At 38.9% G+C, this 144,179-nt stretch overlaps 1 protein-coding gene across 2 annotated transcripts; it reads right to left on the reverse strand.

Moving 5' to 3' along the window:
- Positions 1–89,417: 89,417 nt before the first annotated feature.
- LOC122052619 (homeobox-leucine zipper protein HDG5-like) lies at positions 89,418–93,232 on the reverse strand. Of its 2 annotated transcripts, XR_006132066.1 has the most exons (9): positions 92,978–93,231; positions 92,779–92,877; positions 92,485–92,700; positions 92,231–92,351; positions 91,607–91,711; positions 91,350–91,508; positions 91,084–91,273; positions 90,737–90,899; positions 89,418–90,557 (listed from the first exon to the last, which is right to left on the reverse strand). XR_006132066.1 is itself a non-coding variant. In XM_042614233.1 (8 exons), exons 1-5 carry the CDS (start codon positions 93,071–93,073, stop codon positions 91,665–91,667), a joined length of 579 nt encoding a protein of 192 aa, XP_042470167.1. In that variant the 5' UTR covers positions 93,074–93,232; the 3' UTR covers positions 90,586–90,899; positions 91,084–91,273; positions 91,350–91,508; positions 91,607–91,664. The 2 variants fall into 2 exon arrangements, 1 of the variants encoding a protein (XP_042470167.1); XM_042614233.1 differs by lacking the exon at positions 89,418–90,557 and having other exon boundaries at positions 90,586–90,899; positions 92,978–93,232.
- Between the last annotated feature and the right edge of the window lie 50,947 nt (positions 93,233–144,179).

Genomic DNA, 144,179 nt, shown 5'->3' on the forward strand with positions numbered 1-144,179 from the left:
TTGTCATGCTAAACCCTGCAGGTGGACTTAGTCCGACATGACGATAAGGTTGAGTGGTACTATTCTTGTATTAAGATATTAATCAAATGAGTTGTCAGTAACTCACTTAATTAGTGGACATTCGACATCTTAAACACAGGGAGATTAACACACTCATAATAAGAAGGAGCCCAAAAATGTAATTTGGGATTGGTGCGGTAGTTCAATAATAGTTCTCTAGTGGAATGAATTATTATTGATAAAATTAAGTTGTGTGTTCCGGGCGAACACGGGATGCTTAATTTTATCGGGAGACCAAAACCAATTCCTCCTCTCGGTCCCTATCGTAGCCTCTTATTTATAGAGTACTATACTCACCTATACCCACCTTCTATACCCACCTAAAGGGGGCCGACCAAGCTAGCTTGGGAATCAAGCTAGGGCCGGCCTAAGAATGGTTTATGGGTGGCCAGCCCTAGCTTGAACCCAAGCTAGAAGGGGTCGGCCTTAATGAAATTAAAAAGTTTTTTAATTTTAATTTTTATTATGTGGAAGATATAATTTATTAAAGAGAATTAAAATTAAAATATCTCTCTTAAAAAGATCTACAAAATATCTCTCTTAATTTTAATTTGTAGATTGGAAAGATATTTTATTTTCTCTTTAAAAATTATTCACATGTTGAAAAATTAAAATTATAGAAATTTCTTTTTATCAACCATGAAGGGATTTTTGAAGAGAAATTTTTTTTTAAAAATTTTCGGAAACAAATTAGGAAGTTTTAATTTGTTGATTGAAACTTGTCTAATTTGTCTCTCTATGATGTGGCCGACCATTATAAGTTTAATTGGGAAATTTTATTTTATTTTTCTCAATTAATTCATGTCAAGGAAAATTAAGGAAATTTTATTGTAATTAAATTTCCTAATTTACCAAGGCTAAGGAATATAAAAGAAGGGGTTGGGGTGCCTTCATGAGACAACCTCTATTATTTTTCTCCCTCTCTTATTCCTTGGTGTGGCCGGCCATCCTCTTCCTCTCTTCCACTTTGTGGTGGCCGAAACCTCTCTCTTGGCTTGGAGCTCTTGTGGTGGTCGGATACTACTTGGAGAAGAAGAAGAAGAAGGAGAGAAAGCTTGCATCCCTTGGAGCTTGGTTGGTGATTTTCTTCATCCTTGGTAAAGCTCTTGTTTTGGCCGAACCTAGCTAGGAGAAGAAGAAGGTGCTTTGGTGGATTCTCATCTCGGAAGATCGTTGTCCACACAACGTCCGAGGTTAGAAGAGGAATACGGTAGAAGATCAAGAGGTCTTTCTAAAAGGTATAACTAGTAATTTTTCCTTTCCGCATCATACTAGTTATTTTTGGAAATAATACCAAATACAAGAGGCTTACATTCTAGTATTTCGAATTTATTTTCGATGTAGTGTTCTTATGTTTATTTCTTTTCCTTGTGATTTGATTGTTCCTTTCGATTAACCTAAAGTTATTTTAGGAAATTAAATATTAGCTTTCCTTTAAAGGTTTTGTCTAGTCGGTGGTGGTTGTTCCCATATCCAAGAAGGTCATGTGCCTCACCATGTCAGTACTGGGAACCAATTATGGAAATTAATATTTAATGGAATTAATAACTTAGGTGATTTGGATCAAACGTGTTAAGTTCCGTAGGAGATCCAAGTCAAAACCTAAAAGAACAAATAGATTAAGTTTTGGATCAAACGTGTTAAGTTCCGCAGGCGATCCAAAATTTAATTTAAAAGAACACATGGTAGCTAGGAAAAGGTTCAGACCTTTGTACAAAATTTTTATACAGTGGAACCTCTAGGTTTTCCGAGTAGAAACCAACAATTGGTATCAGAGCTAGGGTTTTACCTCTGTGTATTTGGTATTAGTTTAATTATGCACATGTCATACATAATTTAGGCAAGTTAATAGTAGGATGTGCTAACTTTGTGGATGCAGGATCCAATTATTATGGCTTATAGTTTTCTTTATGTGTGTGACTGGACCCGTGGACATGTCAAGGGCAATTATATGTGTGTGCATGATTGTATTATAAAATATAGCAGGAGCTGTATTTAGTTTTTATTAGGATTTTATTTTTGATCTAGTTACATATACATTCCTTTTATGGAATATAGGATCGATGAATGTAAAATTTTATTTTATGTTCGATCTAGTTTACATGTACATTCCTTCGAGGAATATAGGATTGAAAAGTGTAAAATTCTATTTATGTCACGGATCGAATCTTGCAAGGCGTGGAACCTTTTGAGGACCAGAGGCGCAGCGAAACAAGGAGCAAGATGGATGCGACAACTAGACCCGGTGGCGGTGGCCAAAGATGGCAGCAGCTAGGGTTGGCGACACACGGAGGACAACAATTGATAAAAGCCATAATAGTTGAAAATTAGTTTTTCATTTATTGCTTTTATATTGTGTTGTGTGTGCATGTTAGTATACAAGTCTAGTAGGCTAGCATAGTTAAAATTCCTCATTTATAAATATCTAAGTGGGAGAGGAATTTTAAATAAATTCCATGGTCTCCATTACTGGTTTGTAAGTGACGCAAACAAGCTTGCGCGTTGGCTCTGAGTGCCTTCCTCCATATCGGATGAGCTTGTTTGTGGATCACTAGAACAAACTTTCATTTTGGATGACTATAGGAAGTTAATTAAGAGCGTGTGATCTTCCCCATCGGAAGGGGCACAATCTTATTAATGGACTTAGTGTCAAGTAATGATATACACTTAGGCATGTTTAATAGTATCCTCCCCATCGGAGTCACTGCTATTATTTGTGTGACCAAAGGATACCAACTATTAATTTTATTTGTCAAAAGGTTAGGTTGACAAGATAATAAAATTAATGGGTTAAACCCTCCTTTTACAAATGCTGAATTTGTATACGTCCACACTATCGTGACATATAAAATTCACGGTGTTATTGAGGCGTTGGTTAATTTAAAATAGTATTGTTTGAGGAATCAATATTATTCTAAATTTAGAGTTCTGACCAAAAGTTATTTGTGATTCTTAGGATGACTTTCAACCCACTGTCCATCATACTACAACAGAATAGACTTACTGGTCCTAACTACATAGATTGGAAAAGGAACCTGGACATTGTTCTTACTACTGAAAGCTATAAGTTTGTACTGACTGAACCTTGTCCTGATGCACTCACTGGGGAATCTACCCAAGAGGAGATTGAATATCATAGGAAATGGGTAAAAGCAGATGAGATGACACGGTGTTACATTTTAGCTTCAATGTCAAATGTATTGCAACATCAGCATCAAGATTTACCAACAGCCTATGATATTATGAACAATCTCAAGAAACTCTTTGGTCATCAGGATCGGGCTTCTAGGCAAGAAGCCATGAGAAAGATAATGACAGCCACCATGCAAGAGGGTACTCCTGTGAGGGATCATATCCTAAAGATGATGGCTTATTTGAACGAAATACAGATCCTTGGAGGAGAAATTGATGGGGAAACCCAGATCGATATGATCCTCCAAACACTACCTAGAAGTTTTGAGCAATTCCGCCTGAATTACAATATGAACAAAAGGGTATATTCATTGGCGGAACTACTGACAGAACTTTAGGCAGCAGAAGGATTGTTTCGTCACAATTCTCATATTCACTATGCTGAAAATGGTTCTACTTCTAAACCGAAAGGAAAGAAGAAGAAGAAACAAGTTAGTTCAGCAAAGAAAGTGAATAAATCTCAGAGTACAGGACCTAAAGCTGGAGTGAAGAAGCCGAAGGGCAAGTGCTTCATCTGCAAGCAATCAGGGCATTGGAAGGCGGACTGTCCTCGTAGGAATCAGAACAACAAAGGTATATCTCATGCTCTAGTTGTTGAAACATGTTTAGCGGTGTTATCTACCAGCACCTGGTGTGTAGATACAGGAGCCATTGATCATATCTGCAATTCCTTGCAGGGGTTACAGGAAACCCGACGACTAACTGAAGGAGAGATTACCGTCTACATGGGCAATGCTACTAAGGTGGCGGCTGTTGCAGTGGGAGATGTCTACTTATCTTTTAATAGAAATAAAAATTTGGTTTTAAAAAATTATCTTTATGTACCCAGTTTTAGAAAGAATTTAATTTCAGTTTCTAAACTGTTTTTGGATGGATATTCAGTTTCTTTTAGTAATGATGTAATTATTAAGAGAAATAAAGTGATTATCTGTTCTGGTGCATTAGTAGGCAATTTGTATACTTTAAATCTAATTTCTCCCACAAAGCAAAACAAGGAAATTTATAACTTATCTTCTAACTCTAATAAGAGAAAAGAACCTTCGGAAATGAACCAAGCATATATTTGGCATCTAAGGCTTGGTCATATTAACTTAAGTGGGATTCAGAGGCTTATGACCGATGGACTTTTGGGTTCGTTAGAGTTGGAAAATTTTCCAACTTGTGAATCTTGCTTAGAAGGTAAAATGACCAAGAGGCCTTTTAAGGCCAAGGGGTATAGAGCCAAAGAAGTGTTAGAATTGGTTCACTCTGATTTATGTGGTCCTATATCTGTCCAGGCAAGAGGAGGTTTTGAATATTTTGTCTCTTTCATAGACGATTATTCAAGATACGGATATATTTACCTAATGCACCGTAAGTCCGAGTGCTTTGATAAGTTCAAAGAGTACAAGGCTGATGTGGAGAAACGACTAGGTAAAAGTATCAAGACACTACGGTCTGATCGTGGTGGCGAATACCTCTTAGGAGAGTTTAGGAATTACTTATCAGAGGCCGGGATTCAATCCCAACTGTCTGCACCTGGTACACCCCAACAGAATGGTGTGGCAGAACGAAGGAATAGGACTCTTATGGAGATGGTTAGATCGATGATGAGTTACTCAGAATTACCAAATTCGTTTTGGGGATACGCTATGGAAACAGCAGTGTACATTCTGAACTTAGTACCTTCTAAATCAGTTTCTTCTACTCCCACAGAATTGTGGAATGGGCGAAAGCCCAGTCTAAGACATATTCGGATTTGGGGTAGTCCAGCACATGTGCTGAAACCAGATGCTGATAAGTTAGAATCTCGTACAAAAGTTTACGTGTTTGTGGGGTATCCCAAAGGAACGAAAGGTGGTTTATTTTATAGTCCTAAAGACCAGAAGGTCATTGTTAGCACCAATGCCAAGTTTTTAGAAGAAGACTATATAATGGATCACAAGCCCAGTAGCAAAGTTATTTTAGAAGAACTTAGAGAGGATAAGTCTACCTTAGTACCAACAGTACAAGATGAAGTACCACAAGAGACTGCAACACGTGTCACACATGATATACAACCACAGACAGTGCCTCGTCGTAGTGGGAGGATTGTAAAGCAGCCTGATAGATTTATGTTTTTGGGAGAGTCTTCGGACTTGATCCCGGGTAAACATGAACCTGATCCCCGAACATATGACGAAGCACTCCAAGATATAGATGCAGTATCTTGGCAAAAGGCAATAAATTCTGAAATAGAGTCTATGTACTCTAATAAGGTCTGGAAGCTCGTAGAACCACCTGATGGTGTAAAAGCCGTTGGATGCAAGTGGATCTACAAAAGGAAAAGAGGGACAGACGGGAAGGTAGAACCCTTCAAAGCTAGGCTTGTTGCGAAAGGGTACACTCAGAAAGAGGGAATCGATTATGAGGAAACCTTTTCACCGGTAGTCATGCTTAACTCTATCCGGATACTCTTATCCATTACTGCTCATATGGATTATAAGATTTGGCAAATGGATGTCAAGACAGCTTTCCTTAATGGAAGTCTTGAAGAGAACATCCATATGAAGCAACCAGAAGGGTTCATTGAAAAAGGCAAAGAGCATCTAGTGTGCAAGCTCAATCGGTCCATTTATGGACTGAAGCAAGCTTCAAGATCTTGGAACATCCGGTTTAATGAAGTAATCCAGTCATATGGATTTATTCAAAGTCCGGATGAGTCTTGTGTATATAAGAAGTGTAACGAAAATGTGGTGGTATTTCTTGTACTATACGTAGATGATATTTTGTTAATTGGCAACAATGTCAAGGTATTATCAGACGTAAGGGTATGGTTGTCCAAACAATTTGATATGAAGGACTTAGGAGAGTGTGCACACATTCTTGGGATCAAAGTAATAAGGGATCGCAAGAAAAGAATGTTGTGTCTGTCCCAAGCTTCATATATAGATACAATCCTTGCTCATTTTAGCATGCAGGATTCCAAGAAAGGTTTCTTACCTTTTAGGCATGGAATAGCTCTATCTAAAGAGATGTCTCCGAAGACATCAAAGGAGATAGAGGACATGAAAGCAGTTCCTTATGCTTCGGCTGTAGGAAGCGTAATGTATGCAATGCTATGTACGAGACCTGATATCTGTTTTGCTGTGGGCAAGGTTAGCAGATATCAGAGTAACCCTGGACAAGGACATTGGACTGCGGTAAAGCATATATTAAAGTACCTGAGAAGGACTAGAGATTATATGCTAGTTTACCAAGCAGACGATTTGCTCCCTGTGGGTTACACGGATTCAGATTTCCAATCAGATAGGGACAACAGTAAGTCTACATCAGGCTATATGTTTACTTTAGGAGGTGGAGCCATAGCATGGAGGAGTGTTAAGCAGAAATACATTTCGGACTCAACCATGGAAGCAGAGTATGTAGCAGCCTCTGAGGCAGCTAAAGAAGCAGTATGGCTCAGGAACTTTCTAATGGACTTAGATGTGATTCCTGGTTTGCCCAAAATCATCACAATTTATTGTGATAATAGTGGTGCAGTTGCAAACTCGAAGGAACCACGAGCCCATAAGGCAAGTAAACATATAGAGCGCAAGTACCACCTGATACGAGATATCGTGAAGCGTGGAGAAGTTGTCATCGCCAAGATTGCATCAGCAAATAACCTGGCAGATCCTTTCACTAAGGCCCCTCCGGCAAAAGTTTTCGATCGGCATGTGGAGGGAATGGGAATCAGATGTATGGCAGAAGATATGGCAGCTTAGTCATTAGTATAAGTGGGAGATTGTTAGAGTGTATACTGAAAGCCTAAGCTTTTGTAAACATTTATTTTGAATAAAGAATCACATTTGGTCAAATTATCTACATTTGCTGTAGTTGTTCAATTAATTTATATTGTAGATAACATAGTATGTGGTGTCACATACAGAAGATGATGTTATCAGTACCTTATAAATTATAAACAGTAGCTCACGACCAAAATGGAAAGGAACAAGCCATTGGAAGGTCGTAGTGTAATTAGGTATTAGTTTATCTTAACTATATGATTACACTAGTACACTTAAAGTGTATTGAGTAGGACCATTAGAGGTCGTTTCTTTTATACTGACTTTATAAAGGAACAAAGACCTCAGTTATTATGGAAGTGTGTACTCTTAATCCTAATATAATAACAAGCACATATATTTGATATTTATTTTTTTAATTTATCAATGGGTGAGATTTAGTTCGATAAATCAATAAGCTCGATAAATTGGGAAATGATATTACTTATAGTGTGTGTTGTTGATTATAGAAGGAAACTGTGTCCTAGTAATCTAGGTTGATAATGTCCCCAAGATGAGCTCATAAAGATTGTCATGTTAAACCCTGCAGGTGGACTTAGTCCGACATGACGATTGTAACACCCACGATTTTCTATAAGTACATAAGTAATTATTTCTACTAGAACTCAGAAATAAGAGAAGGAGAAAGAAAAAAAAAATAATGATATATAATAATATGATAAGAGGAGAAGGTCAAGGATTGAACCTTGAACCTTGAACCTCTCACATACAATGGAGAAAGATTTATGGCATGATCACCACTAGGATAGAGAGTAACATATGGATAGGAAGAGATGAAAATGTTAGTTAAAGGAGAGAAAAAGAAAATAAAGCAAGAAGCAAGAGAAAACCAAATTTGCTTACCTCTTTTTCCTCTTGGTTAAGAGAAGGAACAAGAAGAAGACAAGTTGCCTTCCTCACTTCTCCCTCTTCTCATTCTTGTGAGAACCAAGGGAAGTGACATGGGAGAGTTAAGGAAGGGAGTAAATGAAGGCATAAATTCCCCTCATGGTGAATAAATAGAAAAATGAGAAAGTAAATCCCTCATTTTCTCCTTCTTCCTCCTCCTTCCTCCTTTTCTCTTCTTCACCGAGACTAAGAGGTCTTCCCTCTCCTTGATCCGAACACTAGGTCAAGTTTCTTCTCCAAGAAAACTAATTTTCAAGAAGAAGTCTTCAAGTTCTAGCCCTTCCAAGCAAAGGAAACCAAAGGAGACACAAGAAGAAGAAGCTCCTTCCTTGCTTAGCTCCTAGGATATTCTTCTCTTAAGAAAGAAAAACCACAAGCGAAAGGATGTAAGTTCCCCTCACCTGTGGTACAATAGCTCTACGATTGTCATGTAAATATATTGCTAGAAAAAAACCTATGTTTGTTTCATGAGGGTTTCGGCCCAAAACAAAAATAAGAAAGGTTTTAAGAACTTGAAAACCAACTAGGTAAGTTCATGATGTTTCCTATGATATGTAATTGATGATAAGGGGGTTAGACTAATATTTTCATGCTGGAATGTTTTGTTAGAACATAAGTTTATGGGCTTAGACTTTCGGCCAAGAAAGAACAAAAGAACTAGAAAAGAACTCTAGACCTAAAACAAAACATGTTCTCTTATCCTTATGATATGTACCTTATGGTAGATGGTGTTGTTGATGTTTTTCCCACTTGTATGTTAATTTAAACTTGATTCCATCTTCATGAACTTTCGGCTATGATAGAGTTGAGGGCCTAAAAGGGCTTAAAACCTAAAAGTTTAGCATGCTATGATTTTCATAAGACAAGATAGGAAGCTAATATGACATGCCATGATCTTAGGTTAAATTGAACTATAATTTTTATGTATAAGATGTTTCGGCCATGTTAAGACTTGAACCCTAGGAAAGTTTAAATCAAGCCTAAGATACTTATGATCTTCTTGAAGAAAAGATATGAAGTAAACTAATGTTCCTATGTTGCTTGAAACTTGAATTGGCTTATTCTACAACTTTCGGCCACACTTGGTTCTTTGACCTAGGATGCTCAAAATTTTAAACTAAGTGGTCCATGTTATTCCTTGAAATGAATGCTAGGAAAATTCTTATGGTCTTCATGCTATTATGCCACTAGAAACCTAATTTTCATACTTAACAAGATTCGGCCACATTAGGTTAAAAAGCTTGAGAAGCTTGACACTTAGACTAAAAGTACTTATTGTTGGTTGCTACTCGGAAAACCTATAGGTTCCACTGTACAAAAATTTTGTACAAAGGTCTGAACCTTTTCCTAGCTATCATGTGTTCTTTTAAATTAAATTTTGGATCGCCTGCGGAACTTAACACGTTTGATCCAAAACTTAATCTATTTGTTCTTTTAGGTTTTGACTTGGATCTCCTGCGGAACTTAACACGTTCGACCCAAGTCTCCTTAAGTTATTAATTCCATTAAATATTAATTTCCATAATTGGTTCCCAGTACTGACGTGGCGAGGCACATGGCCTTCTTGGATATGGGAGCAACCACCACCGACTAGACAAAACCTTTTATAGAAAGATAATATTTAATTTCCTAAAATAACTTTAGGTTAACCAAAGAGAGCAATCAAATCACAAGGAAAAAAAAACAAAAGAACACAATTTCGAAAAACATATTCGAAATTCTAGAACGTAAGCCTCTTGTATTTGGTATTATTTCCATAAATAACTAGTATGATGCGGAAAGGAAAAATTACTAGTTATACCTTGTAGAAAAACCTCTTGATCTTCTACCGTATTCCCCTTCTAACCTCGGACGTTGAGTGGACAACGATCTACCGAGATGAGAAACCACCAACCACCTTCTTCTCCTCCAAGCAAGGTTCGGCCACAAAGGAAAACTTCACCATGGAGAAAAACCAAAATACTAACCAAGCTCCAAGAGATGCTAGCTTTCTCTCCTTCTTCTTCTTCTTCTTCTCCGAGTAGTATCCGGCCACCACAAGAGCTCCAAGGGAGAGGGAGAGGTTCGGCCACCACAAGAGAAAGAGAAGGAGATGATGGCCGGCCACACCAAGGAACAAAAGAGGGAGAGAAATAATCAAGGTTGTCTCACATGAAGGCACCCTCACCCCTTCTTTTATATTCCTTGGCCTAGGCAAATTAGGAAATTTAATTACAATAAAATTTCCTCAATTTCCTTGACATGATTTAATTGAGAAAAATAAAATAAAATTTCCCCAATTACAATCTCATGGCCGGCCACATCATTGGAGAACAAATTAGACAAGTTTTGATCAACAATTAAAACTTCCTAATTTGTTTCCGGAAATTTTAAAAATAAAATTTCTCTTTAAAATCTCTTCATGGTTGATAAAAGGAAATTTCTATAATTTTAATTTTATCAATATGTGAATAACTTTTAAAGGGAAAATAAAACATCTCTCCAATCTACAAATAAGGAAAGAGATCTAATCTCTTTCTTTAATCTTTTGTAGATCTTTTACAAGAGAGATATTTTAATTTTAATTCTCTTTAAATTATATCTTCCACATAATAATAAAAATTAAAATTAAATTTCTTTTTTAATTTAATTTGGCTGGCCCCCACTAGCTTGGGTTCAAGCTAGGGCCGGCCACCCAATTTTATACCTAGGCCGACCCTAGCTTGGTTCCCAAGCTAGCTTGGCCGGCCCCCATTGGGTGGGTATAGGTGGGTATAGAACTCTATAAATAAGAGGCTACGATAGGGACCGAGAGGAGGAATTGGTTTTGGTCTCCCGATAAAATTAAGCATCCCATGTTCGCCCCGAACACACAACTTAATTTTATCAATGATAATTCATTCCACTAGAGAACTATCATTGAACTACCGCACCAATCCCAAATTACATTTTTGGGCTCCTTCTTATTATGAGCATGTTAGTCTCCCTGTGTTTAAGATATCGAATGTCCACTAATTAAGTGAGTTACTGACAACTCATTTAATTAATATCTAAGTCCAAGAGTAGTACCACTCAACCTTATCGTCATGTCGGACTAAGTCCACCTGCAGGGTTTAACATGACAATCCTTATGAGCTTTTCTTGGGGACATTATCAACCTAGTATCTCTAGGACACAGTTTCCTTCTATAATCAACAACACACACTATAAGTGATATCATTTCCCAACTTATCAGGCTTATTGATTCATCGAACTAAATCTCACCCTTTGATAAATTAAAGAAATAAATATCAAATATATATGCTTGTTATTATATTAGGATTAAGAGCACACACTTCCATAATAACTGAGGTCTTTGTTCCTTTATAAAGTCAGTATAAAAGAAACGACCTCAAATGGTCCTACTCAATACACTCTAAGTGTACTAGTGTAATTATACAGTCAAGATAAACTGATACCTAATTACACTACGACCTTCTAATGATTTGTTCCTTTCCATTTTGGTCGTGAGCTACTGTTTATAATTTATAAGGTACTGATAACATTATCTTCTGCATGTGACACCACATGCTATGTTATCTTCAATATAAATTAATTGAACAACTACAAACAAATGTAGATAATTTGACCAAATGTGATTCTTTATTCATAATGAATGTTTACAAAGCTTAGGCTTTCAGTATACACTCCAACACTTATGGTGTTTCTCATGATATGTATTGGAATATTGGTATGAAGTTCAATCTTTTTATGTTACATGTAACCTAGAAACATGTTGCTAGGGTTTCGGCCATGTTGGGGTTAAAAGCTTAGAGAACTTAGAACCTAAATCAAACATGCTCAAGTTGTATCTCATGAAATGTGATGTGACAATTGTTAGGATTTTTCATACTTGTATGATGTTTATAGCCAAAATAAAGGTTTAATGGGTTTCGGCCATGTTATGAAAAAGGAAACTAGAAAGCTTGGAACCTATACCTAACATGCTTAAGATGTTCCTTATGTTCTAAGAAATGATAAATGTTTAGGGTTCACTTGTTCTTTTTGTTGTTTGCTAACCCAAATCATCTTTACATGTTTCGGCCACCCCTTGTTACTAGGGTTAGAGACCTAATTAGATTCTCCCATGAACTTCGCATGCGATGCTTTATGATATGTTAAGAGTATGACATGCTATAATGTCTATTTATGTATGCTAGGTCAAATTTCATGATATGCTATGTGTTTACTTTCATGATATGCTGTGTGCTAAATTTCATGATATGTTATGGGCTTAGTTTCATGATATGCTATGTGTTTACTTTCATGATATGCTGTGTGCTAAATTTCATGATATGTTATGGGCTTATTTTCATGATATGATGTGTGCTCAAAGTCATGATATGCTATGTGCTTAACTTCATGATATGCTGCGTGCTCAAATTTATGATGTACTATGTGCCTAAACTCATGATATGTTATGTGCTCAAATTCATGATATGCTATATGTTGTGTGCTTAAACTCATGATAGGTTGTATGCTTAATTATGCATGTGTTCATGATATGCTGTGTGCTCAAAATCATGATATGCTGTGTGCTCAAATATACATGCATTAAGCTATGCCTAAAAGAGTTGCTTCCCTATAAGTGGGATCAAGAGCACTCTTCATGATATGAATATGATATGAGTGATATGGACTATGTAGATATGACATGCTATTTTACTTTTAAGGCTTGTACCAAGGGTGGGCTCCATAAGCGCCCCGGGGTTGATGGACTAAGAAACGGACCTCGTTAGGGATGGGCTCCTAAGTGCCCCTAGGTCGATGGACTAAGAAACGGGCCTAGTATATGTATGCCTTGTAGGATTCAAGACTTGCTACCTTGAACCTACTAGGACGCGCGCATTTATGTACGTGGTACAAGCCGGGATCCCCTCTTATGTTGAGATTATGTTTAAGTATCTATGCTATACGTTTAAAAAAAAAAAAAGGCATAATGCATATGTTCCATGATGTATGTTTAAGAGTTCACCCTGTATATACCTTAGGAATAAACCATGATAATTATGATGAACATGTTATGATATGCCATGCTACCTTGTGTTTATGCCATGATTATGCCATGATATCTATGATGATGCTTATGACATGTATGATGATCATGTATGTTATGCCATGATACCTTATGCTATGATGTATGTTTTATGATTGATGACATGCTATACGGTTTTTGTGAGTAGGAAAGGAACTTACTGAGCCATGAGTGCTCACAGCTTACTTTCTTGTACCACAGATAAGGGCAAAGGATGGATGAACTAGGAGAGCAGCAGGAGGGGCTAGCAGGATGTGTGTGGCAGTGACTGGCTAAAGAAGGAAAAAAAAGACCTGCTTTTGTTTAATGGAAATTATGCCTAGTTTATATAGGACTCTATGACATTTTATCATGTTTACTCTATATGTCTTGAAATAATGTTAAGTATGACATGTGGACTCTATGTTTCAAAAAAATTTACAAGTAAGACTTCCGCTGTAATAAGTTATTAAGTTGTTAAGTATGGTAAGTAACCCCCCGTCGCCTTAGCAGGAGGGGCGGGGCATTACAACGATAAGGTTGAGTGATACTATTCTTGGATTAAGATATTAATCAAATGAGTTGTCAGTAACTCACTTAATTAGTGGACATTCGACATCTTAAACACAGGGAGACTAACACACTCATAATAAGAAGGAGCCCAAAAATGTAATTTGGGATTGGTGCGGTAGTTCAATAATAGTTCTCTAGTGGAATGAATTATTATTGATAAAATTAAGTTGTGTGTTCGGGGCGAACACGAGATGCTTAATTTTATCGGGAGACCAAAACCAATTCCTCCTCTCGGTCCCTATCGTAGCCTCTTATTTATAGAGTACTATACCCACCTATACCCACCTTCTATACCCACCTAAAGGGGGCCAGCCAAGCTAGCTTGGGAATCAAGCTAGGGCCGGCCTAAGCATGGTTTATGGGTGGCCGACCCTAGCTTGAACCCAAGCTAGAAGGGGTCGGCCTTAATGAAATTAAAAAGTTTTTTAATTTTAATTTTTATTATGTGGAAGATATAATTTATTAAAGAAAATTAAAATTAAAATATCTCTCTTAAAAAGATCTACAAAAGATTAAAGAAAGAGATTAGATCTCTTTCCTTATTTGTAGATTGAAAAGATATTTTATTTTCTCTTTGAAAATTATTCACATGTTGAAAAATTAAAATTATAGAAATTTCTATTTATCAACCATGAAGGGATTTTTGAAGAGAAATTTTATTTTTAAAATTTCCGGAAACAAATTATGAAGTTTTAATTTGTTGATTGAAACTTGTCTAATTTGTCTCTCTATGATGTGGCCGGCCATTATAAGTTTAATTGGGAAATTTTATTTTATTTTTCTCAATTAATTCATGTCATGGAAAATTAAGGAAATTTTATTGTAATTACATTTCCTAATTTACCAAGGCTAAGGAATATAAAAGAAGGGGTTGGGGTGCCTTCATGAGACAACCTCTATTATTTTTCTCCCTCTCTTATTCCTTGGTGTGGCCGACCATCCTCTTCCTCTCTTCCACTTTGTGGTGGCCGAAACCTCTCTCTTGGCTTGGAGCTCTTGTGGTGGCCGGATACTACTTGGAGAAGAAGAAGAAGAAGGAGAGAAAGCTTGCATCCCTTGGAGCTTGGTTGGTGATTTTCTTCATCCTTGGTAAAGCTCTTATTTTGGCCGAACCTAGCTAGGAGAAGAAGAAGGTGCTTTGGTGGATTCTCATCTCGGAAGATCATTGCCCACACAACGTCCGAGGTTAGAAGGGGAATACGGTAGAAGATCAAGAGGTCTTTCTAAAAGGTATAACTAGTAATTTTTCCTTTCCGCATCATACTAGTTATTTTTGGAAATAATACCACATACAAGAGGCTTACGATTCTAGTATTTTGAATTTATTTTCGATGTAGTGTTCTTATGTTTATTTCTTTTCCTTGTGATTTGATTGTTCCTTTCGGTTAACCTAAAGTTATTTTAGGAAATTAAATATTAACTTTCCTTAAAAGGTTTTGTCTAGTCGGTGGTGGTTGTTCCCATATCCAAGAAGGTCATGTGCCTCGCCACGTCAGTACTGGGAACCAATTATGGAAATTAATATTTAATGGAATTAATAACTTAAGTGATTTGGATCAAACGTGTAAAGTTCCGCAGGAGATCCAAGTCAAAACCTAAAAGAACAAATAGATTAAGTTTTGGATCAAACATGTTAAGTTCCGCAGGCGATCCAAAATTTAATTTAAAAGAACACATGGTAGCTAGGAAAAGGTTCAGACCTTTGTACAAAATTTTTGTACAGTGGAACCTCTAGGTTTTCCGAGTAGCAACCAACACTTCCTACATAGAGACTTCATCTCGCTTAGCAAGATGACAACTGAACTTAACGCGCTTATTGTCTGAGGAATTGTTGTCATATTTCCGTCTAAGCTATCTTACTTCTGAAACGCCTCACTCCCTGGGTAAGCTTCCCTCTTGGTTCTTTTATCACTTCATGTATTTTCTTTTACCTACTGTAACTGACCCCGTACTCTGTCTTGTACAGCTGATGTGCTAACCCGTGCCTCAGAAGTTCAGCCTCTTCCCATAAGTGATATGGAGCTAATGCGGCGCGGTCGAGTTATTCTAGAGAGGAGATCGCTCCCCTACTCGACTTCAACCCATGTCGGTAGGGCCACTTCTGCGAACCCCCGACCCCGTCTTCCCCGCAGAGCCTCGTCTGCTGCCCGACCTGCCTCCTTTGCTCGTCCCAGGCTTTTATCTACATCCCGGCCTATTCATCCCCGACCTGTCGCTACTGTTCATCCCCGGGTCTCGCATATAGCCCGGCCATCTGCCCCGATACAATCAGCTAATCTTACCCGCCCAACTGCTAGCCCTGGTCGTGGCCGAGGTCAAAGGTCAGCCAACGTAACCTACGCTAGCCCTGCCTTCAGAGAAGCTTCTCAAGCGGCTCGTCGGGCACGTTCTGTAAATAACCGCTCGAGTCGTGATGCCCCTCTTCTTCTCGGCGTAGGGTTCGGCTACCTTCAGAAGATTCTGACTCGGACGATCAGCCCCTGGCCCAAAGACTTCGCCGCAGAGCCCCCGATCCCAGCCGAGACTCGGGCCCTTCCGTTGTTCCTCCTCCTCATGCTGTCACTACTACTCCTATTCCGAGCTAGGCAGCTGCTCCTTCGGATGCACCCACGGTTCCGGCCGAGCCTCCGCTAGCTCAACCTTCCACCTCGCAACAACCTCCGAGCACTGAAGCTGGCCCATCACATCACCCTTCACCAACTACTTCACCTCCAGAGCCCTCTCATGTGCCCCCTTCAGCTCCTTCTGGCTCAGCCGCTGGAGGTTGAGTTAAAGTCACGACAAGATGTTCCCACCAGCTTCCTCACAATGAAAGGTTGTTTGGCCACTTTATGGGAAGAAAGTATGCAGCAGATGAAACTCTTGCCGCCACCTGCCCAAATGGATAGATTCTCAGAGCTGTATATCAAGGTAAGCTCCGATGATCCCCGCGCCTATTATCCTCCCCGCTCTTATCAGATGCTTCCTTTATGTCCCAGGCTTGTGCAGAGTCCCTGGTAATAAACCAATCCTTCCATGCCGCTCATTACCAGAACAAAGTGCTGCGAGACATGGTAGCCGAATTGGAGCTGCAGTTAAATGATCCACAAGCTTAAAGGTCTTCAAGAAGAAAAAAGCCAGGTTGATGTCGTGCACCAGCAACACATGGATCAACAAGCTTTGGTTCATCAACGAGCCATTGATCAGTTAACCCAGAAACTGCGTGCCATCGAAACCCTAGCACAGGAGCAGAGCAAAAGATTGGAATCCCAGACGGGCCAACTAGCGTCTCAGGCAGCAGAACTTCTGGCCGTCCGGGCTAAATTATCGCAGGCCCGTGCTACTGCAGAAGGAGTATCTACAACCCTTACTGTCTATAAGGCAGGAGAGAATGATCGCTGCAAACAGAGCCGCGACTTGTACCTGCGTTCTCCAGAGTTTTGTACACAAGCAGGACAACGTTTTTCATCAACTGTTATATATGGTGCGGTTGGGGGTCTGAGACAACTCTACGAACAGGGCTACTTAAAATCAGCTCCTCCTGCTGAGTTTTTAGATCATGACCGGATCCTTAAAAAGATCCCGGATGATATCTTTGCTCCTTTCAAATGATCATCAATGCCTTTCAAATGATCATCAATGATTGTCTGTGCAACATGTAATTTAATGATTTCCAGTGAAATACTTTGTTACTTTTCAACTTGCATTTTGAGGTTTACTTTGCTAACATTTCTTAGTATGTCGAAAGAAATATTAGAATATACAATTTCTACTCTAACATATCCTCTTACTGTATTATCTGGTCTACCTTTAGCCCCGGCCTGTTATCCCGGTCTGTCAAACATGTGTCAGCCCGGCCTCTTCTTCTTTATACGATTCTTTAAATTCGATAAGGTCGCAGGTAGTTAGCACTCCAAGGCCGATCTAACTTCCTGTCCTGGTTATCCTGTAAATAATAAGCTCCGGACAACAATTTCTTGATGACTTTGTAAGACCCATCCCACTGTGGTGCTAACTTGGCCACGTCTCCCACGGGCTTAACTTATTTCCAGACCAGATCTCCTTCCCCAAAGAATTGAGGAATCACCCTTTTATTATAATTTTGCCTCATTCTTTGTCGGTAAACTTCTAACCAGGCCGCTGTCCTGTCGCGGATTTCGCTAATGAGATCTAGCTCAGCCAACCGTCGTTCTGCATTTCCTTCATCGTATAACGTCCTCCTGATTGATGGCACTCCAATCTCTATAGGTACTACCGCCTCGTTCCCATAAACTAGATGAAATGGCGTCAGCCCTATGCTTTCTCGAGTTGTTGTATGATAGACCCATAGGATGCTTGATAGTTCTTCCACCCAGTTACCTCCCACATGATCCAGCTTGACCTTCAAATCTCGTACTATTTCTCGGCTGACCACCTCGGTCTGGCCGTTGCTTTGCGGATATGCAATTGAAGTGAAGGCTTGTGTTATGCCGAACCCCTTACAGCAGACCTGGATTTTTTGCCCTTGAAATTGCCTCCCATTATCTGATACCAATTTGTGTGGAATGTCGAACCTGCAGAGAATATTCTTCCATAGAAACTGGATAACAGCATCTTCTGTGATCATGGCCAGGGTCTCTACTTCTACTCACTTAGAGAAATAATCCACAACTACCAGTAAGAAGCGTTTCTGGCCTGGGGCCATTGGAAATGGTCCCACAATATCCATGCCCCATTGATCAAAAGGGCACAAGACTATAGATGTTCTTAGCATAGCCGTCGGTCAATGTGTTAAATTTTGATGTTTTTGACAGGACAGTCAGTTATTTACCAGCTTGTGAGCATCCCTCTGTAAAGTAGGACAAAAATACCCGGCCAGGAGTACCTTGTGAGATAATGTTCGACCGCCGACATGACTGCCACAACATCCCAGATGTATTTCTTGTAAGGCTTGGTCTGCCTCCTCCAGACCCAAGCATTTGAGTAAGGGCCTAGAGAAGGACCTCTTGTATAGCTGATCCCCGATCATGACATAAGCATGGGCTTGTTTCTTGACCAGCCGTGATTCCTCTGGGTCAGCCGGTAAGGTACCCTGCCTAAGATAGTTGATCATGGGCGCCCGCCAATCAATAGTTGCTTCCCTATTGTTTTGCAAATCTATCTGAGCTATAAGGAAAGTTTACGTCGTTGACCGGTCCAACACCCAAGTAGTTAAGGAACTGACCATCTTTGCTAGCTCATCTGCTTTCTCATTCTCTGCCTTGGGAATTTTAGTTACTGTAACTCCTGTAAATTCTTCTTTCATCTTCTCATAAGCTTCCCGGTATACTTGTAATTTATCACAATTTATCATAAAGTTGCCGGCCACTTGCTGAGTTACTAGCTGGGAATCTGAGTAAATGATTACCCAAGCAACCCCTACGTGCCGAGCTGCCTGCAGTCCTGTCAACAAAGCCTCATATTTTGTCTCATTGTTAGTGGCTCGGAAATTCAACCGAACATCCAACTGAAGTATATCCCCTTAGGGAGATATCAACAAGATCCCAACCCCGCTTCCTTGATGAGTTGCCGACCCATCTACATAAACCTTCCAGGTTTCTTTAGAGTTGGTCTGATGAATTTTTGTTAAGAAATCTACTAAGGCTTGCGCCTTGATGGTTGTGTGCGGCTGATATTGTATGTCATATTCTCCTAGCTTCGTAGCCCATTTGATAAGTTGACTTGCGACTTCTACGTTAGTCAGGGCTCTTCCCATGGTGTTATTGGTCAGAACTGTGATAGGGTGTGATAGGAAGTAAGGTCTTAACCGCCGAGCCATAAGGACCAATCCATAAACCAACTTCTCGAGGGTCGTGTATCGAGACTCGACCCCTTTTAATAGATGACTGAAGAAATACACTGACCGTTATACATTATCATGTTCTTTGACAAGCACAGCTCCCACGGCCTCAGGGGTGGCAGATAAGTAGACCCACAATGGTTCTTCGACAACTGGCTAGAATAAAGACGGCAGAGACTCCAAATACTTCTTCAGTTCCTCAAAAGCTCGGGTACATTCTTCATCCCATTGGAATTTGGAGGCCTTCCTGAGCACTTTGAAGAAAGGAGCAGTCTGGTCTGTGGATCTGGAGATGAATCTAGACAGGGCTGTTATTCTGCCGACCAGCTTCTGGGTTTCCTTCAAATTCTGGGGAACTTGCATATCACGTAGTGCCCGAACTTTTTCTGGGTTAGCTTCTATTTCCCACTCGGTCACTAAGTAGCCCAAGAACTTTCCTCTTTTAGCTCCAAACAAGCATTTCAATGGGTTCATATTTAGCCCATATTGCCGGAGAGTCTGGCAGGTCTCCTCTACATCCTTGATCAGATTCACAGCCACCGGAGATTTAATGAGTATATCATCCATGTAAACCTCCACGTTACGCCCGATCTGCTCCCGGAAGATCTTGTCCATCATTCTTTGGTATGTGGCTCCTGCATTCCTGAGACCGAAGGGCATGACAGTATAACAGAAGCTACCATCAGCCGTAATGAAGCTAACCTTTTCTTGGTCCTCCATCGCTAAAGGGATCTGATGATACCCTTGGTAGGCATCCAGCATGTAGATCCTCTAGCAACCGCAATTGAGTCCACCATCTGATCGATCCGGGGCAGAGGATAGCAATCCTTGGGACTAGCTTTATTGAGATCTCGGAAGTCTATGCATACTCTCCACTTAGTGTTGGGCTTCTTCACTAAGACCACATTGGAGAACCAGGATGGGAACTGCACTTCTCGAACGTGGCCTGCCTTCCTGAGCTGATCCACCTCGGCTCTGATTATTTTATTCTGGTCAGCTGAGAAGTTCCTCTTCTTTTGCTTGACCGGTCGGGAGTCCAGTAGTAGATGTAACTTGTCCTCGGCTACTTCAGGCTTGACCCCGGGTAATTCCTCTGTAGACCAGGCGAAGACATCCCGGTTAAAAATCAAGCATTGGACTAACTCTTCCTTGAGAGGAGGAGGTAGGTCGCTCGCCAAGCGAGTTAGACTTTCAGGGCGTTCAGAATATAATTGCACCTCCTTCCAGGGGATGGGTTCTTCAACCGCAGGTAAAGGCTCTTCTTGGACAGCATGAACGCCACCATCCTGCATCCTTTGATTCTTCCGAGCCTCCACCCGGACCATATCTATATAGCATCGGCGAGAGACCTTCTGCTCTCCCTTAACTTCCCCGACCTGCTCGCCCATAGGAAATTTGATTTTTTGATGGAAAGTAGAAACAGCAGCCCTAAATTCATACAGGGCGGGCCTTCCCAAGATGACGTTATAAGAGGAGGGAGATTCAACCACTATCAAAGTGCTCCACCTGGTGTGCACCAATGGCTCGGTGCCCAGAGATATGGCCAGTTTGATCTGACCCATTGGCTTTACTTCATTGCCTGTAAAGCCGTATAGAGAGGTGGTCACAGGTTGGAGTTCAGTGGCGTCGATCTGCATCTCCTCGAATGTAGTTCTGAATAGAATATTGACCGAGCTCCCGGTGTCAACAAAAACCTGAGCCACTCGGCTGTTGGCGATAATGGCCTTTATGATAAGGGCATCATCATAAGGCAGCTCCAGACCTTCCAGGTCTGCTGGCCCGAAGCTGATGACAGGGTCAGAAGCTTGCTCCTGGATGCATCCAACAGTGTGGACCTCCAAATGATGCACATGGGACTTGTGCGCTCTCCCCGAATCTCCATCAGTTGGCCCACCAGAGATCATGCCAATCTCTCGGACGACGGCGTTGCCTCTATTCTCGGCTTCCCGCGCTCCTTCTGGTTCCCCCCCCCCCCCACCCCCCGACCCGCTTGATGAGTACTGGGCCCGGCTAGGACAGTGCGGTGTTGTTCGGCCATAGCTCGCTGCTCTTCCATCATTTTGAGCACTTGAGGGGCTAGCTCGGGTGGAGGTAAGCCTAACTCGGCAGCCCGTTTAGAGTCTTGAGTGAACTGGAAATAATGATTAGTGTCATGAGTACGAGATCGATGATACGTGCAATACCGAGTGTTCCATGGTCCAGCTCGGGGAGCATGTACAGCTGCGACTCGGGGGGCCGGTCGAACTTCCGGGCCGGGCTGGAAGGTAGGCCTGGCTTCTCTAGTGCGTGGAAGAGGTTGAGGGGGTGGCTGAGGCATCCTCCTTTTAGGCTTGTTGACAGATGGAGGTGGTCTCTCAGCTTTCCTCTGGGCGGACTGTGCTTCTTCTACTTTGATATAGCAAGAAGCTTTTTCCACCATCTCATCAAAATTCCGGGCGGGATTTTTGATGAGATCTCTAAAGAATTCTCCCTCTCCTAATCCATGGGAGAAAGCGCTCATCAGAATTTCTGAAGTGGCTGTGGGGATGTCCTGGGCCACTTGGTTGAAGCGATTAATGTAACTTCTCAAAGGCTCAGTCGGCCCTTGTTTAAGAGCGAAAAGACAATGGTCAGTCTTCTGATATTTTTTACTGCTGGCGAAACGACGAAGAAAGACCAGCTTGAAATCCAAGAAATAGGTGATGGATCCTTGCGGTAGCCCATCAAACCACTTTAGTGCCGAACCAGATAGAGTATTCAAGAAAACTCGACACTTGACAGCATCACTATATTGATGCAATAGGGCTGCATTTTTAAACTTGCGTAGATGGTCCTCCGGATCTTTGCTCCCGTCATATTCCCCTATCGACGGGGCCCTGTAGCCCTTAGGTAATTTCTCATTCAAAATCCTGGCCGAGAATGACACTCTCTCATCTGGATCCTCTGGAAACACTTCTGGTATGATGAGAGCTTTTCCTTTCCTCGAGTCTCGGGGCAAGGAACTCTCAGCCATGGAGACCTAAGGCTGTTCTTTCTTAAGGTTAAGGCCATGGGGTCTTGGCTGATAATACCCCACGTCGGGCTCGCGATAAGGAGCCTGAGGAAACCCCTCGGGCTGTTTTCTTTTAGAGCCCCGATCTGAAACAGGGGCGGGCTCCTTGGAAGCTTCAACAGGAGCTTGGCGCGGTCGAGAGACAGTCGCTTGCTTCTCGGAGGCTGCTCACCTCTTGGCCTCCTTGAAGAGCTCGTATTCTCCTGCAGTCATGGTGACATTGATACGGCCAGACTCCTCTATCTTCACGTTCCGGAATAGGTGATTTTGTTCCCACAGACGGCGCCAAATTTGATCCCGTCCGGAAGATGAGTCGGATGAAGGCAGGTCTTGGTGTACTGGAGGTTGACGGAAAGTCGTTGCGACGTCCGATCTACCTGGCACCCTCCGGAAGGGTTCACACGGGCGGATGACGAAGGGTGATGACTAAGATGTTGATGCTGGGGCTCTGCGCACACTCAGACGATCCCACGAGTCGTTAGAGACCAGAAACCATGGAAAAAGTCCTCGGGGCAGGCCCTCCGACACTCAAGTCAGGTATTTTTCCCCAGAAAACGCAGAGAAATGACGAAAAGTAAAGACGAGTAAGAAATGACGAGTGAGCGTACCTGCATAAGGGACAAAGCATCCCTTTTTATACTACAACGGATGTTTCTAGGGTCTGGCGAGTGTCAGGGAATGTCGGCTGTCAGGCTTTGTCTGACGGTGAATGACACGCAGCATCTTCTTATAGGATAGCGGTGGAATCAAAGAGGCAACGTGTCCCGACTGTTAGCATATTCCCTGACGCCCTGATTATTCTCTGATAGGTAGTTACGATTCCCTTGCTTGCTTGTCCTGTAGTGCCTGGCCTCCTCTGTTCGTGATTGCAACGCTAGGTCTTTACACTTGCTAACCTCATTCTGATTATCACCTCCTGACCTTAGTTCGGCTCTGTCTATCCCGACCCCAAAGCTATTCATCTGATTTTATCTGCCCTGAACGGTATCTTTGGCTGGCACCTCCTGACCTATACTCCCGGTCTGTATGCAGACCTGCTTCTGTTTTAGTGTTATCCATGGCTTGTATGTTCCGCCAGGTCTGTATTCCGACCTGCTTATACCTGCTGTTATCCATGGCTTGTACGTTACGCCAGGTCTAAATCCCGACCTGCTTATACATGTTGTTATCTATGGTCTGTACGTTCCGACCTGTACGCCAGGTCTGTATCCCGACCTGCTTATGTCCGTAGTTATCCATGGCTTGTACGTTACGCCAGGTCTGTATCCTGACCTACTTATACCTGCTGTTATCCATGGCCTGTACGTTTCGACCTGTACGCCAAGTCTGTATCCCGACCTGCTTATATCCATCCCGACCTACTTATATCCGTTGTTATCCATGGCCTGTATGTTCCGACCTGTACGCCAGGTCTGTATCCCGACCTGTTTCTGTCCACTGTCATCCATGGCTTGTACGTTCCGACCTGTACGCCAGGTCTGTATCCCGACCCGCTTATGTCTGCTATTATCCATGGTTTGTACGTTCCGACCTGTACGCCAGGTCTATATCCCGACCTACTTATACCTACTGTTATCCATGGTCTGTATGTTCCGACCTGTACGTCAGGTCTGTATCCTGACTTGCTTATATCCGCTGTTATCCACGGCATGTACGTTCCAACCTGTACGCCAGGTCTGTATCCCGACCTGCTTATACCTGCTGTTATCCATGGTCTGTACGTTCCGACCTGTACGCCAAGTCTGTATCACGACCTGCTTATATCCGCTGTTATCCACGGCCTGTACGTTCCGACTTGTACGCCAGGTCCGTTCCGTGCCGGAGGCCTTCTTTTCCTTACCTTTGTTGGTGCAATTTCCAGTAGGTCAAGGTTGACCTAGTTGACCAAGCATAAACCTTGGTCATGGTTTCGATGTTTGACAATACAGAAAGATATGTAGACATGGACAATACAGGTGCACTTGTCCATGCGGAGAGATACTGATCAGGGTCTGATCAGGTTGGATGAAGAAGAGTCAAGGAGGTCAAGGTTGACCGGATACTTGACTGGGAAGTCCTAACTGGGATGTTAGGCAGTTCGGAAAGTCCTGGTGAGTGAAGCCAGGCAGTTCGGAAAGTCCTGGTGAGTGAAGCCAGGCAGTCGGGAAGTCCTGGTGAGTGAAGCCAGGCAGTTGGAGAAAGTCCTGGTGAGTGAAGCTAGGCAATTGGGAAAGACCTGGTGAGTGAAGCCAGGCAGGGGAAAGACCTAGTGAGTGAAGCTAGGCAGTTCGGAAGTCCTGGTGAGTGAAGCCAGGCAAGGGGAATCCAGATGGGTCAAGGTTGACCAGACATCTGGTGAAAAGTCCAAGTGTGGAGACTTGGCACGGGTAAAGTCCAAGTATGGAGACTTGGCACGGAAAAGTCCAAGCAGGGAGCTTGGCACGGGAAAAGCCCAAGTATGGAGACTTGGCACGGGAAAAGTTCAAGTATGGAGACTTGGCACGGAAAAGTCCAAGCAGGGAGCTTGGCATGGGAAAAGTCCAAGTATGGAAGCTTGGCATGCGAAGTCGGAGAGGGCTCGGTAGCTCGTTCTCTAGACTAGGTCAGAGATGTAATACCCACTAAGCTTGTAAGATAAATATATGAATGTGGGATTTTTCCTTAGAAAAAAATAGGAAGTGAGTTGAAGCAAAAAGAAATAAAATGAAATAAAAATAGGGAGAGGTCAAGGATTGAACCTTGAACCTCTTATATTATATTTCATAGAATTAATGGGTAATAACCAGTTGGGATAGGAATAATATGTTGATAACAAAGGAGGGAAACTCATGATAAAGGTAAGAGTAAAAGCTAGCCAAAAGAAAACAAGAAAGGAGCAAGAGAAAGGCAACTTGTCTTCCTCCCTTTCTCTCCTTCTTCCTCTTTGGTTTTGCCGAAAATTTAAAGAGGGATTAAGGGGATTCATTCCCCCTTATTTCACCATGAATGATGAGGATAAATAAATAAATAAAAATAAAAATAAAATAGAAAAAAGGCTAAGGGAGAAGGAAAACAAAAACTAAGTTTGCTACCTCTTCCCCCTTAACATAAAAGAGAATATGTAAAGGGAAAATTCTATTTTCTCTCATTTTTCTCATTCTCTCCTCTCCCTCACCGAAACCTCAGTTCCCCCTCTCCTCCATCTTCGGCCCCAAGCCAAGGTTTTCCCTAAGAAAGCCTAAGATACAAGGAGGACTTAGCAAAGGAATCAAGGGAAAGGAACTAGAAGAAGAGACTACTTCTTCTTCACCATACCTTAGATCCACAAGAGAAAAGGATGTAAGCTTCCCCTCACCTATGGTACAAGGCTTTTATGTGCTTTTCGGATTTTATGAAGATTTTAAAACCTAGAAATAAGTTTGAGAAAATTCGGCCAAGAAGAGCTTTCAAAATCTAATGATGTTTAAATTAGTCTTCACTACATGATAGATTTTTCTATGCTATGTAAAGGGGTTCTTCGTCATGCTTTTATACCTATATGATGCTTGATCAGAGGAGTACTGAACCCTAGAATTTCGGCCAAAAATATTCTTAAGAGGCTAGAGAAATTTATTGTTTTACCCAACTAGTACAAGGTTCTCCCTATGAAATATTAAGGATCATGTATTAGTTTTTCTTCCTTAGAAGATATTTGAAACTAAGAGAAAACCCACTCATATGATTCGGTCAAGAAAGGGTGTAGGGTTAGGAAGACCTTGAAATTTAAATAACCATGCTCATGTGATAGATTACAAAGATCTTAAAGGATTGGTATGCTTGAATATTGCTAGAATTTCATGAACTCCTTCTTAGGGTTTTTCGGCCATGATGAGATGGATAGCTTAGAAAAGCTTAAACAAAATTTTAATATGCTCAAGACCTCTATGCTATTTAGTTATGAAAGTTTTTTAATGCCCTCATGCTTAATTAGGGTGTAGAAAAATTAGTTGCATGACATATAACATGTATGACCACAAGGGGTCCTAGCTTATTCATGAACCAATTTGCATATATGTTTCTTAGTAACTTTTGCCATGAAACTTACTTAGGTTTTTCATGCTTTAGGCCACTTAAAAACCTAGCTAAGGAATGGTAGGTTTCGGCCATGAGAAAAAAATAAAAGAAAAAGAGAAAAAGAAACCTAGAAAGCCTAAGACACAATTCATATGTATACTCATTATGCTTGTCCTTATACATGCTATGAAACTTGTATAAATTCTCATGCTTTTAGGCTATTTGAAGCAAGTTTATATTCTGTGAGTTTCGGCCAAGTAGGGTTTAAAAGACCTAGAGGCCTTAGAAATGAAACCAAATGTGTTAAAAGTACTTCTTATGAAAATAGGATAATGTGTTGATTGTTTCAGATGCTTGTATAATTTTTCCATGACCTAAATGAACCCTTGAATGTTTCGGTCATGAAGGAATAGATGCCCTAGAAACCCTAGGACTTAAATTAAATATGCTCATGTCACTCTACATGAAATATGATAAGTAGAAAGCCAAGGTTCAATTGCTATATGTTGTTTTATGACCTAAAATGATGCTAGGGTATGTTTCGGCCATAACTATTGTATGATGCCTTGTATGAATTTATACATAAGGTTAGTCCAAGTTCACATGCTTGTATGCTTGTTTGTAGCCCTAATGAGAACTTGTTAAATTTCGTCCATGACATATGTTAAGGGCTTAAAGAACTTAGGAACTAATTCAAATGTGTCAAATGTGTTTACCTTGTTCCTCGGTAAATATGTTATAAATATGATTTAAAGTTGTCCATGCTTTTATATCATATGGAACCTTGTTTCACACCTTAAGGTTTCGGCCATATGAAATTAGGGACTTGAGGAACTTAGAAACTAAGTTAATCATGTTTATAATGCTTCCTATGAAAATGTTATGATGATAATTTAGGTGCCACATGCTTGGATGTTGTGTTTAACCTAAATTGAGCTCTAAAGGGTTTCGGCCACAAGGGTTTAGGAAGCTTAAAATCAAGATAAATATGATACCATGTTTCCTATGATAGGATAATCACAAGATACACCCTTATGCTTAAAATGTATGCTTGTGATTTATGACTTATGATATGATATGCATGCTTTTATGATATGATATGCTTTGTGCTTAAAATATGCATGCTTATGTTATGATATGTGGTTGAATTATGCATGCTTTGATGCCATGTTTAGTGCTTAAAATATGCATGCTTTCATGATATGCTATGTGGTTAAATCATGCATGCTTGATGATATGCTTTATGCTTAAGATATGCATGTTTTTATGATCTATGCCTAAGTGATGCATATTGTTATGACATGAGGTATGCCTAAGTGATGCATGCCTTTATGATGAGATGTATGCCTAAGTGATGCATACCTTTATGACATGATGTATGCCTAAGTGATGCATACCTTTATGATATGATGTATGCCTAAGTGATGCATACTTTTATGACATGACGTATGCCTAAGTGATGCATACCTTTATGATATGATGTGTGCCTAAGTGATGCATGCCTTTATGATACATGATATGTATGACATGTACTTTACTTTATGTGTGAGTGACTTGTATCAATGGTGGGCTCCATAAGCGCCCCGGGGACTAAGGACCTCGTTAGGGATGGGCTCCTAAGTGCCCCTAGGACTAAGGGCCTAGTATGTTTGCCTCGTAGGGTTCAAGACTTGCTACCTTGGACCTACAAGGTTGCGCGCAATATGTAAGTGGTACATAGCCGGGATCCCCCTTATGTTGAGATTACTTTCAAGTATATATGTAAAAGAAAATGGTTTTTAAAGATCATGAGACATACACATGTTTTTCGGATACATGTTTTCCAAAATCATATTGCATACACCTTATGAGTATGCTATGTTTCATGTTATGCTCTTGATTATGATATGCCATGATAAGGTATGATTATGTTATGTTCATGCTATACCTTATAGACATGTTTCGGCCATGGATTTGTTGATGCCTGATATATAGATTTTGGCCATAGATATGATGATGCCTTGATGTACATGTTTCGGCCATAGTATGATGTTTTGATATACATGTTTCGGCCATGCTTTGATATACCATGATACTTGTTTGTTATGCCATGTCTAGCTATGTTTTATGCAATGCACTATGTATATGTTTCGGCCATGGTGATGCTTGATATGCTATGACTAGTTGTGATTATATTATGATGCATGATATGCTTGAATAGAATGCTATGTTATGCCATGATTAGTTGAGATTATGACTTGTTGATGCATTCTTGATTATGTGCTGATTTTTGGCTTTAGTGAGTAGGAAAGGAACTTACTGAGCCATGAGTGCTCACAGCTTACTTTCCTTGTACCACAGATAAAGGGAAAAGCTGGATGAGCTAAAGGAGCAGCAGGAGGGGCAACGAAGATGTGTGTGGCAGTGGCTAGGCAACCAAATAAATAAGAACCTGCTTAAAGTTTCTTTAAAGAACTATGCATTGGTATTTTATGACTTGTGATACCTAAACATGTGTGGCTTGACATTATGGATCCACTGGATTTGATGTTATGATTTTGATGCCATGTGATAGTATAGTTCAAAAGAAATTTAAAAGAAAAGTTTTATTAAAACTATAAAAATTATTTTAAGTCTTCCACTTTTTTAAAAAGAAAAATTTATACGTAGAGTATCGTAGCCCCGTCCCTTAGGGTAGCAGGGAGGGCGGGCGTTACAAGAGAGGGCTCGGTAGCTCGTTCTCTGGACCGGATGGAGTCGGAGAGGGCTCGGTAGCTCGTTCTCTGGACCGGACGAAGTCGGAGAGGATTCGGTAGCTCGTTCTCAGGACCAAGTAGGGTTTAGGGCTGGGAGCTCTAAACCTGGATTGGTTTGGTGACCGATCCAGTGATACGCTGGGTTATCTGATCGGTCTGGTGACCGATCAGTAACCAAACAGAAGTATTATGTTGCTTATCTGATTGGTCAGCAGACCGATCAGTGATCGATCAGTAGCATACAGTGAAGTTCCTGATCGGTCTGCAGACCGATCAGGAGACGATCAGAAGGAGATCACCTTCGGGAGGGAAAGGTCCTGATCGGTCATGGGACCGATCAGAGAAGGACCTGATCGGTCCACATGACCGATCAGGGAAGGGCCTGATCGGTCTTGTGACCGATCAGGACCCTTGTGGACCGATCAGGATGAAGCCTGATCGGTTCACGTCCTAGCTGTTGCGTAGCAACGGCTAGTTTCTTCTGTGTCTTCTTCGCAGGTTATAAAAGGGGTTGAGGAGCTACTGTTCCAAAAAGTTACTTCTTCCTTCTTGCCCCTGCTTCTTGCTGCACTTGAGCTTTCCTGAGCTCTCTGCTTCGTGAAGCTTTGTGTGAGCTTCCCCGGCTGGTCAGCTGCTGCTGTTCTTCCGTGAAGTTGCTGCTTCGACAACGGAAACCAGTCGAAGGCAAGCAAGGTGTTTTACATTCATATTGTTTGTAGTTCTTGCTGTATTTCTATCTTGTTGTTGCAAGTTATTGTGGCGAGGTTTCTCCACCCAGAAGGAGTTGTTATTAGCCGGTTTTCCGGGGTCTCATCCACCGACGGATTGATAGGCTTCGTCCACCTTACGGACACGCCGAGGAGTTGGAGTATCATCTCCGAACCTCGTTACATCATCGTGTTTGAGGTTTGATTTCTCCATTTACGTTTCTGTTATTATTTTTCCGCTGCGCTAACCTTGATTTGTAGAAAGAAACGAAAGAATTTGGGGCGGCTATTCACACCCCCCCTCTCTAGCCGCGATCATCGATCCTAACAACCTTTACCTGGCCTGTGGGCTCAATCCTTAGCTGTGCCTGGCCCGTGGGCCCAGTCCCTAATCACTATCGAGGCTGGCTCTTGTCCGACTTGTAATCCTATCCTTTGACTGCCCCCTCAGCTGAGACTTTGACTCTGGCCACGCAAGTTTGACTTCTGACAGGCCACGGAAGCTGGACTTCTGACCTCCACGGTGGCTGGACTTCTGACCTCCATGTAAGCTTGACTTTTGACCAGCCACGGAGGCTGGACTTCTGACCTTCCCATAAGCTTGACTTCTGACCATCTTACGGTCTTAACTCCTAACCACGTCATCTTACCGATCCCACGATAATGCACCGTATCAACTATCACTTTAGACTGTTTTTTTTTTTGAAAAAAAAGGTATAATTCGACTTTAAAACTACTGAGTGATAGTATTCACTATTCAGAATCTAAGATTTTTAAGGTTAAATATTCCTGTGTCGAAAGTTATTGAAAGTCAATATTATATCTTAATTAATTAATTTGTACCTTCAACTAAGCTATTAAATTATCAATTTAGCCTCATTAAGAATCAATTATTTGGTTCATGAAATTAAATTTTATATAATTTATTAATGCTAAATGTACTTAATATATAGATTCAATTAATAAATTATCTTTGGATTTTAAGTTGGAAAAGGTAATCTACATTTAAATTTATAATTAATTTATTTTCTAATTAAATACTAATTAATAAAAGAAAACTAGTTAATTATAAATTTCAGTTGTCAATTGCTAAATAATTAATAATTGAATTTATTTTATAGATAATTGACACTACAAAAAATAAGGCTTTTAGGGACAAATTTTGGGACGAATTTAAAAAAAAAAAAATCGTTGCAAAACTTTTTGGGACGAAATCAGGGACGAAAATTTTTTTGTCCCAAAATGGTTGATGCCAACTGATCCTGTCTGAGAAGCTGGACACGACGGAGATCCGGAAGAAAGAAACCCACCACGCTGATGAAGAATAATGTCCGCAGAATACCAATCCGAGAAATCCAAAGCGGATCGGGAGAAATAGAGTCACCGCAAGTCCTCCTCGCACGAAGACCCGATGACGAAGAAGAAATCCAAATTTGAAGAGAAGAAACCCAGATCCGAAGCTTTCAAGACTTCCTGCGCACAAGAGACCAACCAACACTATCGTCAGTGACCTAAGATCGGGGTGGGAATCCCTGGCTAGGCCCTCCGACGCTTAAGTTAGTGATCTCTCTTGGTGTGAAGAAGGAGGAAGAAGATGAACAGTAGCTGGAAATTAGGGTTATGAATGTGTGCAATGATGTGAACTTATCTAGCCAACGGAGAGGATTCCCCTTTTTATACCACTTCATATAACCTCCGTAGTCATGAAGTGGACCCCGGTTTGTTAGAGTTTGTTATGAGATGACGTCAGCTGTGTACTTGCAATAAATGACTTTTAAGGAATCTTTCTTGTACCCTAGATGTACCTCCTTTGTCGTTTAGCATCTGCAAAATAATCTAAAAGCACATTTCTCGTCGAAATATATAACACCTGTCATGTGATTACATATTGCAGATATCATCATTAATTAGCCTATTTGAAATATTCATCTCTATTCTTTCTTATGAGGCTTTTGTCCGCGCCCTTTTATGTTATTTATCCTACCTAGTAATAGGCCATATTTTGTCAGGTATTTTTCCAAGGTATTGGTCGATCTGGTTGATATTAACCTTCCTTCTTCAGGGTATGTCGCGATCGATACTATTCTACGTGCTTCAGAAGCCTCTCGCGACCAATATTAGTCTACCTCCTTTGAGGTATATAGATCTTCCTCCTGGGAAGCATATTTCGGTCGATATAGACTTACCTCATATGTACCGGCTGATATTGGCCTACCTCCTTTGAGGTATATAGATCTTCCTCCTGGGAAGCATATTTTGGTCGTTATAGCCTTAACTCTTATTGAGGTATGTACCGGCCGATATTGGCCTCCCTCCTTTGAGGTATATAGATCTTCCTCCTGGGAAGCATATTTCGGTCGTTATAGCCTTACCTCTTATTGAGGTATGTACCGGCCGATATTGGCCTACCTCCTTTGAGGTATATAGATCTTCCTCCTGGGAAGCATATTTCGGTCGTTATAGCCTTACCTCTTATGTCCTGGCCGATATTGGCCTACCTCCTTTGAGGTATATAGATCTTCCTCCTGGGAAGCATATTTCGGTCGATATAGACTTAACTCTTATTGAGGTATATACCGACCGATATTGGCCTACCTCCTTTGAGGTATATAGATCTTCCTCCTGGGAAGCACATTTCGGTCGATATAACCTTAACTCTTATTGAGGTATGTACCGGCCGATATTGGCCTACCTCCTTTGAGGTATATAGATCTTCCTCCTGGGAAGCATATTTCGGTCGTTATAGCCTTACCTCTTATTGAGGTATGTACCGGCCGATATTAGCCTATCTCCTTTATTGCATATTTCGGCCGGGGTTAGCATACCTCCTTCGAGGTACATCCCGGCCGATATCAGCCTATCTCCTTGGTTTTATTACCTCCTTTTCTTTCCTTATCGGGGACCCACAAAACCTAACCCATATCACTAGCCTTCCCTTCAAGTCTAGTTGAAGGAGGTGTAAACGACTGACTAGACATAAGTCTAGTTTTGTCTTTTCCTACCCGTGTCTCTGCTCCAGATATTGAAATGACCTCACAGATTTTGAGTACAACTGTCTCATCAAACCAAGTATAGTGATCCTGTGAGCCTTTTGATCCTTTAAATAGGGTCACAACCTTCTCTTCATCCACCACCCATCTCAGTTCTTTTCCTTCCTTGCCGCCTTTTATGGCTAAGGTTATGGTCTCGGATCCTCCTCTTTGGGGGCGACTTTTGTTGGACAAGGTGAGATCTATATATGAGTTTATTGGGATTTTTGCTCCGGCTACCTCTAGGGTTCAAGGGATTGTCTTAAGAGATGAAGCTTCACAAGTCAGATTTTTCATCCAAAGATGCCGATGCTCTAAAGGACTCAAGAAACTTCAGGGAGATTTTTGCTACTCATAGAGGGGTAGCCAAATGACCCAGGGGTGCTGTGTAAAGGGCACATCACATGTTACCCTTGGGTTACACCTGGTTGCTTCACTTGCCGAGCTCTAGGGCTTGAGAGGGGAAGTGGTTTTTTACATTTACTTTTCCATCATGGTCTGTATGGACCTTTCTCCTTCTCCCTGCCCTTGAGTTTTTCTACTTTGTGGCTTTCTTCGTCCCAGGCAGAATATTGCTACTTATGTGCCTTGACAAGCCTGGGCGAAGTGAGATATTTCCATCTCTGCTCCATGATAAGTTTGAATCCAGTGGGACTGAAATTTTCTAAGCGTTGTAAGAGCTTGTGTTTGTAAAGTTTGTTATCTATCTGAGGTTTACCGTTCTGAGGGGAAATGTAATGTTATGTACTTAATCAGAGTCTAAGTGTAAAAGCAAACTCTTGTGTTGAATTAAATGATTCTATTGAGTCCTTCTGTACTTTATAAGAATAAATGTGATGTTGTATTCATTACCTCTTTGCATATCCTACGTGTCATTTATCATGACTGAGGCTATTTTAACTGTGGTAATACTTCTATATCGTGACTAGTATTATGCCAGCCAACCTGGTTTCCTTGATTGAAATCGATATTATACCTACCTGGCCTAACCAAAGTTATATCTGCTAATATAAAATTATTTTTATCAACATTAGTCTGTATTTCATAAGGACGTTAATTCAAAATCTGTCATTCGCCTAAATCTCCATCCTTAAATGTTTTTGTCCTTAGCTTGGGCTTTAGTCAAGAAAATCAGTCCTTTTCGCTTTTTCATGTCCAGTTAATCACGTCTTCTTTCGAAGCTTCCTAGCTGGTGATTGGCTCTTCTCTAGGTGAGAGAATGTTAGAAGCGTACCCCGAGACGCTACCAACCCCAGCGTGATCCGACCTATCACATCCGATATAAATGTTTTTTTATGATGGTGTGACACATACTTTTTCTAACCGCCATGTCACGTGGGTCTTTTGCCTTTCTATTGTGATCCTCAGCGTCTGCTGCAATAAAAGTGTTTTGATCTGACGACGGTTGTGTGCTTTTCAAACCCTAAACCCTTCGTCTCCTTTTAAACTTTGTCCCTTTTTTTTTCTTCTCTAGAGTTCTTTTCTTGTTGCTGCCTTCAACCAGACCCCGTGCTCACCATTTCTCGATGATCCCCTTTCTTGTCTTCAGTAAGTAATCTATTGTTTCACTAGCCTATACTTTTGTCCATGGCTGAGGAAGCAATTGCTCCTTGGTATGTCCATATGTCTTCTTCCTTTGATAAAAATGCGAGAATATCCGTCGTCAGTATGAAATTCCCCGGGAATATAGTATCATAATCCCAAATCAACTGATCGTCCTCATCGTCCCCCTGATAATTGCATAACCTTTTTTAAGGATCAGTTGATAGGAGGTTTAAGATTTCCTATTCCTCCTTTCTTGATTGAAATAAGCCAGTATTTTGATATTCCTTTGCAACAGTTTGCCCCCAATGCATTTCGTTACCTATGCGGTACTTACATGCTGTTTCGTTTGCGGGATATTCCTCCTAGTCCTCAAAATTTCTTCATGTTCTCTTATCCCAAATGTTCAGAACCGGGTGTTTTTCTATTTCATTCACGGACTAAAATGGTTCTTTTTGAGGATATGCCTTCGTCTCTCAAAGCTTGGAAATCTCATTTTTTTTCTTCTTAAAGTTTCCAGGACCCATTCCTTGGTCTCATGCTTGGAAATCTTTCTTGCCCCCCTTGCCCGACGTCAAGGAGTTTCATCTTCATCCTTCTTTCCCTATCTATTGTGAGAAATTGTTAAATCATCGACTTTCTATTCTTAAGTGGCTACGGGTTGATCTCCTATACCTGTTTGGCTTAAGCCCTGTCAGACCTGATACTCGAGTTCCTTTAGGTAACATCTTATTTCTTTCTTCTTATTTTTAACTAACCAAACTATTTTTCTTCTCTATGTAGTGGACAACTTCTATGATGCTTTGATTGACGAGGAACTACGTCTGGAAGAGGATGTTATTCGCGCCAAAGAAGCCAAACTTCTGGCTGCTATTGTTCTTCCCCCTCCAATAGAAGAACCAGCCCCTTCAGCTGAAGCACCCTGTTCTTTGGGCATTCTTGAAGCTCCTGAAGCTCCTGAAGGTCCCTCCGCAGAGATCCTTTCCAGTTCTTTACCCACTGTTACTTCTCCAGCGGCTGTTGTTGTCTCCTCATCTGCCCCTCTTCCCCTCATTAAGCTCACGTCTCCCGGTAGCTCCGATAAATCGCTAACTGAACTTTCTAAGGGTAAATGCCGAGGGTGCAAACTTACCAGAGCTCCTCCGTCAAAAAGGAGGCTCATTCTCCCTGCTGACGAGCCAGTTTCGGAAGGTTTTGCTTCGGCTGAGCTTCCTTCTGATGAGCCGACATTGGCGGAACTCTATCCTTCCCTTAGTTTTCCTGCCTCACCCTTCTCTAATGCCAGCGCTTCTGGTGATGTATCCTTCACTTTTCCCCTATCTATTCCGACTTCTGGGTCTTTGTCTTCCTCACCTTCTTCTTATTTAGTCTTTGCTCCTCCATCCATTCCTACTTCCTCCTTTTCTACTGGTTCTTCTACTATTCCTGTTCTCCCCATACTTCTAGGAGGTTCCTTTGCTGGCGTTTGGGATGAAATTCGTCCCCTTTTTGAAGAGCTCTCTATTCCTGAGGCAATTGATCTCTTCTCTCATAAGGAGAATCAGGTGTGCTTACTAACGTCTGCTTTCTATTTCTCAACTGTTATCTTATGGCTTTTCATTATACTTCCAGCGATGGATAGAAAATATGGGTTTTTCTCGACTACTGCACAACTTATATACTGAGAACAATAGGTTGAAATCTGAAAATGATAAGCTAAAACAAGAGGTTGCTGAGTCATCTTCTACTGCATTTTCTGCTGCTGCCAAGGAACAACTCGAAGCACAAATTGAAAGTCTTCAGGCAAAATTTAAATCGGTTACGGACCTTAACCAAGAATTGACTTCCAAACTTGGCGAACTAAAGGATAATTATGAAGCAGAATTAACTGAAAAACTCAAAGCCCTGTAGCTGAAGGAAGATGAAATAACTTCCTTGAGCACTTCCCTTAACTCAGTCAAAACCGAGGTTTCTGAAAAAGAAGCTGAATTGAAGACTTCTCAAATGGCTTTGGTGGTTTACAAGGGTAGCGAAGATATCCGTTACAGGGAGCGGGCCACTGCTATGATCGAGTCTCCTGAATTTAATAGGCCGATCGTGAAGTCCATCTTATCAGTTTTTACTGCGGGAGCTCAAGGGGCAATTCAGCAATTAAGAGAAGAAAGCTACTTATCTCATGATCCTCCTCCTAATTTCTTAAATCGACGCAAACTGATTGAGAACAAACCCCCTGATCTGTACCCTAAGCTGACTTTGACTTAAATTCAAACTCTTGTAAAGAGGAGGGCAAAAACCCTGTAATGACGATCTCACGTAACGCTGATTATTCTCCTTTTGTTGTTAATTTTACTCTTTCTCATGATAGTTATCTGTTTTATATAAATGTGTCTAATGTTGCTTGGTTTATCACCATACAACCTTTCCCAATAGGTTGTCACGTCTTAGATTGTTTCCTTATGACCGGACGATATATATCAAGATTGATAAGTATCGCCCGATATTTCATAGCGTAGTTATGTCTCGCCCGATTTGACACAGCTCTATCATAATGTCCTTAATATTGGTCGATTTATTTTACTCGACCGATTTACCCCTAAGTCTTCATGTGTCTTTTTCACGTATTAATCGAGTCTCATGGGGTTTTATTATAGTGTATATTATTTGACTCAATATGCTAAGCTTTTGGTCGACATATCAGCTTGCTCTTTGTCTCGGCCGATCCATCAAGACCGCCCGTTTCGTATTCACAGACCGTATCCAGTATCCTTTAACCAAGTCTCGTCTGTTAACTAATATCCGGTGCTCAACTTTTATGTTATTATACCCATACCCTAAACTTATGCTTCCTGGATTAATTTTTCTCTGTACTTGTCAGGCTCTCTTAAGAATTACTTCTAGGGAAACTTCACACATTTTTCGAGGAAGATTACCTAACCTTACCTCTTTCTTTTGATTTTATTCTTTAATATTATTATTCATTTATGATGATTGGAATTCTAAGTACCTTTTACTTTCCTTCTGCTGTTTCTGTTTGAGGGTTTTAGCACAAGGCCAGAAGAAAAACAAGGGTTTACGAAGTTTTTCTTCCACTCTCCTCCATCTCTTTTCCTCTTCCTTGATTCCTCTTTCATTTTACCGTCGCTCTATGGCGGCTTCTCCTCATGCCTGGTTTCTCTCGTGTGTTTCCAACCTTATAGACACAGAAGAAGTGGACTTGCAGGAGACCTATGGTTTTTCGTCTTACAAAATCCGTCCTGCTCCTCATGAGGGTCCACATCTTCCTCCTTTAGGGTATATATCTATCTTCCGAGACCAAGTTCTACAAGGTTTTCGCTTTCCTCTTCACCCTTTTTTCTGTAGTGTCAGTCGTTATTTTAATATCCCACTCAACCAGTTTGTCCCCCAATCCTTTTCCATTCTTATGGGTTTTATTGGGGTATCTAAACTGTTAGATTTCTCCTTGTCTCCACGTCTTTTCATCACTTCTTCATTCCTCGTCGAGTGGATGTTGGTGTTTTTAAATTCCAATCTCGTCCCAAGGCTATTTTGTTCAACCGCATTCCTCCTCAGGGGGAATGGTATCATAAATTTTTCTATATGCGTCTCCCTTCTCCCCCTCCGTTTCCTATTCAATGGATACATGACTTACCTCCACTTCCTAGCACCCATGATCTTCTTGACGATCCCTCTATTGCTTCTACTCTACCTAAACTGAGGGGAGCAAAATTCAGTTTGCCACATCTAATTATGGAGGGTTTAATGTTTCCTTTCGGAATAGGCAAGATTGACACCCCTTTGGATGGATCCTTTGGTATGTAAAAACATCTCAATCCATATTTACTTATTAATACATTTGTTTTATAATAGTGTTTCATTCCTGTGTTTCAGCTGATGTTCTTCTTCCAGCCTTTATGTACAAGAATCCTGCCATGACTAAGTCTTTTGTAAATAATCTTGGAGAAGGATGGTTACGCGACCGCCGATCGGTTCTTAATTTTTCCACCTTAGGTTTACTATCTGAACAAGAACGACAGACAGAGGCTGTTGCAGCCATGGAAGAAGAAGAAGAAGAACCCTTTGTTACCTTAGTTAAAAAGCCAAATCTTACTGAGGCTTCTCCCTTTAGTGATTTCTTTGGTACTTTTGTGCAAGCTCCTCTTGTCCCGGCGTCCATTTCTCTCGAGAGAGGTAAGGCACCGATAACTCCAACCCATATTATATCTAATCCTACTCTTAGGATAATGAGACCCGGTCTACTTATCCCTTCTTCTTCTATTATTTCAGCTCCCTCTGCTTCTGCTTCTGAGACGGCCGTTATCCCTTCTGTGTCCTCTGCATCTTTGGCTTTGGCCTTGCCTCCCTTGGCTTCTAGGCCTCGAGCAAAACGGACACCTTGCCGGAGGTCTTCTCCCGGTGCCATTCCCTTGACTGTTAGTGTTCCCACAACTGCATCAGCTCCCCCTACACTATTACCTCCTATTCCATCTAGCTCTTCCCCTGCTTCTCTTGTTTCTACTATTCCTTTCCCTTCTATTGTATCTTCTTCTTCGCCTCCTTCTTCCTCCCTTCCTCGTCCTTTATTTAAACAGGCCGCGGGTTTACCTTCTCAATTGGGACAACCCTCTAGTCCACCTAGCTATGGCACTCTGTAATTACAAGGTCTATTAGCCGAATCTTGGATGCAGGGTTATGAACAACTAAGAGGCCTTAGTCTTCCACATCGAGCTGATCGCCATAGTCATCAGGCAGTGGCTGTAAGTATTTCTAGTTATATGTTATCAACTTTGTATCTTCATCTTTAACTTACATTATCCTTTTGTTTAGTTTCTTGCCTCAAGTCTACATATCGACCAGCTACTTACGGCTAAGGACCATGAGAACAATAAATTGAAAGCTCAACTGGAGACGTTGAAGGCTACTTCACCTTCTTCTAACAGTGATATGGCTCAGTTGCAAGAGAAGGTGGCCTTACAAAATCAACAGTTGGGGACCTTGAAACAAGAATTGGAGGAGTGTCAACAACTATTGAAAGATAAAAAGCTTTCCAGAAGGACGTTAGAATTACAGGTGGATAGGCTACATTCTGGTCTTCGACTAGAGATTGCTTTGAAAGAGAAAGCTCTCTCAGATGCTTCTCAAAAAAGTCTTATTTTAGAGAAAGTAGAGAAGCTTCATAATGCCTGTCTTTCTGACCAAGCTAAGGACTTAGCCTCTCATGATTTCATTCTCCTACAGGAACAAGAGCAGAGGAAAGCTCAAGATGTTGAATTATCATTGCTCCAGAATGAATTGGAACAGCTTAAATTAGAGAAGGATGTTTTAAAAGAACAAAACACAAAACTGCAAGCTGATTTCCAAAGTTATAAGGAGCAAGAAAAGAGTCGGTGGGAAGAGTGGCGGCAGGCTTATTTAAAGTCTTCAGCATTTGCCCAAGAATTTGTCCGCAGGATAGTCGGTGATTTGAATCATTCCATATCGGGAGTTCTTCAACAATTAAGAGAGGGTGGTTACCTACCCAAGGAACCTCCTCTTTCTTTCATAAATCGTCGCAGGCTGAACGAAGAACTGCCCGCAGATTTAAAAGGTCCTTTTCTGAATGTTTAAGGAAATTATTCATAAAAGACTTGTACTATAAGAACTGATAATAAAAAGAAGTGCAATTAAAGCTGGGTAATTAAGTACTGGCAATATATAAGAAATTTTTTATACTTACTTGCTTCTTTATTATGCTGGTTTGAGAACACCCCTTCTAAAATGCTTTTGAGTATTAAGTATAAACTTTTTTCGAGAATTCCTGGCTCATCTCGTGAAGTTAGGCCTTGTCCTGATGATTCCTTCTGCAAACAACATCTGGTGTACTTCATAATTCCAAAAGAATGCATAATTTCAATTGATTTCTAGATAAAGAGCTGTATAAAATTCCTGAGTTCTGAGCTGAATATATTACTCCAGGCGAATTTTAAATAAAGACTTCCAGATGGATGGGCTTCTAAATGAATAATGTATCATATGCACAGCATCCCTTTTGAATCCCGGCTTCATATCACCCCGGTCGATTAGACCTTGAAATTATAAGATTTCTCACTCAATTGTGTTCTATGATGGTTTAGAGTCTCCGGTTCCTCCCATGAAGACCCGTCCAAGTTACTCCATGGGGTTTCCCGATCGACTTATGTTCTGTGATGGTTTAGAGTCTCCGGTTCCTCCCATGAAGACCCGTCCGAGTTATTTCATGGGATTTCCCGATCGACTTATGTTCTGTGATGGTTTAGAGTCTCCGGTTCCTCCCATGAAGACCCGTCCGAGTTATTTCATGGGATTTCCCGATCGGCTTATATTCTGTAATGGTTTAGAGTCTCCGGTTTCTCCCATGAAGACTCGTCCGAGTTATTTCATGGGGTTTCCCGATCGACTTATATTTTGTGATGGTTTAGAGTCTCCGGTTCCTCCCATGAAGACCCGTCCGAGTTATTTCATGGGATTTCCCGATCGACTTATGTTCTGTAATAGTTTAGAGTCTCTGATTGCTCCCATGAAGACCCGTCCGAGTTATTTCATGGGATTTCTCGATCGACTTATGTTCTGTAATGGTTTAGAGTCTCCGGTTCCTCCCATGAAGACCCGTCTGAGTTATTTCATGGGATTTCCCGATCGACTTATATTCTGTGATGGTTTAGAGTCTCCAGTTCCTCCCATGAAGACCCGTCCGAGTTATTTCATGGGATTTCCCGATCGACTTATGTTCTGTAATGGTTTAGAGTCTCCGGTTCCTCCCATGAAGACTCGTCCGAGTTATTTCATGGGATTTCCTGATCGACTTATGTTCTGTGATGGTTTAGAGTCTCCGGTTCCTCCCATGAAGACCCGTCCGAGTTATTTCATGGGATTTCCCGATCGACTTATGTTCTGTGATGGTTTAGAGTCTCCAGTTCCCCCCATGAAGACCCGTCCGAGTTATTTAATGGGATTTCCCAATCGACTTATGTTCTGTGATGGTTTAGAGTCTCCGGTTCCTCCCATGAAGACCTGTCCGAGTTATTTCATGGGATTTCCCAATTGACTTATGTTCTGTGATGGTTTAGAGTCTCCGGTTCCTCCCATGAAGACCCATCCGAATTATTTCATGGGATTTCTCGATCGACTTATGTTCTGTGATGGTTTAGAGTCTCCGGTTCCTTCCATGAAGACCCGTCCGAGTTATTTCATGGGATTTCCCGATCGACTGCATTCTATGAAAAAAATATGAGGTTTGTACTAACCTTGTGACAATTTTCAAAGTTTCTAGGTTCTTGAAGGGAGCTGCGTAGACCCTTAGGGTTCCCCCCTGTAGATTGCTTGAAATAGATAATGAAAGTTCCCTTGGTATTTATCAATCTGTATGAATCACACTTATTTCCATGGCGGTATTTGTCTTGCTTGACTTTTATTAAAAGAAATAGAGTACATAAGCTGTAGGTATACTTGTCCTCAGTCACCGAGGACCTCGAATAATTGTGATTTGTTTCTCCAGACACCTTCTTGAGTAGTATGATGCAATTAGGTTTGATAAGGCTGTAAGTGATTTGCACTCCAGGGACGCTCTAGAATTCTTCCTTCAGTATCTTGGAGATAATATGAACCTGATGTGAGTTTTTCTATTACTTTGTAAGGTCCTCCCCATTGTGGTGCTAACTTACTGACATCTCCGACAGGTTTAATTCGCTTCCATACCAAATCTCCTACTTGGAAAAATCTGGGGATGACTCTTTTGTTATAGTTTTGTCTCATCCGTTGTCGATATGAGGCCAGACGAGTAGCAGCTTTATCTCTAACCTCCTCTATTAAATCTAGCTCCATGAGTCGCCGACCTTCATTGTCCCCATCATATAATTGTCCTCTATCAGATTCTACTCCCACCTCGATGGGAATTATTGCTTCTCCTCCATAAACTAATTGAAAGGGAGTGATTCCTATAGCCTCTCGAGGCGTAGAACGATATGCCCAAAGAACGTTGGGTAATTCATCTACCCAGCTACCTCCGACATGATCCAGTTTGGTCTTTAAACCTCTTATGATTTCCCGATTGGTTACTTCTTCTTGACCATTACTTTGCGGATAAGCCACAGAGGTGAAGGCCTGAGTAATGCCGTAACTGTTGCACCAATCTAAAATCCTATCCCCTTGGAATTGCCTTCCATTATCAGAGACCAATTTATGAGGAATGCCAAATCTGCAGATTATATTTTTCCATAAAAATTTAATAACTGCATCTTCAGTAATTCGAGCAAGTGGTTCTGCCTCCACCCATTTAGAAAAATAATCCACCGCTCCCAATAAGAACCTTCTCTGTGCAGCTGCCGTAGGAAACGGACCTACTATGTCCATGCCCCACTGATCAAAGGGACATGCAACTATAGAGGTTCTCAATAACTGTGTAGGATGATGTAAGATATTTTGGTGTTTTTGACAAGAAATACAAGTTCTTACCAACTTGTTAGCATCTTCATGTAGAGTAGGCCAGAAATATCCTGCTAGCAGAATTTTACGAGCCAAAGATCTCCCTCCTATATGACTACCACATGAACCTTGATGGACTTCTTGTAAAATAAACTGTATATCTTTTGTGCCAATACACTTAAGCAAAGGTCTAGAAAAAGCTCTTTTATATAACTGCTCTCCTACCATAGTGTATTGAGCAGCTCTTTTCTTGAATACCCTTGCATGTTCTATATCACTGGAAAGAATACCTTGCTGCAAAATACAATATGATTTGAGCTCTCCAATCACCTCGAATTTCTGCTTCAGCCTGTCTTTCAACACAAGATATTAACAGGGTTTGTTCTACGGGCCGATCTAGACTCCATGGCACTATAGCAGAGGCCAACTTAGCCAGTTCATCTGCCACTTGATTTTCAGATCTAGGAACCTTTTGTATATTTACTTCTTGAAACTGGACTTCAACTTATCAAATGCTTCAGCATATAACTTAAGCCTGTCATTATTAATTTCAAAATTACCTGACAGTTGTTGAGCTGCTAATTGAGAATCGGAATAGATAAAGACTTGAGCCGCTCCTATATGCCGAGCGGCTTGCAGCCCTGCTATCAAGGCTTCATATTCTGCTTCATTGTTGGTAGCTCTGTAATTCAATCTGATAGAGAGTTGCAGTCTGTCTTCCCTTGGGGATATGAGAAGAACACCAATTCCGCTGCCTTGTCTAGTTGAAGAACCATCTACATAAACTCTCCAAATGTTGTCTTCCTCAGGGCTTTAAACTTCTATGATGAAGTCTGCTAGAGCTTGTGCTTTGATAGCCGAGCGAGGTTGATATTGAATGTCATATTCCCCAAGTTCAGTTGTCCATTTGATCAGCCGACCTGATGCCTCTGGGTTGAGTAACACCCGTCCAAGAGTACTGTTGGTTAATACAATAATCTCATGTGCTAAGAAATATGGGCGCAACCTCCGAGCAGTCAATACTAGAGCATAAGCTAATTTTTCTAGTGTGGTGTATCTACACTCAGCTCCTTTTAATAAATGGCTAGAAAAATATACAGGTTGTTGTTCCTTTCCTTCTTGTCTGACTAATACCGAGCCCACATCGTTTTCATTAGCAGACAAATATACCCAAAGAGTTTCTCCTACTATGGGTTTAGCCAATACAGGGAGAGTAGACAAATAATCTTTCAATTCTTAGAAAGCCTTATCACATTCTTCATTCCACTGAAATTTATTGGCCTTTCTAAGTATTTTAAAGAAATGGAAGCTACGATCGGCCGACCTAGAAATGAATCTAGACAAGGCTGTAATCCGGCCTGTCAGTCTTTGAGCTTCTCTCATGTTGCGGGGCGGCTCCATGTTTTGCAGAGCCTTGACTTTGCTTGGGTTGGCCTCTATCCCTCGTTCGGACACCATATATCCCAGGAACTTCCCCCCTTTTGCTCCGAATAAGCATTTGCTCGGATTTAATTTGAGCCCATATTGCCTCAATGTCTTGCAGGTCTCTTCTACATCCCTTTTCTTGATCTTCTTTAGCTAAGGGAACCTGATGATAGCCCTGATAAGCGTCTAGCATAGAGATGTATTCGCATCCCGCAGTGGAGTCTACCAATTGATCGATTCTAGGCAACGGATAATAGTCTTTTAGACAAGCTCTGTTGAGGTCCCGGAAATCAATGCATACTCGCCATTTGTTTCCAGGCTTCGAGACTAACACCACGTTAGCTAGCCAGCTGGGAAATTGTACTTCCCTGATGTATCCGGCCTCCATAAGTTTAGTAATTTCTTCTTTGATGATCTGGTTTTGTTCCGCGCTAAAACTCCTTTTTCTTTGCATGATTATTGGTTGCAACTCGGAAAACCTATAGGTTCCACTGTACAAAAATTTTGTACAAAGGTCTGAACCTTTTCCTAGCTACCATGTGTTCTTTTAAATTAAATTTTGGATCGCCTGCGGAACTTAACACGTTTGATCCAAAACTTAATCTATTTATTCTTTTAGGTTTTGACTTGGATCTCCTGCCGAACTTAACACGTTCGACCCAAATCACCTTAAGTTATTAATTCCATTAAATATTAATTTCCATAATCGGTTCCCAGTACTGACGTGGCGAGGCACATGGCCTTCTTGGATATGGGAGCAACCACCACCGACTAGACAAAACCTTTTATAGAAATCTAATATTTAATTTCCTAAAATAACTTTAGGTTAACCGAAGAGAACAACCAAATCATAAGGAAAAGAAAAAAACAAAAGAACACAACATCGAAAAACATATTCGAAATTCTAGAACGTAAGCCTCTTGTATTTGGTATTATTTCCTTAAATAACTAGTATGATGCGGAAAGAAAAATTACTAGTTATACCTTGTAGAAAAACCTCTTGATCTTCTACCGTATTCCTCTTCTAACCTCGGACGTTGTGTGAGCAACGATCTTCCAAGATGAGAAACCACCAACCACCTTCTTCTCCTCCTAGCTAGGTTCGGCCACAAAAGAAGCTTAACCAAGGATGAAGAACAAAACACCAACCAAGCTCCAAGAGATGCTAGCTTTCTCTCCTTCTTCTTCTTCTTCTTCTCCAAGTAGTATCCGGCCGCCACAAGAGCTCCAAGCCTTTGAGAGATTCGGCCACCACAAAGAGGGAGAGAAGAAGAGGATGGCCGGCCACTCCAAGGAATAAAAGAGGGAGAGAAATAATAGAGGTTGTATCTCATGAAAGCACCCTCACCCCTTCTTTTATATTCCTTGGCCTAGGCAAATTAGGAAATTTAATTACAATAAAATTTCCTTAATTTCCTTGACATGATTTAATTGAGAAAAATAAAATAAAATTTCCCAATTTAATCTATATTGGCCGGCCACATCAAAGGAGTAAAATTAGACAAGTTTTAATCAACAATTAAAACTTCCTAATTTGTTTCCGGAAATTTTAAAATTAAAATTTCTCTTTAAAAAACTCTTCATGGTTGATAAAAGGAAAATTTCTATAATTTTAATTCTATCAACATGTGGATAATTTTAAAGAGAAAAAAAATATCTCACCAATCTACAAATAAGGAAAGAGATCTAATCTCTTTCTTTAATCTTTTGTAGATCTTTTACAAGAGAGATATTTTAATTTTAATTCTCTTTAATAAATTATTTCTTCCACATAATAAAAATTAAAATTAAAATTCCTTTTTTAATTAAATTTGGCCGGCCCCCACTAGCTTGGGCTCAAGCTAGGGCCGGCCACCCCAATTTATACCTAGGCCGGCCCTAGCTTGGTTCCCAAGCTAGCTTGGCCGGCCCCCTTTGGGTGGGTATAGAAGGTGGGTATAGGTGGGTATAGTACTCTATAAATAAGAGGCTACGATAGGGACCGAGAGGAGGAATTGGTTTTGGTCTCCAGATAAAATTAAGCATTCCGTGTTCGCCCCGAACACACAACTTAATTTTATCAATAATAATTCATTCCACTAGAGAACTATTATTGAACTACCGCACTAATCCCAAATTACATTTTTGGGCTCCTTCTTATTATGAGTGTGTTAGTCTCCCTATGTTTAAGATATCGAATGTCCACTCATTAAGTGAGTTACTGACAACTCATTTAATTAATATCTAAGTCCAAGAGTAGTACCACTCAACCTTATCATCATGTCGGACTAAGTCCACCTGCAGGGTTTAACATGACAATCCTTATGAGCTCCTCTTGGGGACATTATCAACCTAGTATCTCTAGGACACAGTTTCCTTCTATAATCAACAACACACACTATAAGTGATATCATTTCCCAACTTATCGGGCTTATTGATTCATCGAACTAAATCTCACCCATTGATAAATTAAAGAAATAAATATCAAATATATATGCTTGTTATTATATTAGGATTAAGAGTACACACTTTCATAATAACCGAGGTCTTTGTTCCTTTGTAAAGTCAGTATAAAAGAAATGACCTCAAATGGTCCTACTCAATACACTCTGAGTGTACTAGTGTAATTATATAGTCAAGATAAACTAATACCTAATTACACTACGACCTTCTAATGGTTTGTTCCTTTCCATTTTGGTCATGAGCTACTGTTTATAATTTATAAGGTACTGATAACATCATCTTCTGCATGTGACACCACATACTATGTTATCTACAATATAAATTAAATGAACAACTACAAACAAATATAGACAATTTGACCAAATGTGATTCTTTATTCATAATGAATGTTTACAAAGCTTAGGCTTTCAGTATACATTCCAATAATTTTCCACTTATACTAATGACTAAGCTGTCATATCTTCTACCATACATCTGATTCTCATTCCCTCCACATGCCGATCAAAAGCTTTCGCCGGAAGGGCCTTAGTGAAAGGATCTGTCAGGTTATCCGCTGATGCAATCTTGGCGATGACAACTTCTCCTCGCTTCACGATATCTCGTATCAGGTGGTACTTGCGCTCTATATGTTTACTTGCCTTATGAGCTCGTGGTTCCTTCAAGTTTGCAACTGCACCGCTATTATCACAATAAATTGTGATAATTTTGGGCAAACCAGGAATCACATCTAAGTCCATTAGAAAGTTCCTGAGTCATACTGCTTCTTTAGCTGCCTCAGAGGCTGCTACATACTCAGCTTCCATGGTTGAGTTCGATACGCATTTCTGCTTAACACTCCTCCATGAAATGGCTCCACCTCCTAAAGTAAACACATAGCCTGATGTAGACTTACTATGGATTGACAAACATCCTAAGAATCACAAAAATATTTGGTCAAGATCAACTCCTTAAAATCTCCATGAATTTTGTGTATACAAAATCGAAGAGGAGATTTTATTCATTAATTTTATTATCTCGTCAACTTTACTTTATGACGAATAAAATTAATAGTTGATCTGTCTTTGATCAAATATTTGGTCAAAACTCTTTGAATTTAAAATAACATTGATTCCTCAAACAATATTATTTAAATTCACCAACACCTCAAACACCGTGAATTTTGCATGCCACGTTAGTGTGGACATATACAAATTCATCATTTGTAAGAGGAGGGTTTTACCCATTGACTATCTTGTCAATATAACTTTTTGACAAATAAAATTACCTCAAACATCATGAATCTTGTATGCCACGTTAGTGTGGACATATACAAATTCAAACATTTGTAAGAGGGGTTTATTAATTTTATTATGTTGCCAATCTAGTTTTATGACAAATCAATAGTTGGTTTCCCTTTGGTCACACAAGTGATAGTAGTGACTCCGTTGGGGAGGATACTATTAAATGTGTCTAAGTGTATACCATTACTTGACACTAAGTCCATTAATAAGATTATGCCCCTTCTGTTGGGGAAGATCACACGCTCTTAATTAACTTCCTATAGTCATCCAAAAATGGAAGTCTGTTCTAGTGATCCACAAACAAGCTCATCCGTTATGGAGGAAGGCACTCAGAGCCAACGCGCAAGCTTGTTTGCATCACTTACAAACCAGTAATTGAGACCATGGGATTTACTTAAAAATCCCTCTCCCACTTAGTTATTTATAAGTGAGGAATTTTAACTATGCTAGCCTACTAAATATGTAAACCAACATGCACACACAGCACAATATAAAAGTAATAAATAGAAAATCTAATTTTCAACTATTATGGCTTTTATCTCTAGTTATCCTCCGTGTGTTGCCAACCCTAGCTGCTGCCATCTTTGGCCACTGCCACCGGGTCTAGTTGTCGCATCCATCTTGCTCCTTGTTCCGCTGCGCCTCTGGTCCTCAAAAGGTTCCACGCCTTGCAAGACTCGATCCGCGACATAAATAGAATTTTACATTTTTCGATCCTATATTCCTCGAAGGAATGTACATGTATCTAGATCAAAAAATAAAATCCTAATAAAACTAAATACAGCTCCTGCTGTATTTTATAATACAATCATACACACACAATAAAATGCCCTTGACATGTCCAAGGGTCCAATCACACACATAATAACTATAAGTCATAATAGTTGGATCCTGCATCCACAAAGTTAGCACATCCTACTATTAACTTGCCTAAATTATGTATGACATGTGCATAATTAAACTAATACCAAATACACAGAGGCAATACCCTAGCTCTGATACCAATTGTTGGTTGCTACTCGGAAAACCTATAGGTTCCATTGTACAAAAATTTTGTACAAAGGTCTGAACCTTTTCCTAGCTACCATGTGTTCTTTTAAATTAAATTTTGGATCGCCTGCGGAACTTAACACGTTTGATCCAAAACTTAATCTATTTGTTCTTTTAGGTTTTGACTTAGATCTCCTGCGGAACTTAACACGTTCGACCCAAATCACCTTAAGTTATTAATTCCATTAAATATTAATTTCCATAATCGGTTCCCAGTACTGACGTGGCGAGGCACATGGCCTTCTTGGATATGGGAGCAACCACCACCGACTAGACAAAACCTTTTATAGAAATCTAATATTTAATTTCCTAAAATAACTTTAGGTTAACCGAAGAGAACAACCAAATCATAAGGAAAAGAAAAAAACAAAAGAACACAACATCGAAAAACATATTCGAAATTCTAGAACGTAAGCCTCTTGTATTTGGTATTATTTCCTTAAATAACTAGTATGATGCGGAAAGAAAAATTACTAGTTATACCTTGTATAAAAACCTCTTGATTTTCTACCGTATTCCTATTCTAACCTCGGACGTTGTGTGGGCAACGATCTTCCAAGATGAGAAACCACCAACCACCTTCTTCTCCTCCTAGCTAGGTTCGGCCACAAAAGAAGCTTAACCAAGGATGAAGAACAAAACACCAACCAAGCTCCAAGAGATGCTAGCTTTCTCTCCTTCTTCTTCTTCTTCTTCTCCAAGTAGTATCCGGCCGCCACAAGAGCTCCAAGCCTTTGAGAGATTCGGCCACCACAAAGAGGGAGAGAAGAAGAGGATGGCCGGCCACTCCAAGGAATAAAAGAGGGAGAGAAATAATAGAGGTTGTATCTCATGAAGTCACCCTCACCCCTTCTTTTATATTCCTTGGCCTAGGCAAATTAGGAAATTTAATTACAATAAAATTTCCTTAATTTCCTTGACATGATTTAATTGAGAAAAATAAAATAAAATTTCCCAATTTAATCTATATTGGCCGACCACATCAAGATAAATAAATTAGACAAGTTTTAATCAACAATTAAAACTTCCTAATTTGTTTCCGGAAATTTTAAAATTAAAATTTCTCTTTAAAAAACTCTTCATGGTTGATAAAAGGAAAATTTCTATAATTTTAATTCTATCAACATGTGGATAATTTTAAAGAGAAAAAAAATATCTCACCAATCTACAAATAAGGAAAGAGATCTAATCTCTTTCTTTAATCTTTTGTAGATCTTTTACAAGAGAGATATTTTAATTTTAATTCTCTTTAATAAATTATTTCTTCCACATAATAAAAATTAAAATTAAAATTCCTTTTTTAATTTAATTTGGCCGGCCCCCACTAGCTTGGGTTCAAGCTAGGGCCGGCCACCCCAATTTATACCTAGGCCGGCCCTAGCTTGGTTCCCAAGCTAGCTTGGCCGGCCCCCTTTGGGTGGGTATAGGTGGGTATAGTACTCTATAAATAAGAGGCTACGATAGGGACCGAGAGGAGGAATTGGTTTTGGTCTCCCGATAAAATTAAGCATCCCGTGTTCGCCCCGAACACACAACTTAATTTTATCAATATTAATTCATTCCACTAGAGAACTATTATTGAACTACCGCACCATTCCCAAATTACATTTTTGGGCTCCTTCTTATTATGAGTGTGTTAGTCTCCCTGTGTTTAAGATATCGAATGTCCACTCATTAAGTGAGTTACTGACAACTCATTTAATTAATATCTAAGTCCAAGAGTAGTACCACTCAACCTTATCATCATGTCGGACTAAGTCCACCTGCAGGGTTTAACATGACAATCCTTATGAGCTCCTCTTGGGGACATTATCAACCTAGTATCTCTAGGACACAGTTTCCTTCTATAATCAACAACACACACTATAAGTGATATCATTTCCCAACTTATTGGGCTTATTGATTCATCGAACTAAATCTCACCTATTGATAAATTAATGAAATAAATATCAAATATATATGCTTGTTATTATATTAGGATTAAGAGTACACACTTCCATAATAACCGAGGTCTTTGTTCCTTTATAAAGTCAGTATAAAAGAAACGACCTCAAATGGTCCTACTCAATACACTCTGAGTGTACTAGTGTAATTATATAGTCAAGATAAACTAATACCTAATTACACTACGACCTTCTAATGGTTTGTTCCTTTCCATTTTGGTCGTGAGCTACTGTTTATAATTTATAAGGTACTGATAACATCATCTTCTGCATGTGACACCACATACTATGTTATCTACAATATAAATTAAATGAACAACTACAAACAAATGTAGACAATTTGACCAAATGTGATTCTTTATTCATAATGAATGTTTACAAAGCTTAGGCTTTCAGTATACATTCCAACAGACCGGGCGGGCATCTGGGAAGACATGCAAGGAATGCTCCATGATTGTAGGAGAAACGCCCGAGACTTCTTTGGGAGTCCAGGCAAGTACATCGTTATTCTTCTTCAGGCATTGCACCAATTCGGCTTTAAGAGCAGGATCAAGATCAGCCGCAACATATGTAGTAGCTTCAGGCCGACCGGCCTGGATCTGAACTTCTTCCTTCTCCTCATAAACCAGGACGGGCTGCTTCTCCCGAATGTCATTAACCTCCATTCTTTGAATCTTTCGGGCGGTGTTAGCTTCAGTTCGAATTATTTCTATATAACATTTTCGGGCTGTCTTCTAATCACCTCGCACCTCCCCGACTTGGTCATCCACCGAAAATTTAATCTTCTGACAAAAAGTAGAAACGACCGCCCTGAACTCATTTAAGGCAGGTCGACCCAGTATCACGTTATAAGAGGATGGAGCATCTACTACCATGAAATAAGATCTTCTTGTTCTCATCAGAGGCTCTTCTCCCAGAGATATGGCCAACTTTATTTGGCCTAGTGGTTGTACTTCGTTACCTGTGAATCCATATAGAGGAGTAACGATCTGTTGAAGTTCACTCGGATCAATTTACAGTTGATCGAAAGCCTTCTTGAATATAATATTGACATAACTGCCCGTGTCTATGAAGGTACGAGCAATGGCATAGTTGGCTATGACAGCTTTAATGATCAGGGCATCATCATGGGGTATTTCTACCCCCTCGAGATCTCTGGGCCCAAAACTTATTTCAGGACCGGCCGCTCGTTCCATACTACATCCCACGGCATGAATTGCATGTGCTTTTCTGGCTCTATTAGAATCCCCATCAGTGGGTCCGCCCGTAATCATATTAATACTGCCCAGAGCAACCTTACTCCTGTTTTCTTCCTGCTGAGTCGTCACAGCTTCGGAGGGTGCTTTCTCTGACACTTGGCTGGTATCGGCCGGGACTGGTATTACCTCCTGCCGAGGCTCGACCGGGCGATATTCCAGTTTAAGTGGACTTTGCTGCCTGGGATATTGCTGTCGATAATAGTTCTGTCTCTGATAACGCTCCCGATTAGCTCGTTTATTTCTTAAAACAAAACAGTCTTCAGTATTATGACTGTGAGTTTTGTGATAAGTGCACCATCTCCTTGGTGCCTCTGGCTGTATCTCCACATGTTGTACAGCTTATGGACGATACTCTGGTTGTCGATGGGGTGGATGAGTTATTCTAGGACCCCTTGGTGGAGGCACAGGGGCCGGAGCTTTTTCCTTAACCTGAGTAGGAGAAGAGGTAACACCCTCCTTTCTACGAGCAGCTTGAGCTTCCTCCACATTAATGAACTCGGTGGCACGCTCAATCAAGGAATCAAAATTAACAGGAGGATTCCTTATTAAATCTTTAAAGAAATCATTATCATTTAAACCTTGAGAGAAAGCGCTGACTAATATTTCAGTGGTAGCATTAGGTACGTCAATAGCTACCTGATTGAATCTTTTGATGTATGCTCGGATAGACTCTTTAGATGCTTGCTTAATTGAAAACAAGCTCCAAGGAGTCTTATGATACCTTTTGTTGCTGGAGAAATGGTGTAGAAAGACTTTCTTGAAATATTTAAATTTCCGAATAGATTTCTCTGGTAATCTCTTGAACCAGCGTTGTGCAGCTCCTCCGAGGGTAGTGAGGAACATCCGACACTTCACCCCATTAGAGAATTGTTGCAATAATGCCACGTTCTCAAATTTGTATTCTCCGATCTGAAGATTTTGATACCGCTTAGGAAGCGGATCATCCAATACACTCTGAGAGAATGGGGAAATGACCTTCTCTGGTGAGCTATCACTAGTTATCATTTTGATCTTACACTTTTCTCTATCTGGTGCTTCACTAGAGGACTCTTGGAACACGGGCCTCCAACCCCCTTGATCCAAGGGAGTGCGAAGAAAGGCTCGCGGACGTCTTGTCAGAGAAACAGCAGTTGGAGGAAAATACGCATGTTATTCTTCTTCCAGCTCCTTTCCTTTCCGATGCTCGGTAGTTGATATTGCTGGATGATGAGCTGTTGGTAGAGTAGCTCCAGTGTGGGCTTGCAGTTGTTGTTGCTGCTATTGTAAGGCTTTCTGAACGTGAGAATTGATGAAGAAATCCAAATCTTCACGACTGATAGTGAGTAGGTTTGATTTTCTGGCTTCTTCCATCCTGTAGTCTCAGATTTAGGTGAAGTTCCCACAGACGGCGCCAAATTTGATCCTGTCTGAGAAGCTGGACATGACGGAGATCCGGAAGAAAGAAACCCACCACGCTGAGGAAGAATAATGTCTGCAGAATACCAATCCGAGAAACCCAAAGCAAATCGGGAGAAATAGAGTCACCGCAAGTCCTCCTCGCACGAAGACCCGATGAAGAAGAAGAAATCCAAATTTGAAGAGAAGAAACCCAGATCCGAAGCTTTCAAGACTTCCTGCGCACAAGAGATCAACCAACACTATCGTCAGCGACCTAAGACCGGGGTGGGAATCCCTGGCTAGGCCCTCCGACACTTAAGTTAGTGATCTCTCTTGGTGTGGAAGAAGGAGGAAGAAGATGAACAGTAGCTGGAAATTAGGGTTATGAATGTGTGCAATGATGTGAACTTACCTAGCCAACGGAGAGAATTCCCCTTTTTATACCACTTCATATAATCTCCGTAGTCATGAAGTGGACCCCGGTTTGTTAGAGTTTGTTATGAGATGACGTCAGCTGTGTACTTGCAATAAATGACTTTTAAGGAATCTTTCTTGTACCCCAGATGTACCTCCTTTGTCGTTTAGCATCAGTAAAATAATCTAAAAGCACATTTCCCACCGAAATATATAACACCTGTCATGTGATTACATATTGCAGATATCATCATTAATTATCCTATTTGAAATATTCATCTCTATTCTTTCTTATGAGGCTTTTGTCCCCGCCCTTTTATGTTATTTATCCTACCTAGTAATAGGCCATATTTTGTCAGGTATTTTTCCAAGGTATTGGTCGATCTGGTTGATATTAACCTTCCTTCTTCAGGGTATGTCGCGATCGATACTATTCTACGTGCTTCAAAAGCCTCTCCCGACCAATATTAGTCTACCTCCTTTGAGGTATATAGATCTTCCTCCTGGGAAGCATATTTCGGTCGATATAGACTTACCTCGTATATACCGGCCGATATTGGCCTACCTCCTTTGAGGTATATAGATCTTCCTCCTGTGAAGCATATTTTGGTCGTTATAGCCTTAACTCTTATTGAGGTATGTACCAGCCGATATTGGCCTACCTCCTTTGAGGTATATAGATCTTCCTCCTGGAAAGCATATTTCGGTCGTTATAGCCTTACCTCTTTGAGGTATGTACCGGCCGATATTGGCCTACCTCCTTTGAGGTATATAGATCTTCCTCCTAGGAAGTATATTTCGGTCGTTATAGCCTTACCTCTTATGTCTCGGCCGATATTGACCTACCTCCTTTGAGGTATATAGATCTTCCTCCTGGGAAGCATATTTCGATCGATATAGACTTAACTCTTATTGAGGTATGTACCGGCCGATATTGGCCTACCTCCTTTGAGGTATATAGATCTTCCTCCTGGGAAGCACATTTCGGTCGATATAACCTTAACTCTTATTGAGGTATGTACCGGCCGATATTGGCCTACCTCCTTTGAGGTATATAGATCTTCCTCCTGGGAAACATATTTCGGTCGTTATAGCCTTACCTCTTATTGAGGTATGTACCGGCCGATATTAGCCTATCTCCTTTAGGGCATATTTCGGCCGGGGGTAGCATACCTCCTTCGAGGTACATCCCGGCTGATATCAGCCTATCTCCTTGGTTTTATTACCTCCTTTTCTTTCCTTATCGGGGACCCACAAAACCTAACCCATATCACCAACTTTTGGAATGAATTATGGTTTGTTGCAAATTTGGCAACGAATTTGGGGACGAAATTGGCGACGAATAATATTTTTGTCCCCAAATTCGTTACAAAAAAGCATACAAATTTGCAACGAATAATTTTTTTGTTGCAAACTTAGCAACAAATTTGGGGACGAATTCACATAATGGTTTGTTGTAAATTTGGCAACGAATTTGGGGACGAAATTGGCGACGAATAAAAGTTTCGTCCCCAAATTTGTTGCAAAAAAGCATACAAATTTGCAACGAATAATTTTTTTGTTACAAACTTAGCAACGAATTTGGGGACGAATTCACATAATTTTTGTTGCCAAATTTGTCTCTATTTTTGCAACAAATTTGGGGACGAATTCGGTGACAAATTATTTTTTGTTGCGAAGTTTGTCCCTAATATTGCAACGAATTTGGGGACAAATTCGGTGACAAAATATGTTTTGTTGCCATGTTTGTCCCTAAATTTGCAACGAATAATAAATTTGTTGTAAAATTGGCAACGAATTTGGCAACAAAAATTGCCAACGATATAAATTTTCGTTGCCAAATTCGTTGATAAATTTCATAATCATTTGCGACAAATTTGGCAACAAAAATATTAATTCAATTAATAAATAAATTTTCGTCCCAGAATTCGTCCCAGATTTTGGGACGAATTTTGTGGATTCGTCCCAGAATCTGGGATGAATCCACAGATTCGTCCCAGATTCTGAGACGAAATCTGGGACGAAAATAAATTTGTCCTTAATTACGATAGAATGGGAACAAATCATTTTCGTCGCCAAATTCGTCCCTATATTAAATATTTTTTCCAGATTCAATTTATTTCTGCAATTCAATCCATGGATACATAAACACCAAATTCAAATAACAGATAATATACATTCAACACATCCTAATTTCACATATAGTATTAATAATTGAACTCAACTCATAATTCAACAAATATAAAGATCTCAACAATCTTGTTCAAGCTTCTAGAAAATATTATACAAAGTTCAACAACCCAATGTTATATAAGTCCATCATCCATCCAAGAAGGTAAATAAACTAAGAATACATCAAGTTATCTTCGTCTGCCACAAAAGCTTTGCTCCCCATCAAATCTCCTTTGCCTACATAACAACAAACAAATAAACCAGATCATGTGTAACAAGAAAGATTGTAAATATGATACGATATGGCCATGTAACAAGAACGATTGGAAACAAGACATAACTGTGAAATTCCTTAAACATTCAAATAAATGCCCTATTTACCAACGATATGAACCATCCATGTGATAGCAACGGTAAATAAAAGTATAAGAATTATCGTGAAGCTAAGTACAAGTATCGTAACTATGATACAACCTAATATAATTGGCAAATCATATAGAGAGAGAGAGAGAAAGAGATCTTGTGTAGTATGGTATTAGCGTTAAAATTTCCTCACTTTGTTCACTTTATTTTTCATTTTAATTTGCTGAATTTATAGTTTTGTCCTTGGTTTGGTTGTGTTTTGGTGTTTAATGTAAACTAAAGAATGTTTAAAATAATTGTTTCTTTCATTGTGTTAACTAGTTGACAATTTCATATGATTAGTTTTAGCACATCTTTAACAACTCTTTGCAAAATATGAAGGTAGGAGGATGCATCGTTATCTTATTGCTAAGACACAACTACTGTTCTTTATAGTAGTTCTTTTCTCTAGTAAGTTCAATCACTTGCTTTTGGTACAAAGTTGACTTATTGCTAAGCAAATATGATAATTGTAAAGTGTCACAAAACGTTAGGACGACCAAAAAGGATATATTTTCGGAGCTCATTTATCAAACTATAAAAATTAAGCAAAATGATGGCATCAAAAATTGTTGTTGATCATTTTTATTGATTTCGCCTAATTGATTCTTCTCACATCCTCCTTGTAATCCTCTCCTCTTTTATGCTTTTATGTGGACATCTTGTATATGTGGTACTAATAATTAAGATAGGCTGATGAAGGGACTTGGCTTTGTTTAAATTAGATTGCCTTTTAATACGGAAAAGATGCATATCATGAAAAAAAAGTTGATTTATGGTTTGATAGTTCTAAATTCAGATGTGTACAATTAATTTTGAAAATCTTAATTGGTATGCAAGGAATGGTTTCTTTTACATAGCTATATTATCTTACAATTCAGATGTGTATAAATAATTTTGAGATTTTGAACATAATATAGCGATGGATTGAATGTAGTAAATATTATATTTTCAATTGGTTTTTTTATGTTTAATTGTTATCTTAAATATTGTAAATAGACAACAATTTTCTTACAATGATAATGAGTTTTAACTATTGAAATTGTTATGATAATACCTATTTCACCATATCAATCAATAGCTACAAATATTCTATGTCCATGTGACATGGAGAGAATGAAAGGTAATCTTAAAATTTCCTAACATATAAAAATAGCTCAAATGAAGAAAACACAAACTAGTTAAGCTTAATTTGGTGATACTAGTCTTTTAGTACTCATGGTTACTTGGTTGCTAGGTAAACTGTAATCATAATTTGGAATTTGAACTAATAATGCAGTAGTAATAAATTTCAATAAATTAAAAGCAATTAGAAAAAAATAAATAAATAAATAAAATTAAAAGTTTAACATGTTACTTAATACTTACTTTTTTTTCTCCGACCTTTAGTTCGCCTCACCAACCCTGTTAAAAACAAATTGACAATATTAATTAAAAAAAAAAATTAGAAAAGTTAACAAGCCATTGATTAATGTGTAAAAAAGTAAACATAAGACAAATAATCATCATACATAATTAAAATCATCAAAAACCATCACCACCATCATCGTTATCATCGTAGGCATCATCATTGTCGTCATTAGGAGGATTCAGACTTTGAGCGGAGCTCAACTGAAGGTGTTGCATGATTAATTCTTGTTGTCGGCGCATATCTCTAATATCTTTCTCCAAATTAGCCCGTTCTAGGTCTCTTTGCACCCTTTCTTGGTCTCTTTGCGATATTATTTCCTTCAGATTGCTAACGTCATCAGTCAAGGTATTTATTTGGGTCGTAAGTGCTGATGTGGAGGAAGATGTTCCAACTAATCTTTGGGTTCTACTCAAGCAACCCATCCCCAATATCCTTCCCCCTTTTGGTTCTCCACTGGCCTCTAACCATAAACTCAAATTATTGCCAACAGACTCCTCAGACCCCTGACTATCGATACCAGCTTGTGAGCATGTTTGGGCTAGCTCGAGTTGATTATATTTTTCTTGTTTTGTAAAACAAATACGATATTGATTAGATATAATAGAAACACATATAATATTAAGACAGTAATGGTACGTAACTAATTAAATTTAAACCATATATTAAGATAAAATAAATATTAATTCCAACCTTGACTGCTTTTGCTCTCGCCCCACTCCATGTGTTATCTTTTTTTTTAAAAGTGCGGGTGAAAGTATTAATGAAAGAAGGCTCCTTCCCTATCTCCTTGGTCTAAAAAAATATTATTTCAAATAATGAAATAATTTGATATATATTAAAAATTTGTGAAAGAGTGAAAAAATTACCATTTTCCGTCTATGCTCATCTATGTTAATGGAGCCTCCCGCATATATAGCACTTGAGTCACCAGAATTGTGAGATTGATTCATTCTATTCAGGTCACTCCTTTGCTTACTCTCCTCCATTGCCCAAAATATAGTGATCCTCTCCCAATTTTCTTCTGTGATGAAGTTTGGCTTTTCCCCCCGATTCTTTGCGTGACTTAATACATGTCTAATGTGATCACCACATTTCTTTTAAAATATTCTTCGTATCTCCATTTCGTCATTCGGGTCCCAAGTATTTAAGCGCTGAAATGAAAATTTGGTTTATTATATATTAACTGTAAAATTTAAGTAAACTCAAGAAAATATACTTTGAAGTCGCTCCACCAAAGTTGTTTTGTGGCCGGTGGAGTGCTTGAATATGTCATAGAATCCCCTCCCCAATGGTTGTTCACAATTCTATTTATTTCTCGAACAACTTGTACTGGATTTTCAAATCTGCATTAAATTACAAAATAACGATGTTAAATAATTAAGATAGGACTAACAAATAAAATATTTTATAGTACTTACGAATCACCGATGGGGACTAAAGGAGCTCTATCATTCCTAAACTCAGTAAATGAGTTTCTTGCTGAGTAAGGAGGATCTGAGTGGACAGGTAACTGCTCTGGGTAGGGTACTTGCGGCGGCGAATATGAAACCGGTGCAGAAGGTACATGAGATGGGCCCGGCTGATGAAGGGGTGACATAGGTACACTGGCAGGGGAATATGATGTTGGTGGAGAAGACACATGGGATGGTCCTGCCTGAGTAGGGGGTGGCATAGGTTCACTGGCAGGTGATGGATTTGTCTGGTCCTGTGGTCGCCGTCTACATCCACCACGTCGAAATATATGCTGGAAATTCTAATATTTTGATAAAGTTAATTACAGATCTGATACACAACAAAGGATAATTAAAAACTTACCATTTTTATGTAAAGATTCTGGAAAAGGGGGGAGGGGAAATTTATGAAATGTCACCTCTGATGACCTGTAGCAACAAATACAATGTGTTAACAGATAAAGTAAATCAAATTATAAAAGAGATAGTATATACAATAAATTATGGGAAATTTCTTTAAATAAGCTAACAAAACTTACCCATCATCAAAAATCAAAGTCATCATTGTCATTATCATCCTCCTCCTCCTCCTCCTCTTCCTCCTCCTCTTCCTCTTCCTCTTCCTCTTCCTCTTCTTCTTCTTCTTCCTCCTCCTCCTCCTCCTCCTCCTCATCATCATCATCAATTTCACTTCTATCCACGCTTATTACTACACCGTTGGGATCTCGTAAAGTTGGAATAATATATTCCTCAGTCTGAAAGGTGTTTGAAACTTCCTCTTGTTGATATGCAATGTTTTCCCAACGTGGCTCAATTTTTTTTCATGCTTTGGTTTTACAAACAGCCCACCAATCAATCTTATCGCGTTTCAAACTCGGATATGAAGAATAGAATACTTGAATTGCTTGTTGTGCCAACACAAATGGTTCATATCTCTTATAAAATTTCTTATGATTTATTTCAACTAAATTATAATGTGGATGCACTTTCATCCCTCTAACAGGGTCAAACCAGTGACACATAAATAATATAACTTGCATTTGTGGACCTGGGTATTCTACTTCTATAATTTCATCCAACAAACCATAAAAATCATTGCTTGCACCTCCTTCATTGGATGACGATACACACACCCCACTATTCATGGTATTCTTTCCCATTCCATAGTCTTGAGTATGAAAATTATATCCATTTATGAAATATGCTGGCCAAGTGCGTACGCATGAATTTGGACCCCATGACAGATGGATTAGTCATTCTTGCTCAAGGTGAGCTTGATTAGCTTGAACCTAAGGTCAAAACTCAAATTGTTAAAAGTATGCATATGTATCAACAGAATATAGATTATTTACTTACATATGATTTGAACCATGCAGCAAATTCTTCTTCACAAAATCGATCGAACTCTTGTGTCGATAATTCAGAATACAAGTTGGTAAATATCCTACTCAAAAAAACATATTATTACACAAACAATTGACAAAATTAAAAAATATATATATACTTACTCATAATATGACGATACTTCTGGACAATTTAGTAAAATATATGTTTGGACTGCCCGCCATTCTTTACCAGTTAAGTATCTTTGTTTACATGGTCCACTTGGTCGACCAAGGTAGTTAAAAATTGAAAATGAGGTAACATTTGGATCAATAGGACCCTCATCATTTCTGCCCGCTCTTCGCCTTTTGCATTGAACATGAGGTTCAAAATAATATGATGTAAAAGTGGTGACTTCCTCCACAATGTATGCATTAACAATAGAGGCTTCAACTCGTGCTTTATTTTTCACTTTTTTCTTCAAATGATATAAGAATCTGTTGGAGATATATAAAATTATATTATATTATATATATATATATATGATCCAGGAGTAGAAGTAATTTTTTTTTTTTACATTCAAATAGTCGAATTATACAAATAAGACACTCTACCTTTCAAATGGATACATCCACCGAAAATGGACGGGTCCTCCAACTTTGGCCTCATATGGCAAGTGAACCAAAAGATGCTTCATGGAGTCAAAAAAAAAAGAGGGTGGAAATATCCTTTCCAAATTGCACAAAATGATTGGAATATCTCTCTCTAACTTCTCCATGTGTGAACGTCTCAAAACTGTTGAGCAAATATCATGTAGGAAAATACTTAACTCCGTAATCGCTCCCCATACAAATTGTGGTAAGAGTTCCTTAAAAGCAATAGGAATCAGTCTTTGCATTATGATATGACAATCATGACTTTTCATACCAATTAACTTCCATTCTTTCATATTGACACATCTTCCAAGATTAGAGACATACCCATCTGGAAATTTTAAAGATTTCAACCATTCACATAGGACACGTCGTTGATCCTTATTTAATGTATAAACTGCCTTTGGCTTTGGTCCCCTACTATTTTCATCGACATCAAGAGTGGGTCTTTTACATATGAGTCACATATCTTTTCTTGCATTGAGATTGTCTTTTGTTTTTTCGGTGATATCCATCACAGTATTTATCAGATTATCAAAAACATTCTTCTCAATATGCATTACATCGAGATTATGATGTATCAAATGACTAAACCAATACGGGAAATCCCAAAATATACTTCGTTTAGTCCATTTATGTGTACTCCCATATTCATATGTTGTACCATATGGTTGTTCAATAACAGATGGAAAGTGAAACACTCTGTACCAAATATCTAGGTCTGTCAATCTCAATGGCGGAAGTGTTCTTTCGATCCTATTTTTAGTGAATTCATCTTTATTCTTTCTGAAATTATGATTTGTTGGTAAGAATTGCCTATGACAATCAAAATAACTTGGTTTCTTTCCGTGTTTCAATCTGAATGACTTTGATCTCTCCATACATATTGGGCATCCCAAGATCCCAGCAGTACTCCAACTTGATAGCATACCGTAAGCTGGAAAGTCATTTATGGTCCAAAGAAGAGCAGCCTTCAGTATAAACATCTGGTTAGAATGAACATCGTATGTAGGAACACTTTCATCCCATAGTTGTTTAAGTTCTGCTATCAGGGGTTGCATATAAATATCTATTAACTTCTTTGGATTTTGCGGACCTGGTACAACCAATGTTAAAAACATATAAGGTGTTTTCATGCACATCCCAGGTGGAAGATTATACGACGTTAAGATAACTGGCCAACAAGAATAATTTCTTCCCGATTTACCAAACGGAGCAAATCCATCAGCACAGAGACATAATCTAATGTTTCTAGTCTCCTTTGCAAAATCTGGATATGTTCTATCAAAATTTTTCCACGCATCTGCATCTGATGGATAACACATTAAACCCTCTTCTGTTTGATGAGTTGCATGCCAAGTCATGTGTTCCGTAGTTGCCTTTGATGCATACAATCTTTGTAACCTAGGAGTTAAAGGTAAATAAAACAACTGGCTGTGTGATTTACGTCGTTGTTGACTCCTTCTGGTTGTCTTATACCTTTCTTGATTACAGAATATACAAACCTCTACATCTGCATCATCTCCCCAATATAACATACAACCATCTCTGCAAACATCAATTCTTTCAATCGGAAGACCTAAATCTTTCACCAGTTTTTTCATACTGTAAAAATCAATAGGCAAATTGTGATCACGTGGCAATGTATCGTCAAACGCTTGAACAATATCATTAAAACAATCTTCTGACATATTATGATCTGCCTTTATATTTAATAGTCTGGAGGTGAGAGATAATTTAGTCTGACTGTCACAACCGGAATATAATGGTTCATTTGCGGCACTCAATACTTCTTGAAATTTGGCATATATTTCATCCAGACCTGGTACATCAGGCTCCTCCAACGGCAATGTATTAGTGGCAAACATTTGTTCACTTGTTGGAGGAAAACTAGAACTTGCACCAAGCGTCTCGGGAATATAATTCTGACAGCTTGCATCAATTACCATCCTCTGATATGGATTGAATTGTTCATAATAACTCTGATCCCCACTAGCAGAGGCTTGGAAATTCCATCCATAATCCTCATCAGATATGAATGGTTTGCCATGACTTGTCCAATTATAATAATTCGGAGTAAAACCAAATCTACAAAGATGTTCTTCAACTTTATCGGTGGGTAAAAATTTGCCATTGTGACATTTTCTACACGCACACCTTATCTTCTTGCCATCCATATACATAACTTGACTCGATGCAAAATTCAAAAATTACCTCAGGCCAGTGATAAACTCAAGAGTTAACCCCTGACGATTAGGCAAATTCTTGTTATACATCCAACTTCGCTCATTCTACATTTTACCTGAATTCAGCTATTTAGTTAAACATTATTAAAAGTTACTACAGATAAATCTTATCATTGAAGACAAAACAACAAAGAACAGCTAATCAAAAAGAAGGAACGCAATTAATCAACTATAATATAATTATTTAAAGCTAACTTTATATACAAATCACTAAATGCATATTAATGAACTTAAGAATACCGATAAGAGGTCAACAAATACAGCTGTATTCAACTACACTATGATCACACCAAAATGAAACCTGCACAAATTAAACAACGTAGTATCAATTCAGGCAGTAACTTCCCAATATTAAATAAAAATTTAGAAGTCCCACGCCGGCGGTTAGCCACGGCAAGGCCCACGTCGGCGGCCAAACGCTGGCCAGGCAGCGGCCAGCCACACGCCGGCCAGGCAGTGGCCTGGTGGCGGCCGGACAGCCCGCGACGGCCAGCACGCGCCTGGCGCCGGACAACCAGATTCGGCCAGCCATGGCAAGGCCCGCGCCGTCGCCGAGAGAGGGAGATCCGAGAGCAGTGGGCTTACCAATTGAAAACCTTCCACCGCCGGAGAGCAAGTGGTCGTCGCAGATCACGCCGTCGTCGATCGGAGATGTGGCCGAAACCCTAGAAATCGCAGGTTGGAAGGGGGAACGGGGGAGAAAGTAATGGGGAAGAACATTGGAATCGGGATGAGATGTAGATCTAGGGTTATTAGCATCAAATATTTTTTGTTCCCAATTTCGTCCCTAAATTTGGGACGAACCCTAGATTCGTCCCAAAATCTGGGACAAATTCAGGAATTCATCCCAGAATTTAATTTTTTTTTAAATAAAAGAGGAAAAAAATTAGAAGGAATAAATACGGACCTAGAGACATCAGAATTTGATGAAACAAGTTTCTATGCATTCGTATCATTGTCCTGATCATAAATATATCTATGAAAATATTTTTAACTAAATATATTTATTTTTGGAATTTTTTAATCCCAATTTGACCTAATTTGGTGTTAAAAATTTGAATCACTAAAAATATTAATTAAAAATTATGGATGATGATATATTTACGATCAGGTCAATGATACAAACGCATAGAAACTTGTTTTATAAAATTCTGATGTCTCTAGGTCAAGATATAAGCCTTCGGTGTTTGATTTTGCTATTTTAAAAATTATTTTCAGGTTTGGGACGAATCCTAGATTCGTCCCAAATTTGGGACGAATTCAGGGATTCGTCCCAAATTTTGGGACGAATCCAGGGATTCGTCCCAAAAATTTAATTATTTTAAAAAAATATATAACAAAATGCATTAATTGAGTATTTATGGGAACAAATTCTGAAAGTTAAAGTCTTGTAATATTGTATTTTCAATTAAGTGTCATTGTTTGTTTTCTTTTTTAAAAAATAGTAAAATATTTATACTATTTGTGTGTGTGTGATTTTATAATATTTTTTAAATAATTTATATCCAAACAATTATGTAATAAAAATTAAAAATGGAAACTATATATATATATATATATATATATATATATATATTTTAGTTGGATGTTGAATTTTAAAAAATTTAATCTATCAAATATTAATGAAGTATTAATTTTAAATATAATAATTATCATATAAAAATATTATTAATTTAAATGTATGTTAATAATTAAATTATGAATAAGAAAAATAGAACATTCTAAAGAATTTTTTTTTGGTGTGATATGGTGTGGGTGGGATGAAATCGAATAGTATTTGATGTTGAAATTGTACTATTTTACTGTGAAAATTATACTAAATATAGTGTCATGGATAGGAGATGGTCTCATACCATATGATTTTCTTGTCTTTGTGATTGATTCCTAGATGCAGACGTGCTCATTGAATGTGGTATGACAGAGGATAGCGATTGTTAGATAAGTTAATAATTAATTTCGAATTACTTAGATTTTTCTACCCATTAGAATAAGAAAAATGATACCATTCGATCTTTTATACGAAGAACAAACCCTCAATGAGATATGTTGTACCGGTTGAAAATTAATCTAAAATTTATTAGAGTAAATATTCATGTAAATATTATCAACTACGCCAACCCACAGACTTTCCACCCATTACACCTACAATAACTTGTCCAATATTATGCATCTACCTGCTTAACTAACTTCGTCAGCATTAACATTAACCAAGTGAGTTGATATAGGGAGTCATGCCCAAGTGAATGGATATAGAGAGTCATGTCTAAGTGAATTGATGTAGGGAGTCATGGCCAAATGAATTGATGCTGGGAGCCATGTCCAAGTGAATCTGGAGCAGCCGACCGGATAGTCAATGGATGCGTGAGATATGCATGCTTATAACTCGCAAGTGTAGCGAGAGTCTGGGACATCCGATTAGATGGTCGTTGGGCACATGAGTCATACACGCTTATAACTCGCAAGTGTGCCGAGATAGAGGTGATTTTCTGCTTTTTATGTTGGTACATGTATGAATTTTGTGAGGATTTTTACCGAAGGATATAATTATTAATTTAATATATTTTTTTCTCTTAAGATTATTATCAAAAATAATAAAAAATTATTGTCGTCTACTCGGCATTCTTTATATATTGTCACCTACTTGGCACTCATATATTGTCGTCTGCTCAGCATTTCTTATATATCACCGCTATCTTGGCACTCATATATCGTCGCCCTCTCAACATTCCTTACATATTGTCGCCCACTCGACATTCCTTATATATCACCGCTCATTCGACACTCACATATCGCTGCCCGCTCAACACTCACATATCACCTCCCACTTAGTGTTCCTTACATATCGCTACTTGCTAAGCACTCACATATCGCCACCCGCTCGACAATCATATATCGCCTCCCACTTGTCATTCCTTATATATCGCCACTTGATAGGCAATCCTTACAAATCGTCGCTCGCCCGACATTCAACAGTCATACTGTTGGTTGCTACTCAGAAAACCTATCGGTTCTACTGTACAAAAATTTTGTACAAAGGTCTGAACCTTTTCCTAGCTACCATGTGTTCTTTTAAATTAAACTTGGATCGCCTGCGGAACTTAACACGTTTTATCCTAAGTTTAATTTATCTGTTCTCTTAGGTTTAGACTTGGATCTCCTGCGGAACTTAACACGTTCGATCCAAATCACCTAGGTCACAAAGACAATTAAATATCTATTTCCAAAATTGGCTTCCAGTACTGCATGGTAAGGCACATGGCCTTCTTGGATATGGGAACAACCACCACCGAATAGACAAAGCCTTTTAAGGAAATTAAATATTTAAGCTTCCCATAGTAACCCTAGGTTAACCGCTAAGAACAATCAAATCACAAGGAAAAGAAAAAGCAAAAAGAACACAACTTCGAAAACTAATTCGAAAAATTAGAATTGCATGCCTCTTGTATTTGGTATTTTTACAAATAAATAAAACTAGTATGATGCGGAAAATAATTACTAGTTATACCTTTCTTTGTGAACTTTCAATGACCTCTTGATCTTCTACCATATTCCTCTTCTAACCTCGGACATTGTGTGGGCAATGATCTTCCGAGATGAGAACCACCAAGGTACCTTCTTCTTCCTTCCTTCAAGTTTCGGCCAAGCAAAAACTTCCAAAGGATGAAGAACTTTTTCCACCAACCAAGCTCCAAGGGATGCAAGAAACAAGCCTCCTTTCTCTCCTTTTCTCCAAGCTAGATCTGGCCACTTCTATGTCTCCAAGAGGTGATGAAGTCTCGGCCACAAGAAGGAGAAGAGAGAAGGGGAAGGGGAACCTCTAGGGGCCGGCCACACCTAGGAAGAAAAGAGAGGAAGAAAAAGAATAGAGTCGTTTTTCATTAAGGCACCTCTACCCCCTCTTTTATAATCCTTGGTCTTGGCAAATAAGGAAATTTTAATAAAAACTTCCTTAATTCTTTTGCCATGAAAAAGAAAAATTAATTAATTAAAAATCAATTTTCTTTTTCCAATTTTCTTGGCCGGCCATTTTCTCCCCAAAACAAGGAAAAGTTTTAATTAAAACAAGAATTAAAACTTCCTAATTTGTTTCCGGAAATTTATAAAAATTTATCCAATAAGTTTTATCCCTTCATGATTGGTTAATAAAAAGGAAATTTTATAAATTAAAATTTTTCTTTTAAACATGTGGATAATTTCCAAAAAGGAAAGTTATCTCTAAAAATTAAAATCTCCTTTCAATCTACAAATAAGGAAAGATATTAAATTTTTTCTTAATCTTTTATAGAAACTAATAAAAGAGAATTTTTAATTTTTAAACTTCCTTTTAAATCATGAACATGATTAAAAGGAAAGTTTTTACCAAAATTAAAATCAACCTTTTAATCTACAAATAAGGAAACAAGCAAAATCAAAGAATCGACATAAAAGCTCACGTTGGGCCTGATATGGAATCATATCAGGCCCAACGTGGGTCTGATATCATTCCATATCAGGCCCAACATGGGTCTGATATGATTCCATATCAGGCCCAACGTGGGCTTTTATGCCGATTCTTTGATTTTGCTTGTTAACATCTATAAAAAACCAAAATAAATAATGTACACCATATTTGAACTCCTTGTAATTTTAAAAATCCATAGAAACTGAAATGAGTGCAATCGGAGCTCTCTAGGTCCATCAGTGGGTTTTGACCGAAACCCACTGATCGACCTAGAAAGCTCCGATTGCACCCATTTCAGTTCCTGTGGATTTCTAAAATTGCAAGGAGTCCAAATATGATGTCCATTATTTATTTTGGCTTCTTCAAATGTATTAAAATGTTATTAAAAATTGACTAATGTTATTCCTATATTTTGTCGATAGAGGAGAGAGAGAAGTGAGAGAAATATAATGAAGAAAAGAAAAATAATAGAAAAAGTCAAATTATCAGGAGGGTAAAATAGGAAATGCTTTTAAAAAAGTGTGCTCTTTGGTAAATACCAAAGTAGTGTACACCTTTTGGTAAATTCAGATTTTCAAGTGCGCCCTTTGGTAAATTGTCGCAAATTTAAACGTGACATGGTTATGGCCCCCATAAACTACGATCCCCTCAAGCCAATGAGAAGAGCGATAAGTCAACCTAGGTCTAAGCAGCTTCTCCAAACGCTTTCTTGGTTGTCGTGTGTTGTTGTCCTTTCTTCCTTTTCACCCATCTTCCAGAAGACTAACTCTTTCTAATTTTGTACATTACAAAACCTAAAGAAATTCGAGTTACATTCGAGTGTAATCTAATTACAACAAGAATAAAGGGGATGAAGGCACGACACGCAGACCGTATTATAAATTACAACATTACACACATCCAATCACATTGGGGTTAAAGGGCCATAACCATGCACCATGTCATATCTATTCATAATATTTTATGACATAAAATTTACTATGATTTCAGCAAACAAATTATGAGTCGCAACATCACGGTGGTCCCGCTAGCAGGTTAGCGGGCAGGGTCAAGGGGCAGCGCCCCTTGCGGGGGTTTCAGGGGGCATCACCCCCAAAGCAAAATTTATTTTGCATACTCATTTTATGAGTTGCTGCTTTACCCAAGATCCTACTACCCACAATACCAACTACGTTTTGTTCTAAACAAAACATCTCTAGCCAAAACCTTGTTGGTCACACACTAACTTCATTTTGTTCCCAACAAAACACCTATATCGGTCAAGACTCAGGATTTGGCCGAGACTTAGAATCTGGCCAAGACTCACAATCTGGTCGAGACCCATAATCTGGTCGAGAGTCATGTGTGGCCGAAACTCATAAGTTTTGCAAATCACAATAAACCCTATCATGCAATTTCTATATCATATATAAAAATTCTAAAACTCAGCATAGCCCTTCGCAAGTGGCTCTGATACCACTGTTGGGATCTAGCGCGCCAAAGACGTGGAAACACAGCAAAAAATTACTAGATCCTCTTATCCAGCAGATCCATGCGAAGGGAAGAAACATTTTCTGAAATCTATACTAAGCTACATGATAGGATTATACCTTTGTTGTGTGCCCTTCACAATTCCGACAACAACATTTTTCTCTGGATCCAGATCTCAGCGCGTTCAAGTGTCTGTGCCTCTATGGTATCCACACGAACAAGCCTTGTCTTTGCTTGTCTCACAAACAAAGTAAGATGGAGAAGAAATCACAAGGTTGTGCTAGCAACCACAATGGTGATTTCAGCCAAGAGGGGAAGGAGGAAGAAGAAGAATGACAAGGGTCTCAACACTTGTTTATCTAATGAAATCTTATGAAAAATATCATCCAAAATAATATTTATATCCATCCCATGGTATACCAAGAGTCACCACCCTTTCATCTTCTAATCACCCTTTCATCTTCTAATCTAATGGCTCAAAATTAACCATTCAATCCAATGGTTCAATTTTGACTATTCAACTTCCTTGGTGAACTCAAGTTCACCCAATGAGTCCAACCCATTGATTCTCAAGCAATTCGACTCAATCCTGTTGGTGCAACATCCCTCAGGTTAAGGTTGACCTGGTTGACCAAGCTGAGTCTTGGTTTGGGTTTAGATATTTGACAATAAGATATTGATTGAAGAAGAGTCAAGTAGGTCAAGGATGACCGGATACTTGACTGGGAAGTCCTAACTGGGATGTTAGGCAGGAGGAAAATCCTAGTGAGTGAAGCCAGGTGAAAGACCTAGTGAGTGAAGCTAGGCAATTGGGAAGTCCTAGTGAGTGAAGCTAGGCAGGAGAAAAATCCTGGTGAGTGAAGCCAGGTGAAAGACCTAGTGAGTGAATCTAGGCAATTGGGAAAGTCCTGGTGAGTGAAGCCAGGCAAGAGAAATCCAGATGGGTCAAGGTTGACCAGACATCTGGTGAGAGTCCAAGTAGGTCAAAGGGATTGACCGGATACTTGGCATGAGGAAGAAAAGTCCAAGTAGGTCTTAGGGAGTGACTGGATACTTGGCAAGAAGAGAAAAGTCCAAGTGGGTCAAAGGGATTGACCAGACACTTGGTGAGAGAGTCCTAACTGGTCAAGGGTGACCGGATGCTAGGTCTTATGTACCAACAAGTCATGGTTGACTAGATGTTGGTTTAGGGGGCTTTGGGCTTGGTTTTGTGCAAAAACCAATATCTGGATTGATCCGTGGATTGATCCAGCAGGTTTGGATTGATCCGTGGATTGATCCAGCAGGTTTGGATTGATCCGTGGATCGATCCAGCAGGTTTGGATTGATCCGTGGATCGATCCAGAAGATCTGGATCGATCCACCGATCGATCCGGTGAGTCCCCGTGAACAGAACCTCTCTGGATCGATCCATGGATCGATCCAGAGGTCCCAATCGATCAGTGGATCGATTGGGACGCTGCTGCTTCACGCGATAAGTCCTGGATCGATCCGTGGATCGATCCAGAAGTTTTTTCAGAGCACAGAGGCGCTCTGGATCGATCCGTGGATCGATCCAAAGCCTCCCCGATCGATTGGGAGCATTCCAATCGATCGGGATTCGACCGTTAGCGTCGATTTAAGCCGCAGGCGTTCATTTCCTTCGGCAGCACTTCACCGATTCATTCCAGATTCAACACAGCTCCTCCCCAGCACTCTCTAAGCTCCTCACCGCCAGTTCTTGAAGGTTCTTGGAGGTTCATCCAAGTCAAGAGGCGAGTTGCAACGAGAAGAAGAAGAAGCTAGGGTTTTTACTGCATTTCTTGTAAGCTTTTGCTTATTCTTTACTACCCTTTCTTCTTCTTGTACTGAGAGTCTTGTAGGGCTTCTCCGCCCTCGGTAGTTACCGAAAAGGAGTGTTTTCATAGTGGAGGGTGCGTGCGTGGTGTGGATCCTTGGATTAGTCATCTCCGTTGGAGGTGGATACCAAGTAAACTCCTAGTGTTAGCGTGTTTGTGTTTGTTTATGTATTTTCCGCTGCACATTCTTGAAGAAACAAGCAACACCGAGCAACGAGCACGCGACGAGCTATTCACCCCCCCTCTAGCTACTTTTGGTTCTAACAAGTGGTATCAGAGCGAGGCCGCTCTTCACCGGAATCATCGCCGGAAGGGTCAAGCATAAATAAGAAAAGCTAGAGGGTGAAGAAGTTGGAGCAAATTTTTCAAGTTCAAGACTTTATCAAGCTCAACTTCAAGATGTAATTCCAAGATGGGCTTGGATTTGACACAAGGGTGGCTCCACCATACACTTCTACGAGTTTCGATTCTTGGAAATCAAGAATCGAAAATTTTCTTATGATGGAGATAGAGCAATGGTTTGCTCTAATGGAAGGCTTCAAGGCTCCAAGAAATTCAAAGGGCAAAGTTCTAAAGAAAAGCAAATGGAGCCCGGAGCAAGTCCAAAGGTGCGAGGCAAATGACAAAGTGACCAAGCTTTTGGTCAATTTATTGCCAAGCACCATCCTTTGCAAAATTGGAGAGTTTGAAGATGCAAAGGAGCTATGGAGCAAATTGGCCAAGCTTCATGAAGAGATCCCACCGCTGTACAAGATCGTGAAGAATCCAGAGAGGGTGACTCTTTGGAGCAAGACCAAGAGGAGGACTCTGAGGTTGAGAGATGCTCAACCTCCGAAGAAGAGGAAATCCAAGAAGCTTCATCCTCAAGGGAATGCAACGAAGGGAACAAGGAGGGAGCATACTCCTTGTTTCATGTTCAAGATGATGAAGCCTCCACCTCTAGGAGTGAGGGGGAGCAATCCTTGGTGACGCCGGATCAAGAAGAAGGAGAAGCTTCTACATCCGGGCCAAGTGAAGAAGAAGAAGATGGTGCCACCTCCGAAATTCAAGAAATATCAAATGGAGGAGCAAGTGCCATCCCTACACAAGAAGGTATAAACATTTCAATTAATAATAAAAATCATATCATATGCTTTGAATGTAGGGAACATGGGCATTACAAAAGTAAATGCCCTAAATTGGCCAAGAAGAAGGGCCAAGTGGCACAAAAGGGCAAGGTTAAGCCAAAGGAGACCACTCCCGGAACAAAGAAGAGCAAGGAGCATATCATATGCTTCTCTTGTAATCAAAAGGGGCATTACCGGAGTCAATGCCTCAAGGGGAAGAAGATGGTCAAGGCTCAAGGAGGCATTAGTCAAGGGGGAGCCTCCAAGGTAAAAAGGAAGATATCTTTTATTGAGCCTATTCCCTCGCATTATGGTAAAAAGTATGATAGTTCTAATTTTTATCATTTTAATGCGATTTATCATAAGAATAGGAAGCATGAGGGCATTAAGGAAAAGCATGTGGCCCTACATGCCAAATCTACTACCCCTAAGGCTAGAAAGGTAGATAGAGATTTGGGCAAGAACACTAAGGATAATAGATACAAGCCTAGAAACAAAAATGCTCATGGGTGTAATGAAAAATCAAAATCTAAGGATTTAATGATAGAAAATCAAGTCTTGAGGTCAAGACTTGACAAACTAGAAAAGACCCTAAAAAGGATGGAGAATATCCTTAAAGGGCAAAATGAGCAAAATCTAGGTTTAGGACAACAAGGGTCATCCAAGGGCCATAGAGGTTTGGGATATAAACCTAAAATCAAAAAGGATGTACCTACTTACCATAGGGTTCCATATAGCTATGGAACCAACCCTAAGTCTAGAAGTCAAGTCAAGGATACAAGGGAAGTCATCCCTAGAAGTATCTTTGCAACAACAAATGTGACTAAGACTTCTAAGAAGTCTAAGAAAGTCACTAACAAGGTCACAAGGGAGCCTATCCCTAGAGTTGACCTAGAAAAAGTGACCAAGGCTTCTAAGAAGCCAAACGAGGTCACTAGAAAGGTATCTAGGGAAGTTATCCCTAGTGAATACTTAGAGCATCCAAGGAGCACCAATAGGTTTTGGGTTCCTAGGAGCATCTTCTCTACCCCACAGATGGGTTAGAGAGTGTCAACTCTAAGAAGAAGGGTAGTTAACCCAACTTTGAAGAAATTGACACTCAAGGAACATTTTCAAGGTTATTCTTAACCTTTGAAAATGAAGTGGATTTATGTTTACTCTTGGGAAGAGTAAAATGTGTCACAATTTGATAAATTGGATGATATTTTGAGTGACACAAATTGGAAAAAGTTAAATGTGCCTAATGGTTGAAAAATTGATTTTATCTTAAAATGGCACATATTGAGAAATCATAAGAACTACCAAGTTGGGATTTTGGTATGTTCTTAGAAAATTAAAGGAAATTGAAGCCTTATGTTGAAGTGCTACTCTTGTGGAAAAATGAAATATGCCAACATTTGAGGATATGCTTAATTTCTTGGCATAAATTAATCAAGGGAATTAGAAATGCCAATTTAGGCTTTGGCATTTTCTTGAAGCACTTTAGGGCAATCTAGGTTTAAGTTGTAAGTTTAGCTAAGGTTTTAAGGATACTTAGATAGTTAATCTAGGTATATTTTATTTATGCTAAATCTTGCCATGATTGTTTGCCCATCAAATGTCATAACATCATGTCTATTTTTGCGTTCATGTTTTATTATGAAAAATCCAAAAATACCATGTCATGACATTCATACATCATGTAATTATAGGATATTTTCTTTTGAAAATTATTTCTTTTTGATGTATGCCATAACATTATCATGCATTAAGTTTAATTCCTTGTAATTAAGGACAAAAGGCATTTAACAACACTTATTAACAAGTGACATCCTAGGTGGGTGTCTAATATCTCCAAAATGCCTAGATAGATATGCATGATCCCTAGATTAGGGCAAAACCAAAATCTACATCTCACAAAGACCTATAAGATGACTTGTATGTGTTTTTAGTACACATTAGATACAAGTGAGATGTTATGATGATGAACAAAACTCAAGATGTTGATTTAGTGCATTCTTTTGAGTTTTAGGTTCATCAAAACACATAGTTATGTATTTTCCCATCATTGGGAAAGCTAATGTACAAGTCATGTGCATTATGCCCAAGGAACATGATGGGATATTGGTTTTGAAAATGTTTTTGGAAAACCTTGGTGAAGACTATCTTTTGATAGTAATCACCATTGAATAGTTAGACACAAACTTGAAGAAAATGCTAAAGTTTTTGCAAGTTTTCAAGTTTGTGTCAATCTTTGAAAATATGAAGTATTTTCATAGAAAACTATTTTTCCATGATTAAGTATGCCCTAAATAATGTCTACACGAAATTTCATGATTTTGGATTTTGTAGAATTTTCTAGGGGTTTCTGAAGTTGGCTGAATTTGAAATTCAGCAACTATCAGAGGCTCCGATCGATCCATGGATCGATTGGAGTGCCTGAATCGATCCGTGGATCGATTCAGAAGGCAACTCTTGCGAGCAGAAGCTCTCTGGATCGATCAGCCGATCGATCCACACATCCTGAATCGATCAGTGGATCGATTCAAATAGGTTGAATCGATTGGAACCCAACTCCAATCGATCTAGGACGCTGATTTTGGCTGGGAAGGTCAGATTTCAGCACTCTAAACCTATTTTAGTCTAGGTAACCATTCCAAACCCCTAAAAATACATTTGTATACATAAAACGGGTGTTTTCGAGTGGAAAACAAGGATGGATTGGTTAAGGAAGGCTAAGTTGAAGTTTAGGTTGAGGTTTGTTTCAAATTTTGAATATTTGAACCTCAAAACTTCTAAATTTGGGTTTCCTAAAGGTTTAGGGATTCCAAGTCATTGTTGGTGCAATGACAGAAGTTACCACCATGTCTTTAGGGGGAGGGACTCTTTAAAGGTATGAAAATTATTTTTCATGAACCTTGGAAGGTGGTTAGCCTTCTTTAAAGAAAATGCTCATGGATGAGCTTTTGAACTTGAAATAGGGAGTGGATATCCTCATTATTTCAAGTGGGAACTCAAGAGGTTAGAAAATGCTCAAGGTTGGGTATTTGTCTACATTGAGGAAGAAGTTAAGGATAAATGAAGGGTATGGGACCTTCATTATCGTGTTGGTTCAACGAGTGAAGTTGTAACCAATGATGAGCAACTCTTCAGGGGGAGAGTTTTCAACAAATGGATTTGTTGAAGTGTTCCCAAAGAGGGGGCATAGGTTGATGTGTGCCAATAGGGGGAGAATGAAAGGACGTGTGAAAGGGAGTAAGTTAGTCTTTCATTATCTAAGAGGGAGGTTGCCCTTTTAGGGGGAGAATGAAGAGCTTAACTTATGCTTTCATTACCTAGTGGCATGAAGAATGAGGCTATGGGATTAGCCTAACTTACATGTGGTATTGTAAGTGTTATTGTGGTATTGTCAAACATCAAAAAGGGGGAGATTGTTGGTGCAACATCCCTCAGGTCAAGGTTGACCTGGTTGACCAAGCTGAGTCTTGGTTTGGGTTTAGATGTTTGACAATAAGATATTGATTGAAGAAGAGTCAAGTAGGTCAAGGATGACCGGATACTTGACTGGGAAGTCCTAACTGGGATGTTAGGCAGGAGGAAAATCCTAGTGAGTGAAGCCAGGTAAAAGACCTAGTGAGTGAAGCTAGGCAATTGGGAAGTCCTAGTGAGTGGAGCTAGGCAGGAGAAAAATCCTGGTGAGTGAAGCCAGGTGAAAGACCTAGTGAGTGAATCTAGGCAATTGGGAAAGTCCTGGTGAGTGAAGCCAGGCAAGAGAAATCCAGATGGGTCAAGGTTGACCAGACATCTGGTGAGAGTCCAAGTAGGTCAAAGGGATTGACCGGATACTTGGCATGAGGAAGAAAAGTCCAAGTAGGTCTTAGGGAGTGACTGGATACTTGGCAAGAAGAGAAAAGTCCAAGTGGGTCAAAGGGATTGACCAGACACTTGGTGAGAGAGTCCTAGCTGGTCAAGGGTGACCGGATGCTAGGTCTTATGTACCAACAAGTCATGGTTGACTAGATGTTGGTTTAGGGGGCTTTGGGCTTGGTTTTGTGCAAAAACCAATATCTGGATTGATCCGTGGATTGATCCAGCAGGTTTGGATTGATCCGTGGATTGATCCAGCAGGTTTGGATTGATCCGTGGATCGATCCAGAAGATCTGGATCGATCCACCGATCGATCCGGTGAGTCCCCGCGAACAGAACCTCTCTGGATCGATCCATGGATCGATCCAGAGGTCCCAATCGATCAGTGGATCGATTGGGACACTGCTGCTTCGCGCGATAAGTCCTGGATCGATCCGTGGATCGATCCAGAAGTTTTTCCAGACCACAGAGGCGCTCTGGATTGATCCGTGGATCGATCCAAAGCCTCCCCGATCGATTGGGAGCATTCCAATCGATCGGGATTCGACCGTTAGCGTTGATTTAAGCCGCAGGAGTTCATTTCCTTCGGCAGCACTTCACTGATTCATTCCAAATTCAACACAGCTCCTCCCCAGCACTCTCTAAGCTCCTCACCGCCAGTTCTTGAAGGTTCTTGGAGGTTCATCCAAGTCAAGAGGCGAGTTGCAACGAGAAGAAGAAGAAGCTAGGGTTTTTACTGCATTTCTTGTAAGCTTTTGCTTATTCTTTACTACCCTTTCTTCTTCTTGTACTAAGAGTCTTGTAGGGCTTCTCCACCCTCGGTAGTTACCAAAAAGGAGTGTTTTCATAGTGGAGGGTGCGTGCGTGGTGTGGATCCTTGGATTAGTCATCTCCGTTGGAGGTGGATACCAAGTAAACTCCTAGTGTTAGCGTGTTTGTGTTTGTTTATGTATTTTCCGCTGCGCATTCTTGAAGAAACAAGCAACACCGAGCAACGAGCACGCGACGAGCTATTCACCCCCCCTCTAGCTACTTTTGGTCCTAACAAATCCAACAATTGGATCCCTTTGAGTCTAACTCAATGAGTCAAATTCGGATTACACTTAATCCATTGATTCATCACATGAACTAATCTCTATATCAACTTGTTCTTTGTGTGTGACCCTATAGGCTCTCGTAACATCGACAATGTACCCAAATCAATATTTCTGATACATAAAGAATGAGTGACATCTAGCAAGACATCATTGCTACCCAAGTGACGAGAAAGTCGAGATCCGACCTAACCTGTCTATGACTATTATCTTGTATGACTTGGTCCCTCTATCCTTGATATCTAGATTGATCAATGAGGCATAGACCGTGTCATCCTTTTATCAATCTTTGTGTTTCTTGATCTCCAAGTAGACACACTCAAACAAATGAACTCAATATCTCGTATTGATTCATTTACGTCTGGCCATGCTTTCTTATGTCCTACTAATCAAGGGGCCCACAGATATCGCTTCCGTCATATGGAAGGGATAGATCTCATCTACATCACTCATATCCCTTCACATAATTCATTGTATACCCAGTGATCAACTTTATAGTCCACCCTGTTATGGGTGACGTTTGACGATATCAAAGTATTCAACTCCTTATGTAGGGAACCGTAGTGACTTCAGGTCTAAGGACTATTCATACTAATAGTCACATGAGAATGTTTATGACACTCATACGACGATCCATGAAACATTCTCATGGCGGATCATTCAGTATATATTCTCTAATACATACTCATGTGTCAACCTGATATCTCATATCCATGACTTGTGAGATCAAGTCATCCGCTGACCTACATGCTAGTCTCAACGCATTAATATTGTCCTTGTATATTAATGCTCGACTAGGAACAGTTAAGAGTAGTGTTCTCTACAATATCTCACTATCAATTCAACCAATTGATATATTGTAGATAAGAACCTACTACCCAAGGATATTATTATACTTATTCAATTGGCACTGAACTGAAATAAATATAATAATCACCTTTGCCTTTTATTAATAATGATGTATGATACAAAATGAGCCCTTTACAATCATCTTATAATTGGTACTAGGGTTAATACTAACATTGTTCGTACTCCTCAAATAAACATTCTTGTCTCATTGTTGGTAAAATTATTTTTCTACTTCCGCTAGTAGAATAGTTTTCTTCCTTATCGATACCCCTTTTAGGTTGTACACATCGGTGTGGATCAGGTTGAGTTGTGCACTGCTTCTTTCAATATATTGAAAGGATGACCTTCTCATTTTCGCTTCAATACAAATCTTGCACTTGTGTTTCAGGTCAAGGTGGATGGAATATAGGTATGTTTTTCATGTTAATTAATCTACGGAACACATGTAGTTAACATATTCTAATCTACCATACCATAAATATGAAGACTCAAGCATATAAATTAAAGAGATTTCATTTTTATTAACCTTAAGTATGATAACCATTACACTAAGCTTGAACAACCCATTGGTTACATAGCTCTTTCTTACAAACATTCCATTTTTAGACAGAACAAATCTATCCGACAAAAATAATATGAAAGTTATGCTTGCTTAACAATAATCCAGATATCATATTCTTTCTAATCTTCAAAACATACAACACATTATTTAGAGTTAGCTCCTTGCTCAAGGTCATCTTCAGTACCACTTTCCCTTAGCCCTTGAAGTTTGAGTTTCCTATGAATAACTTTTCCTCATCTTAGAATTCTTCAAAGTTGCAGGAGCAATTCTTTGTTGGAGTAGACATGTCTAGTGGAACCAGTATCAATCCACCATTATATTGGGTTTAAACCCACCAAGTTCACTTTAGAGATCACAATAAAGAGGTCCATGTTTGGTCCCTCATTCAGATTGACTTATTGCTTCTTCTTCGGCTTCTTACATTCCAATGACTTATGACTGACTCAATCACAATTGAAACACTTCCTAGAGAATATCTAGCCTACACCTCCTTTGAGTTCGACTTTGGAAGATAAGTGAGTCTTCCATTTTGAGCCTTGGTCATGCACGATCACATTGTCTTTCATAGCACTAGGAGTGAGCATCTTTCTGTTGGAGCTCCAGTTGTCTTCCCTTGATAATGAGATTATCGACGTTCATCTGCTTCCTCTTATGTTTCAGGTAGTTTTTGAAATCCTTCCATCCAGGAGACAACTTTTCAATAATAGTCGTCACCTAGAAGGTTTCCATCAACATCATACCCTCTGAGTGAATATCGTTGATGTGCATAAATTATATACAATTTTATGCATGTTTAGACGCACATCTACTTATATTTCATGAGCATAATCTATGTTTATTGCACCCTATTTCATTATAATATCATACTTCCATTATATTTTATTCGGATATCTGCTCTTTGTATATTTTGATTGACAGGACGCATATTGGAGCAAAAACGCACACGAGAATAATTTTGAAAGAAATCAAGCCAAGGATGTGTGACCCACATAGCCATGCTCCCCTACCAGAGGCAAATCAAGCCACGGCCGTGTGAGCCACACGACCGTGTCAATATCCTGTGGCCAGGCAGCACACGGTCGTGCCAAATGGCATGGTCGTGTCAACTTTCCAGAGGCGCAGAAGGCCACGGTTATGTGAATCCACATGGTCGTGTGACTTTGGTAGAGAAGAAGAAGGCCACGGCCGTGTGACCCACACGACCGTGTGACCATAGCCAAGGCCAAGAAGAAGCTGGCCATGTGGATCCACACGGCTGTACCACGGGGTCGTGCCACGCCAAAACAGAACTGTGCTGAATTCTAGATAGATTGCAGACCGATCGTAAAACGGCCATAACTTTATGCTCGGTTGGAGTTTTGGGCTGTTCTTTATACTAAAATGTCGCTAACTTCAAAGTCTACAACTTTTCTTCAGATCCAACAGAGAGATAGTATTGTCTACCCGTGCTAAATGGCACGGTCGTGCCTCCCAACAGCGGGTTCATATGTACTTCCGCCCAGACTGCAAACCAAACTTTGAACCACCATAACTTTCGGCTTGGTTGGAGCCAGGGCTCGATCCAAGTATCAGATTGTAGATAATTTCAAGAGCTACAACTTTGGTTCAGTGTGAATCACACGAAAACCTGGTTTAATGGGTGAAAAATCTGATTTACTGGACCCCTATAATCCTGATTTTTCTGGACAGTTTGGAGGAAGTATAAAAGGGTCAAGAACCTCATTCTTTGACTCATCTTGGGTTTGGGACTTCGTCCCTCTCCTTGGGGAAGGGTTCTCCTCTTAGGGGAAAATCCTAGAGTTTCATTCACCTCCATCCCTTGACGATCCGTCCATCTCCGAAGCAAGGAGGTATCCCCAAGACATCGGAAACATCGACAATCATCTCTTCTTCCCCTTCTTCTCACATCTAGGATTGTAAGTATGCTTTACTTTATGTTTTAGGTCTATTCTTCCTTTACAATGGAGTAGATCTCCAAATCTAGAATGTAGGAAGTATTTGTGATGTGATGGAGATGTAAAACTATATAGATTTGTTATGTTTCTATTCAATGACTTATTAATGTCTTGTTCATATTTGATGAAGTGTGTGTGTGAAGCTTATATATATATATATATATATATATATATAAAGCACACTTGAAGAGCGCAGTACAACGGAGAGTTGTATGCTACATTCGGGAAGGATGAATCACTCCTGAAAAAGAATCTATTGATTCTCTCTCAATTGGTTGGATCGTAGATGCGATGATTTACTTCACGGGTGAGGTCTCTGGTTCAAGTCTAGGATGGCCCAGCTGTGCCAGGGAAAAGAATAGAAGAAGCGTCTGACTCTTTCATGCATACTCCACTTGGCTGGGGGGATATAGCTCAGTTGGTAGAGCTCCGCTCTTGCAATTGGGTCATTGCGATTACGTGTTGGATGTCTAATTGTCCAGGCGGTAATGATAGTATCTTGTACCTGAACCGGTGGCTCACTTTTTCTAAGTAATGGGGAAGAGGACCGAAACATGGCACTGAAAGACTCTACTGAGATATATATATATATATATATATATATATATATATATATATTTTGCATATTCTATCAAATGATTATGTAGAATTGTTAATCTCATAGGGGGAATATCCTAGATTGTATAACCGAGGGGCGTCGTGACATGGTTGCCCCGCTAATGGACATCTAGGGTATCATCTTGAAAGGAGAAGCAAATCTCCACAAGGAAGTAGGAGATCAGACATAATCACTATTTCTATTTCTATGTAATTGTGTGTTAGTGTGTTTCTAGGTTGTATGACCGAGGTGCATCGTGATAGAGCTGCCCTGCTAACGGACTTTATAGAAATCACTTCCATTTAGTAGCATAAGACATAGAGTAAGAGATCATGTCGGCTTATCCATTGCAGGGGAGAGTCGGTAATGAATCTAACTTCCTATAAGAGCATGAACATAGAGAATAGGAACTAAGCAATCTATATAACATCGCCTAGCATCACAAGAAAATCGAAATACTAGAATTGCACCTTAAATCATCTTCCATCCTCTTAGCTCAATCCCCTCTCAAGATTCATTCTCTCTCTTCCCTCTTTTCTTTCTCTTACTTTCTTTCCCAACCAATCTTACGTTTGTCTAGATAATTCACCATGCAAAGTTAACTAGTGCTTAATCAATAGTCTCTGTGGATTCGATATTCTTTTATTACTGATGATGAAACCTTGCACTTACGGTTTGTAACAATCGTGCAGGATCACCTAAAGCTTCTGGACTTAGCTGATCACTATCCGGAGATAATCATCTTGTAGTCCAGGAATTGACCCATAATAAATTTCTTGGTCTCTGCATCTTTCGTCTTGTATTTTTTATTCAAGAACTTTGACAGCTCCTTAGTCATTCTCTTCGTGTTATACACAGCGCACAGCAAATCGGTAAAATAGTTGAGAATATAGTTTAGGCATAGGAACTCTGAATAGTTCCATGCTTCCACTGCAATGATAGTTTGAGCATCACTTGCACCCTCAACAGGCTTGCGAGGCTACTTTATCAAGAAACGAGTTAGGTCTAGAGTGGTTAGGTAGAAGAATATTTTTGTTGCCACCGCTTGAAATTTAATCTAGTGAACTTCTCTGACTTTTCCCCATGATTGATTGGAACATTCCTAATTACGGTGGAGGGATCTTTGTGAGTTGAGCATCTTGCTTCTCAACTATATTTGTGGTCACCCCAATAAAACTAAATCTGTTTTAAGATTGTTGAACAATCTTCTATAAAGCTTGTCAGAGCTACAGGGGATATCTGAATTGAAATTACATAAAAATAATTTAGACTTATCTGTCAAGATGATTTGAGCTGATAATCTCAGACTACCAATCAGGCTCGGTTAGGTCACGCTCCAAGTTGAGTTGTTGAATGCATAAGCTAATCATAACTTGTGCTACAGAATGCTCAATTGTTTGCTTGAGCAAGCCAAGTGGACTAAGCACTATGAAGTCTGAGAGGCTCAGATGCCAAGTTTCCCGAGCGCCAGAGCCACTGACCCTAGTGTGTCATCACTAGCCGAATGCTCTTGAGTGTCGCAAGGTTTAAGCGAAATGTGTTCTTCTTGAGCTTGAGTGGGAAGCTACTGTCTGAGCACCTACTACTTCTGAGTCCGGTCGTTGTTGCTTGTGAGTTGAGTCAGGAAGTTGAGAGGTTGCGTTGCTCGAGTGATTCGTGGAGTGTCGTCACCCGAACACCAATTGTTTACGTCACCCGACTACCAACTATCAAATCGGTCGAGTCAAAGAAGTTTGCTCTTGCCTGAATGTTGAGTGCTCAGGAGTGTAGCTACTGGCCGGGAAGCGAGGTTGACTACTTGGGAAGTAATCTCGAGTCTGAGTGGGTCACTGCCGTTTGAGTGATGAGTCGAAAAGGTAGAAGTTGATCAAGGTCTCTGTTTGATGCAGTTTTCTTAAAATAAATTCGTCTCCTTCGACTGTGCTATGCAGTTGTGCTACATGTCTATTTCCTAGGATACAATGATGAAATGACGATCACAACTTATCACATGTTGTCGTAATGAACAAAGTATGTACCTGAATGCTATTAAGAGTAGAACTGTTGATCGGTATGCATGATAAAAGAAGGGGAAAACGAGGGGGGAGGGGGGGACAATTTGGATGGAGTTTTAGTTTTTTTTCATCCGTATTCTTTCCTCCTGCTCGTAGCCTCCTTATATAGGGGCTCCGATCCTCAACCTCACTTGAATGGACAAATAAAGATTTTTCAATGTCTGAGTATATATAATGACAATCACTAACCATCAATGGTTAGTCCTTTCTAATGATTACATATGTTGCCATAATGAGGTCTGGAGTTCGAATCTTGGCAAAGCCGACGGAAATATCTCCCTTATGTGCTAGTCACTATTCCAAAGGCTAGTAGCCGTCCGTGATTTACCTCCTCCGTGTTGGCCCTGGGACGGATTGGCGGGGGCGCTGGGGGCGAGCGTATTCACCTTTTGTCATAATTTCTAATGATTACATATTCGCCATTAACATCCAATTGTTTCGAATCTAGAACATTAATGTGCCTATTACCCACAAGGGCAAAAAGTAAAAAAAGATTCGGGTGGCAAATATAGGTTGATTCAGCTTGGGCAAACCTAGCCCCTTTCGGTGCATGAAGGTAGTGCTTGAACACGAGCTACCTGAGATTAGTGTAATCCAAACCTTGAATTCTCATGCTCTCCCGCAGACAACACTTACGCGCATCCACAACTTCCACAATTATGATATTTTAAATCAACCTTAATGTCTCTTAACTCTCAATTTGTGACTAGAGTCACTAGAGTTTCCATATCTAGAAAACAATAAAGCAATCACTTTATTTATCAAGACAGTCGAACACCAATAAACATGTTACATAGTTGTTCATCCCAACATGGTCAAGAGAGTAGGGAAACCTGCCATGCAGTTCTTCCATAGAAATCTCCTTGAGTGCAAGGCATTATTGTCGTCCTCAAACTTAGTTCAAAGAAGCGTGTTCTTTTTTAGATGAAGGAATCAGTTCATTCCGAGTCTAAATACGGAGATTGCATGCTTCTATTTCACTCCTAAATGTATTTATAGTGTTTATCAGTAATCCTTGTAGTAGAACTTTACCAGCCATCTATTCAGGGTGAGTGTAGCTTCTTTGCGTGATTGCTTAATTAGAGTAAACCAAATGATGTTAGACAGTCGAATAATTGCTCATTGTCTATCCATAATCTGTCCAAGACTATACAATGTTACGAAGAAAGTAAGGGACTTAAGGTACTGTTAAATGGCTTCTTCCTCGCGGCAAAAGGTGTAATCGCTCGTCCCCAGCGCCCCCGCCGCACCCGACCCAAGGCCATCACGTGGAAGGTAAATCACAGCATCCTGAGTGAGCATGTGGTAGGTGGGGTGAGTTGCACAGGGACCGGGGACTTACCTCTCAATTACCCTGAGTTTCGACCCCGCGATCTCATGTGACAAGCATCCCATTATATACCAACTTAGATGGCCTATGGGGTCAAAATGACTTCTTCCTTGCATACTGATAAGGTTGTCAGCCAAAGTTGGCTTCCCAAATTAAAGTAAAGGGACCAAGTTTAGAGGCTGTTCCTCAATCATCTTCCCTCACTGATTTTCAGTCCATATTATGCAACTGGGCTGTCCATTTATTCCGAGCTGGGCTGTGCTTCCCTTTGATTTTGACTTGGTCAGATCTAATTAAGCCCGTAGATTGGCTGTTAACTGGAGGCCCTCGAAAGGATCCACAATTAAGTTTCTCTTGCCCCATATAATTCCAGCTCGTCTTCAGCGGATTTAGACCTGTGATGCAAACACAACCTTAAACTTGGTCTTGGGCCCATATAAACGAATGTTTATGCATACTCAAATGAGCAATAAATATTAATTTTAGTTGAAGTGGGCAGTGTATATATTTGCCACATAATTGAGAATTGATATTTGAGAAGGAGATACAATTCGTCAAATTAGAGTCATTATTGAAATGAGCTGTATCAAGTGACAAATCGACTAATAATGATAAAATTAAAATATTTATTAAATTGGTTTGATTAGTCTTTTATATATATATATATATATATATATATATATATATATATATATATAATCAAAATAATGTCATTATTGAAGTGAACTGCATAAATTGACAGTGAACTAATATTGATAAAGTCAAATTATCTATTAAATTGATTTGATTAGTCTCTATTGAAGAAATTGTACATTGGCCAAATAATTGACAAAAGATCTCGAGAAAAAAATATATATAATTTATGAAAATAGTACTGTTGATGTGGGTCGCATAAAGTGACAAGTGAATTAATGATAATAAAAGTAAATTATTTATTAAATAAATTTAATTAGTCTCTATTGGAAAAATTGTATATTAGTCAGATAACTAAGATATTGCATTGATATCTACGAAAGAGACATATTTTGTCAAAATAGTGTAATTATTGAAAATACATAAAGTAACAAGTGAATAAATGGTAATAAAAGTAAATTATTTATTACATCTATTTGATTAGTCTATATTGAAAAAATTATATTATAGTGAGATAATTGACAAAGATATTGCATTAATATCATATCTAAGAAAGGTACATAATTTGCCAAAATAGTATATATAATTATTGAAATGGGGCACATAAAGTGACAAGTGAATTAATGATAATAAAATTAAATTATTTATTAAATAGATTTAATTAATCTCTACTGAAAAAATTGCATATTAGTAGATAATTCACCACTAGATTGATATCTAAAAAAGAGACCTAATTTGTTAAAATAGTGTACTTATTGAAATGGGGTAGTGACAACTGAATTAATTGTAATAAAATTAAATTATTTATTAAATCAATTTGATTAATCTCTATTGAAAAAATTGCATATTAGTGAGATAATTGACCAAGATATTGCATTGATACCTAAGAAATAAACATAATTTGCCAAAATACTATAACACTATATTAATACTTACAAAAACATAATTTGTCAAAATAGTATAATTATTGAAATGGGATACTTATAGCCTCGGTGAAATAGTTCAATGGTAAGTACTTAGGATAAGGTTGTAGTTCAAATCTCTACAGAGAGTTTCGCCACCTTTGTAGACCCCCGCCCAGGTACTTACTACTTGAGTCTTCCCACTTTACCTCCCTCCCAATAATAGTGTGCTTGGAGGCTACTAATATGGTGGATCCATATTTTATTAATGATAATAAAATAAAATTATTTATTAAATAGATTTGATTAATCTCAATTGGAAAAATTGCATAATATTAGATAATTGACCACTATATTGATATCTAAAAAAGAGGCATAAGTTGTCAAAATAGTGTAATTATTGAAATGGGGCACGTAAAATGACAAGTGAATTAATGGTAATAGAATTAAATTATTTATTAAATCGATTTGATTAGTCTCTATTGAAAAAATTACATATTAGTGAGATAATTGACCAAGATATTGCATTGATATCTAAGAAAGAGACATAATTTTCCAAAATAGTATAATTATTGAAATGGGGACCTAAAGTGACAAGTGAATTAATTATAATAAAATTAAATTATTTATTACATATATTTGATTAATCTCTATTGAAAAAATTGCATACTAATAGATAATTTGTCAAAATAGTGTAATTATCGAAAGGGGCACATAAAGTGACAAGTAAATTAATGGTAATAAATTTAAAATATTTATTAAGTTGATTTGATTAGTCTCTATTGAAAAAATTATATATTAATAAGATAATTGACTAAGATATTGCATTGATATCTAAGAAAGAGACATAATTTTCCAAAATAGTATAATTATTGAAATCGGGCCCATAAAATGACAAGTTAATTAATGATAATAAAATTAAATTATGTATTAAATAGATTTGATTAATCTCTATTGAAAAATTTTCATATTAGTAATAATTGAATACTATATTGATATCTAAAAAAGAGACATAATTTGTCCAAATAATGTAATTATTGAAATGGGACACATAAAGTGACAAGTGAATTAATGGTAATAAAATTAAATTATTTATTAAATCTATTTGATTAATCTCTATTGAAAAAAAATTACATATTAGTGAGATAATTGACCCTGATATTACATTGATATATGAGAAAGAAACATAATTTTTCAAAATAGTAGAATTATTAAAATGGGGCCCATAATGTGACAAGTGAATTAATTATAATAAAATTAAATTATTTATTAAATATATTTGATTAATATCTATTGAAAAAATTGCATATTAGTAGATAATTGAATACTATATTGATATATAAAAAAGAGACATAATTTGTCAAAATAATGTAATTATTGAAATGGGACACAAAGTGACAAGTGAATTAATGGTACTGAAATTAAAGTATTTATTAAGTCGATTTGATTAGTCTCTATTGGAAAAAAATTACATATTAGTGAGATAATTGACCAAGATATTGCATTGATATCTAATAAAGAGACATAATTTATCAAAATAGTATGATTATTGAAATAGACTTTGTCAAAATAGTTTGATATGGGTTATAGCAAGCGGGTCTGGAAAAAGAGGTGGTAGTCCAAGTCAAGGTGAGGTGGCAGATAAAGGTAGGATAGGGGAACGCTTCCCCATATGACTCTGTCGATCACTCCACGTTGAAACTCTAAGATCCTGTTTAAGTGGTTCTAAAGTAGGACACATAAATAGGGCCAACCGGTAATAAAGTTGGTTAGATATAAGGATCATAGTAGTACACTCTGGAAGTCATGAAATGGACATGGTTAGTCAAGCAACAGAATGAATGCAAGGGAGTTTAGCTTAAAGAAAGTCTAACTAGGCCTTAAGTGTTTAGGATTCATAAACCCCTTAGTGTAGGCTCGGCTAGATAAAGACCGATCGAATATAAGGCTCTCTCTCTGTACGCCCAGACGGGCAAATCCCGGACGGGCTTAAGGACACGAGGCCTCATAAAGCTCTTAGTGTAGGCTCGGTTGGACAAAAGACGATCGAACATAAGACTCTCTCTCTGTACACCTGGACGGGCAAATCCTGGACGGGCTTAAGGATACAGGACCCCATAAAGCTCTTAGTGTAGGCTCGGCATGACAAAGGCCGATCGAATATAAGACTCTCTCTTTATAAGCCTGGACGGACAAATCGCGAACGAGCTTAAGGATACGGGGCCCCATAAAACTCTTAGTGTAGGCTCGGCTAGACAAAGGACGATCGAATATAAGTCTCTCTCTTTCTCTCTCAACGCCTGAACAGGCAAATCCCGGATAAGCTTAAGGACATAGAGCCCCATAAAGCTCTTAGCATAGGCTCGGTCGAACAAAGGTTGATCGAATATAAGGCTCTCTCTCTCTCTATATGCCTGGATGGGCAAATCCCAGACATGCTTAAGGATACGGGGCCCCATAAATCTCTTAGTGTAGGCTCGGCCAGACAAAGGTCTATCAAACATAAGACTCTCTTTCTCTAAACGCCCGGATGGGCAAATCCCGGACGGGATTAAGGACACGGGGACCCATAAAGCTCTTAGTGTATGCTCTGCCGAATAAAGGCTGATCGAATATAAAACTATCTCTCTATACATCCGGACTGGGAAATCTCGGATGGGCTTAAGGACACTGGGCCCCATAAGGCTCTTAGTGTAGGCTCGGCCGAATAGAGGCTGATTGAACATAAGGATTGTTGTGTATGTTTGGCAGAGAAAAGACTGGATGAGCTTAAAAACACTTATCCTTATGAAACTCTACATATTCACTCAATCACACAAAGGTTGACAGAGTTTAAGTTCCCTAATGTCATATTATTTCTAAAATAAAGCTCTAACATATCTGATTCATCACATTATTTCTTGAATGAATCTTTGGCAACCATCTTAATAATCTGTCAAGATACATTTAGCAGATGGTAATGTAACAATATGGCTAACTTAATGACTAGTCGAGATACAAGATACATCAAGCAACAGATAGGACAACATTTTAATAGTTTGTTACAATTGTCAAGAAATATTCCTTCGAGACTTCCTCTTTGATTGATCAGTTATAACATCATACTCCTCTAATCACTTCATAAAAGCTTAACTCATAAGCGATAAAAAAGGTATATTTATGGGTAGAAAAAAAAAGATTCCTCAGATTGTCATCGCAAATCATCCAGGATGTACTTTTTTCCTTACCTAACAAACTCTGACACCTGAAGTCACCTCATGATCAGAGGAGTTGAGAGAAGTGGTATATAAAGGAGGACCTTCTCCGTTGATAAGGTACGCAACTAGCATCATCTAAACTCTAGAATCACACAAGTATTTCCACTACTGTTCTTCTTCTTCGCCCACGGGCCAGGAAATGAGATTGACATGAGCGCTAGAGGGTCTTGCCAGTGATCCCTTCCTTGGTCTTTGGTCACTAACGCTTTGTTGGATCGTCTAATTGTGTGCAGGATCGTTGAGGAGCTTCAAAGAGAACCAACTACTTGTCAATAAACCTGAGCCAGTATGTCACCTTCTCAGCCTTCAGACAGGATCAAGATACTAGTGAAATAATTGACCAAGATATTGCATTGATATCTAAGAAAGTGACATAATTTTCCAAAATAGTAGAATTATTGAAATGGGACCCATAAAGTGACAAGTGAATTAATGATAATAAAATTAAATTATTTATTAAACCAATTTGATTAATCTCTATTGAAAAAATTGTATATTAGTAGATAATTGAATACTATATTGATATCTAAAAAAGAAACATAATTTGTAAAAATAGCTTAATTATTGAAATGGGACACATAAATTGACAATTGAATTAATGGTAATAAAATTAAATTATTTATTAAGTCAGATTTGATTAGTCTCTATTGAAAAAAAATTACATATTAGTGAGATAATTGATCAAGATATTGCATTGATATCTAATAAAGAGACATAATTTGTCATGTGATATGGATATCCTGCGTCCCTGTTCGCGGTAAAGCTCCACGGTATGCTGTCCATGGAGCAGCCAATCAACAGGAGCCACATTTACAATCTCCGCATAATTGAATCCAGAATTGAAACTAGAATGATATGCTCATGGGAACGTGAGAACAAATTCTCCTTCATTTTGAACACAATGATATACAGGTACACCTTCCAACCGTAAAAGAGAAGGTCAAAATTGTGTCACCTGATAGAAGAAGGATTAGTAAAAAGAGATATTCTAGCACAGAAACTAGATGTTTAAAAAGATTTTCAAGTTTTAATTTCATTAACAGATACATTTAAAATAAAACACGCTTATAACAATGCATAAAAAAGGAATGAATATTATCGTAATAGGATTACAATAACTAAACATATACATACAAGACTGTGCAGCAAGTCCAGTTGTTCTTCAGACAAATCTGGCAGATTTTTTTTTCATAGCTTCCTCTAATTTTAAGACATCTTTCCCTGCGACTCCATACTATATTTTTGGTGCACCCCAGTGCATATAGTTTAATGAGTATAGATGATGATCTTCCACATGCTGTTAACAAAAGAAACATCAATTAGCATATAAGTTGAAAGTAAAGAATTATGCATTTGCAATGTGCAAGTTTATTAGATGCCAATTCTACGGCAAGTTTATTAGATGTCAATTCTATGGCAGCCTCATGCTACATGTAAGCTATGGATTTGCTGAGTGTGTGATCTGAGAAATACCATCTTACCCAACAAAAGGAGGAAAAGCATATTCCAACATACAACCATGGCACTAGAACACCATAAATGTCTCCACTTTCAAACGATAAAACAGAGCCTGGAAGCCGAGGGAAGTTATTTAAATTCCATCTAGAGCTCATATACTGATCCCCTAATGCTGATACCTTCTCAGAGGATAACTCTTTGGGAAAGCCACTACTGAAAATCCCAGTGTCAAAATCAGCACCATAAAGAACCTAAACAACCAAAGTCAGCATATGAGTTAGAGTTCTACCTGACTGTAGGTTCTGGTCGAAACCATCTGTAGATTCCATCTACACTTTCATATGTAGATAATCCATCTTGAAGATTGGAGTAGCTTCCTTCTACACTTTCAACTTGTTTGCAGGAATCATCTCACTAGTGGAATGAGCAAGTATTCTGCATAGAAGAGCTGCAAATAGCAAAAGCAAATTCAATGATTAATTTCTGTGTAATCCACGATCAAGGATTTACTTGTTCATGAAATAATTCAAACAGATGATAATTTACCTTCCAAATAAACATGTAGAAAGATGTTATTGCAGCTTTGCTCGTGAGATCGAGAGAACTAGCACGACTCCACAGAATTAAAGCAAGGATTGCATGACCCAAAATCTGCAAAGCCGATAGGATTTTATCCTCTTGTGGTTTGAACAAGAAAAGGAAGGGGGGGGGGAAACAGAGGAGAACCCTTTCAATTGTTGTTTATCATAGTATTAATCCTCTTTCCTGTTAATCACACGTTTTCATCTGAAGAATTGCAAACAATGTAGTACTTTCCAACTAAATAACAAGAACTATACTGAACATGCAAGGCTGCAATGTTTTTAGTCTGAAGGTAAGTGCTATTCGAGAATATTTGCATAGCGGTTTGACAACCAAATAATGTAATGAAGTTTGCGTTCCAACTTATTCCTAAAAGCAGTACCTAGTTCTTGTTTAATCATATGCAGGAAAATTAGTAAAACCCATTGCATATTTAAAATCTATATTGGAAGGGGAATGTGAAGATTTGATTCAAAAATTTTGATATAATTTGAAATCATTTAAGGTTACAACATTCTTGCATTATATAACATCTGAAACCTGAACAATAATAAGAAAAGGGTGATATGAGACTCGCGAGGCGCTCACATTGCCTTTGAAGAGTAGAAACCCAGCGAGTTGCACCAAAAGTCATGCCACTGGTGACAAATTGGTTGAAAGCTTGATGCACTGGCTTATCATCCACCTCTGCATGCTCTACCCACATCACCTGCATGTCCAATTTAATTAATTACAAACGATCAAACAAAAGATTCAAAATGAAAGATATATTATGGCATTGACAAGAAATAATGAAGAATATTGCATGCATAAATTTAAGTAGTGAACATATTAATTGTTACCCTTGAATAACCATTGGGCATATCTTGAATGATGCAGCCTGAAGTCCTCCTTCTATACCAAGGGAAGCATGTTTGAACCCCTTCCACAAATCCATCAACTGGAAAGTCTACCACTATCCAACTGCCTAATTCTTCCGAGTTCTGTTGGCAGTACCTGAAGAAATATGTTTCTCTCGCCGCCACCAAAGGCGACAAAAACTGCAACTCTCCGTGCATCTGGAAGATAATTAATTGTGTTAGAATTATATAAATTTTCAGAGAATGTGATAGCAATCGCGTTGTAGATCGAATTACCAGTTGCAAGCAGTTGTTTCCACCAGTGACTCTGGAACTCAGCACCTGAACTGTTCTTGATTTTGACACAATCGAAGGGAAAAGCTCCATCCACTTATTCTGCATATGAATATGAATACGATGCCATTATAATTGCTTTTGAAGACAAAATAATTAACGATGTTAAATGATGTGAAATCGTTCGATTTGATCAACTCACGGCGTCGAGGAAGGCATCCACTCGGGTGATGCTGTTCATTATGACCATGGCAGTGCCCCCCTGGTTGCTCCTACACTTGTGGCCTCTGTTGCCCATCTCTCTACCTCCCCGCGACTAGTTCGCTATGAGTCGTGAAGGGGCGATGGGTTTAGGGCTTGGAGAGGAAAGGAGAAGGGGCGGCAGGTTTATGGCTTGGAGAGGAAAGGAGAAAAAAATGTAAAGTAGGTGAAGAGATCTTAGGTTGGACGAAAATGCTTAAGGATTGAGAAGGTAAAGGGGGGAATGCTGCGGCAAAAAATTTCGAGGAGAGGGAAACAAAAAATGCGACGGTAAAAAATGGCGAAGGGAAAAAACGACGAAGGAAAAAAACAACGGTATTTAACAACACTTAATAGACAATGGTTTTCAAAAACTGTTGTCGTAATCCAAAAAAATGCACATAGACAATAGTTTTCAAAAAATATTGTCGTAGCCTTCAAAAACCATTGTCGTAGCCCCAAAAAAACATAAATAGACAACGGTTTTTAAAAACCGTTGTCGTAAGCCAAAAAAACTGCTAAAAGACAACAATTTTTGTTAAAACCATTGTTAAAAGGTAAAAAGACAACGATTTGACATAAAACCGTTATCGTTTCAGTGTTGTTGAATGAGGATTTTCTTGTAGTGGGATTTCGCTACCTGAAAAAAGTGAACGCAGGTATTTTTTACAACATATTTTGAGTTAATTCTAATAATGAAATTTGGTTTTGTAGCTCCAGAGGGCAAAGAAAAATATCAATGGACGAAAAAGGAGCAAGCCGACTACGTGGCGAACGGTAAAACAGAGTACCATCTGTTAAGCGTTCTCCCACCACAAGAAGTCAACCGGATTAGGAACTACGACTCGACAAAGGAACGTTGGGAGAAGTTCCTTGAGCTGCACGAAGGAACGTTCGAAGCCAAGCTCGCTAGACGGGATCTAATTTTTAATCAACTCACCAACCTGCAACTTGGGGAAGACGAGACAGTTGCGCATCTGCACTCAAGAATTAAAGAAATCATCACCGGACTGTCGAATCTCGGAGAAAAGGTAAGTAACCGAGATTCGCTAAGGTACGCGTTAAATTCTTTTCCGAGAAATTTAAAATGGGCATCACTAGTAGATGTCGTGTATATTTCAAAAGATTTAGAAAAAATTACATTAGAAAAATTATTATCGACATTTGAAGTGCACGAATCAAGATGTGCAGGTTTGAAGGAGCTCAAACACAACGTCGCCCTCAAAGCATCGAGAGACAAACCAAAGTCGGAGTCTTCTCTCGACGACGAGGAAATAGTAATGATGGCAAGACGGTTTAAAAAACATTATAAATCTAGAACCTCTAATCATCCGTAGGGTAAAAAGAAAAGAATGATCCGCTGCTACCACTGCGACGAAGAAGGGCACGTCAAGAACAAGGATAAAGATAAGAAGCCTGTTCAAAAGCGCAAGGTCCTAAAGGCGACGTGGAACAATACGTCGTCCGAATCGGAAGTCGAGGCATTCTCCGGGCTCGCATTAATGGCGAGTCATCAAGACGACAACTGCGATTCAAGCTCTTCCGAAATGAGCATCGAGAGCATTGATGAAGGGGGAGCTACATCGGAAGAAAGCAGCAGTTCAGGGGGAGACACGGATAACGAGATCGATAAGGTAAGTCAGGTACGATCTCTTCCTTCCGATAAACTCTTTAAATTCGTTAAATTGTTAACAAAAGATTACTACAAATTAGAAAAATAAAATACAAATTTAAAAGTAATACTAGCTAAATCTTGCCCTCTAGAAGATTTAGACAAATCAAAATTAGAAAATGAAAAGTTGAAATAAGAAAATATAAATATGAAAATTCAAGTAGAAAACTTGAAAACCCATGCATGCTCATCTAATACAAATTTTAGAAGATTTAATAATTTAAATTGGTATTTTACATATCACCAGGGACAAATTAGGAATATTTCAAAAAGGTATGTCCCTAAAAAATTTTTAGTTAATCCAGTTTGCTAGAACTTATATTGGGTTCCTAAGTCTTATTTAACTTGAACTTTTAATCGGATTTAGCGCTTTCAGCTAAAAAATTAAACAGTGAGTTTCTTTATGAGACTTTGTCTAAGGAAGTGGTTATTGCTCCAATAACCAAGGCCTAGTGTCTCGCCACGACCTGGAAGCCAAAATATTGAAATAAAATGTTTAATTAACTTTCTGATAAAGCATTAAGGTTGAAATTAATAATGCTTTGAAAAAGTTTTTTTAAACATGTTTTGGTAATTTTGTTTAAAAATAATAATTTTTATACTTAGAAAAATTTTTCCGTGAAATTTTCACTTAGAAAATTTTCAAAGTTTTTTTAAAAAAGGACTAAGAAATTTCTTTAGCTTAGAAATTTTTTTTATAAATATTCAAAATTTTCTAAGTTTTAACCCTTAGATTTTTCTTGCAACCCCATATTTTTTATGTGATCAAAGGGGGAGAAGAAAAAAATATAAGTTTAGGGGGAGGTAGACTAATTTTTCTATCTTTTTGCACTTAATTACAAATTTAGTTAGTTTATTTTTATATCCATTTTTACCCTATCTTAACTTGGGTTGCTCACATCAAAAAGGAGGAGATTATTGGAATCCCAAGGTTGTTTTGGTGTGATCAACAAGTTAAGTTAGGTCCTGTGTATTTTTAACCTTGTGTCTAAGTGTGCAGGAGCTTAGGAGCATAGGGGGTCGAGAGGAAGACGCGGCAAGCGAGAAGGACGACACGCGGTGTGTCCGAGGGATGAGGCGCTGCGGAAGAGTACACTGGCGGACGAAAAGAAAGCGTGTGGTGGTTCGAGGGACGAAAGATGGAACGGAAGACTGCTCGAGGAGCAAGAGACGCAGCTAGCGAGAAGGTCGGCACGGGGTGCGACCGAGGGACGAAGACTGCGGATGAATACGCTGGTAGATGAGAAGGAAGCACGTGGCGATTCAGAGGGTCGAGAAGCCGGAGCGGAAGCCTGCTCGAGAAGGTCGGAACTTGGGTTCGGGTGAGCCCTATTCCGAATGGCAGAGATCACCTAAGCAAGCGGAAGACTCCGTCTGAGGCGAACGGAGCCGGAGCAGAAGACCCGGGTTGAAAAAGTCAACGGGCTTGACTTTCCCAACTAGGGTGCCCAGAACTGTCCGGGGCACCCAGAATGCTTCCGAGCGCCTGGACCTGAACTTTGACCAGGATCGCGTCAATCACGATCTGAACGTTGGGGGATAAAGTTTTATTCCCCTCAGGGCGCCTGGAACCCTTCGGGGCACCCCGACCAAGGCTATAAATATAACCTTGGTTCAGAAGCTTTTGATTAATCTCTATTGAAAAAATTGCATATTAGTAGATAATTGAATACTATATTGATATCTAAAAAAGAGACATAATTTGTTAAAATAATTTAATTATTGAAATGGGACACATAAAGTGACAAGTGAATTAATGGTAATAAAATTAAATTATTTATTAAGTCGATTTGATTAGTCTCTATTGAATTTTTTTTACATATTAGTAAGATAATTGACCAAGATATTGCATTGATATCTAATAAAAAGAAATAATTTGCCAAAATAGTATGATTATTGAAATGGAGCCCATAAAGTAACAAGTGAATTAATGATAATAAAATTAAATGATTTATTAAATATATTTGATTAATATCTATTGAAAAATTTCATATTAGTAGATAATTGAATACTATATGATATTAAAAAAGAGACATAATTTGTCAAAATAATGTAATTATTGAAATGGGACCCATAAAGTGACAAGTGAATTAATGGTAATAAAATTAAATTATTTATTAAGCCGATTTGATTAGTCTCTATTGAAAATTACATATTAGTGAGATAATTGACCATGATATTGTATTGCTATCTTAGAAAGAGACATAATTTTCCAAAATAGTAGAATTATTGAAATGGGGCCCATAACGTGACAAGTGAATTAATGATAATAAAATTAAGTTATTTACTAAATAGATTTGATTAATCTCTATTGAAAAAATTGCATATTAGTAGATAATTGAATACTATATTGATATCTAAAAAAGAGACATAATTTGTAAAAATAGCTTAATTATTGAAATGGGACACATAAAGTGACAAGTGAATTAATGGTAAAATTAAATAATTTATTAAGTCGATTTGATTAGTCTCTATTAAAAAGAATTACATATTAGTGAGATAATTGACCAAGATATTGCATTGATATCTAATAAAGAGACATAATTTGTCAAAATAGTATGAGTATTGAATGGAGCCCATAAAGTAACAAGTGAATTAATGATAATAAAATTAAATTATTTATTAAATATATTTGATTAATCTCTATTGAAACATTTGCATATTAGTAGATAATTAATGAAGGCCACTATATTGATATCTAAAAATAGAGACATAATGTGTCAAAATAATATAATTATTGAAATGGAGAACATACTGTGACTAAGGAACTAAAGTTGATAAAAACAAAATTTTCACAGCATTTTAGCAAAGGCCGTATTTTACCAAAGGGAGCACGTAGTTTTTTAAAATGATCAAAAGGCTTACTTTGATATATACCTAACGACCCACTTCTTTCCCAAAATGCAATGTTTATTAAAAAAATATTTAAAAATTTTATAATAAAATAAAGACTCTTCGTCGTGTGACCTGGCCGCCCGACTGCCCAAGCTAGACGACCGTCCTGGCCACGTGGCCGTGCGACCCATCCGCGTGATCCTCTGGCTGTGGAGCCAAAGAATTACACTGTCATGCGACCAGCCATGCTGCAGGGCCGCATCAGAGAGACTTTTTAATATTTAATACTTTTTAATAAAAAAAAAGGGGCATTTTGGAGGGGGAAAAATAAACCCTTTGATACGTTTTAAAGTATAATAATAATAAAAAAACTGAGATCAATGAAAGATATTGACAAAGAGATATAATTAATCAAATTAATATCGTTATTGAAATGGGCAGTATAAAGTGACAAGTGAACTAATATTGATAAATATATTAAATTGATTTAATTAGTCTCTATTGAAAAGGTTGTACATTGGCAAGATAATTGACGAATGATGTTAAGTATATAATATAAAGCGACAAACTGAGTGGACTAACGTTGATAAGTTTAGAATATTTATTCAATTATTTTGATTAATCTTTATTGGAAAAGCTATATATTGGCTAGATAATTGATGGAAAATGTGGGACGTCATTTATTAAAATAGCGTAGTTGTTGAACAGGGGCATAACGCGACGAGTGAATTAATGTCTATAAAATCAAATTATTTATTAAATTAATTTGATTAGTCTCTATTGAAAAAAATTATATATTGGTGAAAGAAATCATCATCTCAACGGCCCCTCCAGAGTTCCTCATGTTTGGAGATTATTAGTAAAATTATCCTCGGATCAAGGTTAACTAATTTGACTAAATTCAAGTGAATTCGAGCTTGAGTTTTGATATTTGGATAATATATGAGAAGAGATCAAGTAGATCAAAGCTGACCGAATTCTTGACAATATATGAGAGAGAAGTCAAATAAGTCATAGAGAATCATATACTTGACTGAGAAGTCCTAACAGGAAGTTAAATAAAGGAAAATCCTAACTTGAGGGTTAGGCAGGGAAAAAATTCTAACTGCGGTTAGACAAAGAAAAGTCTAAGTGGGTTAAGGAGGAACACACGTTGACAAAAGAAAAGTCCTAATTGTTGTTAGGCTGGGGAAAATCCTAACTGAGGTTAGGCAGGGTGGAAGTCTATCGAGTGACTAGTCCTAACTGAGGATAGGCAAAAGGAAAATACAAATGGTTCAATGAGGACCTGACTTGGTAATCGAAAGTCCAACAGGAAGTTGACACAAGATGGAAAGTCCAAGTGGGTCAAAGGTTGATCGGACACTTGGTACGGAAAACTTGGCAAGTCAAGATTGACCGGATGTCAAGCAACAAGAAGTCCCAATAGGTCAAGGTTGACTGGATGTTAGGCAAGGGAACCATAGACTCTGATCAAGAGAGTTAGAGTTAGACAATCGATTAGAACAATCGATTGGGGCATGCCCCAATGATTAGGGTGTTGAATCGATTGGCCCAATCAATTTAGCCATTTCTAATCGATTGGATTAATTGATTGAGAGTTGTTTTTTCATGAAGCACAGTGTTCTGAATCGATTGGGAAAGTGCCCAATTAATTGAGTTGTTTGTAAAGAGGCCAATCGTGATCGATTGGGAGAAAACGCAAGTGAACAGTAGCTTCTCAGATCGATTGGGCAATTGATTAAATGCTTCTGAATTGATTGAGATGGCTTACCAATTGATTAAAGGTTTCAAAAGAGTCATTTTGTAAGTGTTTGAATGGTCAATTGACATGACAATCAATTGGGGAAAAGAGTTGAATCGATTGAAGGCGTCGAGTGAACCCTAGAAAAGGATTTTCACGAAGGATTGATGCACGATTCTTGGTCATCAATTCTTAAGCAGACAAGTGTTGCTGCACTTTCCAAGTATCAAGAGGCATTTTCCAAGCAAGAATAAAGCAAGCTAAGTAAGATTCAAGTATTGTAAAATTGTTTTATATTTCCATTTGTATTTGCTTCTTCTCTTCTTGGTGTATAAAGTATTTTTTTTCTTGTGCGAAGATTCTCCGCCTCCACCTTGGATTAGCCAGCTCAAGGAGATGGATACCAAGTAAATTAAAGGTGTTAGCGATTACTTCAAGTTTTCGCTATGATAAATCATCAAAGACTAGGTGGTGGCGATTACTTCAAGGTGTTAGCCAAATAAAGTTAGCCATATTCTTAGGGGAGAAGCCCCTAATGAGGTTGCGTTGTTCAACCTTCATGGTGGTGGGTGCACCTCGGCTTATAATGTCATTTTATGCCAACTAACCTTAAATGAATTCTGAATAGTTATTTCAACCTTTTGTCAGAAAATAAAATTCTCCGTAAATGACTAGATAGGGGAAGTCAAAGGAAATCAACTAGTAGTGCACAAGTGCTACGTTGATATTGTTGGTGCGGGTAGCACTAACGGTCTAACTCAGGTTTTGATGAATGACAAATCAGGTTAAGTTAGTTTGTTGTTGTCTAACACTTTGATCGAGTGTGTAGGAGAAGTTCAGACAGGTCGACGGGCTGACCGGATGTCTGGCACGAAACCCAGCTAGGTCGACGGGCTGACCGGATAGTTGGCACGAAGTCCAAGCAGGTCGACGGGCTGACCGGACGCTTAGACACGAAGTCCAGCTAGGTCGACGGGCTGACCGGATAATTGGCACGAAGTCCAGACGGGTCGACGGGCTGACCGGGCGTTTGGCAGGTAAGTAAGGTAAGTCACTGGAGGGGAGTGACTGCGAGGACGCGTTCCCGGGAAGGGAACATTAGGCGTCGATCCGGCTTAGATCCATTTCGGATATCTAAGTCGAGATCGTGACTAGATTCTGGTCTCGGAAAGACGGAATCTAAGTCATACTCTTTTCTATTAAATCATATTACTTTGTTGAACTTTAATTGTGTTAACAATCTGTTTTACAGGATATATATATTTGCCTCGGACTAACTCTATTTTGCAGGAGAAGGAGTTTCTGAAAATAGGAGGTCCGGGCGCCCGGAAGGGATCCGGGTGCTCGGAGGTCCAGGCGCCCGGAGGTCCAGGCGCCCGGAAGGGATCCGGGCGCCTGGAAGCAAATATTATCCATGCCGAGTCGTCGCCACGTGGAGTTCGCTGATTAGACTTGCCACGTCGCACCAGGGCGTCCGGAAGGGATCCAGGCGCCCGGAGCAGCATATAAAAGAAGCCCCAGGAGTGGAGCTTCAACATCAATTCAGAACTCTTAGATTGCTTGCTCTGCGCTCCAACGACGCTAACGAAGCTCCGACAACGCGCTATTGTCCTTGTAGTTTTCCTTCTGTCGGTATAGCTTTGTTTTACTTTTTATTAGCATCTCTTGTACTGTCTTTGTAATTATTATTTCGAATTGCTAGTAAATTGCCCAACGAAAGTACTCACGGAGTACGGGCCTTCGAGTAGGAGTCGTCACAGGCTCCGAACGAAGTAAAAACACCGTGTTCATTTGTCTATTGTTTTTAATTCCGCCGCGCTTACACTCGTTATTTTTCGAATCGATATTCACCCCTCTATCGAACTCTCATGATCCAACAAGTGGTATCAGAGCAGGTACCGCTCTGATTTGGTGCAACCACCAATCAGACAGGGGGTGAAATATTATTTTTCGGTTTTCAGTTTTACGCTTAGTTCCAATCTGGTATTATTACCTGTTTTGGAAATTTTTTTCGTTGCAATTAAATCTAAATTGGTGCAACACCAATTTAGATACTTCTATTATTTTTTCCCACACTGCTAATCCAAGACCAAGTCTTGGGATATTTTTTTTTTGTCATTGTTTACTTGTGTGCAGGATGTCTCAACTAGAAGGCTTTAGCACAATACGTCCTCCCCTATTCAACGGGGATGACTTCTCGTACTAGAAGAAAAGAATGGAGGTGTACCTAAAGACGGACTACGATCAATGGTTCAGCGTCATAAAGGCCTACCGAGCTCCAGTCGACAACTCTGGAACAGTGGACTCCGGACATGAGGAAAAAGGCGTCGACGGAAAACAAAGCAATCAACACGCTACACTGCGGTCTAACACGAGAAGAGCTGAACCGGGTCGGACCGCATCAGAACGCTAAAGAATTATGGGACAAACTGATCGAGCTGCACGAAGGAACGAGCGACGCAAAGGTAACAAAAAGAGACTTACTTTTAAATAAAATATTTAATATAAAAATGCAGGAAGGGGAAACGGCAAGTCAACTGCACGCGAGGATCAAGGACATCCTCAACGGACTCCACGCGATAGGCCACCAGATGGAAATCAGAGACTTAATAAGGTACGCACTAAATGCTTTTCCACGTAATAGTTTGTGGGCATCGATCGTAGATGCCTACAAAATTTCCAAAAATTTATCTAAATTAAAGTTAGACGAGCTTTTTTGTGAGTTAGAACTGCATGAACAAACTAATGCTGGAGCCGAGAAAGGTGTTGCTTTATTTGCAGGCTCCTCCAAAGAAAAGAAGAGCAAGTCTGAATCTGAAGAAGATTCCGATCAAGATTCCGAAGATGAAGAATACCTAGTGAACTTGGTAAGAAAAATGTTCACCAGGAGAAAAAGGAGCTTCAGCAAGAAGGACCTTCAAAAGATCAGTTCTCCCGTGGAACAAAAGAACGTGACTTGCTTCGGATGCAACAAAAAGAGGCACTACAAGAACGAATACCCAAGACTGAAGCTCGACAAACCGAAGCCGACCAAAAAGAAGGCCCTCAAAGCAACGTGGGACGACTCCTCCTCGGACGAATCAGAGGTAGAAGAGCAGAAGCACCAGAGCCACCTCGCGCTGATGGCCCGCGAAGCTGAAACAGAAGACGAATCGGGAGATGAATCGGAAGACGGGTCCGAACCTGAATCGAGCCACGAGTCCGTACTCGTTTCCGAAGGCCCGGATGAGGTATATTTCAATTTAAACAAATTTTTTTAAAAAATTATTTCCTGCTTAAATAGTAAATTGGTTAAAATAGAAAATGAAAACAAATCACTCCTTGAGGAAAATCAAGACCTCAAGGAACAAATCAAAAATTCAAATCCAACTCAAGATCTAACACTTGAGGAGAATTCATCATTAAAATCAGAAATTAATAAGTTAAAAGAAATGCTAGAAAAATTCACTACAAGATCAAAAAATCTAGACTTAATCCTGAATAATCAAAAGGCGTGTTATAATAAAACCGGACTCGGATACAAGTCGAACTCAAATAAAACTTTTAAATCATTAATAACTCAATACAAATCAACTAATCAAGCTTGGGTTCCGAAAGCGTGTTTGACCACGCAAGTAGGACTTAATCAATATTATATACCTAAAGAAAAATATATTATATAAACTCGAATAAACCAAATCAAAAACCAAAATACAAACCTAAATCAAAAAATTCAAAATTTAAACATTTTAAAACTCAACAAAATATAAATTATCACCAAGTTAATTATAACTATAAAAGAAATAGACACAAACCTAAAATTTAAATTAAAGGCCAATAATTCAGGGGGAGGCTCCATAATAGCTGGCACCTCCAAAACTAACTTACCCGACAGGGTAACCCAAATAAACTAACCCGGCAGAGTAATTAGGATTAGTTAAAAAGGGACCCAGTTTAACTTGAATCATGGTACTGGTGAAGTTTTTTGATGATAATACGTTGGGGAAGCTTGGGCATCGCATGTCTAGAAAGATATGGCTTCAATCTGGTGCATTTGGCCAAGTGGAACCGACCGAAGCTACCTTTAAATGGATCCTAACTAGTTAGACCAAGGTTTAATACTAAGCTCCGTGGATAGGACTATTCGGAAAACCTCGAAAGGTTGGTTACTTCTAATGACGTCCAAGTGACTCACCAAGCTTAGAAGTTTATCCGAAGAATGCCTATTTGTTGAGACCAAAGCTAAACCTGAATCTAACACAAGTTAAACCAAACTCTATAATTAAATCTAATTCATCTCACAAAATTATAAGATTCCCTGATTGAAAACTTAGATCGGGTGAGATGACTAAGGATCAAAATTAAATTTCGAATTAAATTAATTAAATTAAATTTTGAATTAAGTTAATTAAATTAAATTTCGAATTAAATTAGTTAAGTTAAATTTTGAATTAATCAAATTTCGAATTAAATAACTAAAATGAATTACGATTAATTTATTTTTAACTTTAAAAATTAAATTAACTTCAAAAAATTATTTTAAAAATTAAATTAACATTAAAAAATTATTTTAAAACTTAAATTAACTTTAAAAAAAATATTTTAAAAATTAAATTAACTTTAAAAAAAATTTAAAATTAACTTACTTTAAAAAAATTATTTTAAAAATTAAATTAACTTTAAAAAAATATTTTAAAAATTAAATTAACTTTAAAAAATTATTTTAAAACTTAAATTAACTTTAAAAAAAAAATTATTTTAAAATTAAATTAACTTTAAAAAAAAATATTTTAAAAATTAAATTAACTTTAAAAAATTTATTTTAAAAAATTAACTTAAATTTAAAAAATTATTTTAAAAATTATTAAATTAACTTTAAAAAAAAATTATTTTAAAAATTAACTTAACTTTAAACAATTATTTTAAAAATTATTAAATTAACTTTAAAAAAATTATTTTAAAAATTAACTTAACTTTAAAAATTATTTTAAAAATTAACTTAACTTTAAAAAATTATTTTAAAAATTATTAAATTAACTTAAAAAAATTATTTTAAAAATTAATTTAACTTTAAAAATTATTTTAAAAATTATTAACTTAACTTTAAAAAATTATTATAAAAATTATTAAATTAACTTAAAAAAAAATTATTTTAAAAATTAAATTAACTTTAAAAAATTATTTTAAAAATTAAATTAACTTAAAAAAAAAATTTATTTTAAAAATTAAATTAACTTTAAAAAATTATTTTAAAACTTAAATTAACTTTAAAAAAAAATTATTTTAAAAATTAAATCAACTTTAAAAAAAAAATTATTTTAAAAAATTAAATTTATTTCAAAAATTAAGAAATTATTTTAAAAATTAAATTAACTTTAAAAAATTATTTTAAAATTTAAATTAATTATTTTAAAAATTAAATTAACTTTAAAAATTATTTTAAAAATTAACTTAACTTTAAAAAATTATTTTAAAAATTATTAAATTAACTTTAAAAAAATTATTTTAAAAATTAACTTAACTTTAAAAATTATTAACTTAACTTTAAAAATTATTTTAAAAATTATTAAATTAACTTAAAAAAAAATATTTTAAAAATTAAATTAACTTTTAAAAATTATTTTAAAACTTAAATTAACTTTAAAAAAATTTATTTTAAAAATTAATTTTCTTTAAAAAAAAATTTTATTTTAAAAATTAAATTAACTTTAAAAATTTATTTTAAAAATTAAATTAACTTTAAAAAAAATTATTTTAAAAATTAAATTAACTTTAAAAATTATTTTAAAATTTTAACTTTAAAATTTTGTTTTAAAGAATTTAACTTTAAAATTTTGTTAAAAAAATTTAACTTTAAAAATTATTTTAAACTTAGAATTATTTTAAAATTTAAACTTAATAAACTATTTTTAAGATTTAACTTTAAAAAATTATCTTTAAAAAAAAAAAAGGTCAAATACCAGGGGCGGGCACCCCTGGTATTTCCTTCCGGGGCGCCCGAAAGGTATCCGGGCGCCCCGCCCAAAATCAACCCCAGGCGCCTGGAATGGCTCCGGGCGCCCGGATCTCCCTATAAACAGGGGGCAGCAAGCGCCCCCAACACTTGCCCCACATACCTTTCACTTTTGCCAAGGTTCTATCCGAACCTCAGTGCGAGAGTGCTCTAAAATTAAATTTTTTTTGCGGTGAAGACGCTGCTGCGACTCAACCGAGGTCGTCAGTTCTATATTTTACAATGGCTCCTCGGTAAATCCTTTTTCCTTGTCTAAAAATTCTTTAAATTTGTCTTGATATTTTCACTTAGAATATCTCTTTTATATACAGTAGGAAACGAACAAATACTGGTGCTCGGCCCTCTAATGCTAGTACTGACCCTAGGTTTCCCACAGATGAACTTAGAATCAAGTTTGAGTCAACCATTTATATGGCCATTAGGACTAAATGTCTAGATAGATCGTTTTTTCTAGTTTCTTGTGCTCCCGTTATGGAGGTTATAAACCACTATAACTTACAGAACCTTGTTGACTGTACTAGTCCGGTAAACATAAGTCTGTGTGCTGAATTTTACAACAACTTAGTGAAAGTAGATGACTTTACCTATACTACTAGGGCAGCGGGTACTGATATCACGCTATCCCCTATGACTATTCGGGAGTTTTTAGAGTTACGTCCATCCACTTGTCCCTTTCTGTGCTATCCTCCCGGGGATCTACCATTCGGAGATCCCTACTTGCTTATCACTCTTGATACAATTTATTCGTATTTTTTTGGGGGAGAGCGAGTACCCACTGTGACCCAGTTTAGGTCAGTAGACCTTCGAGTCCAGGACTACGCTCTTTATAGGGTCTTAGTCTTCTGCATTCTACCACTGACCACACGTGACATCGTTGTGATGCGCCCATTCCACTCATTTTTACTTTATGCCCTGAGTCATAGGTTATATATTGACATCAGCCTACATATCTTCTCCACCATTATCTATTCTACTGGATACGTGACTAATAGACGAGTCCATATGCCTTACTGTCACATTTTGACAGCATATATATCCTCTTTGGACATTGATGTCACTAGAGGAGACATTCGCTATATGACCGAATTTGACGTTATAGCAGCTAGGAACTTCTCCCTAGCTGGTATCCACATAGATGAGGACGACGGTACTATGTCTTGGCGGAGGGGGGCACAGCACCAGCCCAAGCAGGATGAGTTCATGCTTGCACTGTTTCCGGAGGAGGCCGCTCCGGCTCGACCACCACCCCCAGTTCGAGCACCACGTCACGCTCCTCGCACTCTAGTCGATCGTATGACCGGACTAGAGAGAGCTATGACGAGTCTCCAGCGGGAGAACTCTGACTTTCAGCGAGACATGCGGCGAGAGGTTCCGAGTTACGAGCTGACGGGCAGACCCGACACACTAAGCTGATGACACTACTCTGCTCCTTGGGATCTGGACCACCCCCTTCCTCATCTCAGTAGCTCTAGTTATGACACACTTATGTTATCTACGTTACTTGTAGAATACTTTTGATCTATCTAGTGTTATTTCTGATATGGATTGATTATGTTCTATCTTAATAGTCTAGGAGTTTCGAATTTCAAAAATATTTTCAAAATGATTGTTCTCAAATTATAGGTTAATCATGTTTCATTTTCAAAACTTTTCTATTTTTAGATTTTTAAAAATACTTTTAGCCTTAGACTAGTTCAAAATCCTTAGAAAGCATATACCCATAGGACTAGTTTTTGAGCATCTCACCAAAACCCTAGGCTTACCTTGCTTGTGTTTGACGAACATAGAAAGGGGTGAGATGCATAGGTCACTTGCCTAAGACTTAAGATGCTTATTTCAGTGCATCGATATAAGTCTGGGCGTTAAATACAAAATATACATTAATCAAGTTAAGTTTGAACTTTACTTGACTAACCAAGTGAAAGCTGCTATCTTTTGATAGTCAGTCAGTAACTAACTGGTTAGACATTTGATTTAATGTCAGGTTTAAGGGGAGAAATAAAACTAATTCAGTTTTTCAAATTGAATTTTAAACTTAATTTTGAAAATCAAAGTTTAAAAATCAATCTTCAAAATCAACTTGTTTGAAATTGTGAAAATTCTTTTAAAATCAACTCAAAATTGTTTGTTTTAAATCACAAATTTTTTTATCCTTTTTACTTAGTATTTGAAAACTGAACTTTTCAAGTATTTTAAACCATGATTTTGAAACTAGTACTTTTGAACTTTGAAAATTTAATTTTGGAAAAAGAATTTTACAAAATTATTTTGAAAACTCATTCATTTAAAAAAAAATATTTTAAAAATGTGATCTTACTTTACCAAAATTAGTTTTACCAAACTCCTTTGAACACTAAAAGTAAAGTTCAAAATCATTTTTCTTAATATTTAACTTCACTTTGAAAATTATCCTGAATCTAGTTCTGAAAAATTAGGTTTAACTTAATCTTGATAATTTGATTTGCAAAAACTTAGTGTTGAAAATTATTTTTTTTTAAAGTGATGTTTGCAACCTTAAAAAATTTTCAAAGTTACTAAGTTATAAATCAGCTATTTTTCAAGACTTCGTTTTTTTTCAAGGATTTAAGAAATAAAGGTAAAACTATCGTTTAATTTTAAACTCCCCTAGGTTAACTTGACATTATTTTCTACTTTGTCTGAAGTCTGTATTTATGCTTACTTGACATTAGTTCTTTTGTTGAATGGCAAAGGGGGAGGGTTAGGTGGTTAAGTTAGCTAAGTTAGCTAAACCAATTTGAAAACACAAAACTTAACTTAAAAACCATTTACTCGTTTTTACTTGTTTTTTTCTTGCATCTGTTTCACTAACTTAACCAGGTTGTCATTCCATCAAAAAGGGGGAGATTGTTGGTGTGGGTAGCACTAACGGTCTAACTCAGGTTTTGATGAATGACAAATCAGGTTAAGTTAGTTTGTTGTTGTCTAACACTTTGATCGAGTGTGCAGGAGAAGTCCAGACAGGTCGACGGGCTGACCGGATGTCTGGCACGAAGCCCAGCTAGGTCGAAGGGCTGACCGGATAGCTGGCACGAAGTCCAAGCGGGTCGACGGGCTGACCGGACGCTTAGGCACGAAGTCCAGCTAGGTCGACGGGCTGACCGCATAGCTGGCACGAAGTCCAGACGGGTCGACGGGCTGACCGGACGTCTGGCAGGTAAGTAAGGTAAGTCACTGGAGGGGAGTAACTGTGAGGACGCATTCCCGGGAAGGGAACATTAGGCGTCGATCCGGCTTAGATTCATTTCGGATATCTAAGTCAAGATCGTGACTAGATTCTGGTCTCAGAAAGACGGAATCTAAGTCATAATCTTTTCTATTAAATCATATTACTTTGTTGAACTTTAATTGTGCTAACAATCTGTTTTACAGGATATATATATTTACCTCGGACTAACTCTATTTTGCAGGAGAAGGAGTTTCTGGAAATAGGAGGTCCGGGCGCCCGGAGGTCTAGGCGCCCGGAAGCAAATATTATCCATGTCGAGTCGTCGCCACGTGGAGTTCGCTGATTAGACTTGCCACGTCGCATCAGGGCGTCCGGAAGGGATCCAGGCGCCTGGAGCAGCATATAAAAGAAGCCCCAGGGGTGGAGCTTCAACATCAATTCAGAACTCTTAGATTGCTTGCTCTGCGCTCCAACGACGCTAACGAAGCTCCGACAACGCACTCTTGTCCTTGTAGTTTTCCTTCTGTCGGTATAGCTTTGTTTTACTTTTTATTAGCATCTCTTGTACTGTCTTTGTAATTATTATTTCGAATTGCTAGTAAATTGCCCAACGAAAGTACTCACGGAGTACGGGCCTTCGAGTAGGAGTCGTCACAGGCTCCGAACGAAGTAAAAACACCGTGTTCATTTGTCTATTATTTTTTAATTCCGCCGCGCTTACACTCGTTATTTTTCAAATCGATATTCACCCCTCTATCGAACTCTCACGATCCAACAGATATTGTCAAGATAAAGGCTATCGCTGCTCGAAAATTATAGAGGATGTAGGTGAACAGTATCCGGGAGGCACCGCCCCCACTGGTGTATGAAGAAAAGAAGGAGGTGCAACTTAAACCAAGCCAGCCAGAGGCCACTACTCAAATAGCTATTGATATACTCTCAGAACTCAAAGAGGAGCTTGTTGTGTGTCTAATATGCAACAATGATATTTTCGCTTGGGAATCCAAAGAAATCACTGGCATCTCTCCCATTGCTATAGATCATGTACTCTATGTTTTTCTAGATGTCTGGCCAATCAAACAGAAGAAGAGAGACTTTAGAGCTGACCAAAACAAAATTATCAAGGCAAAAGTCGACAAGCTATTGGAGGCCGAATACATCCATGAAGTCCAGTTCCCGAGCTGGTTAGCAAATGTGTTCTTGGTTTCTAAGCCAGGAAATAAATGCTGAGTCTGCATCAACTTTAGAGACTTTAATAAGGCATGCCCCAAATATCATTATCTACTGCCTCGTATTGACTAGGTGGTGGATTCAACCTCTGCTGTGAACTAATTTGCATGTTGGACACATACTAGAGCTACCATCAAGTTTCGCTCATCAAGGGTAATCAAGAAAAGGTTAGCTTCATAACTACTGATGAAACCTATTATTATAATGTAATTCAATTTGGACTAAAGAATGCATGAGTAACTTACCAACGACTCATGAACAAAGTGTTCCGGAAGCAAATCGAGCAAAATATGGAAGTTTATGTGGACGTCATCCTTATCAAATCCCTCCGGATGGTAGATCTATACATAGACGTGGAAAAAACTTATCAGACTTTAAGGCAATATGGACTCAAGCTTAATCCTAGTAAATGTCTGTTCAGAGCGAAAAGCGGACATTTTTTGTGTTACATTGTGACCTAGCGGGGAATTGAAACCAACCCCAACAAGATAAAAGCTCTCCAAGATATGACTCCTCCACGTAATCTTAAGGAGACGCATCGATTGACCGCCATATCACAGCATTATCTAGCTTCATCTCACGATCGGCCGACCGCAGCCTGCCCTTCTTCAAAATATTTTGTCAAGCGACCAAATTCTAGTGGGATGCTGACTACAGCAAAGCCTTCGAAAAATTAAAGAATTACTTGTATGCCTTACCCATGCTGGACAAACCAATAGTGAGTGAGCCTTTGTGGGTTTATTTGTCATCTAATGAGCATGTAGTCGGGTCAGTGTTAGTGAAGTAGGAGGGAAAAGATCAATAACCTGTATATTTTCTAAGTCATTTATTAAAGGGGGTCACGTGTTGCTAGATGATAACCATGATTTTACTGTATTATTTTGATTCATATATGCATGGTTTGATGTTGATTTTATAGGTTTAAATCATGGTTACATCACATTTTGTGCATAGTGTGTATTTTTGGACTTAATTGTAAATTATCTTATTTTTGTGCTATTTGATGCTAATATTTGATTCTTATTTTGTAGGCATCAAAGGATCTTAGATTTAGATCTATTTGGACCAAAATTGGGCTTGAATCGGAATTTAAACGAGAAGATCAAGTTTTGGGTTGATTTGGGCCGTTCATCAAGAATAGGAGAGATCTGAACCATCTGTTGAAGATCTGGCCGATCCAACCTAATGGGGAGCAGATCTGAGCCATTGATGAAGATCCAGAAGTTTTGATCCAGATCTGAGTTCATCTATCCATTGATCAAGCCGAATCAAATCTGGACCGTTCATTGAAGACTGGGAAGATCTGGACCATCCAGTGATGATCTGGATGATCCAACCTAAGGGAGAGTAGATCCAGACCTTAGATCAACATCAGCACCTTCGGATTGGATTTTGGATGACTTTTCACCGTTGATTTAGCCAGGAATCATCTTAGCCGTCCGTTCAGATCCAGATCTGATTTAAATATGAAAAGCTACAGTAGCATTCTTCTTCATCGATCCTCCACAGCACATAAGCCTCATCCTCGCGGCAATCTTCCGGATTTCGGCCCCGATTCTTCCTCCAATCAATCTCTCAAGCTTCAACTTCATTGTAGAGCTTCACGGCAGCTCATCCCGATCATCTGGAGCCTCCGGCGGGTGTTCCCTCCGGCGAATTCTGCGTTTCTGTCCTTCTCTGTTCCCGCGCCGATTTGGAGGTGGTCTTCCAATCGGCGACTCCGATTCCCATCAGCGACGTTCGGCGGTGGTCCTCCGGCGTTCCTGAGCTCCATCCGACATCACACCACCATTCATAGCATCATTCCAGATTCAGAGTTGGGAGGTTGCAGAAATCCAGATTTTCGGCCATTCTTGGGGTTTTGGGTTGTTTTAGCTCGCCGGGGGTGGTCCGTCAGTGTATCTGAGCATTCCTTGAGCTGATACGCTGCTGAAGTTCTCCAATGAGGTCCAAAGTTGAGACCGGCGCCGTTGCCAGGGAAATTGTAATATGCAATGTTTAGTAATTTTAGGATTGTTGTTTTGATTGCTTTCATGATTATATATTCATGTGTTGATTTTATTTGTTCCTGAGTCTTCTGATTTTATTTGCTAGTGTTTCAGTGTAAGAACAGGAAATTCATGTGACCATGGATCCATATCATCAGTATTTTGAAGATGGGATGGAGAATTATTTTTATCAGCCTCAGACTCAGTTCTATCAGTCCTACCTACCTATGGAGCAACGGAATAGGTATGAGGATGCACAAGAACAAATTGAAGAATCAATGTGGAAATGCAATGAAGTTATGCAACAAATGAGAGAGCATCAAGAGCAGCAATTTGCAAGGATACAGAATATTCAGAGTCGATTAAATCAGATTGCATCATCTATTAATCAGTTACAAAAACAAAGAGCCAGTGAAGAGGTGGATTGTGGAGATCTTGTCAGGCCTGACACTACTTCTATTTCTTCACAAGAATTTTCTAATATTATTTGTGATGATGATGTAGTTGTTAAAATTTCTGATTCTACTGATAGTGTTGTTTTAGATGTTGTTGAAGATGCATGTCTTGTTGCAAAAGATGATTTAAGTGTAGGGGATTACTTACTGGAAGCAATACCTCAAGGATCACCTGACTTTGAGGATGATGAGGATGTTAGTGTAGGGACTTGTGCTATGGAGCCAAGCACCCAAGAATCACTACATGAAGATGTACATACACCAGAACTGGAGTCTGAGCCATTAGTTGATGAGATAGAGGTAACAAGCACCACTCCAGGTACCTTTCAACACAACAAGGTGAGTATTTTGTGTAATTTTTCAGAGAATTTTATAGAGGTACCATTTATTGATTTTATTAGATGTGAATCATTTCTTGAAATATCTTTTGCCCACACTAATGTTCTCCTATTTTCTTTTTATCCCATACATAAATGGGAGGTGTTTCCTTTTACTGATGTTGTAGGAGAACATAAGTTCCCGGAGTGGGTGCTAAAACTGAACCGATTAAGACCTCCAGAAAGAATGGTGAAGGGAAAAAGGATTAATAAGAAGAATTTAAGTGGAACCATGATTACTCCACTTCCGGGGTGGCTACTACTTCTAAACCTTCTTCAACCACCGGGAATTAAAGGGAAGTTGGTTCCAATCTTGCTTGCTCTTGCATTTTAAATTCATGTTGTGTTTAGTTTTTCTTTAATAAATTCTTTATACGTGTCTTTAGTTTAATACTTTGCATTTGCATTTTATTTTCATACATTGCATTTAGTTTGGTATACATAGCATGTCATTTGAATAAAAGTCTCCATGAATTGTTTAGTGATATTTTTAAGATGGTAAAAGCTTCTTAAATTTGATCATCAATTTTAGGTCACTTGGCATGATTGGATGCTTTTCTTACATGATATTGGTTAAAATGGTAGTGGATTCCAATTTGATTGATTGAGCTTGTTGCATTAAAATACCTAGTGAGGTCCACTTTAAGCCTATACACGATTATATTCTTTTGTGTGGCATGCACTCATAGCAAATTAAACTCTAGAACTTGCTTAGTTTCTTTTCAAAGTCACAATAGCATTTGTGTGCATTGAAATTGAGGATTTTGTCAATTTTGTTCCCCTTCATACTTTCCAATTCTTTTTCTCACAATTTTCTTTATATATTCTCATCTAGCAATTTAATTCTTAATTCTCTTAGCTTGTCATATTTCTTTTATTTCGTTGAGAGTTTTGGATTAATTGCTTGATGAGTTAGCTTGACTTAGATGGACAAGGTTTTAAGTGTGGGGGAGGGATGATGAGATGATAATTTTTGGATATATTGAAGAATGTTGCGAGGATTCACGAAATATTGGCACAATCACTTGATTATGAGTTGTTTAGTGAAATTTTGAAGCTGAAAATTGTGTGCACTGGTTTGTGCCACTCTTGTGCCAATTTTCTCTTTAAAATCTCAAATTATTGAGAAATTCAAGCAATGTGTTGTATGCTCAATAACAAATGGTATGCTTACCTTGTATGACATTTGCAAGATGTGAAAAGATGAATTCAGGGATTCATCTGGACACAAAACAATGCAAGAACAGGGAGCTTTAAGTAGCCACTGGAATGTGATTTAAATGGATTAAAATTTGGAATTCAATGAGTGGTTATTATTTCATCAACTAAGCATTCGAATGGAGTGTCAATTACTCTGAAAAGTCGAAGGAGAGGGCAGCATTTGGAACTTAAAACAGTGAAGTTAAAATACTGAAAACAGAATTCTGCACTGAGCAGAAATCAGCCTATTGGCTGTTTAGCTTTTGGAGCAATGTGCCAATCTGAATTTCAATGTGTTTGAGCTTGAAGAACTGAATGATATGCGGTATTGTTCTGAGTTCTTGCTGGTTTAGAGATTGTAGAAGTGTTGACATTTTCAAGAATTGCAGAAACATTCAATGAGTTACATTTGAAATCATGCACTTGGAATACAAGTAGAAGTTGCAACTTGTTGTGTCTACTTCGGAGATGAGTTACACCAAGCTAGAGTTGTTCAAACATGGAAAACATCCTACTGAAATCATCTTTCTGAGGTTGAAACTAAGTTCACAGTTTCTGAAATTTTCAGAAACTGAGTATCAATTCTCAAGTGAAGTGAGAGGACATATTGTTCCATATTTCTTTTCAAACTAATTCTCTAGCAAATGGAAAAGAGCAAGGAAAGTTTAGACTAAAGGATTATGAAATGTTAACAAATTGAAGAAGTGCTGTAATTTTCAGAACTTACCAAATATGTGAAAAATGTTTGTTGATGTGTTTTGTGCCAAGCTCATCTACGAATTTACAGAGCTTGAGGTCATTTATAAGCAGGGATCCTTGAGTTAAGATCTGAAATGGCACAAGGAAGAGAAGAAGTGGCTGATTTGAACTTGAGTTGAGCATAAGAATTTTGACAACAGAATCAAAATCCTGAAATTCCGAAAACTACAATTGAATTGAAATGATGGAATTGCTCTCAGCAAAAGTATCCAACAAACTGAAACAGAACACGGAAAAGAAGAAGCCAGACAAGAAGCAAAAAGAATTTGTGCCATGCAGTACCATATTATTAAGTCCATACCTTTATTAGAAGAGATGCTGGAATTGGAAATGCAGAACAAATGGAATCTGATTTCAGAAAATGAAAAGCAGAAACCAAGTGTTGTTAGAAAAAAAAAGCAAGGAATGGTGATTGCTTTATCCAAACAGGAAAACAAAGCACAAAATTGGAACACTGACTTGTGCCAAATGATGATGCTGTCTTTATCAGCATCAATCTGTGTCAATTCTTTTTGGAATGTCTTAATAAAGGCTGATGTAGATGATCAATGAGGCTGTTCTTGAATACAAAGCAAGAGAAGTTTATTGCAGAATATGTTCAGATTGTCACAGAAATAGAGGAAGGAAAGACCAACTCTGCAGGAAATTGAAGATTGCTGAAATTGACTCTACAAAGAACTAAATTAATCAAGCTGTGAAAGAATGCATCAATTTAAGTCTTTAATATGTCAAGTTTTGTGTTTCTTTTGTGTGCAAAACCTTGAGGTGCAGGAAATTAAAAGGCTGATACTTAATCTGAATAATATCTTGCTGAAAGTATACTTCTGAAGCTGAGAACTGAATGTATAGTTCCTGAAAATTTGCAGGAACTGAACCTTAATTCCTATTACAAATTTCAAGTGAAGTGGAAAGCATTGTTAGTTGCTAAAACTGAAAGAGATCAGAAGAGCAAATTATTCAAGTAAAAAAAACCAGAAGCTTAAGAGGAGTCAGAACTTGAGCTGTGAATTGGACTTGCAAATTGTTTGTGCCAATTTCATATCTATGGAGTGCCATTTCTTTGTGCAGTTCTCTGGAGATGAAGACACTCCACTAACCTTCTTGTCTATTCATTGACAAAAAGTTTTTTTTAATTGTCCAAGTGTTCTACAGATTTGAAATTGAATTGTGAAGTATCAAATTCCAGAATTCAGTTGCAGAAATTTGGGTTTTGGCATGCTGAAATTAGGCAAAGGGTGTTTAACTCTCAAGTTCTTGATGAGTTTTATTGTTCGAGATGAATTAAATTTGTGCTCAGACTTGTAGCTGGAAGTTGGAACTCTGAAGCTGAATTTTGAATTGCTGTAAATTTTTCAACAGGCTGGAATTGATTCTTTCTGTGAAGTGATTCTGAAATTCAAGTTTTGAGAATTAACTAAGAAGCTGAATTGCTAACCCCCTAAATTCTGATTTAGTGCTAATTGATAAGTCCTCTGGAGCCTAACTTTACAGGACTTCAGCCAAGGTTTCTTGAATTACAAATTTTGGGAACTGTATCTGTTGAAAACCTAGAGTCCAAAATTTAGCATCATTGAATCTGATTTTGGGAGCTTTGCAACTTTTGGCAGTTATAATCCTTTGAATCCTTTCTGCTACTGCTGAGAAGAAATACTTGTGCAAAGTTCATGCTTCAAGTTAATTGTGTAGATTTCCAATCAGAGAGAAAAAAAAATGACTCAATGCGTATCACTGGTACATGATCAGAATCGATGAAAGAATTCTGTTTTGCAGGTTTTCAGAATTAACATTCAAAATATCAGAAATTTAGAATCATAAGGGCTTCTTCTTCAATGCTTTAGTTATGGAAAAATCTGAAGGAAGAAAGCTAAGAAATGAGTAATGTTAATCTGAGCAGAAGTGAACTCTTGTTGGTTAATTAGTGAGGGGATTCAATCCTTCCACTCATTGGATTTGGAATCCGATTAGATTTTTCTGATACAAGATTGACTCCATCTTAGAACCAAGAATACAAAGAATTGATATGGAATCCAGGTCATATTTTGCTGGAAAGGAAGTTACAAATGCTGATACGAACTACTGGATTGGAATCTGGAAATAACATGATTTCTGAAACTTCCGTTGAGAAAAAAAAATGCTAAAGGGTGATTTAGTGAAATACATTAAGCCCTTGCTGATTTTGATACAAAAGTGAATTCCAGAGATCATGAGAGATCAAACTGCAGGAATGAAATGGTACTAAACTTGAAGCTGGAATCTCCACAAAGTAGGAATTGCAGATGTGATTTGTGGGGCTGTACTAATCTGAATTTCAATGTGTTTTGAGCTTGAATGAACTGAATTTCAGTTGTTGTTTGTTGAATACTTAATAAGATGTATTATGGTGTTTACAATTTCAATGATTTGTCAATGGATTGAAGTGAATTAGAATTTGACACTTGGGCAGGAATGTCAGTAAATTCAGTGTTAAATGATACTTTCAGTGGTAAATACTTTGTTGTGAACAGCAGTGCTTTCAGGAATTTCTGAAACTGTGGCAATTCAATTAATTGAGTATCTGTTGAAGTACTGTCAGAATATTGGAATGCAGTAAACTTTGATCAATTCTGCATATAGAACTCAGATTTCATTGTCCTCTTCCATAATTTTCAAATTGAAGCTATGAACTGGGAAACTGAAATCTCGGAAGTTGCAGCTGAATGCAATAGTGATCTTTATTTTGCTGTATAGTTGCTGAAGAAAAAAAAACTAGCAGAATGTCAAAACTGAAATTGATGAAACAACATGAATTCTGTTGTGGAAACTGTGACTTCAGGAGCTATGTGAAAAGCTAAATCAAATGGTGTTATTGTTATGTAGAAGTGATGAGTTTAATTGAATGATGACAAAGTATGGAATTGCTTGAACTGTACAGAATGCTGAAAGAACAAGAAATCACAAAGAGCAGTAATCTGGAAATGCAGATTTTGCAGAATGAAATGCACATTTTTGTGCCAATTTGGGAAATGAATGGTGATGAACTAGAGTTTATGAAACTGGGAATTCTTTCAAGTATGCATTGTAAAGGGTCTTAAGAAACAAGACGAAGAAGAATTGAGATTTTTGTTGGCTAAACAATGCAAAGTTGATACAAAGTTATGAGGAAAATGCTGAAATCTGTACCTTGCTGTGTAGAAAGGAGTTTAAAGCTATTTGTTCATGGAAATAATTTGAAACTCAACTGTTGTTTAAGTGTTGATAGATGCTGATCTTGTTTCAATAGAGTTTACAAGATTTAAGACTGAGAATTGGATGAAAACAGATACACAGAGTTAGGAATTGAAACTGGAAACCAAATCTGTAGTTTGGGTTTTGCAGTTTGTAATTGCAGCAGGTTGAAGTTAAATTCGAGCTATATTTTTGTGTTATTGCACATATGTAAGTTGATACATTGAACTTGCGAATTAGCTACCGAGCCATATTTCTGGAACTTGAAGTTGATTTCTGTTAAACACAATTCTGGTATTCCTTGTTCTGTTAATTCTGCAAATTCTGCAAATCAAAATTATTTGTCCAGGATTGGCATTTTAAAAGTAACTTCTTTTCCTCATAGATCTCGAGATCAATAAAAGTAGGCTTCATGGAAACTTGAAGTAGATTAATATCACAATCAGTTCAGCAATTGATTTGGTTTGTGTGGAGTTAGATACCCAATTTCAGAACTCTTCAATACTGTCCTGCTAGAGATGTTCATAATTGAATCTGCAAGCTGAGTTCTGGTTCCAACCTCCAATTGTACCTTACTTGTGCAATAATTGTCCAGTTACTATATGCATTTGAATTTCAATTTCAATATCATGGAATTCACTCCATTCCTTGCACCAGATCAGAATTGGATTGAAAGTTTGGCACAAAACAGGGCTGATCTCTGATTTCTGAACACTAGTTACAGAATCTGAACTCTAACAGAATCTGTTTACAGAAATCAACAAATTAGGAGCAAGTGTTCCGAAATTTTGATACAAGAAGCAACTGGAAAGTCTGTATATTGGTAAGGGTTTATAAACTGAAATTAGGAAACAGAATCAGTTGAAGTTGTTGATGCTGTGCTGATTGAAGCTGAATTCTGTAAACAAGACTGCTGAAGGTGTTCAATGATGATCAATTTGGTTTCCTACCAATACAATAGAATTGCACATCTATGGCCGAGTGGAATTGAGTGTTAGTTGTAAAAGCAAGAGAAGAAAAGGTTTTGAATTTTGGAACTCATATTGCTTTAATTCTGAAACTGAAAACTGAGTTATAAATTTCAGAATTCAGCAGTGAATTCTGACTTTGATTTGTAAGCTATCGGTCTTTGATTGTTATTTGATGCTCTATCTTTTTCAAGTCTCTCATGTGCAAAATTTTGAGGCTACAAGAAATTAAAATTCTGATACTAAACCTGGGAAACATCCTGTTGAAATCAGATTTGAATGCAGAAGCTTGTGATTTCTGGAATTGGCTAGCTGCACTTAAGTTCCTAAATCAGTAAGTTGGTATTGATTGACATTAGAGAATTGTGGACACTATTTTGTGCCAGAATTGTATGCAATTCCATTAGTTTCACTTCATCCACTTTATTGCTGAAGAATTTCTGAACTTTTCTGCTAAAATTTTGAGAATTCTGAGAAATAGAGAAAGCTGCAGAATGAAGATAAGTATACTACAGTGGTAAAAGAGTATCAAGTTTTTGAATGTGTGATGTATTTCATTGTCCGAGACGGCAAATGCTTTAAGTGTGGGGGAGTGAGTTCTTTGTTAGTTGATTGATTATTTGAGCTTTCAAATGCTGAAATTTAAGTGGAAAAATGGTGAAAAACAGAAACAAATTGTTGGCAAATCAAGAGTATCAAAGGTGAAGGAAGAGTATCAAGATTTTTGGTTTGCTATTAAATTGGAAGGGAGGTTAGCTTGGCATTTTGAATTGATAAAAACAAATGGTATTCATCTCTTTTCACATCAAAATGGTCAACTCATCAAGTATACTCCTCCAATACTCTCATCTTCTCATTTTCTTCATTAAATACTTTTCTTTTGCCTATTTCATTCACATTCCTTGTTCTTTTTGCTTCCATTTCAATTATTCATGATAAATTCCTTTTGATTCATGTATGCTATGTTTATAGTGGTGGAGAAGTAGAAAATAAGCAAGCTTATGGTAGTGAAATGTTGTGAGTTGCATTGAGTGAGCTCCACTTATACACATGCTTGAGTGTGAGAGATAGATTAGGTAAATCCCTTGTGAGATTGCAACTTGATTAATTTTTCAATTGGTTTGAAACTACCGTACCTACTGATTATTGTTTGAATAGTATACATGATTGTTTGTGATCTTTAGATGGTCTTAGTTAAATTCTTTTTACCATTTTTAGATATTGCTAGGAAATTTTCTATGGAGATGATTTTTAGTTTTCTTTACTTGCACGGGACGTTCAAGACTAAGTGTGGGGGATTTGATAACCATGATTTTACTGTATTATTTTGATTCATATATGCATGGTTTGATGTTGATTTTATAGGTTTAAATCATGGTTACATCACATTTTGTGCATAGTGTGTATTTTTGGACTTAATTACAAATTATCTTATTTTTGTGCTATTTGATGCTAATATTTGATTCTTATTTTGTAGGCATCAAAGGATCTTAGATTTAGATCTATTTGGACCAAAATTGGGCTCGAATCGGAATTTAAACGAGAAGATCAAGCTTTGGGTTGATTTGGGCCGTTCATCAAGAATAGGAGAGATCTGAACCATCTGTTGAAGATCTGGTCGATCCAACCTAATGGGGAGCAGATCTGAGCCATTGATGAAGATCCAGAAGTTTTGATCCAGATCTGAGTTCATCTATCCATTGATCAAGCCGAATCAAATCTGGGTCGTTCATTGAATACTGGACAGATCTGGACCATCCAGTGATGATCTGGACGATCCGACCTAAGGGAGAGTAGATCCAGACCTTAGATCAACATCAGCACCTTCGGATTGGATTTTGGATGACTTTTCACCTTTGATTTAGCCCGGAATCATCTCAGCCGTCCGTTCAGATCCAGATCTGATTTAAATCTGAGAAGCTACAGTAGCATTCTTCTTCGTCGATCCTCCACAGCACAGAAGCCTCGTCCTCGTGGCAATCTTCCGGATTTCGGCCCCGATTCTTCCTCCAATCAATCTCTCAAGCTTCAACTTCATTGTAGAGCTTCACGGCAGCTCATCCCGATCATCTGGAGCCTCCGGCGGGTGTTCCCTCCGGCGAATTCTGCGTTTCTGTCCTTCTCTGTTCCCGCGCTGATTTGGAGGTGGTCTTCCAATCGGCGACTCCGATTCCCATTAGCGACGTTCGGCGGTGGTCCTCCGGCGTTCCTGAGCTCCATCTGACATCACACCACCATTCATAGCATCATTCCAGATTCAGAGTTGGGAGGTTGTAGAAATCCAGATTTTTGGCCATTCTTGGGGCTTTGGGTTGTTTTAGCTCGCCGGGGGTGGTCCGTTGGTGTATCTGAGCATTCCTTGAGCTGATACGCTGCTGAAGTTCTCCACTGAGGTCCAAAGTTGGGTGGTCTCAACTTTGGCACTCTTGTGTGACGGCAAGAGTGTGGAACTTGAGTAAATTGATTGTGAGTTGGATTGGTTAGGGTTTAGTTTACTTTTATTATTGTTTTGTAACTTAGAACAGATTACTTTTAATGTTTTGTTATATTTTTATGCAAGTAGTTAGCATTTCTTTCCTTGTTGAAGCTTAGTTTAAGTTTTAGTTGATGCTTGGTTACTTGTTTAGTGTTTAAATTCTAAGCTAGGGTTTACATCTTGCTTTAGATCAGATTTACTTGAGTCTTGTTATTTCAATCTTAGTTTGATGTGTGTTAATGATTTAATTATAATGTAGGGTGACAATGCATTATGGTTTGATTGTTGGCACACAAGTAGATTTCATTTGTTTAGGTTTCACTCTTGTTTTAGATTAATTTCTTTACTGTTGTGTTTCACTTTTGTTAAATTTAGATTCAAGCTTAAATCCCCCCAACTCCAATTTTATATCGAAAACCCCAAAAATAGGAATAAAAAGACAATCCTAGATTACATCATATTGTTGATTCCTCGAGAGCGATCCTGGGCTCGTTACTACAACGTTATTGTGAAATTAAGGGGTTAAGTGAAATATTAAATTGTTAATTTGATAAGCCTATTTGTGACATTTAATATAGATTTTAGGCATTATCACTAGACCGCGCTCGAGAAATTGACATACGGGCTAGTCTTAGCTGCTAGAAGGTTACTCCCTTACTTCTTTTCTCATCCAATTATGGTACTTACTAATAGCACCTTGGGCCGAGTGCTTGTCAACCTGGAAGCTTGAGGGCGATTGATCAAGTGGATAATGAAGCTCAGTGAGTATGATATACATTATTAACCCCGAGCAGTCATCAAAGCTTAGGCTTTAGCTGATTTTATAATAGAAATATTAAATCCTAAGTCCGAAGAAGCTTGGAAGATATATGTGGATAGATTATCAACCATGCAGGGCGACAAAATAGGAAGTTTCATGATATCACCAAGAGAAGACAAAATGCAATTGTCTGTCCAGCTAAACTATGGGCCTACAAATAATGAGGCTGAGTATGAAGCACTAATAGCTGGTTTGCAGGTCGCTCAGCATATGGGGGTCGCTCGGGTCTTAATTTATTTGGATTCCTAGTTGGTAGCCTAACAATTGTCAGATAATTTTGAGATCAATAACGAGTAATTCAAATTATACGTAAAGGCATTCGACAAGTTGAAAGCCAAATTTCAGGAGGTAACTATACAAAATATTCTCTAGTCGAAGAATCAAACAATAGATGATCTAGCTAAATTGGTCTCAGCTATAGTTCCGTGGACCCTAGATAAGCCTATGGAGTAGACGTTGTTGGTCGCTCATATTAAAAGTCAAGCCGAGCTAGGACTACAAACTGATTGGAGAACTCCATTAGTTTCATTTCTCCAGCAAAGCACCCTACCTGACGATCGGGAATAAGCACGTATGATCAAGAAGAGAGTCGGTCGATTCACTTTGATAGGGGACCATCTCTATAAGCAAGATTTCTCCTAACCTTTACTCAAGTGTGTCGGTGTAACGCCCGAAAATTCTCAAAACTATATTAGAAATATTGTATGATTTTTCTGAAATTTTTAGATATTTTTCCGGAATTTTTAGAGTAGCGGAAGTAGCAAAAACAAATAGAAAACGAAAACGGCCTAAGCGGGAATTGAACCCGAGACCTATGGTTTACGAATAATGTTAGTGACCAGTTGAACCCAGCAGAGCCGTGCTGAAAGGAAAGGGAGGCAATAATATTTAAGTTTAAGTTGGGCCGAAATACCCACTTAATATAAATAGGGAATTAATAGGTGAATAGGTGAAGAGTTATTTGGGTTAACGTGACTTTTCTCCTCCCTCATCCTAATTCCGCCGATCCCCTCTCCTCCTCCTTCTCTCGGCGCCAACCACAAGAGGGCTTAGGGTTCCTCTCCTAGGACTCCAAGGGCACTTTCCGGCGACGACTTCGACACGAGGACGCTCCCCTCCGCGAGAGGAACGTGTAGACGCGAGAAGATCGTCGAAAGGATCGTCTCCTCCGGAAATCCAGCGATTAGAATCGTAAGAAATTACGAATAGGAGGTAAGAAACCCCTCACCTACAGTATAAGTAGCTTTCGTTTGATTGCATGCCTTTAGTTTAGCTATATGCAGATTTTTCGGCACTTAGGGGGTGTTTAAACCCTCCTCGCAGATTAAGGATCTAGTTGAGCACCTCTAGATGGGCCAGACACGTTGTTCTCCTTCAGTTGGAGGCTCTAGACGTTGTCGGGTGCCTAGAGGTGGTCTCCCTATTAGAGGGGAGAGTTGGAGCACACCAAGTGTTCGACAAAATGATTAGTGTAGCTAAATACTACCTCAGATATTTTTTAATAGCTCAGTTAAATGCATTAGTAGCATTTAAATCAGTATATTAGTCTAGTTTCAGCTTACATGGGACTACGGTCCAATGGGTGGGCTCCCACAGTCGCCTCTAGGTTTAGATAACCTAGCTCTAGGTTCAGATAACCTAGAAACAGCAAAATAAATTAATTAGCTATGATTTAGTATTTTATTTTCAGTTAGGGCACTGTACAGGATTAGATATCCATTGGGCTGGGCTCCCATAGTCGGTCCCTAGGTTTAGATAACCTAGTAAACCCTACTAAATGCGGGACTTGCAAACCCGGGTCTAGCTAGGGATGCGCGCACAGCAAGTACAGTTGCCGGGCCCAAACAGCAGCATGATTACTATTTTCACTTATTATGATAATAGCTTTCAAATTCGTAACCTAGTTATGTGAATATAGTTTTAGCTCAGTTTAGTTTCAATTTCAGATTAGTTCTCCTAGTTGATACCATGAGATAGCTCCATGCTTAGATTTTATTATGCATGCCATGTTTCAGTATTTATACCATGTTTCAGTAATTATGCATGTAACTTCAGTATGCCATGCTTTAACAAATTCAGTGCATGTTTTTAAATAACATTCTTTTAAAAGCATATTACATCGAATGCATGTTTTAGTGAGGTAGATGGTTTCTTACTAAGCGAAAGCTTATAGATACTTTCTTTTCCTTATACTGCAGATAAAGGTAAAGGAAAGATGGACTAGCGGAGGCTGGAGGACAATGCTACGAGGATGTGTGTGGATGGAACTTGGAATAGAGATCTTAGGAAATTTTAGCAAGCTTGTTTAAGCATTAGAACTTTTCAGTATTTGATTATTTTGCACTTTAGTTGTTAATCACTATGAATTAGTAAATCATGCACCCTATCATGTTTAGAACACTATTTTGTGATGTTAGAATATTTTGCATTTAGTTTAGAATTGTTATATGTAATTTTGGCACGAACAAGTGCTGAAATCAGGGGTTCTGATTCGAAATCAGAAGCCAGATCGGTCTACAGACCGATCAGAGTCGAGTTGTGCCATTGGATCGGTCAGCTGACCGATCCATGCGCGAACAGAGAGATGGCGTCTGTTATGGATCGGTCAGCCGACCGATCCATGTGCGAACAGAGAGCACAGACGCTCACTGATCGGTCAGCCGACCGATCAGTGAGACACTGGATCGTTCTACCGACCGATCAGTATGCTCCTAGATCGGTCGGTAGACCGATCCAGCCGCATACAGAAGCGACAGCTTATGGATCGGTCAGCCGTGCCAGTATCAAGCTGGATCGATCACTGGATCGATCCGACAGGCCAATCGATCCATGGATCGATTGAAATGCCTGATTACAGCTAGCAGGTCATCCGAGAGGCATAGATTCTCTTCCCTAGCATGTGTACAACTCCTAGGTACACTTAGAATGTTAAGTTCAGATTTTACAGTAATTAGTTTAGCAAAATTTTAATCAATCCAGATTTCCGCAATAGTAATTTAGCACAGCATTACGTAACGATCGGCCTCGCAGCCTAGTCAGTAGGAGGCGGGTCGTTACAGAGTGGTATCAGAGCAGTGTTCCATACTTCCTACACACACATCAGCATTGAACCTGCAGCTTCCAAGTAAGAATGCCTCTACTTTGTTTATGTTTCTTGCTTTCTTGTTATAGCTTATGTTTATAGATAACTGATGCATGTTAGTATGTGATAGTATATAACATGATAGCAATAGTTATACAATTATGATTGTATTAGTTATGCATGTCCTGTCCTCTATGTCTTAGAAATGACACGAGGACGCCCAGCTAGAAGGGCACCAGCTACTGAGCCCCAGTATGAGGCAGACAGTTCAGTGCCTCCTTACAGCAGCAGCTAGCTGAACAGCAATAGGAGATAGCCACCCTCAGGGCTAATCAGCAGAAACAAGTTCTCTCAGAATCCAAAGGTCAAGGAGGCTCAGGTACTCAGAAGCAGCAGGGCCATAGCTCCCATGGCTCTAACTGGAAAGGGAACTCCAGCAACAAGCGCAAACCAGGGAGTTACTCAAAGGGAGGACCAGCCAGCAAACAGCCTAGAAATCCCAAATGTGCTACTTGTGGGAAATTTCACCCAGGAGTTTGTCGTAAGGGCACACGAGGATGCTTTGAATGCGGACAGGAAGGGCATATGGTCAAGCAGTGTCCGAACAAGGCCAGCTTTCCTCCACCACAGCCGATTCAGTACGGAGGCCAGCCAGCTCAGTTACATCAGATGCAGGCCATTTTAGATGGTCCGCACATCAGCCAGGGCAGATTATAATCCCCTCCAGCTACGACCAATGCGATGATCTACTCACTCACCAGAGAGGACATAACAAATGCCTCGACAGTTGTTACAGGTCAGATTAGTATTTTTCAGCAAATAGCAACTGCCTTATTCGATACTGGGGCAACCCATTCTTATATAGGCAGGGCATTCATAAACAAGTTAGCAATACCTCCAGAGGTACTCAGTAGTCAGTTTCTGACGACACTACCTTCAGGAGAAATTATGGCATCCACGCACCGGCTCAGAGCAGTGCCAGTCATTATAGCAGACAGAGAACTCTTTTGTGATCTGATAATGCTAAATATGACTGACTACGATGTCATCCTTGGAATGGACTTCTTGATCAGATACGGTGCTTCCATCGAGTGCCGTAAGCAGAAAGTCATATTCCAACCTGAAGCAGAAGCACAGTTCGAATTCGTCGGAGAACCCAGGAGAAAGGCCAAGAAGTTTCTCTCAGCTATGAAGGCACAGAGGTTGATGGATTCAGAATGTACGGGATTTTTAGCACACGTAGTCAGAACCAGTCAGGACAAGGACCAACAGCTAGCAGAGCTCCGAGTCGTATGTGACTACCCAGCAGTTTTCCCTGAAGATCTACCAGGCTTAGCACCAGACAGGGAGATTGAATTTGAGATAGAGCTCATTCCCGGTACCAACCCTATCTCCAAAGCACCCTACCGCATGGCTCCAGCAGAACTGAAGGAACTTCATGAGCAATTACAGGAGCTGCTTGACAAAGGCTTCATACGCCCTAGTCACTCACCATGGGGAGCGTCTGTATTGTTCGTGAAGAAGAAGGATGGAAGCATGCGCCTGTGTATAGACTACCGAGCGCTGAACCAAGTCACCATCAAGAACAGGTATCTTCTTCCCAGAATTGATGACCTGTTTGATCAGCTAAAGGGAGCAGCAGTGTTCTCTAAGATAGACCTCAGATCGGGTTATCATCAGGTGAAGGTCAAAGAAGGGGATATACCTAAAACAGCATTCAGGACTAGATACGGACATTACAGGTTCGTAGTCATGCCCTTTGGCGTGACAAATGCTCCAGCTACTTTCATGGACCTCATGAACAGAGTATTCAGGGAATATTTAGATAAGTTTGTTATCGTATTCATCGATGATATTCTTGTCTATTCAGGAACTCGGGAAGAACACACAGAGCACCTGAGAACAGTATTGCAGACCCTTCAGCAGAACCAATTATATGCCAAGTTCACAAAATGTGAATTTTGGTTAGATCAGGTGTCCTTCCTGGGTCATATCATCTCAAAGGATGGTATCATGGTAGACCCCAGTAAGATAGAAGTTGTGAGCAACTGGAAAAGACCCAAGAACGCCAGTGAGATCAGAAGCTTTCTGGGATTAGCAGGCTATTACAGAAAATTTGTAGAGGATTTCTCCAGGATAGCCTCCCCACTGACAGCTCTTACCAGAAAGAACAGAAAATTTCAGTGGACAGAGGACTGTGAGAACAGTTTCAGCGAGCTGAAAAGGAGATTGACCAGTGCACCTATTCTGACTCTACCAGAGAACGCAGATAGCTTTGACATATATAGTGATGCCTCGAAGTTGGGACTAGGAACAGTGCTGATGCAAGATGGCAAGGTGATCGCCTATGCCTCCAGACAACTTAAGGATTATGAGAAGAACTATCCTACTCATGACCTTGAGCTTGCAGCAGTGGTGTTCGCTCTCAAGATTTGGAGACATTACTTGTATGGAGCTCAGTGCAGAGTGTATACAGATCATCAGAGTCTGAAGTACTTCTTCACTCAGAAGGATCTGAATATGTGACAGCGCAGATGGCTAGAGCTGGTCAAGGACTACGATATAGACATCCTCTACCACCCAGGGAAAGCCAATAGGGTAGCAGATGCACTTAGCAGGAAGTCCAGTGCTACCTTATTATCCCTAGTAGCCATGTCACCACCCCTACAGAAAGAGATCACAGATTTCGGTCTCGAACTCATAGTCGGACAGCTCTCTACTATGACCTTAGAGTCGACCTTGCTTGGTGACATCCAGATAGCTCAGGAACAGGATCCTGAAATTCAGAAAATCAAGCAAGAATTAGCAGGAACAGAAAGCGGAGAGTTCAGAACGTCAGCTAGCGGGGTGTTGTATTTTGGCGACAAATTATGTGTTCCAGATCAGGAGGAACTACAGAGGAAAATCCTAGACGAGGCTCACAAGACTCCCTATGCGATGCATCCTGGCTCCACCAAAATGTACCAGTACTTGAAGAAACATTTTTGGTGGCCTGGGATGAAGAGAGACGTCGCTAGATATGTCAGCACCTGCCTAACCTGTCAGAGGGTTAAGGCGGAACATCAGAGACCAGGGGGAGTTTTGCAGCCCATACAGATACCAGAATGGAAGTGAGAAGACATTTCTATGTATTTCATAGTGGGATTGCCCAGAACCACGAATGGTTTTGATACCATCTGGGTAATAGTCGACAGGTTGACTAAATCAACCCACTTCTTAGCTATCAGGATATCCTACTCCATGGAACAGCTAGCTCAGTTGTATCTCAAGGAGATCGTTAGACTACATGGAGTCCCACGAACCATTATTTCAGACAGAGATAGTAGATTCACATCACACTTCTAGGAGTGTGTACAGTCAGCTTTGGGCACGAAGTTAAAGTTCAGCACAGCTTTCCATCCTCAGACAGATGATCAAACAGAGCGAGTAAATCAGGTACTCGAAGATATGCTTCGAGCATGTGCCCAAGATTTCAAGGGAAGTTGGTGCAAATATCTGAGCCTAGCAGAATTTGCATACAACAACAGCTATCAGGCCACTATCGGCATGACACCTTACGAGGCTCTCTATGGGCGGAGGTGTAGATCTCCAATCTGCTGGTATGAGAGTGGTGAACAGAAAGAACTAGACCTTCAGACAGATCTAGTGGCAGATACCACAGCAGCTATACAGCAGATTCGCCAGAGGATAGAGACAGCTTAGAGCCGCTAGAAAAGCTATGCTGATACACGGCGCAGACCTTTAGAGTTCTCAGTTGGGGATTTAGTATTCCTCAGAGTAGCTCCTATGAAGGGAGTAATGCGTTTTGGGAAAAAGGGCAAGCTAAGTCCCAGATATGTGGGACCATACCTTATCAGCAGAAGAGTGGGCAAGGTAGCATATGAGCTAGAGCTACCCCAGGAAATGTCAGCTGTCCACAATGTATTTCATGTCTCTATGTTGAAGAAGCATACCCCAGATGCCACCCAGGTGATTGAGCCACAGTCGGTACAGATCCACGAAGACCTCAGCTATGACAGTCGGCCTATTCAGATAATAGACCGAGCAGTTAATAAATTACGGAACAAGGAAGTACCATTAGTCAAAATCATTTGGCAAAATCACACAGCAGAAGAGGCAACATGGGAGACAGAAGCCAGCATGAGACAGAAGTACCCAGAGTTATTCTAAGTTTGAGGATGAACTTTTTATAAGGTATGGGGGATTGTAACGCCCGAAAATTCTCAAAACTATATTAGAAATATTGTATGATTTTTCTGGAATTTTTAGATATTTTTCCGGAATTTTTAGAGTAGCGGAAGTAGCAAAAACAAATAGAAAACGAAAACGGCCTAAGCGGGAATTGAACCCAAGACCTATGGTTTACGGATAATGTTAGTGACCAGTTGAACCCAGCAGGGCCGTGCTGAAAGGAAAGGGAGGCAATAATATTTAAGTTTAAGTTAGGACGAAATACCCACTTAATATAAATAGGGAATTAATAGGTGAATAGGTGAAGAGTTATTTGGGTTAACGTGACTTTTCTCCTCCCTCACCCTAATTCCGCCGATCCCCTCTCCTCCTCCTTCTGTCGGTGCCAACCACAAGAGGGCTTAGGGTTCCTCTCCTAGGACTCCAAGGACACTTTCCGGCGACGACTTCGACACGAGGACGCTCCCCTCCGCGAGAGGAACGTGTAGACGCGAGAAGATCGTCGAAAGAAATCCAGCGATTAGAATCGTAAGAAATTATGAATAGGAGGTAAGAAACCCCTCACCTGCAGTATAACTAGCTTTCGTTTGATTGCATGCCTTTAGTTTAGCTATATGCAGATTTTTCGGCACTTAGGGTGTGTTTAAACCCTCCTCGCAGATTAGGGATCTAGTTGAGCACCTCTAGATGGGCCAGACACGTTGTTCTCCTTCAGTTGGAGGCTCTAGACGTTGTCGGGTGCCTAGAGGTGGTCTCCCTATTAGAGGGGAGAGTTGGAGCACACCAAGTGTTCGACAAAATGATTAGTGTAGCTAAATACTACCTCAGATATTTTTTAACAGCTCAGTTAATGCATTAGTATCATTTAAATCAGTATATTAGTCTAGTTTCAGCTTACATGGGACTACGGTCCAATGGGTGGGCTCCCACAGTCGCCTCTAGGTTTAGATAACCTAGCTCTAGGTTCAGATAACCTAGAAACAGCAAAATAAATTAATTAGCTATGATTCACTATTTTATTTTCAGATAGGGCACTGTACAGGATTAGATATCCATTGGGCTGGGCTCCCATAGTCGGTCCCTAGGTTTAGATAACCTAGTAAACCCTACTAAATGCGGGACTTGCAAACCCGGGTCTAACTAGGGATGCGCGCACAGCAAGTATAGTTGCCGGGCCCAAACAGCAGCATGATTACTATTTTCACTTATTATGATAATAGCTTTCAAATTCGTAACCTAGTTATGTGAATATAGTTTTAGCTCAGTTTAGTTTCAGTTTCAGATTAGTTCTCCTAGTTGATACCATGAGATAGCTCCATGCTTAGATTTTATTATGCATGCCATGTTTCAGTATTTATACCATGTTTCAGTATTTATACATGTAACTTCAGTATGCCATGCTTTAACAAATTCAGTGCATGTTTTTAAATAACATTCTTTTAAAAGCATATTGCATCGAATGCATGTTTTAGTGAGGTAGATGGTTTCTTACTAAGCGAAAGCTTATAGATACTTTCTTTTCCTTATACTGCAGATAAAGGTAAAGGAAAGATGGACTAGCGGAGGCTGGAGGACAATGCTACGAGGATGTGTGTGGATGGAACTTGGAATAGAGATCTTAGGAAATTTTAGCAAGCTTGTTTAAGCATTAGAACTTTTCAGTATTTGATTATTTTGCACTTTAGTTGTTAATCACTATGAATTAGTAAATCATGCACCCTATCATGTTTAGAACACTATTTTGTGATGTTAGAATATTTTGCATTTAGTTTAGAATTGTTATATGTAATTTTGGCACGAACAAGTGCTGAAATCAGGGGTTCTGATTCGAAATCAGAAACCAGATCGGTCTACAGACCGATCAGAGTCGAGTTGTGCCATTGGATCGGTCAGCTGACCGATCCATGCGCGAACAGAGAGTTGGCGTCTGTTATGGATCGGTCAACCGACCGATCCATGTGCGAACAGAGAGCACAGACGCTCACTGATCGGTCAGCCGACCGATCAGTGAGACACTGGATCGGTCTACCGACCTATCAGTGTGCTCCTGGATCGGTCGGTAGACCGATCCAGCCGCATACAGAAGCGACAGCTTATGGATCGGTCAGCCGACCGATCCAGAGGGTTTTTCCGTGCCAGTATCAAGCTGGATCGATCACTGGATCGATCCGACAGGCCAATCGATCCATGGATCGATTGAAATACCTGATTACAACTAGCAGGTCATCCGAGAGACATAGATTCTCTTCCCTAGCATGTGTACAACTCCTAGGTACACTTAGAATGTTAAGTTCAGATTTTACAGTAATTAATTTAGCAAAATTTTAATCAATCCAGATTTCCCCAATTGTAATTTAGCACAGCATTACGTAACGATCGGCCTCGCAGCCTAGTCAGTAGGAGGCGGGTCATTACAGTCGGCCCCGAGGATGTGCAATATATTCTACAAGAAGTACCTCAAGAGTCTTACAAGAGTCACCCGGGCAGATGATCATTCGCTCAGAAGATATTACAGGCCGATGCAGCCTGATTGGTATCAACCTGCCTATTCTATCAAAAATATCAGAATATCTCACACCACCCCACTGAGTTACTGAAGACTTCTATTGTGTCATGTCCGTTTGATCAGTGGGGTATAGATATTGTGGGGTCCTTCCCAATGATGATCGTCCAAAAAAGGTTTCTCATAGTAGCAGTAGATTATTTTTCTAAATGGGCAGAGGCTGGACCATTGGAAAAAATAACTAAGTATATGGTCATTAAGTTCCCATAGCGAAACATTATGTGTCGGTTTGGGATTCAACATAAGCGTGTTTCAGGCAACAGAAGATAGTTCAAGGACGGAAGATCCGAGAGTGGAGCTCAAGCTACGACATCACACAAGCCTTTTGTAGGACCGTTAGATTCGATAGAGGGGGGGGTGAATATCGATTCGAAAATATCGAGTATAAGCGCAGCGGAAAAGTAAAGTAGACACAGGGTTTTTTACTTCGTTCGGAGCCTGTGACGACTCCTACTCGAAGGCCCGTACTCCTTGAGTACTTTCGTTGGGCAATTCACTAGCAATTCAGATAATTACAATTTAAGTACAAAAAAGATGCTAATGAAAAGAAAAACAAAGCTGTACCGACAGACAAGGAATTTAAAAGAGCGGGATCGTGTCGTCGGAGCTTTGTGAGCATCGTTGGAGCGCAGAGCAGCAGAGCGAGTAATCTCAGAGTTCTCAGATGTGAAAGGTTGATTCTGAAGCTCCTGCCTGGGGCTTCTTTTATATGTTGCTCCGGGCGCCTGGATTCCTTCCGGGCGCCTGGAATGTGATGTAGCTGCTCAAACCGAGATGCTCCACGTGGCGACGACTTGGCCTGGATATAATTTGCTTTCCGGGCGCCCGGACCACCTTGTTCCAAAAAACTCCCTTTTCCTGCAAAACAAAGTTAGTCCGAGGCAATATATATCCTGCAAAATAGATTGTTAGCACATTTTATAATAGTATGAATTAGCACAAATAGTATGACTTAGATTCCATCTTTCCAAGACCGAAATCTAGTCACGATCTCGACTTAGACATTCGAAATGGATCTAAGCCGGATCGACGCCTAATGTTCCCTTCCCGGGAACGCATCCTCGCAGTCACTCCCCTCTAGTGACTTACCTCACTTACCTGCCAGACGTCCGGTCAGCCCTTCGACCCGTCTGGACTTCTTGCCAGCTATCCGATCAGCCCGTCGACCTAGCTGGACTTCTCGCCAGCTATCCGGTCAGCCCGTCGACCTAGCTGGGCTTCGTGCTAGACATCCGGTCAGCCCGTCGACCTGTCTAGACTTATCCTGCACACTCGATCAGAGTGTTAGATCAACAATAAACCTAACTTAACCTATTTGTCATTCATCAAAACCTTGGTTAAATCGTTAATGCTAATCGCACCAACAATCTTCCCCTTTTTGACGGAATGACAACCTGGTTAAGTTAGTGAAGACATTTGCAAGAAAAAAATAGATAACATCATTATGTGGAGGTTTTTAAGTTGGTTTTAGTGTTTTCAATTTGGTTTAGCTAACTTAACCACCTAACCCTCCCCCTTTGGCATTCATCAAAAATAGACAAGGGTAAACAAGCATAGTGTAGAGTTACTGTAAGAAACAGCTGATTTTGGAAAATATCTAAGTTTGATTCAAAATTCAAAGATACTGATAAAAGTATAAATTTTTAACACCAAGTTAAAAAAATAGTCAAGTTGACTTGGGGGAGTCAAGTTGAATTAAAAAGGTAAAAGTTTAAAGTTAATCAAGTTTAATTTTTCAAACGTGTAAAGTTTTCAAATCAGGTTTTTCAAATTAAGATTTTAAGTAACATTTCAAAAGGTAAATTATAATTTTCATGTTCCAATACTAGGTTAATTTTAACTTTTTGAAGACTTTGTTCAAAAATAAGTTAATTTTAAAATAGATGTACAAAAACATACAAAATTAATTTCTCCCCCTGAACTTGACACTTAAAATTAAACAGCTGTCTAACCAATTATTTACTAACTAACTATCAGAAGATAGTAGCTTTCACTTGGTTAGTCAGATTAAGTTGATTATAAGCAGTCAGTGTTTGACTTGACTGATTAACTTAATCTGATTAATGTCTGATTTGTATTTAACGTCCAGACTTATGCTGATGCACTGAAATAAGCATCTTAAGTCCAGACAGTTGGTCTATGCATCTCACCCCTTCCTATGTTTGTCAAACACAAGCAAGGTAAACCTAAGGTGTTGGTGAGATGCTCAAAAACTAGTCCTATGGGTACATGCTTTCTAAGGATTCAAAACTAGTCTAAGGCCAGAGCTGTCTTTGAAAATCTAAAAATAGGGAGGTTTTAAAAGCTGACACATGTTTGAACCTATGAGTTAAAAACAATCATCTTTGAAAATATTTCTGAAATTCAAAATTCCTAGGCTACCAAGATAGAACATAATCAATGCAAGTCTGAAATATCGCTAGATAGATCCAAAGTATTTTACAGGTAGTGTAGCTACAGAAGTGAAACTAGAACTACTGAGATGATGAAGGGGGTGGTCCAGATCCCAAGGATCGGAGAAGCGCCATCAGCTCAGTGTGTCGGGTCTCCCCGGCAGCTCGTAACTCGGCAACCTCTCGCCGTATGTCCCGATGAAAATCAGAGTTCTCCTGCTGGAGACTCGCCTTAGCTCTCTCTAGTCCGGTCATACGGTCGGCTAGAGTGCGTGGAGCGTGACGTGGTGCTCGAGCTGGGGGTGGTGGTGGAGCAGTTCAAATCTTCTGTCCCGAAACTCTTCTGTCTCTCTGTCCCATGCAGAAAACGACAAGATTCTCGTGAAAAACACATGACGTCGAAATCAAAAAGTTTCTTCGAGAAAAACCTCTTCGTCAAAATCGCCGCGACGCAGCAGCCCTCTCGCCTTCTACCTTTCTTTTGCTATAAAGAACAGTTCCTTTCCCACTTATGCAGGCCAACATAGCTCTATTCTCCTCCATTAATGGCAAAGCAGAGGAGATTCTGTGAAGTTTGAAACAGAGGAAGAGGAGGAGATGGAGATTGAAAGGCCAAGCTTCATCAGAGACGGAGTAGTGAGACCTTCACCTGGATTCAAGTTCCACCCAACTGATGAAGAACTGGTGGCGCAGTACCTTAAAAGGAAGGCCTTTTCCTGCCCATTGCCTGCCGCAGTTATTCCTGAGATCAACCTCTCCGAGTTCGATCCTTGGGATTTGCCAGGTACCTAGTTAAGAACAATTAGTTTAATCTAGTACCATAAATTTGACATCGTTTGTACATTTAATTAGATGAGAACGAAGGAGACAGGTTCTTTTTCAATTGGGCAGAGAGATCCACGTACCACCGTAGCAACCGAGCGGCCGGCTCCGACTACTGGAAGGCTACCGGAAAGCCAAGGCCGGTGGTGGCGCTGGCGAGCAAAGAGCTGGTGGGGATGAAGAGGGTGCTCGTCTTCCACCGGTGGAAGACACCGCGAGGTTCGCGAAGAGGGTTGTGTCGCGGCGATTTTGACGAAGAGGTTTTTCTCGCAAAAAGTAAACTTTTTGGTCTTCGGGCGTCACGTGTTTCTCATGAGAATTTTGTCGTTTTCTGCGTGGGACAGAGAGACAGAAGACTTTCGGGACAGAAGATTTGAACTGGTGGTGGAGCTGGTGCGGCTTCCTCTGGAAACAGTGCAAGCATGAACCCGTCCCCCTCTGCGTCTGGATCGGGCTGGTGCTGTGCCCCCCTCCGCCAAGACATAGTCCCGTTATCCCTATCTACGTGGATACCAGCTAGGGAGAAGTTCCTAGCTGCTATGACATCGAACTCGGTCATATAGGCAATGTCTCCTCTAGTGACATCAATGTGCAACGAGGACATATATGCTGTCAGAATGTGACAGAACGACATGTGGACTCATCTATTAGTCACGTATCCAGCCGAGTAGATAATGGTGGAGAAGATATGTAGGCTGATGTCAATCTCTAACCGATGGCACAGGGCATAGAGTAAAAATGAATGGAATGGGCGCATCACAGCGATGTCCCGAGTAGTCAGTGGTAAAATGCAACAGACTAAGACCCTATAAAGAGCGTAGTCCTGGACTCGAAGTTCTACCGACCTAAACTGGGTCACAGTGGGATCTCGCTCTCCCCCAAAAAAATATGAATAAATCGTATCGAGAGTAATATGTGAGTAGGGATCTCCGAATGGTAGATCCCTGGGAGGATAGCACAAGAAAGAACAAGTAGATGGACGTAACTCTAAAAACTCTCGGATAGTCGTAGGGGAAAACGTGATATCAGTACCCGCTGCCCTAGTGGTATAGGTGAGATCGTCTACTTTCACTAGGTTATTGCAAAATTCAGCACACAGACTTATGTTTACTGGACTGGTACATTCGACAAGGTTCCTTAAGTTATAGTGGTTTATAACCTCTATAACGGAGGCACACGAACCTAGAAAGAACGATCTATTTATACATTTAGTCCTAATGGCCTTATAAATGGTTGACTCAAACTTAAGCCTTAGTTCATCTGTGGGAAACCTAGGGTCAGTGCTAGCATTAGAGGGTCCAGCACCAGTATTTGTTCGTTTCCTACTATATATATAAAAAAAATATTCTAAGAAAAAATGAGAAGACAAATTTTAATAAATTTTCAGATAGGGGAAGAAGATTTACCGAGGAGCCATCGACAAAATATAGATCTGACGACCTCGGTTGAATCGCAACAGCGTCTTCACCGCAAGAAAATTTGATTTAAAATACTCTCGCACTGAGGTTCGGAGTGAACCTTGGCAAAAGTGAAGTTTTTGTGGGGCAAGGATTGGGGGCGCCTACTGCCCCTTATTTATAGGGAACTCCGGGCGCCCGGGGTTGATTTTGGGCGGGGCGCCCGGATCCCCTCCCGGGCGGCCCGGAGGAGAATACCAGGGGCGCCTGCCCCTGGTGTTTAACCTTTTTTCTTTTTTTACATTAAGATTTAGAGATTAGGTTTAAAATTTTTAAGTTTAAATTAAAATTTTTAAATTAAGTTTTAAAAATTCTAAATTAATTTTTAAGTTTAAAATTTAGAAATTAATTTTTAAGTTTGAAAATTAAAATTTTGAAATTAATTTTTTAAGTTTAAAATTTTGAAATTAATTTTTAAGTTTAAAGTTAAAATTTTGAAATTAATTTTTAAGTTTAAAATTAGAATTTTGAAATTAATTTTTAAAATTAAAATTAAAATTTTGAAATTAATTTTTTAAGTTTAGAATTAAAATTTTGAAATTAATTTTTAAGTTTAAAATTAGAATTTTGAAATTAATTTTAAGTTTAAAATTAAAATTTTGAAATTAATTTTTAAGTTTAAAATTTTGAAATTAATTTTTAAGTTTAAAATTAAAATTTTGAAATTAATTTTTAAGTTTAAAATTAAAATTTTTAAATTAATTTTTAAAATTAAAATTTTAAAATTTTGAAATTAATTTTAAAGTTTAAAATTAAAATTTTGAAATTAATTTTTAAGTTTAAAATTAAAATTTTTAAATTAATTTTTAAGTTTAAAATTAAAATTTTTAAATTAATTTTTAAATTAATTTTTAAAATTAAAAATTTAAAATTTTTAAATTAATTTTTAAGTTTAAAATTAAAATTTTTAAATTAATTTTTAAAATTAAAATTTTAAAATTTTGAAATTAATTTTTAAGTTTAAAATTAAAATTTTGAAATTAATTTTTAAGTTTAAAATTAGAATTTTGAAAAAAAAATTGAAATTAATTTTTAAGTTTAAAATTAAAATTTTGAAATTAATTTTTAAGTTTAAAATTAAAATTTTGAAATTAATTTTTAAGTTTAAAATTAGAATTTTGAAATTAATTTTAAGTTTAAAATTAAAATTTTGAAATTAATTTTTAAGTTTAAAATTAAAATTTTGAAATTAAATTTTTAAGTTTAAAATTTTGAAATTAATTTTTAAGTAAATTTAAGCCTTATTCATCTCACCCGATCTATATTATCAATCAGGGAATCCTATGATTTTGTGAGATGAAATTGGATTTTTTTTTTTTTAATTATGGAGTTTTGGTTTAACTTGTGTTAGATTCAGATTTAGCTTTGGTCTCCACAAATAGGCAATCTTCGGATAAACTTCTAAGCTTGGTGAGTCACATGGACGTCATTAGTAGTAACCAACCTTTCGAGGTTTTCCAAATAGTCCTATCCACGGAGCTTAGTACTAAATCTTGGTCTAACTGGTTAGGATTCATTTAAGGGTAGCTTCGGTCAGTTCCACTTGGCCAAATGCACCAGATCGAAACCATATCTTTCTAGACATGCGATGCCCAAGTTTCCCTAACGTACTATCATCTAAAACTTCACCAGTACCATGATTCAAGTTAAACTTGGTCTCTAATCCTAATTACCCTGCCGGGTTAGTTTGTTTTAGGTTACCTTGTCGGGTAAGTTAGTTTTAGAGGTGCCAGCTATTCTGGAGCCTCCCCCTGAATTATTGGCCATTAATTTAAATTTTGGATTTAGGTTTGTGTCGATTCCTTTTATAGTTATGGTTAACTTGGTGATAATTTTGTTGATTTTTAAAGTGTTTAAATTTTGAATTTGATTTAGGTTTGTATTTTGGATTTTGGTTTGGTTTATTCGATTTTATATAATGTATTTTTCCTTTAGGTATATAATATTGATTAAGTCCTATTTGCGTGGTTAAGCACGCTTTCGGAACCCAAGCTAGATTGGTTGATTTGTATTGGGTTATTAATGATTTGAAGGTTTTATTTGAATTCGACTTATATCCTAGTCCGGTTTTATTATAGCATGCTTTTTGATTATTTAGGATTAAGTCTAGATTTTTTGATCTTGTTGTGAATTTTTCTAACATTTCTTTTAAATTGTTAATCTCATTTTTTAATGATAAATTCTCCTCCTCAAGTGTTAGATCTTGAGTTGGATTTGTATTTTCTTTTTGTTCCTTGAGGTTTTGATTTTCCTCAAGAAGTGATTTGTTTTCATTTTCTAGTTTAATCAATTTACTATTTAAACAGGAAATAATTCTAAAAAAATTTTGTTTAAATTAAAATCTACCTCATTCGAGCCTTCGGAAACAAGTACGGACTCGTGGCTTGTTTCGGGTTCAGACCCGTCTTCATCTTCCGACTCGTCTTCTGTTTCAGCTTCGTGGGCCATCAGTGCGAGGTGGCTCTGATGTTTCTGCTCTTCTTCCTCCGATTCGTCCGAGGAGTCGTCCCACGTTGCTTTGAGGGCCTTCTTTTTGGTTGACTTCGGTTTGTCGAACTTCAGTTTTGGGTATTCGTTCTTGTAGTGTCCCTTTTTATTGCAGCCAAAGCAAGTCACGTTCTTTTGTTCTGAGGGAGAACTGATCTTTTGAAGGTCCTTTTTGCTGAAGCTCCTTTTTCTCCCGGTGGACATTTTTCTTACCAAGTTCACCAGGTGTTCTTCGTCTTCGGAGTCTTGGTCGGAATCTTCTTCATATTCAGGCTTGCTCTTCTTTTCCTTGGATGAACCTGCAAATAATGCTATACCTTTCTCGGCTCCAGCATTAGTTTGTTCATGTAATTATAATTCACAGAAAAGCTCGTCTAATTTTAACTTAGAAAGATTTTTAGAAATCTTGTAGGCATCTACGATTGATGCCCACAAACTATTACACGGAAAAGCATTTAATGCATACCTTATTAAGTCTCTGTTTTCCATCTGGTGGCCTATCGCATGAAGCCCGTTGAGGATGTCCTTGATCCTCGCGTGGAGCTGATTTGCCGTTTCTCCTTCCTGCATTTTTATATTAAGAATTTTATTTAAAAGCAGGTCTCGTTTTGTTACCTTGGCGTCGCTCGTTCCCTCGTGTAGCTCGATCAATTTGTCCCACAGCTCTTTAGCGTTTTTGTGTGGACCGACTCTGTTCAGTTCTTCTCTTGTTAATCCGCACTGTAGAGTGTTGATCGCTTATGCCTTTTTCTTCAAATCTGCTGTCCAGTCTTCAGGATCCAGTATATTCCCGGAAGTGTCCGCTGGAATTTTATAGGGTCTCGTAACGCTCATCCACTGGTCGAAGTCTGTTTTGAGGTAAACCTCCATGCGCTTCTTCCAGTACAGAAAATCGTCCCCGTTGAAGAGTGGAGGTCGTACTGTGCTGAAGCCTTCTTGTTGGGACATCCTGTACACAAGTAAATAACCAAAAAAAATATCCCAAGACTTGGTCTTGGATTAGTAGTGCGGGAAGAAAAAATAGTAGAAAAATCTAGATTGGTGTTGCACCAATTTAGATTTAATTGCAAAAAAAATATTAAAAAAAATAACCAGTTTGGAATAAAGTGTAAAAGTGAAGACCGAAAAAAAAATAAAAGGTTTCACCCCCAGTCTGATTGGTGGTTGCACCAAATCAGAGCGGTACCTGCTCTGATACCACTTGTAGGACCGTTAGATTCGATAGAGGGGGGGGTGAATATCGATTCGAAAATATCGAGTATAAGCGCAGCGGACAAGTAAAGTAGACACAGGGTTTTTTACTTCGTTCGGAGTCTGTGACGACTCCTACTCGAAGGCCCGTACTCCTTGAGTACTTTCGTTGGGCAATTCACTAGCAATTCGGATAATTACAATTTAAGTACAAAAAAGATGCTAATGAAAAGAAAAACAAAGCTGTACCGACAGACACGGAATTTAAAAGAGCGGGATCGTGTCGTCGGAGCTTTGTGAGCGTCGTTGGAGCGCAGAGCAGCAGAGCGAGTAATCTCAGAGTTCTCAGATGCGAAAGGTTGATTCTGAAGCTCCTGCCTGGGGCTTCTTTTATATGTTGCTCCGGGCGCCTGGAATGTGACGTAGCTGCTCAAACCGAGATGCTCCACGTGGCGACGACTTGGCCTGGATATAATTTGCTTTCCGGGCGCCCGGATCCCTTCCGGGCGCCCGGACCTCCGGGTGCCCGGATCCCCTCCGAGCGCCCGGACCACCTTGTTCCAGAAAACTCCCTTTTCTTGCAAAACAAAGTTAGTCCGAGGCAATATATATCCTGCAAAATAGATTGTTAGTACATTTTATAATAGTATGAATTAGCACAAATAGTATGACTTAGATTCCGTCTTTCCGAGACCGGAATCTAGTCACGATCTCGACTTAGACATCCGAAATGGATCTAAGCCGGATCGACGCCTAATGTTCCCTTCTCGGGAATGCGTCCTCGCAGTCACTCCCCTCTAGTGACTTACCTCACTTACCTGCCAGACGTCTGGTCAGCCCTTCGACCCGTCTGGACTTCTTGCCAGCTATCCGATTGGCCCGTCGACCTAGCTGGACTTCTCGCCAGCTATCCGGTCAGCCCGTCGACCTAGCTGGGCTTCGTGCCATACATCCGGTCAGCCCGTCGACCTGTCTGGACTTATCCTGCACACTCGATCAGAGTGTTAGATCAACAATAAACCTAACTTAACCTATTTGTCATTCATCAAAACCTGGGTTAAATCGTTAGTGCTAACCGCACCAACACCTTTACCTCGGTAGCTTATCCATAAAGCAACGGTCAAACAAAAGTTACCAACAAAATCATCATTAGGGGACTCCAGACCAAGCTTGATCATATAGGAGGAGTTGGATGGACGAATTACCCAGCATATTATGGGCTTACCGTACTACTCCTTGTGAAGCCACAGGTATAACAACTTTTCATCTTGTTTATGATGGTGAGGCAATTGTACTGGTCAAAATTGGTCTAGAATCCAATTGGAGGCAATTATATGACGTAGACAATGATGGTCAGTGCCTTTTGGAGCTCAATTTGATAGAAGAAGTCAGAAACAAAGCAACTACCCAGCTAATGTCCTACCGTCAAAGGATGATGCAAAATTATAACAGAAGAGTTATTCCAAGATTTTTTTAGGAAGGCGACCTGGTGTAGAAGCGAATCAAGCCGATCAGGGATATCAGCAAGTTAGAATCACAATGGGGCAGATAGTACAAAGTGGTGCAAAAACTCACCTCCGGATCTTATTACCTCCAAGATGCAGATGAAAAAAGGTTGGAACGATCATAGACCGCAAACCACCTGCAGCCCTATAGGGATTGAGAGTACGCTTGTAATACAATAATGTAGCATGTTGAATATTTACACTTAATGAAAAATCCAAGCAAACTTATCTCAAAAAGCTCTAAGTCCTTGATTCTTGAGCACTAGGCGTGGTTATAAGCGAGCATGCTCTCACTCCAAGTCCCAAACTCCTAAGAACTAGACCGGATTATAAGAAATTATGTTCTCGTGCCAAGTCCCAGACTCCTGAGCACCAGGCTGGATTATAAGCAAGCATGCTCTTGTGTCAAGTCCCAGACTCTCGAGCACCAAGCAGGGTTATAAGTGAGCATGGTCTTGCACTAAGTCCGAAACTCCCAAGCATTAAGCTGGGTAATAAGTGAGCATACTCTCACGCCAAGTCCCAGACTCCAAGCACCAGACTGGGTTATAAGCGAGCATGCTCTCACGCCAAGTCCCAAACTCCCAAGCACCAGGCCGAGTTATAAGCGAGCATACTCTCGTGCCAAGTTCTAGACTCCTGAGCCGTTTGGTCGGGTTATAAGTGAGCATGCTCTCAGGCCAAATTTTAAACTCTCGAGCACCAGGTCGGGTTATAAGTGAGCATGCTCTCGCATCTCTATATCTTTCCAAAGCCCCAAGCCATTCGATTGGGTTACAAGCAACCTTGCTTTTATAGGTCTTGTTCATCCTCCACCCCTGTTAACTTCTCGTTCGGTTGAATATTGCCACTCTAGAGATAAAAAATTTATCTTGCCTAGCTTATTTACTGTTGGGGTTGTAAGGTTGCAAACATAGTCCCACATTGAAAATACATGAGAAAAATCATGAGTTTATATGAGAAAAGATATCTTCATTAGCATGAGGCCTTTTGGGTAGAGCCCAAGAGTAAAATCATGAGGGCTTATACCCAATGTGGACAATATCATACCATTGTGGAGATATCTAAATTTTTTTCGATCTTACAATTGGTATAAGAGCTCGAACTGCCAGAAGTTTTAACCGTCGACTGTGCACAAGAGTTATGATCTGATTGTGCTATGTGGGTATAATATTATCCTCGAATAAAGAAAGTGGGGGCTCCTATATTTGGATTAAGAGGACCAGACACCAGGCAGGAAGTCCTAGTTGCGGCTAGACAAGGAAGTCCTAGTAGGTCGGGTGGACCGAGGGGCAGGAAGACCTGGTGGGTCAAGGATGATACGTGGGAAGCCTTGGTCCTTTGCTTGAGGGGGGGATTGTTGGGGTTGCAAGGTTACAAACATAGTCCCACATTAAAAATACATGGGAAAGATCATGGGTTTATATGAGAAAAGATATCTCTATTGGCATGAAGCCTTTCGGATAGAACCCAAGAGCAAAACCATGAGTGCTTAGGCCCAAAGTGGGCAATATCATACCATTGTGGAGATATCTAAATTCTTTTCGATCCTACATTTACAACAGTCGGTAAAAATATAAGTAGGTCGACCCACGTGGTTGAATGTTAAATCTCTACCTCGATCGAAATATTTTGTATGCCTGATCTTCTCAGTATTATTGGCCTGATTGTTTTGATTAGGTGGCATTATTTTGTCCGAATTATCATTCAACTCTATATGATTATGAGGAGCACTTATATATATCCAACCTCTGGATTTCCATATTATTAGGCCGTTGTTAAAAGGAAGTGCTTATTTGGATTTCATCTCATGGGGGAAGCATTAGCAACAGCAAATACAAATGGCAAAAGGTACATAAACAGGTATAGTTGCATAATGATCAATACAAGTTTTGCATTAAGATCCATTACATTACAAAGAATATAGGGCAACATGTTAAACATTAAGTCAAATTTACTCAAAAGATCCTTGCGGAGTTCCTTGAGAAGCCGATGGCGATTTATGAATTGTGGAGGAGGTTCTGCCAATAGGTGGCTGCCCTCTCACAATTGTTTAACCATCCCTTCAGCCTCGAGAGTGAGCATGTTGACAATCCGATCACCAAATATTATACTGAATTCTCGAGATTCGAGATAAACTTTTCATTTCACCTCAAAACTCTCATCCTCTTCGGCCTTGTAAAATAACAGCTCGGAATTAGCAGCTGTTAGAATGTATACTAAAAGTGTAGCTGTTGTATAAACATTTATTTAGAAATAAAGAATCACAGTGGTCAAAATCTATATTTGTTAAATGTAATTTGTTCAATTAATTTATATAGTAGACAACATGGTGTGTAGTGTCACACATAGAAGATCATGTTGTCAGTTCTTTATAAATTATAAACAGTTGCTCACGACTAAGATGGAAAGGAACAAACCGTTGAAATAGTCGTATTGTAATTAAGTATTAGTTTATCTTAACTAATAAATTACACTGATACACTCCAAGTGTATTGAGTAGAACCATTTTAGGTAAGTTCTTTTTGTACTGACTTTATAAAAGAACTAGACCGTAGTTATTATG

The sequence above is a fragment of the Zingiber officinale genome, chromosome 3A (genome assembly GCF_018446385.1).
Source record: "Zingiber officinale cultivar Zhangliang chromosome 3A, Zo_v1.1, whole genome shotgun sequence".
NCBI lineage: Eukaryota > Viridiplantae > Streptophyta > Magnoliopsida > Zingiberales > Zingiberaceae > Zingiber > Zingiber officinale.

Coding starts and splice junctions, on each gene's coding strand:
- LOC122052619 (XM_042614233.1), bottom strand. CDS start 93,073: ATGGGCAACAGAGGCCACAAGTGTAGGAGCAACCAGGGGGGCACTGCC. Junction 92,878..92,977: donor TGGATGCCTTCCTCGACGCC/GTGAGTTGATCA, acceptor ATTCATATGCAG/AATAAGTGGATGGAGCTTTT. Junction 92,701..92,778: donor GAAACAACTGCTTGCAACTG/GTAATTCGATCT, acceptor ATTATCTTCCAG/ATGCACGGAGAGTTGCAGTT.